Below are 144,179 nucleotides of genomic sequence, written 5' to 3' on the forward strand. Positions count from 1 at the left end.
CCTCTTAGATTAGAAGCTCTTTTGTCAGGAAAAAGCCTCATCGTCCCATCTCGTCCACTATGCTTTTGACATACTGGCTTTCCTCCAGTTTCTTGGATAGGCCACTTTCTTTCCTGCCTCAGGGCCTTGGCATGTGCTCTTAGGGCTAGAAGATGAGATAGTGAGGGCAGTAGGTGGCACAAGAGAGGGAATGGAAGAGATGGAGACAATACATTAAAAATGAATTGAGAACTGTGCACTTAAGATTCATACATTGCATTCTATATGTATGAATTTTCTGGGGCTGCTGTAACAAATTGCCACAAACTCGGAGGCTGAAGACAGCATAAATTTTACTCTGTCACAGTTCTGGAGGCCAGAGGTCTGGAATCATGATGCCATCAGGGCAGTGCTCCCTCTGAAGGTTCCAGGAGAAGACCTGCACTTCGCCTCTGGCAGCTTCTGTTGGTTCGAGGCATTTCCTGGCTTGCGGTCACATCCCTACAATCTGTGCTTCGGTGGCCACATTCCTCCTCTGCTCTGTCTCTCCCTCTTCTGTCCCTCCTTCACAAGCACACTCGTCACTGGATTTAGAGCCTGAATAGTCCAAGGTAATTTCCTCCCTCAAAATCTTTAACTCAATCATATCTGCAAAGACCCTTGGTCCAAATAAGGTCACTTTTATAAATTCTAGGGATTGGAACTTGATAGCTCTGGACAGTCATTATTCCATTAACTTCTTCAAACTGACTCACAAACTGTTTAAGTTGTGTCTAAGGTTTCTTTTAATGAACTCTTTGGTTATTCCTACACTGTAATTTTTATTCATGTGTTTTTACATTCTCCATTTTTTATAATTAAGTTAGCTAATATATTGACATTTTCAAACTATTCTAAGAAACAACTCATGAATTTGGTTGCTTTATAATTATTATTATTTTTAATATAAATTCCTTTGTCTTACTTTTATAATGACTATATTCTCTATTCTGTACTTTTTATCCCTGTAATTTATTTATTGTATACCAGAAATTGGTACCTCTTAATCCCCTTCACATTGGTCTTTCCTGTGCATTTGTCTTAATTATTTCTGCTTTCATGTGGTTTATTTGGGTCTTTTTCCCACCTTTTTTATTTGGATATTTAATTTATGTATTCTTTCTTGCTGGTTGACCTAAGATTTCATTGCCAGGCGATTTCTTCCTTTTTAACCAAATTCATAGTTATAATATGTACTCAAATCTTTGCTCCGAGAGTTTTTTTAAGAAGAGATCTCTAATATAGAAGTAGTATGGTATTTTTGTTTGTTTCCTAATTTGTACATTAGTTTAAGTACTATTACATAGTTATCAGAAGATATTGCCTCTGTCATTGTTTACTTTTACGAATTTATCCAGTTGTCTTCATGGCCAAATTTTGTGACCATTCCATGAGCATCTGAAAAATACGTTCTGTGTTCGGAGTTGAAAATTAGGTAGAGTTATCTTATTAATTATGTTATTTAGGTCTCTTATATCCTTAATTGTTTTTTAAACTTGATCAAGAATAGAATGATAATAAATCAGATTCTGTTTCTCCTACTGTGATTCTTCTTATATTTATTTGCAGTTCCTGTACTATTTGCTTTGTAATTATTAACGCTAGGTTATTTGGTATATGGTTATTCATAACTGCTAAATATCATTTTTAATTTAAGTTGCCTATAATTCTATCATTTAATGCACTTCCTCTCAATTCTTTCTAATACTAAGATTGTGACCCCTGCTTTCCTATTTGTTTGTGTTTTCCTCATGTGCATGTTCCTATATCTTAATTGTCAACCTTCCTGAATCATTTGAAGTATCTGTTATATGAAGCATATAATTGAGGTTAGCTTTGTAATTCTAAGAGGAGTCTTTTTATCTTTTAATAGGCAAATCTATCCATTAATAAATGTATTAATATGAAATTAATGTTTGATCTTAGGTGTGTGTGTAACATTTTATGTCATTGTCTCTGTTTTCTTTCATACTTTCTATGGTTTTCTCTAAGATCTGTATTTCCCTTACTGTGTAGCTTTATTCTTGACATTTGAAAGGTTTTCATGTTTGTTCTGTATGATTGCCATTATACAGCTTTACACAATGTCCTTAATCCTCCATTCCTTTTGAAAGTCTCTCTTAATTCCCTCCTATGAGCAATGACAGAATAGGTATTGTTCTATTGCCTATCCCCTTTTCCTGGCACCATCCAATGCATGATCGTATGTCTTTAAATATGCTCCATTCTCTGCTACTTACCTATGCAGACTTAAATAAACTTGCACATCCACTCTTCATGGATCAAGTGTTACCCCTGGGAGCTTTCCCATCCCTGGCTCCTTTTTAGGTTGAGTAGGCTTCCTTGACTTTGACGGAAGCCCTGAGGCAAAAAAGCAAAGAGCATGTACTGAGCTGCCCACATGACTGTACTGGAGTCAGAGGTGGGTCCAGGGATATGACTTAAGCACCAAAAGCACCTGCTGCAGCGTCTCCGGAAGGGTGGGTGTTAACTCACGCAGCATCAATTGGGCATTGATATTACGCTTGAGCCTCTATGACACCAGTAAGTGTGGGAAAGGCTGGAAAAGGCCGAGAGGTTCACACTGTCTATCTTTCAGGCTGGGCTTATCTTCCCTTTTGTGTTCTGAGCTACAGCAACTGTTGTTGCTATCCTTGTTCCCATGAGAACACACACAGGCCTGAGACTTGAAATGGAGCGTGCTAGTGCCTGGTGAGCAGTCTGACTTTGGAGACAGACGTTAAAACTAGATGCAGCCTAAGAAACACAGGTCAAAAAATACTGTATTTGTGATTGTCAAAGTATTGTTAATTACAACCTCATAAATCAGGCTTTAAGAAAAGTTACTTAAAAATGGATTTGTGCCTTTTCCCAGCCTAAAGCAAGACGAAACAGATCAATTTTGTAGACTGCTTAGATATATCTGTTTTTTTTAATTTGCAGTTATTAAACTCAAAGGCCCTTAGGCGTTACATCCTGGATTAAAATCCTGCCTTTACCGCACATTGACCATGTGACTTTCAGCAAATTACTGAAACTTTCTGTGACTCAGTTTCTTACTCTGTTAAATGGAGGTAATAACAGTATCTACTTCAAAGGGTTGACAAGTAGATTAAATAAAATGACATATGTAAAGTGTTTTTAGAACAATCTCTGGTCCATAGTATACCCTGTTACAAGAGTTATCTCTCCTTTTTATTATTATTGCTTTTATACCCACAAGATTGATAGTGCCTCTTTATGTATGTCTATTATGATTTTCTAAAAGTTTCCTTACCATTACTTTTACAATGCCTATCTTACCTACTAAAATGTATACTCCATGAGAACAAGGACACTGTTTATCTAATCCACACCTTACCCAGCTTCCAGTAAATGGAGTAGAGCATAGTATGGCTCAATACTTTTTTGCATGAATGGATGAATGAATCAAAGAATCATCTAATCAATACTGCTCATTTAGGTCACTTTGTGTGTCAGTTTTCTGAAGTAAATCACATATTTTGTTTTTGTTTTTTTTTTAACATGTATTTATTTTTGAAAGACAGAGACAGAACATGAGTGGGGGAGGGGCAAAGAGAGGGAAACACAATTTGAAGCAGGCTCCAGGCTCTGAACTGTCAGCACAGAGCTGGATGGGGACTCGAACCCACCAATGGTGATATCATGACCTGAGTTGAAGCCAAAGCTTAACTGACTGAGCCTCCCAGGCGCTCCTAGTAAATCACATATTTTGGGCTCATTCACTCATTACAGAGAAAAACTAATTTCTGCTCTAAGCTTTGATATTTAAAAAAAAATTTTTTAATGTTGATTTATTTTTGAAGGAGAGAGAGACAGAGTGTGAGTGGGGGAGGGGCAGAGAGAGAGGGAGACACAGAATCTGAAGCAGGCTCCAGGCTCCAGGCTCTGAGCTGTCAGCACAGAGCCCGACGCAGGGCTCGAACCCACAAACCACGAGATCATGACCTGAGCCGAAGTCGGTTGCTCAACCAACTGAGCTACCCAGGCACCCCTGAGCTTTGATATTTTTTAAAACTATACTTATATTTAACCTTCAGTGGAGAGATATCAATCAGACTGATAGATCAATCCATCCCATAACTCTCTTCTCTTCCCTAACTGCCAAGCATGCATCAACTTAGATTATACAGACGCCCCATATTTTTCCTCATTGAATTATCTATACTGCATGACCATTCAGGCAAAATGTTAAAAAGATACTCAGTTCTGTCCACACCCCCATTTTGTTCCTATTCTCTTGGAAAATATTCACTAATAGCTTTGCTGCCATAAGGATACATAGACAGATTGATTTCAAATTTCTCTGATATGAATAATTACTTAATCCGGGTATCTCCCATTCTTTTTTAAAATTTTTTGCCCTGAAAACCAGAATTGACAAGATTCAAACTGGTTACAGAGACACTGATTCAAACAGTTTTGACTTCAGGGAATTGAGGTGATTTAAAGGTATAAGCACTGTGATGAGGCAGCTTTGGATGAGATGAAATTGTCCTTTTCCAGGGGCTTGAGATCTGGTCCAAGTACATTGAGATGCGGCATTTAACTGACACATTAAAGGTAACAGTCATGGGCTGGGCATGCCTGACAGCAAACTGTGAGGACGGGCAAGAGGGGAAGGATGCTACCATTGATCAAACCCGCCATGCCAGGTGCATCACCTCATTTAATATAACTATCCTCTGAGTTTTGTAATTATACCTCCTCAGATGGAAGGAAACTGAGATTCAGAGAGCTGAAGCGACTTGTTCAGAGTCTACATAGAAGGAAACAGCTGTTCTTTGATCATCACTCACTGCTGGCATCATTGGCTCATCCCAAGTGTCAGTGGTACAGTGTTGGCTTCACTCCTTACTCTCCCCCTCAATGTGTAGTAACGTGTACCACAGGGAGTGCTTCCTTTGTTGTGTCCACTGCACCTGCAACTTTGCCCACCTGCCCACTCCCAGACATTGGTGTCTCTGCCAAACAGGTCATGTTTACATGGAGCATCTACATCTTTGTCCTACTCTGGGGCCTACCCATGTGGACAATAATTAATGGCTTATTTTGGTATTTGCATGTTATTGAGTGTATAGACTCGAATATATGAGAGCTATCCTTTCTTAGGTTGGTCTTTTTCTTCCTGAGTTCTCCAAAACTGTTTTTACTTTTCAGTCTCCCTTGTTGACTCATACCCCAAATATGAGTCTTTATCCTGCCTTATCCTCCTTTGTGAGCTACACAGTGTTTTCTTAATCAGCTCATGCTTTTATAACTTTCACTACCATTTCTATTCGGATGAATCGTGTCTCTATTTCTGACCTCCCAATTGAGCTCAAGACTTGCATTTCCAGTACCCAGTGGGACATCCAATAAGTGCCTGCTTAGGTATGGACACGTTGACTTTGAGAAGCTGGCTTCATATCCATTTGAAGACTTCAAACTCATCTCTGTACTAGTTGGCTCATCTTTAAGTGGATTCCAAGCTAATAATTCAAAATCAACAGCCGCAGTCTGGTCTGTCTTTTGATGAGTATTATCACTCAGCCACTCAGATGTAAATCCTCACCATTACCTTTGTCTCTCCCTAAGCAACCATATCTATGAGGTGACCAAATTTTGTGCATTCTATTCAATCATATTCAGCCCCTTTTTGTTGTTAGAATCCTAGTTCATCTTCACCCTTTATTTGGCCCCTTCTTACCTTCTAACGAGTCTTCATCCCTTCACATCTTTCTGCAGGTTCATTAGCGCTGATGACATAGTTATTTTTCTAAATCACAGGTCTAATCTGTTTTTCCTTTACCCCAAAGCCTCTAGTTTCACTCTGTTGCCTATAGAATAATATCATAAATCCTGAGTAAGCATTTTAGGCCCCTCAGAGAATCAACTCAATCTTCCTTTCTTACCAGTCCTAATCACAACAGACTATAGTGCAGCCATGCCAGGCTAACCCAGAAGTCCTGGAGGCCCCACCTTTTCTCAACCTTTATGCCTTGCCCATGGGGTGGTGCTCTGCTGGTGTGCTGGCCCTTCCTTGCCCGTCACAGTGAGCCCAAATCCACCATGCCCCAATCCTTTCCCAGTCCCAGTCAATTGCGCCTTCATTTATTTTCCCATTACATTTAATTGAAATTATATAAAAGTCTATCTTTCTATCATCTTTCAGACTTTTTGAGCAGAGAAGCTTTTTCGTAATCATTTCTACAGTCATGTTACCTAGCTAAAGTAGTTCTATAAAAATACCAAATTAATGTCCAAATCTCTTACATCTTGGACTAGAAGTTTATCAATAAAGCTTCTATATTTAAGGAGTTAGTATCAAATCATATTTCCACTGACATCTTTACTTTGGGATTATAAATTGTTAGCACCATTTTAAAGGTAGAAGAGTAGGGATACCAAGGAAATATTTGATGAATATCAACTAATAAAATTGTGAAAGACTTTGGAGTAGAGTTCAATATTCCTCATGTTAATGCAATTTTTGAGACCTGGGGTATCTAACAAGGAAACCACTAGCTAAATGTAACTATTTAAATTTAATATATAAAATGGATGAGAGCTATAAAAATGGATGAGAGCTCATCATTTGTGACAACATGGAATGACCTAGAGGGTAGTGTGCTAAGTGAAATAAGCCTGACTGAGAAAGGTGAATACCGTATGATTTAACTCCTATGTGGACTCAAAAAACAAAAACAAAAACAAAACAAAACAAGTGAATGAATAAACAAATAAAAAGCAGAATCAGACCTATAACTACAGAGAACAAACTGATGGTTGCCTGAAGGGAGGGGGTGGGGAGTTGGGCAAAATGGATGAAAGGGAATGAGAGGTATAGGCTCCCAGCTGTGGAATGAATACATCATCAGAATAAAAGGCACATCACAGGGAGTATAGTCAATGATATTGTAATAGCAATGTATGGTGACAGATGGTAGCTACATTTGTGAGCATAGTGTAACATGCAGAGAAGCTGAATCACTATGTGGTACACCTGAAACTAATACATTGTGGATCAAATAAAAAAAATTTTAAAGAACAAATTTAAGTTAACTAAAATTAAAGAAATACTAAAAAATTTGTTTCTTCAGTCATACTAGCAGTATTCCAACTTCTTTTTTTTTAACATTTTTATTTATTTTTGAGACAGAGAGAGACAGAGCATGAACGGGGGAGGGGCAGAGAGAGAGAGAGAGAGAGAGAGAGAGACAGAATCGGAAGCAGGCTCCAGGCTCTGAGCGATCAGCCCAGAGCCCAAAGCGGGGCTCGAACTCACGGACCGCGAGATCATGACCTAAGCTGAAGTGGGACGCTCAACCTACTCAGCCACCCAGGCGCCCCAGTATTCTAACTTCTTAATAGCCACATGTGGCTCACGGCTCCTGTATCAGATGGCCCTGATACGAAACTTTATATCATAAAAATTTCAACAGCACTGTTTTATTCCTGTTGTAGGATACACTAGACAAACCATTTCTCATTAAGGAAATCTTCTGTTTTATTTATTTATTTATTCGTTTATTTATTTATTTATTTATTTTTATTTTCATTTACTCTTGCAAATGTCAGTTCTGGTGCTTGTGCTGTGTTAGAACAAGTAGCAGATGATTTTTCAGTTAGCTTTTATAAACTGGCTTGATTTCTTCTATGTCCTCAGAATTTTTTTCAATCCAATTTCTTCTCAGCTGAGGTCGTGAAAAAAATGACTCCTAGCATATGATATTTTCCTTAAGGAATTAGACAAAAACTTCTACGATTTTGTGCAAATTCGTTACATATCTTATGAATGGATCTATATAGCCCCCACTTCACTTATCCTAGCTTAGTTATCAGCATAAGCTTGTAAAAGTCAAATCTTGCCCACAAATGAAAATAATGGCAAAGAGATCTAAGGATAATTTGGTCCACTTAGGAAGAACGGGAAGCAGAGGAAGAAAAACACTTGCTCTAAAAACATTTTCACTTAGCATGCACACACACACACACACACACACACCTCAATATTATGACTTCTTGAAAATGAGGGCATCGGAGTTCAGATAAAAGCTACAATGCACTCTGCTGTTAAGATCTTTTGTCAGTGGTACATTCTGAATAAAGATTCTCTCTTGCCTTAATGTATGGGAAACCTGAACTTATTTTCAAGACAATGAGGTGATCACTCATATCTTTGCATTACTTCTATTGTTTATTTTTTTAAGTTTATTTATTTTTGAAAGACAGTGAGAGAGAGAGAGAATGAGTCAGGAAGGGGCAGAAAGAGAGGAGACAGGGAATCCCAAGCAGGCTCAGCCTTGTCAGTGCAGAGCCCAATGCAAGGCTCAAACTCACAAACCATGAGGTCATGACCTGAGCCAAAGTCAAGAGTCCCAGGCTTAACCAATTGAGCCACCCAACTGCCCCAACTATAGTTTAAATATTATTGCACACATTGTATATGTTTGCAGAGTCATTTATTTGCATGAAAGTCCCTCTGACTATACCGTAATTATTGAAGGCAGGAAAAGCCCACTCATCTTTTTATCCCCAGTGTATGATACAATGCTTGGCAAATATTAGAAAGGCTAGTATGTCTATCTATTCCCTGGTTACATTCCTCAAATCTTGAGAGGTCCTACCTTCCATATCCCCAGCCACATTCTCCATCCATCGTCACCAGCGTTCCTTCATCACAGTGTTTTAGGATAAAAAGATATCTAGCAGCAGTATTAACCATCTCTCTTTCCAGCGATAGACAACTCTCTCCTATGCCAAATGCAGTCATGTACACCACCCATCCCAACTTTACACCTCCTTGTCCAACAAACCAGTAACAGGCAGTGAAAAAATCCAGAATGCTGAGGAACTCGATGTGCATCTTCTTGCCGGACATTGGCTGAAATACAATTGGAATAGACTGTCAACATTGCTTTGCCTCCAATCAGGGCATGGAGAGATCAAAGGCAGTCTACCACCTGTCTATCTCTGAGATAAAACCACAGTTAACAATTTCCTAAACCCCAAGAGGATAGCTGAGCAGGATAGTGCCTCAGATCTTGCCCAAGGCAAAATTAGGATTATTCCAAAAAATTTTCCCTTTTTTAGCACCTTTTTCCTTTGCACAAAGCTTTGATCAAACTAGTTTTTAACTGATGATTTCAGCTTTTGAAGACTCAAAAAATTTCAAGACCCACTACACTGTTAATAACAGTGTGTTAGGCCAGTGGGCTTTTACTCAGAGGAGAGGGGTGTGCTCAGGATCCTGAAGATTATACTGTTTGCAGTTGTCTACCCCACTTGTCACAAGTCCACCCTGATATGGCTGGGTTCACATTAAGAAAAATCCTGAAGACAAACATAATTCATTTTGCTTTGAGATCAGAGTCTGAAAGCTGTGGAAAGAATTTCACATTTTCCTCCAGGAAGGAAAAAATTATAGTCTGCTCAGTCTCCAATCAAGCTTTTTTATGACATATGGAACAACTAAGTTCTTTTTCCACAGAGGCCAGCTTTCATTAATCAAGTTTCTCAACTCCTATAGAAGAAAGTCTACACATAACTTAAACAAGTGGTTAAACCAAAAATATGATGTGGTTTTTATTTGGTTAATCAATGATTTAATAGTTTCTGCTGGATTTTTTAGAACCATATTTATTTTCAATCTTCTTCATCAACAGAATTAGATCTATTACATGGCCAAACTGACTGCACAAAATTGCTCATTAGAAAGACACCCAAAAAAGAAAAACAAAGGATGGAGGAAAATCAATGAAATGCCAGCATAAAGGCAGAGCCATTGATGTTAGGAAGCTCGAGGAAGTTTATATATCATACAGTTTTTTCAAAAGCATCCTTTTAAAAGGAGGATATTGATTTTTTTTTTTTTGGACAAAAGCAGATAGATATATTTTCCCTAGGCCCACCCTATGTATTCTAAAATTATCTGATTTATGGTTTTTTAATATTCTTTTCTTGGTCTGTTAATATAGCCTCATAAATAATACAAAAAACTCTGTGGCAAATGCCTATGGAGGCCAGGCAAATGCTTCTCTGTATTAGCTTTGTTCTCTTTCTTCCTCATTTGTTTGTGATTGCCCCCCCCCTTTCATGTTTAGAACTTAAAATAAAAAGGCAAAATAACAACAACAACAACAACAACAACAACAACAGTAGCAGTAGAGCTACAGCAGATCATTGAGGATAGGGAAGAAGATCTAAATCTCAGCAGAAGACACATGGGCCATGCATTTTTATTATGCCTGTATCAGGTGTGCATTGAATGCCCCAGCTTAGGGTGTAATTTTACCACACACAATTTTACCAAGCAAGACACTGCGTCTCTGCCGAGGTTGGACACAGGTAAGCTGATCATCTGTGGTGTCAAGAAAAAGTAAGCATCACATGACTTCGGTCTTGATTCATATATTTAATATCCAAATTTACATCCTCAAAACTCTGGCTATATTCTGTACACAATATACTGGAAGCTAACTGCCTATTGGGAAGTGCCTTGACAGGCAACTAAAGAACTGACATCAGGAGCATACACTTTGGAGCATTAAGGGATTTTGAACAGCAGATAAGCATTCAGACTTGAGAGTCCATTTTCCTTTTAAACAGCATAGACGCCAATAGTGGTCGGTCAAGTTTACATTTTTACACGTTTGGCATCTGTCTTCAACTACAGCATATAATGCCCCAGACAATGCACGCTTAAAATTGACAGTAACAGAATTTGGAGAGAGAGTAGTGATTGTACCACTAGATTATAGAGGCCGGCTGCATTCCAAAGAATTTACATTTGCTCAGCATCTGGGATAGTTTAAAGCTTATAGAAAGTGGGAATGGATGTTGACAAAGATATAATAATACAAATCAAGTTCAAAGGTAATATAAACAAACCCATATAACCAGTGACATTTTATGTGAAGAGAAGCCTTTAACGGGAATAGTCAGAGGCAAGTGTGCACACCCTTTTGAATGTCTAGACATTTGGAAGGAAGGAAACTAACCAAGTGTTCCAAAGCCCTCTTTTGCACTGATTGAATCTGGCCACAATGGCTCAGCCTCTGCCTTAAACAGAACATCCCACGCTTCCTCCTCATCCTCCGTGGCTACATAACTTTCAGAGTTAATAGTTTGGGTCAGGGGAGTTATAGACAACACTTGACGCATGTATGACAACCAGAAGAGAGTCCAATGATCTTGAGCCTTAGGTAGGTGTTTCCTTCATTCAGAAGCACCCTGTCTTTCCTGAGCTATCAGCCTTCAGGTGCTCCTACAGACATCTCTACTGGAGATGGCTGATCCATGCCAGTGAAACCTCACAGGCCTTAATACTGAGCACATTTGAAGGTAGTGATTTCACTTGAGTCTCTATCATCTTTGTTGACTTCTCCATAGAGATCTAAAACTAATTTCTAGTGAAAATAATATGGAGGACATCTTTGGCTTTTTCTCTCCTTACCAGATACTTGGATAGTGCTGATGACTGATTGGCGAATGATGTCCGTTCTTGGGCCAGTTTGAAGCCATGTCTCCAGGGTCACCTTTATCTAAGGGTCAAGAATTAAATTTGGGTCTTGAAAAGAAGATGACTTATTGGCATAAATGCACACATTACAAAGAAACTGTAAGGACCTACTATTAGTTAATTAAATTTAAATAAAATAGGATATAATTTTATAGTGACAGTTTTAAATTCACCTGCCACCAAGTGTTCAAGAATCTTCCAGGACAGTGTCTACTGGGCAGAGAATAATGTTAACAACTAAGAAGAAAAAAAAAAAAAGACTGCCACGGTGGGTCAGACTCTCTTTTGCCAAATTTTTTTGTTTTTCTGTCAATAAGGGACTTTTTGCAAGATGGCAGTTACTTCCTAAAATCAACTCTCAAAGATGAGGGATGTGCCCCAAACATATAATTTTCTGTAGTCAAACGTGTATGTTGTTAGGTTCTCCAGTGTCACTACTTAGAGCTTCATGTTTCATGAGTTTATTGTGCCCAGTTATATCATCAGTGTAGACATACAGAGAAAACCATTAAGAATAAATTCTATTTCTGAGTCTATGTTCACAGATAACTCTGACTTCATAGAGGGAATGCTTGTCCAGCCTCTGGCATTCTAGAATCTCTTATCCTCCACCTGGGGAACCAGGCTGCCTGGGGCTGAAACCTGGCTTTATCACTAGTAGAAGTAGCAGCAGCATAGTGTGTGACTGTATTTGTTAAAGTTCTCCAGAGAAACAGAGCCAACGGGATGGATGTGCATGCAATATAAAGAGATTTATTTTAAAGCATTAGCTTACACAATTTTGGACACTTACAGAGTCCAAAATCTGATAAGGGAGGCTGGCAGGTTAGAGACTTAGGAAGGCATTGCAGTTCAAGTCCAAAGGCAGTTTACTCACATGCCAGGAAGAGCCAGTACTGTAGACGAAGTCTGAAGGCAGTCTGCTGGCAGCCTGGCCTTCTGGAAGATCAGCTTTTGTTCCATTTAGGCTTTCAATTGATGGGACGACGCCCAACCTTACGGAGGGTAACCTATTCTACTCAAAGTCCACCAATTTAAGTGTAAATTTCATCCAAAAACACCTTCACAGAAACAACAGTCATGTTGGACCAAATGTGTGGGCCCAGCCAAGGTGACACATAGAATAAACCCAACACAGTGACCTTAGGCCCATTATGCAACCGCTTTGTGCCTCAGTATGTTTGTCCATAAAATAGGATTAATTAAAGTTTGGGCATATACTTGATAGGACGGCCGTGAGGATTAAGTAGGTTGACTTTTAAGTGACGCATGTAGAACAGCTCCTGGCACACAGTAGGCACTTCATTACAGATCATTGGAAAAGAAAGGAATTTTCGAGATATCACATCCATTCTGAGATCCAGAGAAGTGAAATGACTTGGCCAAAATTGCAGAGTGAGCTGACATCAGAGGCAAGATTAGGATTCTAACGTCCTAAATAGCAGTCCAGTGACTAGTGCGGACAGCTTTGCTGCTGCTTTCTTTGGCTGGGTAGGTGTTACAACAGTACATCAGGTGAAGTGTAATATTACTAAAATTTAAAACCCCTTCATTTTTGAGATGTTTTAAAAATAAGTAGTTGGTAATCACTATTGCAGAAGTATATGTTCAGTTATTTATATCTTCAGGTTATTGAAAAATACCTCTCTTGTCTACTGGATGATTCATTGAACTTGAAATTCCTTTATGCTTCTGCTGTTCCACATGAGTCATTCGATTCCTTTGAGACAAACTGAGCTAACGCTAACACCTGGTATTTCCACAGAACCCGCCCTCTAAGGTTCAGTGAGAGTCAGGGTACAGCTAATTGAAAAGACTTGCATGGTTTGAGTCGTTTTGTTTTATTTTTCTTTCTTTCTTTCTTTCTTTCTTTCTTTCTAAGCGTCTGATGTGCCTCCATTCTGAGACGGCTGAGAAGAGCTCTCTCTGCAGAACTTTGTTTCCTTCCTGTCGCACAAATTACTTGATCTGAGATGTTTTATCAGTGCTTCTCAGAGCGAGGTATGCCAAGATCACCTGGACCGTAATTACCCAGAGAGCTTCATTAAAAACTATAGATAACTGCTCAGCATTACAGAACCACTGACTTTGAACCAGTCCAGTGGTTGTTGAATCCAGAAACAATGCATTTTTTATAAGTTTTTCATGCCAATTCTTCTGCCACAGAAGTTCGAGAATTGCTGCTCTAGATTATCATGATCTTGCTAATAAACACTGCATTATGGAATTTTAAAGCTGCAATAATGTCTTGTAAAGTTTCTAGGCTGATCCATCTCTACTTGTTTAATTATGTTGCATTCTACATTCCTTCTAGCTGAAAACAGTTTGACTCTTCTGCATTAATGAAGTGTGGCTGTGCTTACATACTATCTCCTGATTTGAGCTGCTTGCTTAGTAATTCTTGTTCGCTCTGCCTCATAGGAGCTCCAGGAAACATAGTGTTTGCTTTTAATGCTGACTGTTAGCTTCCATGGTTTATTACGTTTACTGCTACATTTTTAATCACCCTCCTGTATAAAAGTTTCCATTTTCAAAGCACATTAAATCTCAACTGTATTCTGGACGGAAGCCATTCCCATCCTTAAGAAAAGATTTAGTAAATGTCTACTTTTGAAGAAATGATTTGTATCACGTGGAAATATACTTGTGCAGATGTTGTTACTAATCATATAAGCGTACATTATTAAGTCAAGGAAATTATGTAAACTTACATCATTGAATCAAGGAAAGAGATCATTGCATCCTAAGGTAAAATTACACAGAACCAACTGGACTTGGTTCCTGACTCCTACCAACCAGTTATTGACAATACTAAGAACAATCAACACTGAGGGAATGTTTACTACATGGCAGCAGGCAGGGGGGTGGGGTCATGCTAAGTGTATTCATGCATTTACTTAATCCTCCAGTGACTCTGTAAATTAGATAATTTTCTTTGTCTCCATTGTTCAGAGGAGAAACTAGAGCTTAGAGAGGCCATATTTCTTTTGCATAACCACGTAGCTTGTCAGGATGAGAGCCAGGGTTTGAACATGAACCAATCCCACTGAAAAGCTCATGTTTTAACCCTGCCTTTGCTTCCTGCTTCTGCTCTGTTCTGTCTGACCTTATTCAGAAAAAGAGACACCAGACAAAGAAAAACTGAGATTTGGCCTTTGAGAATATATCACTCTCAGTGGATTTTTAATGTTCTGCCTCTCCAAAATTGGAAGCACACCATTAACGTACTGCAGAGGAGTAGGGCACTGCCTGGGACCCAGCTGAACTAAGCGTTAGAATAGACCTATTACTTGTTAAATATGTGACTCCGTGAAAATCATTTCATTTCTTTGGGCAACATTGAATTCATTGATCATATATTAACCAAGGGGGCTGGAATCTCATCTCTTCAAGCTACAGTCTACTGTGATTTTGTATATTTTCACAGAACTTTAAAACGGGCAAAGATCATCTCGTCAGGAATTGTTGGGTTGTAAGGGATAGGTACTCGTTCAAGCTTGTTTAGGTAGAGGAAATTTATCATAAAGAAAATGGTTCATCTTACAGAAACAAAGCTTGAGGGATACAGACAAACTTCAGAAGCACTGAAAAGCCATCATTGTCTCCTGTCTCCTTTTTTCTGCAGTGGGTTCAGCCATCTTCCATTTCTATGTTTTGCCCCTTCGCTATTCTCCATCTCTGCAGAGTGGCTTCCTTCCCTTGTTTTCTCACGGCCAATGAAAGCTGCCCAGCCTGGTAGTTCCCGTCATCACCCCACTTCAGCCTCTGGATTTAAATTCCAAATTTCAAGATGAGAGCATATCTAACTGGCTGGGTGTGGGTCACATGTCCGAGACTGACTGAATTTTCTGGGCCAAATGGATAGGATGCGATTGTTTGATACTTGACACTGTCCATTCAAGCAAATGATTTCAGTGATTTATGCAGAAATTATACAGCCTTTGTGAGAAATTTAGAATGAATCTTCAATGGATTTTATAGACATGGTTCAACCTAGGAAAATCAACCGCATTTTTGAGTTACTTCCTCTCATTCTCATTTTGTGTCTCTTGATCCTATTTTGTTCTTATTCTTTGTCAGTGCCCTTGTGTCACCCTCCACCCCAGTCTTTTCCAGTCTCCCTGGTTTCTTTGTTTCCTCTGTTTATAAAATTTCTCATCTCTTTGAGGTTACTGCAGGCAGATTTTCAAGGTAGAAGCAAAACAAATCTAATCAAGTAATTCCTACCTAGAGTCAAAGTAAATACATTGCCATTATTTACTGAGTGATTATTATGTGCCAAACACAGTGCTAAGCCCTTCACATATACATTTCATTCACTGCTCACTATAGAGCCACCAAATAAACATTATTAACTTATTTTTCCATCTGAGAAAATTGAGGTTCTGTGTAGTTAAGTAGCTTATGCAAGCTCACACAGCTAGTAAATATACCAGCTGGGATTCAGATCTAGCCTCCGGAGCCTGAACTACTGTGGCCACGGCTGCTGTGGTCATGATATGGCATTCAAGGGTGTGCTGCAGCTGGCTCATACTGACTCACAAGAGCCAAGTGGTAGGCTTCCCAGAATTTTGAGAGCCGGCTATTAAACACAGCCATTACGAAAATTTAAATTACAAAAACTTACAGTCAAATTAAACAAAGATAATAAATACTGAACACTCATCACTTTCTAATTATTTTACTATGCTTTACCATTACATACGCACTTTAGTATCTTTACATCTGTTGTATGTGTCTGATGGAAATGCTGTATAATGCTGTGCTCCCGCACACCTCCTGCCAACTCTGCGTCCCGGAATGCCATGTTGGTGGCTTGAAATCAGACATTGTAAGAGTATTTATGCTACAGATTTGACAAATGCCGCATCTGAATGCACTGACATTTTTTTAAATGAATAAATAGACAGCTGTGTGGCCTACACAAAATCCATCTGAAGGCTGAATGGGCCACCAGTTTTTGACCTTTTCTTTAAAGAAATGCATCTCTAATGGGTGAATCATAAACGTCCCTGCCAGAGCACTCTCTTGAGAGTGGGTATCTGACACGACCACACATCTGCTCTTTCACGATCGCCTTCAGGAACCACCAAAAGTTTGTCGTCCAGACAAAAAAGAAGGAATTAAATTATCCCTAGCCAATGACTCCCTGTTACCTAAACTGAGGAATTTCTTTTTAAGTTTATTCATTTTGAGAGAGAGAGAGAGAGAGAGAGAGAGAAGACAAGTGGGGAAGGAGCAGAGAGAGAAGGAGAGAGAGAGCATCCCAAGCAAGCTCTACATTGTCAGCACAGAGCCCAATGCGCGGCTCGATCTCATGAACTGTGAGATCATGGCCTGAGCTGAAATCAAGAGTTGGACACTTAACCGATCGAGCCACCCAGGGGTCCCTAAACTGAGGACTTCTGAAGGCCTGGCTGAAGTGTCCTGTCCTGCACAGCCAGGTATTTGGATTGGCACATGTGGAGCCACCACAGTCTCTGTGAATAGCTGGCTGGCTTGGCTAGCTTCCTGGACTGACGCACTCGTGCGTGAGCAGAGGACGGCTAACCCAGAGATTAAATTAAAGCGCAGTGGCACTTTTTTTTTCATTCCGCCTTTGCATCTGTTTTAGACTTTGTGTATTCATTTGTTCTTCTTTCTAGGTCAATGGGAAGCCACGGAGAAGAGGGTCTTGCAGCTGGAGGAGATAAACATGTGATGGAGTATATGGGTGGTCATTTAATGCTGCTTTCTGGGATGAAATGATGCTGGCTTCTTGTGTTGTCTGTATAAGTAGCAATTATCCTTCTCTCTTTGACTGAAGCAGTTATTTTTGGTAAAAAAGCTTTTAAGTCTTTTGACTAAGAACATTTTGGGTACCCTGTGGTTGGTTAGCTATGTTTAGATCACTTGCTCTGTGACCTTGGACAAATCTCCCATCCTTTCCACTCTATTTTGTTAAGCTGAGAATGTTAGAGTGATGTGTCTATAACTAGATAATGGACATAAAAAGGTTTTTAAAATCTTTGAACTTCTAGAAAACTATCTAAATTCTTCAATGTAGATTCCTATTTGTTTAAATAATTACCCCCCATTTATCACTATTTTATGCTTTGGATACTGCATTATATCCATAATGTACCTAAAATTTTAGTGCAGGAACCACATCCTTAGTTTCCTAAATGTTTTTATGTTCTGATTGTCCGTCCCTGTCCAAGTTACAGAATAGTGTTTGAAGTACGAACCTCTGGAGCGTGTTTCCCTTTTGTGGATTTCTAGAAAGAGATTTTTGCTTCAGCTTGCCAGATGAGTTTAATCAGCAAGAGGAGTTTATGGAATATTTATTTTCATTATAATGTCAGTATCATTCGCTGTGAGGAAGAATCAAGGGAATCTTAATTTTCCCGCCCTGTCGAGCCAACCACAACGGTCTACATGAAATGACAATTGCCATCCTCACATCTCCAGAAGCTGTGTATAGTCAGAGGCAAGTAATGAGAGAGACTATGAATACAAATAAAAATAATCTCTTTTTTTGCCATTCACTTAACCAGCTCTCTGGAATAACTTCAGCTCTCCATTCACCCAGCAAAATACAATGCCATAGCATGCCGCCTGCTCACAGCTAGCTTGCCACCCTCTAGGACACCTGCAGCCGAGTACTGTGCTGTCTAACCATGTTTGTTCCACATATGTCAGTAGTACTTGTTATTAAAATCACATAAATTTTTAAGTCAATAAAATATGGGGGCATAAAGAGAGATGTGGGGTTTTTTTTTGTATGAAAATGAAATTGATTGCTTTAATATTTGTTTATTTTGAGAGAGAGAGAGAGAGCATGAGATGGGGAGGAGCAGAGAGAGGGAGAGAATCCTACACAGGCTCTGTGCTGTCAACGCAGAGCCAGATGTGGGGCTCAAACTCACAAGCTGTGAGTTGATGACTTGAGCCGAAATCAAGAGTCAGACACTTAACTGACTGAGCCACCCACGTGGCCCTTATAAAGACTTTTAAATATAAATAATTATTAACAAATTAAGTATTGCAAAAAAAAACTTAAAAAATTAAAGGGGACAATCAGAGAAATTTAGGAGGATTTTGCACTCATGATATTTGGAAGATTTTTGCTTCACTTTAAATCAAAACTTGGGAGGGAAACATCTAGGTGGCTCAGTTGGTTAAACATCCAACTCTTGATTTCAGCTCAGGTCATGATCTTGTGGTTTGTGAGATCAAAACCCATGTTGGGCTCTGCACTGACAGCACAGGGCCTGCTTGGGATTCTCTTTCTCCATCTCTCTCGCTCTCTGCCCCTCCATCTCTCTCTTTCTCAAAATAAATAAAATATATATTTAAATAAATCAAAACTGGGAACCATGGAGGATGCACTACAGATGTGTTATATGAAAGAAAGATGCTGTAAAATTCTGTTAGCATACTCTCAATTTAAAAAATGGCCCTATATCAAAAGTTTGATGAATTAATGTATAGTTTTTAAGTTTGATATTGGAATATTTATGAAATATATCTATCATTACTATGAGTTTTCCTCTAAGCATCTTTTTTTTTCTTTTGTAGTTGATTGACCATTCAACTACTGGTCTTGATCTCATCAGATTAAAGAATTATTATCAAAAATTTGGAGGAAACTGAAATCAGTTAGTTTTCAAATAGTTTGAGTGTTGGCCTAAAATTATTTGTATGATTTTTATCACTACAGAGGAGCAAAGCAACATTCTAGATAGAGAAAAAACACAAAAATAGTAGAAGAATGCAAAATTCAGGACATAAGAGGTAAAATCCATGTAGAAGTATAAAGAGAGGAGCAGAAAAGACTGAGAAGAACATTTAGAAAAATCTTGGAGGAGCTTGGGGATCTGATTTTAGGTAGTAGACAATATTGAGCCATTGACTAATTTTGATCAAGACAGTGAAATTATAAAAATAGTATCTTAAAGAGATTTTTGTGGTAACAGTGCACATAATGAGATGAAGCTTTCATGACGAATATATTTTTTTCCTGGGTGCGAACTCAGATAACTGGTATTGTTTCTTGGAACGCTATGATGAGGAATACAAGGATGAGGCTGGCTTCAATGGGAAGAGTTTTGTTTTCTGTTGGTGATGCTTGACGGGCAAGGGGAAAGAGGCTTCAGTTACTAGGCCCTTTATTTGTTGGCTCTGGGTCAGATTGAGGGCAAAGATAGTGGATGTAGTTATGCCACTGCCATAGCATGAGAGATAACAAGGAGGGTGTGAGAGATATTTTGAAAATATTGATTTGGTTATATGGGTAAAATTGTCTTGTAAGTGGAATTAAAAGAATATTTTTCAGTCAAGCAAGATGGTTTGCCTTATTATTGACTGAAGGAAATAAGGAAATCATTAAAATATAGCCATAAAGAGTACATAATTTACATTAAGACAGAATTCTGTTCAAAATCTAGACCTGTCATTTGCTAGCCAAATAATTTGAGATATCCAAAGTATTGAAATTATAGGAAGCATTTAAAGCAGTAGCATACTGTCTGTCCCAAAATAAGTGCCCAGGAAATAATATTTATTATGTTTAGAGCATTGCCAATGAAAATCTGGCTTCAAAAATATTTTACTAATTTTTATCTCATTATATACTGCCTTAAAAATAAAAATCCGTAAAGTTCTAATAGTTAGGATTTTCTAGCCTCTTATCCCCAAAATGAAACTGAACTGACTCTAGATAAAAAGTAAATTATAATCCATATTTCCAGGTCTTTGGAAAAGTGACACTATTTGTTCTTTTTTTTTATAAGAAACTAGAAATTACAAAATCCCCCTCTGTCTGGACCAATATTTGCCTACCATTTATGGAAATGATCAAAAGCTTTGTAAATGAGGGATTATCATAGCTATGAAGCTCTGATCTGAACTGCAAAATGTTGCTGCACTGATATACAGCCATTGCAATAAATTTTTCCTCCTATCTCTGCCCAGTGGGCAGTGATTTCTTGGCAATGCACATGAAAACACTGGGCATCCATTCACAGGATTTCCTGATTTGTTTGTGAGAAGTTGTGATGTTCATTTGCAATCAGGTTTTGGCAAACTCTTGGCAGAGAATTTCTTTATAAAAAAGTACAGAGCTCTTCATTTGGCAGAACTCTTTAATATGTAGGTTTGTATTTCCTGTCTTCTAGTTTCCTTAAAAAAATGTTGTAGAAACACATACATACCCATTCATTAAGCACTTTGAAGCAGCAATCTGTGTATTTCCAAACAAAACATTGCTTTACCAGCATGGTTGATTGTCTCAAATAAAGTCTCCTTTCTGCGGAATTCTATCAAGTGAAATTTGAGACTGAAAGCCAAAAAAGTAGGTTTTGTCTAGCTATATAGTTTGGTACTTATGGCAGAGAAAGACATGAACCAATTTTAACCCAAGGGAAATATCATGAGTCTTCATATTATTATATCCAGCTTTCCTATGTTGCATGGAGAAACCTGTTCAGGATCTGAATATCCTAGAAATGATTTCTTTTCAAAGCCTATTCCTTACCTACAAGCTTTTCCTCTGAATCCACTTGGAAATGGTGAACTTTTGGTTGCAATGTAAAAGTAATAAAGCTGTGATACATGAAACATAAGTTATTTACAGCAATGCTGAATCATTGTGATTATCTCTATTACTGTTGATTATTCAAATACAGCCAATTCTAAGTCTGCATGTGTTAAAAGACAAAAAAAGTCTGACATATGAAATGCTATCACATGGAATGAAATATCAGTAAACTGGCTTAAAAATGATGTCCGTTCATGACATGAAAATTTGAGAAACTTTCTGCCTTTACAATGTGAGCAGAAGGAAATCCCAACATGGGATGTTTCATTCTAAGTCTTCTGTTCCCAGCTTTTCAAAGGACCCAGAAATTGCACCCAGCAAAGATACCCTGTCAAAATGATTTAAAAGGAGGAAAGAAAGTTGCTAGAGGGGAATTCATACTGCAGATCAAAAAAACAATTTTAAGTAGTCTTCTCCGGTGGCCTATGTTGAGACATATAACAGCCCAGACGACTGTTTTTCCAAGAGGTTAAATTTCAAAAGGGGGAAACAACAGCAAACAGACTGCCAATTCACTGAACAATGTCACAACTGGCTGGAGATGTGTTCAAAGTAAAACCACTGATTTACAAATTCCTGGATCTAACATGCTCTTAAATATTAACACTTCTCGGGAAACTTTAGAGCTTGTGTGTCACATTTATGACTCTGGACAGACAAGGATCTGTCCAAACAGACTGGTCCTTGTGACAATTCTTTGCCCTGTAATTAAGCCCCACTGGGGGAAGCCACGGTGAACTCAACCTTTGATGCCGGGAGCAGCTCCTGGTGCCAAAGGACACAGACTAGAGTTAATACTCCATGCATTTCTGTATGGTGTAGGTTGAAGGGGGATGTTTACAGCACAACTCCAAAACAGTAATCGTAGCAGATAGAATATTACATTTTCTTTTTATCAGACACAAAGAGCTGGTTTGGGAAGGCGAGCTGACTAGATTATAGTTTAATTTCCCTTGGATCCTTTGCACAAGTGGGAAGCTGAGAGCTGGTGGTGGAAACAGTAGAGAAACCACCTTAAGATGTTGGAGAAGAGGGTGGGGGAGGTGCTGCCGACCAGGACTCCTGGAAGGAAGATGTGTTTGAAGAGGAAGGAGGAACACAGAAATAGAAGTGAGTGTTGAACAGCCAGTAATTCTAACATTTTCGAGAGGTGTAACAGGCTTTAGGCATCCATTATACCTCAGGCAATGCTTCCTTCCTGAAACTAGAAATTTCTCCAACTTACTCACCTGTAAGCAGGGTCCAAGAATCCAATCACAAAAAAAAAAAATTGTAAGTAGGCCCAGTGAAGATTTCAGGATGGGATATATGAAACCATTAAATGTATTTTTTAAGACGAGAAACAGTAATCCTGAAATGTATACTCCTTTAACTGGAAAAGTACTTAAGTTGTTATATAAAACTATGTACACAAACACCTAGAAAACCATAAGACATTGCATGAAAAGCTGCATGACAATTAATTGTACTATATACATTCATTTTATGTCCTTATGTGTTAATTCATGTCTACCTATCTTATCTATCTGTCCATCTATCCATCCATCCATCATCTCTACCTAGTTATCCTTGGAAAAGGAAACGCTGTGAGAACAATATATTAGGGGAAAAGAGAATGTTAATCGTAATTATAGTCTGAAGTTTCTATAACACCAAAGAATGTTTTTTAATAAGTCTCTATTATTCATCCAGAGATAAAAACATATACAGTGATAGAGCACAAGTCAACACATTATTACTATGTTATGTCCACTTTCTATAAGTAGTAAAGTAATAATAAAATTTACTGAGTGTTTCTCTCCTTCCAGTATCTATGCTGAGCACTTTGCACATATCATTCAATCCTTATAAGAAACCTAAGGAGACAGCCCATTATTTTCCCCATTTTCAGCTTACAAGACTGAGGCTTAGAAGAACAAGTTGGCCAAAGCCCACTAAGCAGAGTCATGTGTAATGTTTCAGGGAATGAATAATGCAGCTCTAGATTAATCCAAATTGGTTTAATAATTAGTGATGCCATAAATGGTGTCTTTCATATTGTCTAAGGAAGAGGTTTTATGGAAGTTAGATAAGGTTTAAAAAAACAAAATGCGGGGCGCCTGGGTGGCTCAGTCGGTTAAGCGGCCGACTTCGGCTCAGGTCATGATCTCACGGTCCGTGATTTCGAGCCCCATGTCCGGCTCTGTGCTGACAGCTCAGAGCCTGGAGTCTGCTTCAGATTCTGTGTCTCCCTCTCTCTCTGACACTCCCCCGTTCATGCTCTGTCTCTGTCTCAAAAATAAATAAAAAAAAAAAAACATTAAAAACATTTAAAAAAAAAAACAAAAAAAAACACAAAAATGCTTTAGGAAGCAGCCAAGCAGGACAGAGAGCTCATGAGCTTTGGGAAACAGATGACCTGGGTTTCTCTTCTAGCTCTATCACTTACTAGCTGCATGAACTTTAGCAATTTACTGATATATTAGAAAGTGATTACTTCAAATCTTACCAAATGAATGTATAACTTTAACATTTGCTTGACTGAGTTCCTTTGGTTCTTTATGTAGGTACTGGCCAATGGTAATTCTAGAACTAGTTTTGTTTTCCAGAAATACACAGAGCTATAAATCCATTTTTTTCATTTTTTAATAGCAAGCAGGTATTTTTTTAGCTATAAAGCAATATTTCCCAGCTGTCATATCATCATGACACCAAAAAGTATGCACCAGAAGTACTTAGGTTATTGTCTATAGCTAGATATAATTCCTTATAATATAAGGAATATAATATAAGGGTTATGATAAGGGAAACTTGAACTTTCAAGATAGTGTCTCATGAAGGATGGTTTACATTTTAAACATCAATATTCACCAGCAAAATCAAATCACAGCAGTCCTGAAACTAAGTTTTGGGTTACTTCTCATATACTGTGTATTCAATTTTAATAAAATGTCACCTCATGTATCATTTTTTTATTTAAAGAATTGTCACTCCCATTTCATTGGTCCCATAAAGAACTTAGAAAGTGTTATTTTCAAAGTGCCTGTTTATACTGAAAAGACAAATGTGTTTGTTCTTCACCACAGCTTAGCGATGTGGACCTTACCAACAAGTGACAATGTGCTGTGTTAGTTATTTCAACGTAAACAGTTATGTTCAAAAGGTGAGGCACGGGAATCTGCATTTTTAACAAATGCCCCAGGTAATTCTCAGACGTACCCCAAATTGAAATCTGCTGGACTAGGAGGTAGAATTTCTGTTTGGAGGATACTTCTGTAAGTTACTTTTCTAGTATTCCTTCCCCTTCTCAGGGTACCTACCCGCTTTCACCCTGTGCCTAAAGGGTCTGAATCCCACAGGCCCAACTACCGGTCATGGTGAATTAGAACAGAGATGTTCCCTGGAACCAAAATGGGCCCTGGAGCCGCTCTCTCTGGTGAATAGTCATTCAGACCCAAAGACTAGTTAACCTCTGCTGGGTCCTGAGAAGTAATAGAAAGCATTCACTTGGTTAAAGACTAAGTTTCTAGCTGCGAAGTTGGAACTAAAATACTCAAGTAGACAGATAGCTGAGGATATCTTTACAGAAAAAAACAAAACAAAACCAAAAAAACAACACAAAAAACCTTCACACAGTATGAATAAAATTAAAGGAAATCTAATATCATTTCCCATGCCCCAGAAACCAAGGGTGAAAAAAGGGGAGAATTCTTAGCTAAATAGAAATAAAAACTCTAGTTTCTTACCTTCCCAGGCCAAGGATAGCATATGTTAAAAATGGATGCAGTATTTAGACTCAATTCAGATCATTCTGTTTAGAATTAAGTCTGACAGGCTTGGAGTTCGTTAGCAGATAGTTGGTGGCCTAAGGCAGAGCAGAGCGCTTGTTATAATGGGGTGAGTGGAAGGGGAGGGGCGTGAGCCCCCCAGAGCGAGTTTTGCAGAGTCCCTTATAGCACTCCAGGACAGGGATGGTCACATTTGGCCAAGAAAAAGCGAGAATGAGCCTGCATAAAGAAAAACTTAAGCCAGGGTGCCTGGGTGGCTTAGTTGGTTAAGTGTCTGACTCTTGATGTCAGCTCGGGTCTTGATCTCAGCATCATGAGTTTGGGTCCCTGGTCAGTCGTGAAGCACACTTTAAAAAAAAAGAATTAAACACATGTGTAGGGAAAAACGTGTCCTGCACTTGGGCTGTGTGAGATACTATTGATCCCTCCTAACGAATCCCTCCCCTTGAATTTCTGGGGTTTTTTTCCCTTTTGTTTTGTTTTCCTTAGTATAATGTGTGTAGTTTCTTGTTCTTTACAATGAAATAATTCCTGACCAAGGTAGCCCCAGTAGACAAAAAATTAGGACTAGTAGGGCATGAATTGACAAGGCATCTTGGCTATTTGTTTCACTGATGCCTGAAATTCTATACGAGATTTTTGCTATTTTCATGTCAGCTTTAATTTCATGTTATTTCTTTTATTTTTACTGATTCAAATGTAATATTTCTGAGAATAATAGTAACTTGTGAGGGTCCATAAATCATCTATGCTCTCAGGATTATATCAGAATTTTCCCTGTGAGCAAGATTTGGTACAGAAAAAGAGTCTGATATGGAATAGGGGGATATGCCAATACCATTGTAATCACTGCCAACTTCCTCCAGTGTTCAGTTCCTGCCACTCCCAGCCTCAGAGTGAGGGGAGGACCATCTGAGAGCCTCCTTTCTGGTTCTACCTGGCAGGGGCTAGCAGAGGCATTTCTCTTTCTTTCTTTCTTTCTTTTTCTTTCTTTTTAGTGTTTATTTTTTTGAGAAAGAGACAGAGAGCGAGACAGAGAGAGAGAGAGAGAGAGAGAGAGACAAAGTATGAGCAGGGGAGGGGCAGAGAGAGAAGGAGACACAGAATCCAAAGCAAGCTCCAGGCTCCGAGCTGTCAGCACAGAGCCCGATGCGGGGTTCGAACTCATGAACCCTGAGATCATGACCTGAGCTGAAGACAGACGCTTAACCGACCGAGCCACACAGGCGCCCCATAGCAGAGACATTTCATACACACTGAAGCCGGAATTTCTCACAGTACCCTGATGATGTTATCGACATTGTGCTCATGAAGACTTGGAGGATCAGAGAGTTCAAAACAGTCGCTCAGCAAGCACTGAAATTAGAACAGTTTTGTCTGTCTGGCTCAGTCTGTGTTTTTAACCTTGGATATGACAAAAGAGGAAGGGTGACTAGAGTAAGAGATAGAACTAAAACAATGGAGGTGAACGCACTGTGAACGCAATTTAACTTTTGGCCTGGGCTCTCTCTGATAGGAAATTACTTTTTAACATTTATAAGCTAAAATAATACATACTACATTAACTGAGAAAAAAGCCCATCTTCTTATTATATGTAGGTAGAGGCAACATCACATTTACCTAAACCTGTCATTCTCTAGCTCAGGTTTTCAAATAACTCTGTTAATGGTTATGAGAAGACACAGTTTAGAATTTTTGCTCATAAGAATGTTTATACTAATAGTGTGCAGATGAGAACTAAAATGAATGAGAGGAATTTAATCAAAAAAATGTTTAAGAAGGATGAAGTTTATTTAAAATATTATGTTTATGTGATACGTGATTTTTATTTTTATTTATTTATTTTAATTTTTTTTAACATTTATTTATTTTTGAGACAGAGAGAGAGCATGAACAAGGAGGGTCAGAGAAAGAGGGAGATACAGAATCTGAAACAGGCTCCAGGCTCTGAGCTGTCAGCACAGAGCCCGAAGCGGGGCTCGAACCCACGGACCGCGGGATCATGACGTGAGCCAAAGTCGGACGCTTAACCGACTGAGCCACCCAGGCGCCCCTTGATACGTGATTTTTAAAAAATCAGCATAAACTGCCTATCTCATAACTTTAACTGGGAGATGCTATCTCTTTAACCAAGTTGCACGGGAGTGCCTACCGCGGGTGAAAACTCCAGGGGAAGACATTTAGCCCTTGAGAGTGGGACATTTGTCTAATGTCACAATTTGAACGTTCATCCTGCCTCTTATGTTAGGTTTCTATGCTCTTTTAACCTAGCTCTCTGAACACATTGATTAAAAACTAAGCTGGACCATGTTTGATAAATACACTGTGAAGTGGCAATCTCATGCATGAAGTCCTTTTAAGAATGAAAATAAAATGACTTTTCTCACAAAAATGCCTAGTAGAAAGAAAAACTTTATCGAGTCAAGTTCTGTATTTTAAGAAATCTGATTATTAACTTAGTGTTCATTAACACAGGCTAATCTTCTACATTATAAAATGTGAGCATTTAGAGAATTTTTTTCCAGACTCTAATTAAGAAATGAATGGATGAGTGAATAAAAATTTTGTAATGCTTTTTGACAGCTCAACACCTATGCATGTTATTACATGATATTTGGTGGGAAGATAGTCTATACTGCAATACTATGAAATGATCAGATGGTCTACACTGGACTGCCATCTCTTTTCTATTTTATTTGTTGCTTCTGAGAATCCAGTTTTTAAATAGGAAAGAGTTGCTGTACTACAGTGTTCTTTATTTGGGTCTGTACCCACTTAATAGAATGAAGTGGCAAATTTTCAACTGTTCAGTTTATGTACAACATAACTGTACAGTTATGTACATATAGGTATATGTACAGTTATGTAAATTTTCAACTGTTCAGTTTATGTACAACATAACTGTACAGTTATGTACATATAGGTATATGTACAGTTATGTACATATAGGTTTTCTGACTGGATAATTCACAGATTGCCCGGTGTGAATAGACTGGTTAAATTTCCATATTAACCCAGTTGACTAGATAACCCACTATATTTGGAAGTTCTGGGTGACAAGTTCTGACAAATTACCTAGAAAACCTGGAGTCAACACCACCAGTATAGTTGTATTGTGAAAATGATCATATACAAATATTCATTTGTATGATTTTTTTACCTAACAAATAATGGTTATTCTTCCTTGATTTCTTAGGTAGTGCTGTTGAGTAGTATATGACAAATTTGTTGTATTCATAAAAATCTCCTTATTCACAAGTTTCAGGGAATACACCTATTAAAATTTATTTATGTTATTTCATATAAAAAGTGTTTAAATTAACCGCATTATCCAAACAAGATAGAGATATAATCGTCTTCAAGTAATATAGAGACATTAAGAAGATTTGACTTGACCTCACTTTTATGCTCCGAGGAACTTGAGGTAGAGAAAGTAAACAATATTTATTATAATCTCTAAGGCAACACAAGAAAATAAACTAGGTAATGCACCTTAGACATTTACACAGAGTCTTCTGACAATTCAAAAAATAGGGATGGCTCTAGGATAGGTCCTTCACAGCTCCTGGATCAGTTTGCCATAGAAGATGGTATGTTAGCACTTTCCACTATTTACCCTGCTTGAACACCAAGCCCAAGAGAGCAAAAAGTGAGAGAGCAACTCAGACTTCCCCATCCCATTTTAGTAATCTCTACTTCTATACTTCCATTTTCCTGACTTAAAACAATCCTTTTCCAGTCCCTGTAGGCAGTGGCCCCTTAGGCTTTAGCAGAATAACTATGGCCTCCAACGGCACCACCCCAATACTTACATAGAAGATATGAAGCCACACAGCCTGTATGTCTTAATCCTGGTTCTGCTCCCGGTGACCCACAGGGATGCAACAGAAGCATCTAAACTTTACATGCTTTGCTGACTCCTGGTGTGTGTGTGTGTGTGTGTGTGTGTGTGTGTGTGTTTATGAAAAGTTTACTACACTATATTAGAATATATACAAAATGCAATACTACAAAGAATGCCCATTTGAAAAATAAAATTTTATCAAGTTCACTAAAGGTCCTGTATACTCTTTCCCAATTGCATCCACTTAATTTCCTGCCAAGAATGACTGCTATTTTGAATTTGATATTTATCATCGCTATGTATTTATTTTTTTCTGGTTCAGCCTTTCACACTGGCTAAAAATTCTAACATGTCTATCTTAGCATGATTAATTTTGTAATAAACTAAATGAAAGGAGTGAATTTTAGTTAAATATGAAGAAGATATTTCTACAGAGAATAACATATTATGGTAGCTTTGCTAACAGTGGTTAAAAGAATCAAAATGGTCTTATTTTGGAGACTTTATCTTCTGCTAAATATACTTACCCTTAGACCACACCACTTATTCTCTTGATCAAATTTGCAATCTTAGTAACCGTTGAATGCTGAAAATCACACAAAGAGTTTTAAAAAGGAAGGAAACTAGCATAAAAAATCATTTCTGAAATGGGTTGACCCATATAAAAGAGAAAAATGAAATCATCTAGAATTAGAGAAACTCATACATATTTAGGGAAAAAATTTAAAAATCTAAGTAAAAATAAAAAAATAAAATCTAATTGATGTAAGGGGCAATTAAGGTGAGTATGAACATATCTCCACTGTGACATAGATGATTAAAGCTCAGTGTATTTTAGCAGCACTCTTCTAGAAGATTTTATAAAAATAGAAAACGAAACAAAAGAAAATTCAAAATAAGTGTTTGGCAATACTCTTTGGAACTTATCAGGGCAATTTCTTTCCAACCTCCATTTACCTTTTCTCATGAAACATTCCAAGGACAGACTAAGAGTTATTGAATTCATTTATCATTTTCCCCCTTTGGAAAAGCAATGCCACTTTAGAAGTGTGGTGAATTTCCACTCACTAGAGCTGGGAAATCATAATTTCCAAGCTATGCTCTGCCTTTTAATAAAATACTCCATATATGTTTAAACTATTTATATGCATATACACCATTTTCAATAATTTATCCTGTAAAATTTCAAAACAAGTGAGACAAAAAGCAAGTATTTGTACTCCAAAAAATTCACTTGAAATGGGGAAGTTTCTTCAAATATGAAAAATATGTCTATGTCTTGATTTCAACATAATAAAAATATTGTTCATGTGTTTCTGAAACTGAATTTTGGGAATCACCTCTTTTATCTTTCTTTTTAATAAATCTATCTGTATATATTTAAAAATGCATGCAGGATTCAAGGTACTGTCCAAGGCCTGTAAGCCTTCCAAAGTTTTTTGTTATTTTTTGTGTCTACTGTTTTTCCAGGCACATTTATAACAGATTCAGAATCCTCTGAGATTATTGCTCTAGGAGTCCAAGAAAATTGACTTTTTTAGTGCTCAAGTACGAAGTAATACTGGCAGACACTATGCCTCCAGAGAGGGAAAACATAAGAACTTGCTCTGGTATTAGTATGAAAAAACAATGGATTTCGACAATGATGTAGGTCTTGTCAGCCATTTGCTTTTTCACAAAAACAAATTATTTCTCTTTAATTCAAATGAACCGTTGCCCTTATAGAAATGAAAAGGTCACCAGCATGCATGCTTCCTTTCACAATGTTTTCTTTTGGAGAACTTGTTCAGATAACCTCTGAAAGTTGAACTCCTGACCTTTAAGCAAACAGCTGTTTTATCGGGGAGGAGGGTGGTGGGCATCTGCAATAATATTTAAAAAGAATTAAACTTTATTTAGCAAATCTTGGAGAAACTAACCCACGCCACTGGCCAGAACCAGAACTTTTCTCTCCAACTTTCAGGTTTTCATAGAAGTTTGGAATATATATTCAAATAGAGAATAAGGGTATCATTAGCTTTTTTGAGACAGGGAAAAACTGAGTGCAAATACAAGAAAAGCAATCTATTCTAGACTATTTTCCTGGGGGATCCAAAGTTCTAAAGTTGAGTTTGAGCAGATACAGCTGTAGGTAAGAATCTAAAACCAGGTTCAGTGGGCAGAAGACAGCCCTGGAGATCCCTCTGCCCTTGTCTACACATCCTGCAGTCCTGTCTTATCTCCTTCTGTTGTGTATGAAGCGAACTGTAAACATGTTAGAATGTTGCTCCTATGAGTCTGTTTTTTCTTAATAATTGTTTTTTTAAGTTTATTTATTGTTGAGAGAGAGAGTGTGTGAGTGTCAGAGAGAGGGAGACACAGAATCTGAAGCAGGCTCCAGACTCTGAGTTGTCAGCACAGAGCCCAATACAGGGCTCAAACCCACAAACTGTGAGATCGTGACTTGAGCCAAAGTCGGCTGCTTAACCAACTGAGCCACCCGAGCACCCCTACTCCTATGAGAATGTTACTTGATGTGGCAAGGTGAAGAGGTCATGGCAACTAACGCCCCGAAACTGTTGATTTTGATTTAAACAAAGGGGGGATTATCCTGAGAGTATCTGTCTTCAGAGGTGAGTCCCTTCCAAAAGAGTCTGGAGGTCAGCAATGTTCTCTCCTGCTGGCTTTGAAGACGCAAGCTGAGATCTACAGCTGCAAAAGAGTGGATTCCAAGGGCAACCACGGGAGGCCGAAAGATGGACCTTGAGCTTCTGATGAAATCGCAGCCGTGGCAACATCATCTCCCATTCTCCTATGCCAGTGACTTCTAAAATCTTCTATTCCTAGCATGCTGGCCTTTTACATCCAAGTGCCTTTGAGTATGTTAAATTGTGTGTGTGTGTGTGTGTGTGTGTGTGTGTGAGTCCATGACTCTATTAATCTGAAAGTTCATTTTCATTCTAGGGAATATTCATGTATTCTTTATTGGACAATTTTCCCACTCTATTTTGTTCCATTCTTCCTTTTGAGAACTTATTCAGAAATTAGACTTCAGCCTGTATCTTTTATAATTTTTCTCTCTTATTTTCCTTCTTTCATCTGGTACTGCTTTCTTTCTTTCTTTTTTAAATGTTTATTTATTATTGAGAGACAAAGCACGAGCAGGGAAGGGGTAGAGAGAGGGGGACACAGAACCTGAAGCAGGCTCCAGGCTCTCAGCTGTCAGCACAGACCCTCATGTGGGACTTGAACCCGTGAACCTTGAGATCATGACCTGAGCCAAAGTTGGACGCTTAACCGACTGAGCCACCCAGGTGCCCCTGGTACTGCTTTCGGAGATTTGTCTTCAGCTGGATCTTTTAAATTGCCTGGTAACTTTTTAAGTCATGTTAACATATCTTTAGTTATAATATTTTTAATGTTTATTTATTTTTGAGAGAGAGAGAAAGAGTGTGAGCAAAGGAGGGGCAGAGAGAGAAGGAGACACAGAATCCAAAGCAGGCTCCAGGCTCTGAGCTGTCAGCACTGAGCCCGAGGTGGGGCTCAAACTCACAAACCACGAGATAATGACCTGAACTGAAGTCAGATGCTTAACCGACGGAGCCACCCAGATGTCCCAACAAACCTTTAATTATAAAGACCTTGTCTTTTTCCTGCATAAGGTCCTTTTCACAACCTGCTGCTCTTGTTCATGGAAATAATACTTTTTTCTGCAGTTCTAAGAAAATTAATTTTCAAATATTTTCTTACTCTCTGCATTGCCTCTGTTTCCTCCAGGTTCTTTTCCCATGTATTTATTTGGGTCAACTCCTTTTACATAAATTTTTCCTGTGGTATCTGTTGACTCTTGGTTGTCAGCTGACATTTTAAGAGTAAAGTTTTTAAGAGTAGATGCCAATTAGAAACTCCAGCTTTCACATGGGTGAAGGTGACTGTGGGCTTCTTCACAGACTAATCTGGTAGGCACCGGGCGTTACTGGGAGATCCCCAGCTGGTAGCATCACTAACCCCACCCCTTAGGGCAATTTCCTCAGCCTTTAGTCCTTCAATATCATACCTGGTTGCCAGCATCCTGTAAGCTGAGCTTACATCCTGTAAGAGAAGAGGGCTTGGGTCTCTCCATTCAGTATATTAATTGTCACTTAATTCCCCTGGTTTCAGTACAACACATCACTCACCACAGTTCATAGCCTGTCTTATTTAAGCTCTCCTATCTTCTTCAGGTTATGGGAGGAATGACTACCTGGCTAGGTGTAGTAGTTGATTTAATAACTTTTCTTCCTATTTTCAGCCCTACTTTACCCTTCTGCTTTCGTAGTCAAATTTCAAGACCCCAAATGTACATCAATCTTTCCAAAGTCTTCTGAAGTGAATAACTTTTGGGGAATGTTGGGGGAGAGAGAAGGTAGACCTTCCCCCACTGAAGGCTTTTCTTGTTTTCTTAGGTCTACAAAGTCAGTTTTCACTTAAATATCTGCTTCCTAGCTTCTGGAATTCATACCAGTAACTCCCATCTGATGTCTTCTCCTTTCTGATGGTCTTTTTCATTATGGGTTTGTTTAGTGATATGCTGATAAATGGCTGTTTGGAAAAAAAGAAAGAAAGAGGGGAAAAAACTCACCTCTGATTTGTAGCCTTTGCTAATTTCAGTGGCGTATACTCCCACTGTGACTATTTTCAAGCGACCAGTAGTTTAACAATGGCTTGCAAGAGGCCTGAATATTTAAAAATTGTGTCTTGACACAAGGTAACAATTGGCTCCAACCCAGCACTGTTTATGCCTTTTTAAAATTTGTGTTGGGGCGCCTGGGTGGCGCAGTTGGTTAAGCGTCCGACTTCAGCCAGGTCACGATCTCGCGGTCTGTGAGTTCGAGCCCCGCGTCGGGCTCTGGGCTGATGGCTCAGAGCCTGGAGCCTGTTTCCGATTCTGTGTCTCCCTCTCTCTCTGCCCCTGCCTCGTTCATGCTCTGTCTCTCTCTGTCCCAAAAATAAATAAAAAAGTTGAAAAAAAAATTAAAAAAAAAAATTTGTGCTGTCTTTTTAGTAGGGCTTTGGGAGAGGGTTGACATAAATTTAGAAATTCACCCCGCCATATTTAATGGGAAGTGTTAATTTCTTACTTAGCTGGTTTGTGTAAACATAAACAAGGTGATTAGAAAACATTATTCTCATGAGTGGAATAAATATGAAAAACAAAAAATTACCTGGAAAATACATGATGAATTTGGTTGTCCCTCATTCATCTTCACTGCCCTCACCTTTCTTTAAGTTAACAGGCTTTTTCTTTCTCACTCTTCCCCTTGCATACATAAACACATCTATTAAAATGACTACAAGACTTAAGAGAAACAAAGTGTACTTCCTTTGAGCATAGGCTTAAACGGAAAACTCTACTTGAAAGGATGTATTTTAAAACGCCGAGAGGATATTTAGGGCTGTACTGTCCTAACATCAACTCATAAACATTATCATTCATCTGTATCTTGGAGGTGTGGTACAAATAAACTTAGGTATTGAAATAATATTTGCTTTCACATTAGTCACTGCTAGTTACTCAGAGATGTAAATTAGAAAGAATATCCAACTTGTAATAATTATCTTACCCTTTCTAACTAACTGTGAAATATCTATCGCCAGCCCCGTTTCTATGAAATTTTAAGGCAAAACCTGAAGGTCACATAAAACTGTGGCTGCTGGTCAGTGACTCTGCCTCACGTAGGATTGAGGTATTTCGCTGGATGGCGTCACTGTACTAATTTGCAGCTCGGAAATGTTAAGAATCCTGGCACAAAGTTAATGCACGTAGGCAAACGATAACGTGAGCCAATTAAAATTGCACTTCTGTTAGTGAGATGAAGTTTGTCACACCCCCAAAGAATTCACAAGGAAGCTCTGAAAGAATCATAACCCTCCCCAAATTTAGAATGAAAGCATTCCTAGATGTTGTCTTTTTCACAGCATTCAAATGTAGATAGGGAAACAGGTCTAAAGTGATGAAGCCAGTAGTCCAACGGGGACTAAGAATGACTCAGTATTTGTCTCACACCTGGAAATCTCATGTCTAAATAGATTTCTGTCACCACAAAATTCTCACCCGGATCAGGGGAAAATGAAACTGGGAAATTTTCATTTCACACATTTCTTATATGGAAAGAGTGCTTTGAGTTCTCAATGCTGTTGTCCCACTAAGACATCAGCATACATTTTTGCAATGTTCTACTTGTGTGAGATAATTAAATTCTACGGTTTTGAGGGTCAGGGACTGGTTTTTATTTATACCATGGCTTCTGTTATTGCCCATCACGAGATTGCGCATGAGTAATGTGAGTAAGGAATGTTGCCTTTGGCTGTCTGATATCCTGTGTCTACAATACAGGCGAATGTGACCCCCAAAATGTTCTGAAAACCCATTAATGCTAAGAGCCAAACAAAAAAAGTTGTGATTTTGGTAACAGCTCACTGTTTTAGGTAAAAATAATCCCAGCTTATTTCTTATTATAATTTCTTTTCCCCTCTGGCCAAATGTTTGAAGCAGAACCCATGCTGGACACAAACCATATCTTGGCATTTGTCATGTGTAGCATGTTCAGAAAATCTGCTTTGGTTTATTTTGCATGATGTCATATTACATGAAACAGTCTTAAAATGTAGCTTTTCATGAGAAATTTCCTGAGAGAAGTTACAAAATGTACACATGACTGGAGTTGACTATTGAGATTTAAAAAAAATTAGGTAATGAAGACAAAACTTTTCCATTAAGCTAAAAAATAGCCCTGAGGTGTGTAGAGCCTAGGCCAGCTTTGATGATAATTACTCAGCTCTCTGATCTTTCAGTGGGGCCTGACTGTTCCAGCATCACTGGCAAGAAAAGATCCAAGTTTTACTTTCAGTGAATGGTCTTTTGAGTGAATAAATGTAGGTAAGATTTTATAATCAAAACTGGAGTCCATCCTGTATAAGTAGTAAGTCTTAACAGTCATTGTCTACATGCTTTTGGTAGCATTTCTAGGCTACTTTTGATAGCTGCTGTTAAGGGAGGTGAGGGCCACTGTTCGTCTTATGTCATCACAAGCTGCCGATTGTAGGTGGCCTTATGGAGGCTTAATATTCTCTTAAAATTTTGTCAAGCTTCCTTTCAGCAATTTATATACCTGATGACTTGTGATTTTCTTGGTGTCCTGTCACTGTCACTGAATGAGTGGCATAAGTTTTGCCCTTATAAGGTCCGGATAAAGTAGGATATTCCCATAGGTCAAGGAAGAAAGGACAAGGTGATTGACACTTGTCTTAGTAACCCATCAGTGCATTATGATTTACCAGGCAAGAAGATGACATATAGTTTTTTTGTAATCAAGGAAGCTTATGTAATAAACAAATGAAAAAATATTCTAGGGTTCACTCTTCTATTAAAAATAGTACAAGGGAAGGGCCCCTGGGTGGCTCAGTCAGTTAAGCATCCAGGTCTTGATTTCGGCTCAGGTCATGATCTCATATTTCATGAGATCGAGCCCCGCATTGGGTTCTACATTGACAGCACAGAGCCTTCTTGAGATTCTCTCCCTCTCTCTCTCTCTCTCTCAAAATAAATAAATAAACTTAAAACAAATAGTACAAGGGAAACTCAAAGAAGGTAAAATTAAAGATATGTCCAGGACCCTTCAACTTTTTGACTGTCATCATTCTCAGCAGTTCTTCAGGGGCAACAACAGCATTCAAGAGATGAACAGGCACGTGTGTGCTCCTCCATACCACCACACTGTCACTGCTGCAGGAATTCTGGGTAAATAACAGTTAGATTTTTAGAAAGATATTGCTGATGATGTGTTGGAAGACTACTTACTCCTTTTAATTGTTCTTCCACAGGTAGATGGTTTCATTGAGATCATTGTGTCCAAGAATTTACCCGCATCCATGCTGGTCTCATCTTCCTAAGTAGCACCTTGACCACTCTGTTCTGGAGAGTGTTTCATTTTAGTGTGGCAGAACTTCAGTGTGGCTTTCTTCTTTCCTGTTGCTCTTTTGTTACATTAGAACCCTTGGCCCATGACAGATCGTATCCCTCAGATGTTTAGGTCTGCATTGGCCTTAAGGGTTTGCTATTCCTGGAAAGTCACATGAAGCGTTGAAAGTTCCTTAAAAGCATCTGTGTGTTACTTCTTTCCGATTTAATCATGACTGGTTTCCTACTTTTCTCCCTCCCCCACCAAAAAAGGGAAAGAAGAGCAATCAAAAGATTCCTGCTTGTTTTCACATTGAGGTTTTGGGTCTGCAGCTTATGTTAAGGTCAGACAACTTCTGATTTACTTAGTGTCTTATGATTGTCATTGGACATAAAGAGTTCAGATGTCATTGAGAAGCTCTAACCAGGAGGAAGGGAAGCTTCATGAACCAGGAGGAGGGAGATAAGGTAGCTGGCATTTGGCTGGAGATCCACACCAGATTGTGCTTTGCTGGCTATTGGTCAAGAAGGCTCATTCCAGGGCACAGAGAACAATCCAGAGAGATCGCTTGCTTTTTTATGTCACCCACAAAATATAACCATCCTAAGTATGGATAGATGGCAAGCATCAAGGCTGGGGAAAGCCGCACATTTGATAACATCTACTCTAGCACAGAATACAAATGCCAGGAGCCAGCAACACAACCAGGGACATTAGTGAAGGGAGTAGCTTTCCTCTGTGATCCCACAACATAGCCAGAGAGACAAAATATTTGTAAACATCACTGTGATTCACTCTTCAGCATCAGCGGTTTTGAGGAGATTAAAAACAAAACAGGACAAAAGCAAAAGCAGTACTATTGCTGTCTTTGAATCATTTCCTGTCGAAGAGGGTCAGCCTAACCACATGCTTAGAGACCAGTTGACCCAACAACATGAACTCTGGGGTGCATTTTTCTGCTTTTAATTAGTTTTTTAGCAGCATGTTGAGACAAGCTTAGGTAGCACACTCACTTCTCTACATAAGGTATAGGAAATAGTTTATAAAAGTTTAAAAGAGACAAAAGCAAATATGTCAAATGTTCTCTTCAGGAAGAGAAAAATTTTAGTCTACAAAAATGTTACCGGTTGATACATGACAGGCTTTCCTTTTATAGCTGCACTACCTCAGGCCTTAAAATTGTTTCATGAATTATTACATGAAGTTCACTGGGTCATTTTTCTCCAGAGACCCTCTCCTTCCCAGGCAATCTACCTTCTTCTGATTCCCTCTGTCTTATAGGCTATATTTACATATATATCTATATGTATATATCTATATCTATATCTATCTATCTATCTATCTATCTATATATCTATGTACACACACACATAAATATACCTCTCACCCAGTCTTTGTGAATAAAAATATTTCAAAAAGCTGAACTAAGCTATGAAGTCTAAACATTCTAAGTACAATATTTTAAGTTATTTGAAGTTGAAATCTTTTTTTTGAAATGTGCATAACATCTAACTTACAAAATTATTGTAAGGATTAGAGTGATGGATGGGAGGCACTTAGCCCATTGCCTGACTAATGGTAATGGTAAATAAACCACATCCATCATTATTACATTATTAAAATTTTTTCCAATGGGCAAGTAAGCCCTGTAGTGTAGAGTACTTCATTTAAAACTGTGGGTTGTGACCATTGGCAGCTCATGAAATCAAATTGGTGGGTCATGACAAGAATTAAAAGAAAAGTACGTAAGTATGACAGAAGAAAAAAATCTCAGAATATATTAGCATGCAGAATTAAATGATGTTTTGTGAAACTGTTATATCTGTTCTTCATAGTCTGTATGTTATTGTACATGTGCATTTATGCTGGGCTTAGTCTTCTGTGGATCATGGTCAAAAAACTTCGAGAACCATTGACAGAGAATTGGGTAGAGAAGTGGCAGACTGGAGGATGTATCTAGAACCTCATAGCAGGGGATCGTGTGCTTTTTGCAACTTTGCCCTTTGTATGAGGCTGGAAGACAAGGCTTTCCAAGGCTGAGAGTCTATCCTTCTGCAGGTGTTTCTGTGGCTGACCCCAAGGGAGGACAGGGAGAAAATCACCCTAGGATGCAATAGCCTAGGTGGTGTCCAAGCTTGGGGCTGAGCAATAACCAGGCCATACACGTGCCCACATGCCCTAGAATGTTTGGGAAGGGCAGGCCCACTGCCAGGTGCTCTTGGTGATCCTGCTGCTGATATGGTTGCCATGAAGCTTTAGGATTTGCCTACCAGGCTCCTATGCCAGAATTTGCACATGCTGTCAGTGACACTGGGGTGGAAGCTGTGGTGAAGAAAGATCTAGATCTGTGGGTGGGGAGCAAAATTATGTTTTCCTCTCATCCGTGTGTCAAAGGCTGTGGTATTAGCTCCTTCATAGAGCCAAAGCAAGAATCAGCCTTCTTTGTAGTTTCTGGCTGAGAAAAGAATGAGACAGATGTTTTGTAAATTCCAAAACCGTGTTATAAGATCAGAAATCCTACAGTGTTCTGGGGAAAGAATGTTTAATCAGGACATGAGCAACAGAGGTGATGAATGTCTGGCATTGTCGAAAAATGTAATAGTTATTATTGTTACCAACCAAGAAGGTCGAATAGTACTTACTAACAAAAGAAACATTCACACAAATGAAGAAACTGCATGTAGAGTCTTCCACTGGAGTGTGGGAAACAGTTCATCCTATTCCTCATGGTCAGTAAGCCCCTCTTATGCACATCTTTGGCTCTTGGGAAACTGTGGCTCTCAGAGGAGCCAGTGCAGGGAGGGAGGCAGCTGGTTCACTGCGATCACAGACACGATGCCTTGGGAGATTCCAAGTACCATTCTGCTTCAGCCTCAGGTTCAATTTTAAGACCACAAGAGCAATTCTTTGAAGTTTTGGAGTTAGCTCTGGGTACAACGCTGAAGTGTGAGACATTTGGAAGTTATGGGGAACTTAAGCAAGGAGGCCCCATGTGTTGAGCCGCCCCCGATTACCTGGCTCCCCCAGACTGTAATTACGGACCAGTCAGGCTTGAGGACCAACCACCACTGTGCTGCCACCTTACTTTTGCTTTGCTATGTGAATAGTTCTTTCCTCCAGTCCTCCCTGGAACTTCTCAGTGTCCTTCTCCTGCTTAGGAGGAAGTGGAAGAGAGAAGGGGAATGCCCACTGGTTGCATGAAGATTCACAGAGCATCTATAATCATCCTGCTGTGAGGAGCTTTCCAGCAGTAGGCTGGTGAAAAGCTGACTTGGTGCTCTTTCAGAAACCCTGGAATCACTCTTTTCTGGTGTTAGATGGACGGGAGTAGAGCTGAGAGGAGAGGAAACCCACAGACAATGCCACTGTCCCTACGTGGGAGAAAGAGGGTACCCTATGTTTCTCCCTCATCTTCATCCAAAGATGCAGGTATGTACCCTAATCTCTCAGAAAGGTTATTATACTTGTTAACTAGGTTTTAAAAAAGTGAATAATCTTGCACATATAAATGAAATTCATGCAGATGCATCATGAAAAGTAAGACAATGCATTATTTGTATATAAATGCTCCATTTCCCAAAGCATGTTGCTAGAAGATGTTTTAAACACATGTGCTCACAAGCACTGTATAGACTCCCCTACCCACTAGAAAAGGCTTTTCTAAGCTTCATACTGGAAATCTTGTATTATACAGGGTGATATTTGTACAGTTGTGCAAACTGGCTGCCTCTTGGGCCACTCCATGATTTTCACTCACAATTGAATTTTTAAAACACAGCAGTCACTCCAGGACTTGGCTATGTATTTTTAGAATCATCTTAGACATTTTTGAATAAGAAAGCATCCAACTTCTTGCAGACTTTGTATATTAAATTTTCCTGTTACCCACCTTTTTGTCTTTTTCAGATATATTTCATACTCCAAATCAAGGGACATTTTTTTGCCAGGAATTTCCCTTATAACTTCTTTAAAGTTTATGCATTTGGAGGCAAATGTAATCCATATGTTCCTGAGTTACTCTCACTTTTTTTTTTATCAAAATGTTATTCTCTGCAAAGTACTTGATCACCAATAAGTTATATGAGATTTTTGAAAACCTTTTTTTCTTTGTAAAGGGAAACCACATTTGATCAATAACACAGTTAGTTATAGAGTCAAAGTTACACAAAGACTTATGAAGATATATTGTTTTACTATTTAACTTTAATAAGTTAGGCTACAGATATTTGGAAACTCACCAGTCACTGTCAGAAAAATGCACACTATTGTTTTTTTTTTCTCTTCACAGCCTAAAAGCTCTATTTTTTGTTTATAGGATACACTTTATCTTCTCATTACAGTGACTTTGTCAAAAAAAATTGGTCCTATTTCTGCAGTTAGAATTCATTGCAAACAACTATGTAATGTAACTATATTTGAATACATCTGCATGTAAAGACCCTTTACAGAAAACCCCTAAATCTGTAAACCTGAACACATAGTTATAATACAAATTTCTATACACATAATACAATACAAGGCAATAACTCTTTCCAGATGATGAGTTCCCTAAAGGCAAGAAGAGTGTCTTCCTCATAGTGGGTCTTTGATAAATATTTGTTGACCAAAGAAACCATGATTTATTTAAACAAATTTTTTTTTAACATTTATTTATTTTTGAGACAGAGAGAGACAGAGCATGAGCAGGGGAGGGTCAGAGAGAGAGGGAGACACAGAATGGAAACAGGCTCCAGGCTCCGAGCTGTCAGCCCAGAGCCCGATGCGGGGCTCAAACTCACGGACCGCGAGATCATGACCTGAGCCCAAGTCGGACGCCGAACCGACTGAGCCACCCAGGCGCCCCAAAGAAACCATGATTTAAAAAAAAAAATTTAGGGGCGCCTGGGTGGCGCAGTCGGTTAAGCGTCCGACTTCAGCCAGGTCACGATCTCGCGGTCTGTGAGTTCGAGCCCCGCATCAGGCTCTGGGCTGATGGCTCAGAGCCTGGAGCCTGCTTCCGATTCTGTGTCTCCCTCTCTCTCTGCCCCTCCCCCGTTCATGCTCTCTCTCTCTCTGTCCCAAAAATAAATTAAAAAAAAGTTGAAAAAAAAATAAAAAAAAAAAAATTTAATGTTCATTTGTTACTGAGAGAGAGAGAAACAGAATGGGAGTATGGGAGGGGCAGATAGAGAGGGAGACACAGAATCCCAAGCAGGCTCCAGGCTCTGAGCTGTCAGCACAGAGCCCGACGTGGGGCTCCAACTCAGGAACAGGGAGATCATGACCTGAGGCGAAGTCAGATGCTTAACCGATTGAGCCACCCAGGTGCCCCCCTCTTTTTTTAATTTTTTAATGTTTACTTATTATTGAAAGAGAGATACAGCACGAACAGGGAAGGGGCAGAGATAGAGGGAGACACAGAATCCAAAGCACCAAAGAAAACATGATTAAAAAGAACGTAAGAAACATAGTTACAGCAGAGTCTGGTTTTAGCCTACAGAAGGGTGCCAGCTGAACAAGGAGGAATACGTGAACAGGATATAAGAATACACCAACCCCTACTTTAATGCAACTTCAAAATGGATTAAAGGTACATGGTTGGTTGAAGGCAAGAAAGAGCTGGGAATGTGTTCAATGACACAGCTGCTCTGGCCATGCCCTTCCCAGCACATGTCCTTGTTGAGAAGAGAAGTGGGCTGGGCTTGATTACAGTCTATACATTAATTTATATTACTTTATATTCAAACGTATAGTGTTAGCATAATCACTGTGCTTCAGAAATACCCGTATTTCAGTTTGCCTGAATAGAATTATATATAACCTATATAACTACATACAACAAATACATATTGGTTACATATATATTTGTTCAGCTATCTATTTTTACATTCTCTATGTAAGTTTGTGTATGTATAACATATGTTATAAATATATGTTATAGAATTTCTCCATACATAAAGATTTCCATTATTTATGTAGGAGGCCAATATCATTAGCGTTCATAAATTCTTTTGTATCACAGATTATTGATCCAAAGAACATTCTTTTCATATAGACTCTTCAAGGAAGCAGGTGATGTTCTCTGATGTCTGAGGCTTATCTGCACTCAAAACTTTATGTAAATTACTAAAGAATATAACATGAAACTCCCTAAGGACATTTAGGAAATGTGAACTCTCCTTAATTGATATAATCAAATTTCTAGAATTGCAGAAGAATGAAGAAAACTTGTTTGAAGGCTATACTCCCCACCAAAGATTTTCCATGGATTATTTTTTTAAGCTGCAAAGACTATGAAATGGAAACCAAAATGGGATCTGAGCCCCAATAACACTTTCCCACATACTACACATTCCTGACTTCTAAACACAAAGTCATAGATCAGAGTTTCAGGCTCACAGAATTCTAAGCTTACTGTCTCCAAAAAATCCACATCCACCTTTATACAAAAGTGTTGATTTATAACATAGACACTGTAAAGGGTATTTAAATGTGTAAGCAATTTTTCTGTTTTAAACACTTGTTTTACTAATGACCCATACTTAGAACCATTATGATCTTTCTTCTTCAGTGTTGTTTTTTCTCTCATGCTAAAGGCCCTGGTGGTTCTGGCAAAGCAAACGCACAGACCCCTCCTCCCCCCCCCCCACTTCCTACACACATACACACATACACACACACTTCACAGCAATAAACAAACAGACAGAGCTTTGAAAAAGTTGTGTAGTATACATGTGGAGAAAGGAACCTAGGAAAAGCAGGAACTGATATGCTTTGCTATGGGGCAAGACATCAAAACCCAAATAACAGAAAGATTAAGAATGCTATTAGTCGTTCAGACCTGAATGGATATTAGTTTAGTCGGAGATGGCATCATTCCCATTAACACTGGCTTCTTCTTTTAGTCTTTCTCTTTACCCACTCCTGCAGAGAGTTTGCAGTGATGGGGTAGACCAGCAAAAAGTCACTGCGGGTGGGAAGTAGAGGTAAGAACAGCACCACATGGTTGAGGACGCAGTTGCAAATAATAAAAAATTAAATGGGGAAGAATATCTCAAATGACCTTCATCCATTTTAGAATTTTGACAAAGCCACACCAGGTACCAAAAAACTGTCTTCTTTTCCTGTCTTCTTCTTCTTCCTTCACTGTTCTGTGGCCAGAGTCAATTCGTCACAGTCCCTTTACCACATTCATGGCACCCAATCCACCACAGCATCTTGGTGACTATTAACTACAGAGAACATCAATGGGTTTCTGGTTTATACAACCTAAGAAGTTCCTGGAATAGAACCAGTTTATAAGTTAAAGACTTCCTATACTAAGCACACACTGTTTCAAAGTGATAACAAAAGCAGGCTTTTTTATTGAGCTAGGCAGAGGAGAGGAAACCCTCTGCATTTGTCTATTATTGGACATATGTAATATGCTATAAACTGAGCAAAGTACTAGGCAGCACATAATTATGGACAAGTTGTTGTCTCTGTCCTCAAGGAAATCAGTCTTGTTGGGAAGACGAATGTGGAAAGACATTAAAACAATTGAGTGTTTAAATATATTGTTTAAATACATTGTGAACATTACAGTCTGGTGTGAGCAAAACAAAGAAACAGGGCCAATGTAAAATGTATTTGGGTGGTGGGACCTATTTCTGATATTCAGTGTTCATAGGCCGAGTGGATTCATAGAGTCTAGTGGTATGGTAATGAGTGGCTAATGACAGGAAGATAATATAGATGAATCAATACCAAGAAGTGTCTGCCTTCCCCTCCTGGTTACATGTGGGGTCCTAGAATCTGGGTACCAAATTCAAGCAGCTTCAACCTGTAAATAAAAATTTGTTCACCATTCATGGGCTAAGTGGGCAAAAGAGAATCCAAGTCAATATTATATATTTATTTTATAAATATATATATAATCTTATTTTCAGTATACATATGTATGAAATTGTATATAATTTTTAAATATATATAAAATATATAGTTTTAATATATGTATGAAAAGTGGTAGGTTTTTTAATTTACATATTTTTAAATATACATATGTATAAAGTTTTTATTATATACTTTAAATATATATATATAAATATATAAACTATATGATTTTTAAAATATATACATTTGTATGGAAACTAGTAGGTTTCCTGTGACTCTAAGGGATAACACAAGACCACCATATGTGGAACCTTTGGCTGGGGGTGGGAAAGTGGAGTTAAAAGTGTCCTATGAGTTTAGACATTGAACACAGTGTCCTAATGAATATGTATTTGAGTTGCAGCAAAGAAAATTGGCCAAGGTGTGGTGGAAAGTAAAGAGTCAGTGATGGAAAAAACTAGAATAATCTTTTGATACATGAAAGGGAGACTTTATGGGGTGCTTGGGTGGCTCAGTTGAGCGTCCAACTCTTGATTTCAGCTTAGGTCATGATCCCAGGATTGTGGGACCAAGCCCCATGTCAGGCTCTGTGCTGAGCATGGAACCTGATTAAGATTCTCTCTCTCTCTTTCTCTTTCTCTTGCTCCCTCTCCCTCTGCCCCTCTTCCCAGCTCACATTCTCTCAGAAGGAAGAAAGAGAGAAAGAAAGAAAGAAAGAAAGAAAGACTTTTAAAAAGTATTTATTTATTTATTTATTTACTTATTTTTGAAGCATAGCTGATATGCGATGTTATATTAGTTTCAGGTGTACAACATAGTCTTTGAACAATTCTTTGCATTACTTGGTGCTCACTGTGATAAATACAGTCACCAGCTGTCATCATATATCGTTATCACAATATTATTGACTATATTCCCTATGCTATACTTTTTATCTCCATGACTTATTTATAACTGGAAGTTTGAAATGAAGAGAGTTTGGAAAGAAGACTTTTTAAAGTTAATTTTGTTGGTGTTTTCATGGGGGTGGGGAGGAAACAATTTATAATGAAGTTGTGTTAATAAATGTACAGCAATCCCCCCCTTATCTGTGAGGGATACATTCCAAGATCCCCAATAGAATGCCTGAAACATCAGATAATACCAAACTCTATGTATACTATGCTTTTTCCTATACATACACAGCTATGAGAAGGTTTAATTTATAAGCTAGTACCATAAGAGATTAACAACCATAATTAACAATAAAATAGAGCAATTACAGCAATGTACTATAATAAAAGTTATGTGAATGTGGTCTTTCTCTCAAAATAGCTTATCATACTATATTCACCCTTCTTTTTGTGATAATGTGAGATGATAAAATGTCTACATCATGAGATGAAACGCGGTGAATGATGTAGATGTTGTGGCATAGCATTAGGCCACTACTGATCTTCTGACAATACCTAAGATGAAGGATTATCTGTTACCCTACTGCAGGTAACTGAAACCATGGGAAAAAAAATTGCAGAAAAGAGGGGACTGCTGTAAAGTGAAAAATAGAAGCAATTATTCAAGGAGCTATAGCCAGCAAAGAAAACACAGAGTTATTTAAAAAAAAATTTTTTTTAATGTTTATTTATTTTTGAGAGATAGAGACATAGTGTGAGTGGATGAGGGACAGAGAGAGAGAGAGAGGGAGACACAGAATCTGAAACAGGCTCCAGGCTCCAAGCTGTCAGCACAGAGCCCAATGCAGGGCTCAAACTCGGGAATGGAGAGATTATGACCTAGGCCGAAGTCAGATGCTTAATCAACTGAGCCACCCAGGCCCCCAACACAGAATTATTTTTGATAAAATGTTCAGATAAGTAAATAAAAAATTAGTGACCTACCCATGTGGTTTTCTCCGATATTCCTCTTTTTAACGGATAAAAACTAATAAAAAGACCTGATTTAATAACTTCTAGAATGTTTTTAGTATATCTTCACATGTATTCTTGTTTTTGAAGAAAAAGTGTGATCTAAAACGACAATTTCTACAAAAGAAAAAATACGAATCATTTGAATTAATATATATACAATATATAACTATATATCTATGCTTATATCGACATATACTCACTTTAAGGTATTACTACTGAAGATAATACTGAATTGAAATGAACAAAGGAAGCATATCCTTTTCATCATACACAATACCGTTTCAGAGACATTTTCAGATGCTAAAAGAATTTCTTGGAGTATTTTCTCCTCCAAGTTAAGAATAAATTGAGTTGTTCCAAATGTCATTTTATAGAGTGCAGAATATCAGTGATACGTCCAAAAGATATCTATGATGAAAATATCATTTGAGTGTTCCTGGGCATGTGCGACTATTTAAAAATGATTTCAGAAAAACTCCCCTGTCATAGTGCCATTTTCCCAGCAGCCGTGGCGGTACCAGTAACCAGACGACAGATACTGGCTTTTCTGGTTCTGAAGAGAGAGCAAAGAATGTTGACAGAAAGCACCACCCCATGATTCATGTGTCAGAACAAGGCTTAAATCATTCTTCAGTAGAAGAATTTCCAAGGTTATTCTTTCCCAGAAGCTTCATATTTAAGATACTCTGCTATCCCTATGGTTACCAAAAGGGGAAAAAAGAAAAAAAAAAACAACAGACTTCAAATTTCAATTGCTGTGCTGTTGAATCCCAAGCAACAAAGTGACCTTCACCTGAACAATGTCTTCCGGATGGTTTCAGGTCTTTTCATTTGACTCTGGATCTGACTTATCTTTAAAAACAATGAAAAAAAATAGACTCCAAACAAATAACAATGAACATATCTTCTACACGCATAATAATAAAAGCTAGATTTGTGTAACTAGCTATACTGTTTAATAATCTGAGGGAATTGGGCAGTAGGAAGATCAACCAGAAAAAAAGTGATTTGATAAAAATTTTTAAATAATGATAAAAGCAAATAAAATGAATTATGACTTGAATTGCGCTGCTGAGGTCAATAAACCATGTGAATGATCCCTGCCAGCTCTGGTTAAAGGGATTATTTTTAGCTTTGTAGTTAGCAGGAAATATTAATACACAAGAGGAAAAACTATCTAGGTTATATGGCTCATTGGCCTTCTCAAAATTCTTTTTTCCTCAAAGAAAATGTAAGGAAGTGAGGGAAACAAATCAAAACGAAAAGACTGAGAAGAACAATAAAACACACACCTTGTCTGTGTTTATCTAAATGAATCTACATTTCTAGTTTTAGAGTTGGCTCAAGCCTCATTATCCATTATGGGAATGTTACGAGATAGGTGTTTCCAGTAAAGTTCTGTCCTACTCTGGCCCCGAAGCAACAACACAACCTGATCAGCACAAGAAATTCAATACTGTTATTGTGTCCTCAGTATGAGCAGTAGGCACTGTAGAAGATCCAAAGATGGAGGTAATTGAATCCCGTTGTCCGTGGATGCACAGGTTAGCCGAGGAGCTAAATACCTTATTCTGCCTTTTATGGTAATTTGATTTCTTCCTTGGTGATTGCACAAGGGAATGAAGTGAAAGTGTGAAGGAAAAAGAATATCTATTTGGAAAAATCAGAAATTACTTCCTAGAGGCTGACTTTGAAAGTGCAAAGGCATGTAAGCTGGCATTTGGGTCCTAATGAGTTTAGAGCCGGTGTCATAGAGGAGGTGGACTGCAGGTCAAAGAAGACTAGCAGATAAATAAGTAGGGCCATTCTCTGGAGAATCTAAAATGCTGGTTTAATAAGAATGCATTGCGATCTATAGGTAATTGAAACTCATTAAATGTGTTTTTAAAGTGTACTGACTGAGCTTCTTTACATGCAGTTCTAACCATATGTTACCTTGACTACAAGATCTCGTATACAGCAAGTCCTTCTCTCCAGAAGGACCTGTGCTGGGACTATATTACCTCCTTACTCGTCATGTTGCCCTGCATTTCTTTCTTCACCCCCACTTGCCCCCAGCAGGCTTTCATGTGCAGGGTGGCCAGACAAGCCCCCTCCAGCATCAATCCTATCCCCTTGGGAATGTTTCATAAACAGTATGTGCTAGGCAACACATCTGTATCCCTAGGTACTTAGATAAAGAACGGGGCAGCAATCAGCCTGATATCAGGAGAATGCTTTCGGGCTAGTACAGTGGTTAACGGCAGAGAAATGTCCACAATTTATTTTTGAACCACCCCCATCTCCCCCACAGGCCTACCTCTGGCCCAAACAGCCCTATGGGGATTCCTAGTGCTTCCTTATGTTGAGAGGGTACAAAATGGAATGAGAATGCAGTGAGGTGATGTGCACAGGAGAACAGCACAAGTAGAACATCTAAAGCCTCGAGACCCTGGTTATGTCACACTCAATGTCAGTCCTACCTCAGAGATACAAATCCACAGAGCACACATTTAATGGGGATGATATCGCCTCCAAAGGGAGAAGATTGGTTCTCGGGGAGTAAAAGCATCAAGCTTGTGTGATGTGTAAAAGACAGACACACATACAGTATATGAACAGTATTGAATTGTCATGAGGGAAATTTTATTAATTTACTAATTAAGAAAAAACCCATGTCTTAAAAGGCTCCTTAGGAGAGCAATGATGAAAAAAACATTATCATAGGGGCATAGGAGCCTCAACCATGCCCCACGGTGAGTTCAGTGGAAATGGACAGAGGGAGAGAGAGGGAAATCTGTGAGCCCACCTTGACTCCATCCCCAGAGCCAAGGCAGAGCCGTTTGAATATGTAGCATCCACTCTGGAGAAGGATTCGGTAGGTATTCAGAGAGCTGATGGCAGAATATGAAATTCCTGGGTCTTGCCAGGCTACAGAACGAGCTCACTGAGTGGCAGCTGGGGAAAAAGCAGGCTCTGCCAGCTTCAGAGTGTACGCTCGACTTGAGGGTGGGAATTTCCCAGAGCCCACATTAGAGTTCAGGCTTATACAGAGCTGGGGTTCCCTGATTTGCTCTGTGCCTGGGGACAAACATGCCATGTTGAGCTTAGCCATGAATGCTGTCTTTCCAAAGCCTGCAAGTCTCCCTACTCATGGGATATGGAGATATTCCAAAAGGAAGTGTTTGGCTACCTTAGGCTTCCCATAAGCCAGTGGACTGGAATGGAAGACCACTTTGGTAACCAAATTCTGCATGGGGTGATGACATATTCTCTTCTTTGTAACTGAGGGACAAACAGATGGAGGGAACCAAGAGAGGTCGGAGGCCATCCGTGACATCAGAGAGGGAGTCTTCTTTTTTTCTATTGGAGTTTCTGTGTAATTGTTTTGTCCACCTACAAACTACTGGAGTCTTGCCCAGTATCTGAGACTTGGGAAGAGGGTGGGAAAATGAACAGAACAGAGAGGGAGGAAGGCAGTGGCCCTGCAAGGAAGGCATAAAATATTAAGCATGGTGGAGGAGAGCTAGCAGTGAGGGGCAGCTGAGAGTCAGACCGCTGAAAATGGAGGTGGCGGTGGGCTCTAAGTCCATTTCAGCTGAAGAGAAAGAAAATATGAAGAAAATGGCTCTGAAGACTAATTGGCAAGATCTGTAATTTTCTCTAATTATGTTGTAGGAGAAAATTATGCATATTTATATATGCCGAGACTGTATATCCCATACAAGCATGCAAACACATGTGTATCTCATCTTATTATAACGTGTGGAATATTTGGGTATGCAATTTTCTAATTTGATAATTATTTAATGAAGTTCTTCTTTCAAGGTACCTTCCTTTGAATTTCTTTTTGTGTTCCTGTATGCTAAGCAGAAAGTGAGAGGATACTTCCAAAAATGGAAATGCATCAAGCTAGGCAGCGAAAACTTGATGAGGCTGTCACCCTTTAGATCTTTAAGGGATTTCTCGTGAAGGGTGAATAATACTCAATATAATTACTTGCTGAAGGATTAGGATATATTTTTTTAATTATAGGTTTACCCAGGTAAATGTTTATGGGCTTGCACTGACAAGCTCAAGAGAGGTAAAGGAGTTTTAAGGCTTGTGGGAGGAGAAGCAGGTCCACAAAAGGAAGCAATACTGTTATCCCACGTCACTTAACGTGGAATCATCTTTGGAATTTATGTTCACGCCTTTTATGGTTAAAAAAATGGAGACTTCATTTGCATTTGTAATATGTGCTCAGGTTCATATCCTGTTAAATCCAACCGAGTTCACACGCCCCGTGTCGTTCTGACAAGACTGAGGTGCAGAGGAAACTAAGGTTTTTCTAAGTTGTTCAGGCCAGCATTAGAGCTATGCCCGCAAAATGTAGTAGAATGGCCAAGATTTTTACCATGTGAAATTCAGGAAGAAAAAGGTCCGGGGTTGCCACGTTTCTGATGTGTTTTAAACCTAGGTTGTCCACACCATATTCACTACCCTGGTAAGACAGAATCCAGCCTAATCTAAGTTTCAGAAGGGAAATTAATTATACGAGGGTGCTAATATGGCGTGGAGAAAAAGAATCCTTAGTCATAAATCAAATATGCACCATTGAAACCACATGTTTTAAAAAATAATAGCTTCCATCTTCATAAGAAAAAAAATCACAGTACTTGAATACTGCAAGCTTTTGTGCCCAACTTTGCCTCTCCATCCTCCTGAGAGGGGAAGAGTCAGCTTGTCATCAGTGCATTTCTTTCCAAAAATCTCGGTACTTTTTAGAAAGGCGTTGTCAGAAGCCAAGGTCATTCCTAACAGTGCAGGGGCTCTAGCTTTAGGGTGCTCTTAAGTTTCAACTTACCTGGGATGAAATGTCTTTGCATGGGTTGTGTCTCACAGCTTGTGTTTCTCAGTATGCTTTTGCTTCGTTGGTAGCTTGGTGTCATGTTCACCACTATTCTGTATGTAACATACGTGAGAGAATCCCACAATGTTGTCAATTCTTAATGAATATTTAGGTATATCATAGCTGAAGAATATGAGGCAAGTGGTTTTGGTCCAGGCTTAATAAACATACTGTTATTTCCTTTTTTTTTTTTTCTTTATTTATTTTGAGAGAGAGAAAGAGAGAGTGAGGGAGGTGTAGAGAGAGAGGGAAGGGCAGAGAAAGGGAGAAAGAGAATCCCAGGCAGGCTCCGCACAGTCAGGGCAGAGCCCGACACAGAGCCAAACTCACCAGCCAAACGTGAGATCGCAACCTGAGCCAAAATCAAGAGTCGGATGCCCAACTGACTGAGCCACCCAGGTGTTCCTCTGTCATTTCCTGTCAAACATTACTAAAGAAGTTTTTCCAATTAAGACCTTTGGTTCACAACAATTTTCCAACATGTTTTTATTTATGATCAGGAGCAAATGTTAAAAGAGTGAGCAAATGCCAAGACTTTTTTTTTTTCCTATATTTTCTCTTTTACTGCTTCAAGAATTTTGGGTGATTTTGTTGTTGCTTTCTCTTTTCAAAATCCAGTTGATACAAACCCTTTTCTAATTGCAGAATTTGGCTTTGATGTCTTGTTATGAACCATTCCTAAGGCAGTACAAAGTAGAAATAACATGAATAGTTATGCTTCAATTATTAATTCACCTTTCCACCATGATAAAGCTCAATATATGGTGAAATAAAAGTCATCAGTTGCCTATGCAGTACGAGAAATTAAAGTATTTAAAAAAACAAAAACAAAAACCTTCCACATGTAAAACTGTGATATTTGTGGCTCTAGTTATGGGATCATTCATTTCTCAAAAGAAATATTTTGATGAAAAAAACAATTTTCCAGATAGAAATATCTACATGAGAAAAAAAAAAAATTCTAGAAAATGTTAGGGGCGCCTGCGTGGCTTAGTTGGTTAAGCGTCCAACTTTGGCTCAGGTCATGATCTCAAGGTTTGTGGATTCGAGCCCTGTGTTGGGCTCTGTGCTGACAGCTCAGAGCCTGAAGCCTGCTTCAGATTCTGTGTCTCCCTCTCTCTCTTCCCCTCCCCTGCTCATACTCTGTCTCTCAAAAATAAATAAACATTAAAAAAAAAAAGAAAGAAAATGTTAGGTTTGAACCTATGACACCAATACTGATGGGCTTTCTTTTAATTAGTCACACATTTGAGCCTCCCTGAGGCAAAACAAACTGCATGAACTATTGGTTTTCACAATTTTCCACCTTCATTGGAATAGAAGCTAAAGAGACAAGGATAAAAGTCAGATTTTGTATTTGAAATAGCATGTCTTTTTTTAAGACCTGGGTCACTATGGCCCCCACAAAAACAAAGTCAGAAGATCATGAATCATACATGAATGAATGCCAAATGTTTTTTCTCCACCTAAGATGTTTGAAAGGGCAACAAGAGCTTTTAAAGTACTCCATATGTCCTGTGTAATCCTAGTAATGTGTTAAAATATTCAATTGTAAAAAGTCACCAAAAGAGAAAACCCTATTTCTTCCATATCAAAAACCAAAGTAAACAAAACAAAACAAAACAAAACAACCCAGAATATCATGAAAGAAAAACAGGCACATCTTTTACTCTAAATAAATGGACTGAACCTATAATGTGGAAGAATTTCCACGTCTGCAAGGAGGATTGCAATGTTACTGACAGTTACGGGTGCGGCTGCTTACGCTATCATGTGACTTTTTCATCTCCCATTCAAAAGCTATTCAGAACTGTTCTAAGTTCATTAAAAATGTAAGAAGGATTTATAGTGACCTAGACAATAGGAACCCACTCAACCAAAGCTTATTAAAATCTGATTTTTATGATGTTGCTGCAATGTGCAACTTTTTATTCAGGTAGCCACAGCAAAATACACTCTGGAGATCATCCTACCATGTTAGCCCATATTCGTAACAACAACCCTTTATTGGCTGATCTGGTGACCCTTACCATGTTCTCCCTAATGTAGTCTTTTACGTGGACAACTTCCAAATATTGACACAGCCATTAGTAATAATGGTAGTAGGATAAAAGAAAACCCTTGCAACACTCAATGCAGATAATCTAGGTTATTCTTCAAGCTTTCTCACTTCTTATCTTTTATGTAGATGGTACCTAAAAACAGCTTCCTAAATTCCAATCCAGTCTTTAAAGTCAGCAGATCAAATTGCCCAAACTCACACAGCCGTTTAATAATCAGTAACAACCTCTAGCAATCTATTCCTTCATCTGTAATATTAGAAGACTGAATTGATTGATCTCAAAAATTCTTTCCAGATTTACAGTTCTTGTTCTAACAGCAAAAGAAATACAGAAAAGCTTCAAACAAAGTTGGATGGGAAGCTAATATTTGTAATGTCACATGGAGAGATTAGCTCAGCAATTTCCATTAATAGGAGTCATATGGTGAAATCTCCCAGAGCTATTTAGAAACAAATCTCTGATTGCTTAGAACTATAGGTAGAGCCAATTTACTTTGACTTTTTTTTATTATTAAAAAATTCAAGGTATTTGAGGGCTATGCCCTGTCTTTCTTGGGGTGGAGTAATAGACATTTAGAGAAGAAATTTTGCCTAGGTCAGCACTTTACCTTCTACATGAAGCAGAGGTTTCCTGGAAAATCTTTTTCAGATGAATATTGAAAAAGTACTGAACCAAGCAGCGGATGGGGTAGAGAAGAATGAAAAATGTTGTAAAGGTCATAGGAGCAGAAGAGGGCTGTGGATTGGCATGTGATAAGTGTTTCAATGCCTTATGGTTTCTTGTTGATGGTAGGCTAGCCTTCCAATTGTATGTAGCACCTTAAATAATGAGAGGTTTTGAGATATTACGAGCAGTTGCATTCATCACCGTATTTTGAGTTCGTTGTGGAATGACTCATGGAAGACAAGGGAAATGCCAGAGTCAAAGAGGGAGGACCAAAAAAAGAAAGTTTTCAAAGATTTAAAGAAACACTTTATCATATTTTCCTCCTGTACAGTGGGTGTGTTTGGATGGAGAGGTTGTGTAGGGTGTTGGGAGTGTTATTTTTCATATAACATGTGTTTATATATATTACATATAATATATTATAGCTAATATTGCTATAGTCCTATAAATATGAATAATTTTGGATTATTAAAAATAGGAATTGAAATATTAGAATGAATACTTAAAAATGAAATTGTTTTTGTGTTTCACATTCATATGACTCACTTTTCAGGTGTTCTTTAAAAATACCTACATGATTTAATGGCATAAGATCAATTTGAAGAATTCACTTATTAAAATGTTGAGAATAAAAAAAAATTTTAAGGTGAAAGGTACTAAGAGCTTGCAAATCCATATTTGATTGTATACTATTAGCATATGATAGGAATTCCACAGTCAAGGGAAATTGACGTGTACAAAAAGTTAAGAACTCAGAGGAATAACAACACAGTAGCTCTTTCCCCTCTATGAGATCTTCTCTGATAATCCATGGGTAGTTTTTGGCATTCTTTCTCCTCTCTCCCAGTATATATTGTGTTATAAATTTATTGTAGTGGACTTGTGTATTTACAGGTCTATCTGCTCCTTGTACCAAGTGATCTTTATAATCAGGGATCATCCTTCTTTTTTTTTTAAGTTTATGTATGTATTTTGAGAGAGAAAGAGAGAGGGAGGGAGGGGCAGGGATAGAGGGAGAGAGAAATTCCAAGCAGGCCCCATGCTGACAGTGCAGAGCTCAACCACCCAAACCGTGAGATCATGACCTGTGCCGAAACCAAGAGTCGAACACTTAACCAACTAAGCCACCCAACGTCCCAGGGATCATCCTTCTACCTTAGTGCCCTCTGCAACTACTCTCCATAGTGGGCATTCAATAAGAATTTGCTCAATAGCTTGGTACTGCTTTATTTTTAGTGCAAAGAGAAAGGTCATGCTTTTTTCTTTCTTAATTTTTTTAATGTTTATTTTTGAGAGAGAGAGAGAGAGAGCAAGCAGAGAAAGGGAAGACACAGAGGGAGACACAGAATCCGAAGCCGGCTCCAGGCTCTGAGCTGTCAGCACAGACAGCCCCCAATGCGGGGCTCGAACTCATGGACCACGAGATCGTGATCTGAGCCGAAGTCGAACACTTAACTGACTGAGCCACCAAGGTGCCCCAGAAAGGTCATGTTTTAATCAAGTTCTTTAATACCTCAATGGTAGACCTCAATGGTAATTTTGGGACACTTATAAATTAAAAACTTAAAAGAAAAACAACAGCCTGGAAGAAAATATTTGCGTAATATATAATAAAAGGAGTACTCCTAAGAAAAAAAGAACTACAAAATAACAAGAAAATCACAAACAGCCAAATGGGAAAATAATAATAATTGGAAGATATGAATAAAAATATCAAATGGCTAATAAGCATATGAAAGGAAGATACACCCCACTAATAATAATAAAAAGTCAGATTAAAACAATAGTGAGCTGTCATGTTTGCTGGTTTCGTGAAACAAAACCTTAAAAGGTTAATAATGTCAGTGATTGGTAAAAATGTAGGGAAATGACTACTCATATATTTTTAGTGTGAGTGTAAAATAGTACAGCCCATTTTGGGGGAAGGGGTTTTCACTTTCTAATCTATTAAAATGTAAAACACATGTGTCCTTTGAACCAACAATTTCACATCTTGAAATTTATCTTAAAAAAATACTTGTACAAAGAAGCATGTGTCTGACTGTTTCTGGAAGCATTTGTTGCATTAGTCAAAAATTGGAGACAATCTAAATATCTATTAATAAGGTGCAGGTTAAATAAATTGTGGTCTGTCCGTCTGCAGAAACCTGTACAGTCATAAAAAAGAATAAGCTGAGTATGTGCTCATTGACAAGGGGGTACACCTGTGACACAGCGCCCTGTGAAAAAGCAAGTTGTGAAAGAACACATATAGTATGATTTTTTTTGTTTTTGGTAAAACATTTTAATAAAGACTATGCATGCCAGAGTTGGAGAAGATGCATAACTCTAGTAGTGATTGATTCCTGGGCGTGTAGGAGGCAGCCAGAGACTTTCATATGCTTTTGTATTGACTGATGTTACCACTAAGTAATTCTTAAACACACCATGTTTTAAAAATAGAAATGCAGAGGGAGGATTGTGTATGCTTAGAAGAAAGTTTGTAACATGAAGTAAGCTGGGTTTTTTTTTTTATCTGAAGTATTTCAGATAATACAAACATATGCTTTTAAAAATCACATGATACGGAAAAAGAGGGCCCTTCTTGCTCCCATCTGTGCCAGTCGCTCTGTGAGCCTGCTGGGTAGCTGCCCTTCTGGGACTTCCTTCAGCTGTGCTCCTGGTTTGGATACACTTGAGTTCATGCTTTTCTTTTTCTTGGTCTGTTCTCTCATTTTGCTGAAGATTGTCCTCAAAGACTCCTGAAAATGTTTGCTTGGGAAACAGGATCTCTGAAAAGAGATTTTTTTTTAAGTTTATTTATTTATTTTGAGAGAGAGAACATGAGCAGGGGAGGGGCAGAGAGAGAGAGGGACAGAGACTCCCAAGCAGGCTCTGTACTGTCAGTGCAGAACCCAACATGGGGTCTGAACTCACAAACTGTGAGATCATGACCTGAGCCAAAATCAAGAGTCAGATGCTTAACTGACTGAGCCACCCAGGCGCCCCTGAAAAGAGTTTTATTAATTTTTTTTTTAATTTCAACATGACATACACTAAGAAGTTGCATATTAGATTTGATTCATATAGTACTGTATATAGTAAGAACTCAACAATCAAGGCAAGCTGATGTGTATAAAAAATTAAGAACTCACAGAAATAACAAACCAGCTCTTTCCCCTCTATGACTTCTCTGATAACCCACAGACAGCTGTGACACTTCTGATTTAAAAATATAGAAGACAAACAACAGCCTGGGAGAAAATACTTGCATCATGTATAATAAAAGGAGTACTTCTAAGAGATAAACAGCGACAAAATAACAAGAAAACCACAAACAGCTAAATAGGAAAATAGTAATAATTGAAAGATACAAATAAAAAAATACAAAGGGTTAATAAGCGTGTGAAGAGAAGATGCCTTCCACTAACAATCAGAGAAAGTAAAATTAAAACAATGGTGAGCTGTTATGCTTGTCCGTTACATAAAACAAAACATGTACTCAACCCACCATCTGGAACCAGAAGTCACAGATAAGCTTCCAGAGGCACATTTTCATTCCATGTTCACATTATATTTGCCTTGTCATGCAATATTTATTAAATTTTCACCACAACTTCATGAGACAGGCAAAATTATCTCTAATTTACAATTAAAAATGAGATGCAGTCACATTGATTTCCTCAAGGTGAAACACTGGTTAGAAATGCCAAGTTAAGTATTCTAATTTCATCACCACCAACACACCTACATTGAGAGATCACAGCTTTAGAGATGTGCTTTCAGTCACTGGCATATTTTAGGATGTATGATGGTATCGTGTAAAAAGCCCTGGGCTGGAAGAGTCAGGAGGCCTAAAATCTAGTCTTGTTTCTCCTAACTGTATCCACCACACCACCGTGGACTTTTATTTCCTCATCTGTAAAGTGACAGGGTCATACGGCATGGCATTTCCAGCTGTAATGGTTGATATTTCTATAAACCTACTGAACACGTCACCACATGATATTGTTTGGGACTTAAGGAACATTACCATAGAAGTGTTTTCTGAGCATGTTGTTGTGGATTCACAATGCCCTGTCCTTAGTGGGACGGGCTTCATCAAGAATTTTCCCGGGGCACCAAATTAAGTCTAATAATATTTAATAGTGAGGACTCTTGCCTAATTGGGACAGTCATGCTTACTTAGTTGAGATGCCTCTAGGTGATTGTGTGGTATTATCTGCAGAATTTGAGGTGACTGAAGACTGGTGATGCCTTGGGCTTCTTCAAATAATTCTGTTAGTGCAAGTCAGTAGAGAGCACAGAAAGAGCAAACTCTTCCCCAGAAAAATCATCTCTCCTAGGTGAGAAGAATCAATTCTCCCAGGAAGATTACTCTTTAGACGGCTAGTAAAGATCAATTAGTAGAGGGCACCCTTACTTCCAGAGAGAAGGCACTCATTGAGAGCTAGGTTTAGTGTATGGAGTGCACACTCAGTATACGTGCGTACCACAGCAGAATATTTGTATGGTGTCTGCCAGAGAGAATTTGATAGTCTACATTAAGAAACAAATCCGGGGGCGCCTGGGTGGCTCAGTCGGTTGAGCAGCCGACTTCGGCTCAGGTCACGATCTCGCGGTCCGTGAGTTCGAGCCCCGCGTTGGGCTCTGTGCTGACAGCTCAGAGCCTGGAGCCTGTTTCGGATTCTGTCTCCCTCTCTCTGACCCTCCCCCGTTCATGCTCTCTCTGTCTCAAAAATAAATAAACGTTAAAAAAATTTTTTTTTTAATAAAAAAACAATCCGTAGAGAGAAGGGAGGCAGGAGCTGAATCAGAGACCTAATGAGTCAAATGTTCGCAAACATACGTACACACTTAGTAGCCACAATTTAATGGAAAAGCACAGGTCGCAGATTGTTCTTTGCAATCTCCATAACCTCAACACAAGGTGCAGAATTTAACACCTGCCTGTTTTTAGCCATCAGTCTTCTCTCTTTTTCGATTAAATGAGGTCTCTCTTTCTTTGGTTTCTGAAGCTGTTGCTATACTGAGTTTTGTTGCCTTTCTATTATGAAAATATTGACTTTTTTGCAATATAGTTCAATATAGTATCTATATAAATCTTGACTTTTCCTCCACTTTGCCTATATGACAATATTTTCCTTATAAATGGCATTAGGGGAAATTTTATAATAGAGAATTGTATTATTTTAAGATCTAAAAGATAGCACATTTAATTTTTTTGCCACTTTTTTTTGGTCGCACAGACCCAAGAATTGCGAATCGATTCCTTTCTGGTGGAATTTTGGCTTTATCTGATATATGTTTATATCATGTAATAATGAACATGTCCTAGAAGAATCATAATATTTCCTCAGTGTTTGAACACCCCATGCATACAATTTGTCCTTAATCCAAATAATCCCAGACAGCATGTCCTGTATAATCACTGCAGTTGCCAACAGCAGACTTACGCTACTTAATCTGTTTTTTTCAGAGAGAGGGGTGGAGCTTTTAGATAATTCATCTAACAAAGCTAAAGGTGTAAGTTTAATTATTGCTTTTCAGCAGTTTACATTACATCCGAGCTCAGTAACACCTTTGAGATTTCTGCCACCCAAAGCAAGAATGCTCCATGCCCTTGATTTAACCCCCTCTGAACCAGGTGCTCACCTACACTGTTATTAGCAAAACTATTTTACAACCTACAGCTAATTCCAAGAGTTACTTCTCTCCACTGTCTCACTGAGGCACTCAGGCTGGGGCAAAAGACAAGTGGAAGTTAAGTGAAACCGTATGCTGAGGTCAGGTGGATTTCAGCACCCCAAAGAGAGACTTGAGTGACTCTTTAGCAAGGACAAGCGTTTATTCAGAGCTCTTCCCTTTCCTTTTGGTGTCTCTTCACCCTCATGTCTGACCTGTTCTGAGCAGTGAATTGACAGCTTTCACTACAATGGGACTTAATAGTTTTGAATGTAATAAAATATTTACTACATACGATTTTGATTTTAAAATTTTAACTATTTTGCCCTTATTATGACATCCTTTGTTTATGAGACAGTACATGTATATTTCATATTAGTTTAAAGTACCTGTAGGTGACTTTGAAAGGTTGTCTCAATTTAGAAAGCAGAGCAATTATGCCATTTTACTATTTGATACTGTGTTCCGAGCAGGTATTCAATAAACGACAATTGTTGATTAGATAACTCCTAGAGATGTATTTTATAAAATAACCCATATAATTCTTTATCAATGTTCTGCTCCATCTGATTATTGTTAAACATGCCAACAATTTCAAGTATTTAATAATTTACTTTAGTCTAGAGTTGATGTCTTTCTCTTCATGGCTGTGTTTTATTTATTTATTTATTTATTCATCTAAAAAAGGGTATCTTGTGACCTATTGAATTCTTAAGAATGTCTATTCACTTAGAAATTCAGATTTATTGGATCAATTTGTAAGGTCAAAGTTGTGCCAGTGCTTCACAGCACAAGAAGTTTTTCAGCTGTAGGCTCAGGTTACACCTTGTATGCATTCCCCAGTAGAGTTTTACATTTAATTCTGGACTTTGGAAGAACCTGGGTAGGAGAAAAGAACGAGTGTGGATGAATTAATGAGGAAAGCAAAGTTCAGTGCGACTCTGAGAGCTGATCAAGTTTGCTGAAGTGCCTCAGCCACTTATGTGTCTGTGATTTTCCATGGACCCCAAGTTCACAAGCTTTACAGTCTTCAGGAGGCACCTAGCTCCATTTCTCTGGCTTTACAAGATGATGTTCACGGTTCTTGCTCCCCACGTAGTTTTTCTAAAAGCACCTTATAAAGCTATGGTAATCTTCTGAACCCAACAGCGGTTGACCTAATTAAGGTCATTTTCAGATTTATAACATATCTAAATATACTTTGTAAATATAAAACTCTAGTAAAGTCGAGCAACGATACAGAAGTATTTTACCCTTAAGACTCCAGTGAAATAAAAAAATCAAATCACACTTAATTTTACATTTAAATAATTGCTTTTTTTTTTTAGAAAAAAATGCATTAAGAAATCAAGACAATGCCAGTAAATCTCCATATTTATGGTTGGCTATGGACTAAATTATGCCCCTGAAATGAATATGTTGAAGCCCTAACTCCATGTGACTGTATTTGGAGATAGGATCTTACGGAAGTAATGACATTAAATGACATTATTAGGGTGGAACCTTAATCAGCTGAGACTGATAGCCTTATAAGAAGAGGAAGAGATGTCTTTCTCTGTCTCTCTGTCTCTGTCTCCTTGTGCACACAGTCGAAAGGCCGTGTGAGGTTACCGAAGGAAGACAGCTATCTACAGACTAGGAAGAAAGGCTTCACCAGAAACAGAACTCCATTGGATCTTAACCTTAGACTTTCCAGTCTCCAGAACTACGAGAAAATAAATTTCTGTTGTGTAAGTCATGTAGTTTGTGGTATTTTGTTATGGCAGCCCAAGCTGACTAAGACACTTTCCACATCTATTAAAAGTGCACAGAAATGAATAAAATATGCCACAGATTTCCAAAGGAGTTTTCAGAATAGCTGTAGTGCTGGTCTGTCTAGAGTGCTTGACTGTTTGGAAATCGCGGCATGTAACTCTAAAAAAATCGCTTTATTGGGTTGCAAGAAGGAAGTTCTGGCCCTGGTATAGCTCTAATTACCATAAAACTATGTGGAATTAATATTCACATAATGTAAACCAAATGAGTAATTTTAAACCAACCAATGGCAGGGCGATTGGGTGGCTCAGTTGGTTAAGCATCCGACTTTGGCTCAGGTCATGATTTCGCAGTCCGTGAGTGCAAGCCCCTCGTCGGGCTCTGTGCTGACAGCTCGGAGGGAGACACAGAGTCTGAAGCATTCTGTGTCTGCTTCAGATTCTGCTTCAGATTCTGTGTCTCCCTCTCTCTCTGCCCCTCCTCTGTTCATGCCTCTGTCTCTGTCTCTCTCTCTCCCTCTCTCTCTCTCTCTGTCTCTCTCAAAAGTAAATAAACATTAAAAAAAATAAACAGTGGCAAAGTCTGTCTATTTACAAACACTCAAGGTGATCTCTTAAAATTCATTTTGTCCAAGATAGAGAGAGGTAGAGCTGCTTCCTCGAGGCTGGAGACTATTGTGGGGTATCCGGTTCAGCTACAACATTGTCAGTACCAGCTTTCTTGGACTTGCAGAGGTAGTTCCGCCTTCTTTCATTCAAATAAACATGGAGACAAACAGAAAATATTACAGAAGTCAGAGATGATTACTAGAATCAAAAGAATGCAACTGAGTCATCATCCACAAGTACAGAGAAGCTAAAGACTAAGTGACTTGCCCACAGTGCTCATTCATGGGAAAGAAATAGTCCAAATCTGAATCCAGGTCTCTCGAATTCCAGTCTACCACACATAGCTCTTCTTTCTGTACATGAAGAATATGACTGGGCTTAAAAAATATGTGCTACGGATTCCATGGCATAACAAAATATAATATCCTGTAATAGGTGCATGTTAGTCAATGGAACACAACCTGAAATACAAGATACTTTTTTTTTTTTAACACTACAGCTATTTCAAACAACTGCATGTTGTAGTGTAATTGTTTTTTTTCCTTTATAAATTACCTGGGATGTGGACAAGTCAAATGGTCCTCACACGTTCAAAAGAAGTCAAGAAACTTATTTGCTTTCCTTGGCTGGTTCTTATTTTGTTGTCTTTTACAGAGGTGCATTCTGGAAAGAAAAATCATGATTTGGTTGTGCAACCTTTGTCAAAATAATTTGTAAACGCTCTTCCATAATGGAAAAGAATCAACCTGGAAATAAACTAAAACACAGTTACTTTTCTTGACTGAAAGTACTTACCTAAAAAAAAATTTCAATTCGCTTTCAACTATCAACAATACTATGCTGGACTTCTTTCCAGTTTTGTTGAGAAATAATTGGCATACATTACTGTATAAGTCTAAGACATACAGTGTGATGGTTTGATTTACACATATTGTGAAATGATTACCACAATAGGTTAAGCTAACATCCATCTTCTCATATGAATACAATAAAAAGGAAAGAAAGGAAAAAACTCTTTTATTTGTAGCACAGGAGCTTTTGAGAAGAAGATAAATAACAATAAAAAGTAATCTCTGAATTTCTAGATGATCATTAAGATTGCTCCAAATTTATATGTCTGAAATGATGTAATACAGATTTTAATGTTAACTGAACTTGCTTTTCAAACCTTTGTCTTATAAGCAAAATCCACCACAGGTAATTATTTCTAATTGTAGTTTTTCATGTAGTTTGTAGTATTTAGGGCTTTTAAAAAAATTTCCTTAATAAACTGGTAACACATTATTATTTTGAACAATTCACAACTTGACAACTTAAAATTTTACTATAGCATTTATCAAGAATTCCATTTGCTGCTGACAAGTAGTGTCATATTCTCCAATAGATCTTGGCCAGCCAAGGGAGTGCTTAGGTAAATGGTCTCTCCTAACACCACAACCTTGTGGTTTACAGTAGAAGATGAAAGCTGAAATCATGAAATAAAAAAGTCAGCTGACTCTGGGAATGGTATTGGACGGTAACAGATATTATAAGTTACCATGCTAATGAGCAATGATTCTTGCTGCATGAAATAGTTCCCTTATGTATATCCTAAATTCCTCTTGTTACACTTTATTATGCATTTCCTCCCATTTAGTCCTCAGGAAAAATAAAGTTCCTTGTGAGAGGAGATGAAGAGTTTCTAGTCACCAACCTTTAAATAAGAAGTTTTCATTGGCTTGATAAATATTATATATAATCTAAACATTCTTTTCTCTACAGTGAATAAACTTGCTTCCCTGCATGTTTCCTCTGTCTCCTCTAATTTCAAAATCCCTAGGGGCACCTGGGTGGCGCAGTCGGTTAAGCGTCCGACTTCAGCCAGGTCACGATCTCGCGGTCCCGGAGTTCGAGCCCCGCGTCAGGCTCTGGGCTGATGGCTCAGAGCCTGGAGCCTGTTTCCGATTCTGTGTCTCCCTCTCTCTCTGCCCCTCCCCCGTTCATGCTCTGTCTCTGTCCCAAAAATAAATAAACGTTGAAAAAAAAAATTCAAAATCCCTAATTACTCTGAGAACTGGAAGGAACACTGGATAAGGAAGTAAGCATTAAGGCTCTAGTCACAGTTCTCCCATAAAATACTTCAACCTTCTGAGTCTAGTCATCAGTGAAATGTGGAGTTTGGACAGAATTATCTCTATTCATCTATCTCTAAAACCAAATTTCTGATGCTTCCCTGAAATCTATCTAGTTCTCCCACATTAATTAGGAAAGCTATGACTGGACACAGAAGGTTGGTGCTAAGTATAGAAGTTAGTATATAAGACATGCTTTATTACAATTTCTCAATCCTTGTCTCACAATATCTTTAAATTATTGAACTTAAGTGGTGAAAGAATCATTTTGTTATCCATGTTAATCTCAATACTTTTTTCCTCACTAATCTTTCTCATCCTTACTAGCTTTCAATTTTTTTCTCAGCTTTGTTTTTAAGTGTATCAGCTGAAGACATACCTAATTAGCATTCATTTTGTTGCCACTGATTGTTTCTCCAACATAACTATTTTATTTTTATAATCTGGGCAACCATGGACTAACCAACCTTTCCACCTAGTAGTACATCATTTACTTCATTAATTATTACTCTCACAAATCACCAAAGAAAATACTTAGCAGTATTAGGGATGGTGTTGGTCCCAGAATAGTACCACCAGTGTTGACACTGACCCTCTGCTAAGTCCTCTCTGCAAAATGACCACAAGTTGTGTGATCCACCCTAGAACTATGTTCCCAATAGACTTATTTTCCATTTCCTTATTTATTTGATTATATTTAGTACATGTATGCTATATTGGTCCACTTTTCTTGAGAGATAGAAAAGCAGCCCAAGCTGACAGGATGACATCTAGGAACCTATTTAGATAACATATAACAAAAGGAAATTTATCATGGAAGGAAAAAGAGAAAACAACATAAGTATTATTACCAACTAAACTATATTAATTACTATATTAAATGTGATTAGATTGAAATTTCCAATGAAAAACACATTATCAGAATGGATAATAATATAAAACTGAAATATATGTTACCAATATGAATACACAGCTTTAAATATAGAGTTACAAATACTTGAAAAGTAAAAAGATAGAAAAAATATACACCATCCAAACACAAATCAGAAGAAAGCTAGTGTAACTGAATTTACATCAGACAAAGTAGACTTCAAATAAGAAGTATTGCCTGAGATGAAGAGGGATATTTTATAATGATAAAATACTGAATATATCAACCAACATGATAATTTTGAACATAATGCACTTAATAACAGAGCTTTAAAGTACATGAAACAAAAACTGACAGAATTAAATGGGGAAGGAGATAAATTCATAATCATCACTAGAAACTTTAGCAGGCAACTCTCAACAATTGATAGAACAAATAGATTTTGCTATCAACAGTAGCCACAGTATGGAAAGAGCCAAATGTCCATCAACAGATGAATGGATAAAGAAGATGTGGTATATATATATATATATATATATACATATATATATGTATATATATATATATATATATATATATATATAATGGAATATTACTCAGCAATCAAAAAGAATGAAATCTTGCCATTTGCAACTACATGGATGGAACTAGAGTGTATTATGCTAAGCAAACTTAGAGAAAGACAAACATATGACTTCACCCATATGTGGAATTTAAGATACAAAACAAATGAACATAGGGGAAGGGTGACAAAAATAATATAAAAACAGGGAGGGGGACAAAATATAAGAGACTCTTAAATATAGAGAACAAACTGAGGGTTGCCGGAAGAGTTATGGGTCAGGGGATGGGCTAAATGGGCAAGGGGCATTAAGGAAGACACTTGTTCATATGAGCACTGGGTGTTTTAAATAGGGGATGAATCACTGGATTATACTCCTGAAATCATTATTGCACTATATGCTAACTAACTTGGATGTAAATTTTTAAAAAATCAATAGTAAAATATAATATTTGAGCAGCACTATCAACAAGTGACCCAATAGAATTTTATAGAACACTGTATCTGACAGCTGCAGAATACAAATTCTCTTCAATCACACAAGGAATATTAAACAAAACAACCCAATATACTAGTCTATTAAAAACTCTCAATAAATTTTAAAGGATTAAGATCACAAAGTATTTTATCTGATCTCAACAGCATTGTATTAGAATCAATAACTAAAATAAATAAACAAATAAATAAATAAATAAATTTCTCCAAATATTTGGATATTAAGCAACATATTTCTAAATGACCCATTAGTGAAATAAGTCACAAGTTAGAAAATATTTTAAATGGAACAATAAAAAGCACAACATATTTAAATTGTAAGATGCAGCTAAGAGAGTGTTTAAAAGGAAATTTATAGCTTAAGTGCTTATATTAGAAAAACAATAAAAGCCTAAAATTAATTATCTATCCTTCCACTTTAAAATTATAGAAAAAGAAAAACAAATTAAGCCCTGTAAGTGGAAGAAAGGAAATAATAACTGTAAGAACAGAAGTCAATGAAATAATCTTAAATAATAATAAGATTAACACATTTGGAAGTATCAGAAGTTGGTTTTTCTAAAGAATTAATATGATTGATAAACTTCCATCAAAATTAATCAAAAATTAAAGAAAAATACAAAATACCAAAATCAAGAATGAAAGGGACTCTCACCACAGATCCTTAGAAAGAAACTAAGAAAATTCTGGGGGTGCCTGGATGGTTCAGTTAAGCATCCAACTTGGGCTCAGGTCATGATCTCATAGTTTGTGAGTCTGAGCCCTGCATCAGGCTTTGTGCTGACAGCTCAGTGCCTGGAGCCTGCTTTGGATTCTGTGTCTCCCTCTCTCTCTGCCCTTCCCCCGCTCCCTCTGTCTCTGTCTCTGTCTCTGTCTCTGTCTCTCTCTCTCAAAAATAAATAAAGAAATTTAAAAAGTTTCTATGAATAGCTCTATGCCAACAATTTTAACAACATAAATGAAAGGGAAAAATTTTTTAGAAACATTATTTCCAAAATGGATATAAGATGATATATAACCCGAATAAAAGCATCTCTGTCAAAGAAATAGAATTTGTAATTCAAATTTTCCTATAAAGAAAATTCCTGGCCCAGACACTGGCCCAGGGTAGCTTCTATTAAACATTTAAAGGGAAAAAAAATCTTACACAAAACAGTTTTGGAAAATAAGAGAGATGGTATGCATCTCAATGTGTTTTATGAGGCCAGAATAACCTTATAACTGAAATTTGAAAATGACATTACAGAAAAAGAAAATTACAGATCATTGTTCCTCATGAATACACATACCCACAAAAACCTTAACAAAATTCAAGAATACACTTAAAAGATAATACATTATAAGCAAGTAGCTCTCATCTGAAGAATACAATATTGGTCTAATATTCCAACATCTATCAATTTAAATCACTGTATTAAAGTAAATGCAAATATCACCCAATAATTTCAATAGGTATAGAAAAAAACATTTGAAAAAATCCAACAAATTCTCAGCAAGCCAGGAACAGAAGGAAACTTCCTTAATATGATAAAGGAAATCTGTGAAAAACCTGCGGCTAACAGCACACTTAATGGACAAATATTGAACACTTTTCACCAAGGCAGATATCAAGCTAGGGGTGTTTACATTCACCAACCCTAGCCAACACTGTATTGATTCTAAGAAAAATTTAAACTGTCTTTATTTCAGCCAACAGGTTAGTGTATGGAGAGAATCCTTAGGAATTTAGCAAAAGCAACACAAAACAAAACAAATCCAAAACCAAAACCAAAAACCTATTAAATGTAATAAATGATTATGTGATTTCAACAAGATCACAAGATTTAAGATCAGTATACAAAAAAAATCAATTCTATTTCTATATATCAGCAACAAATAGGTGGAAATAAATATTTCAAAATGATGACACCAAAACATGACATACTTAGGAATATATTTAACATACTAGGTGCAAGACCTGTACTTGGGAAATGATAAAATATTGCTGAGAAAATCAAACACCTAAAAAATGGAGAGGTGAGCCAGATTCCTGTTAGAAGACTGAATATTGCTAAGATCCCAATTCTCCCCATATTTGTTGCTAAGATCCCAATTCTCTGCATATTCATCTATAGATTCAATGCAATTCCAGTCACAAACCCAGCAACAGTTTTTTGGTTTTTTTCTTTTGGCAAGTTGAAACTAAAATTGATACTGAGAACGTAAAGGGCTTAGAATAACTAAAACATCATTGCAAAAGAAGAATACAATTGGAGAATTTTCACTACATGTGAAGAGTTCACATAAAGTTATAATTGAGAAAGTGTGGTATTCGTGTAACAATAGATAACAGATTCATGGAATGATAAAGTGAGTGAAGAAATAGACCATACATTTATGGTCAAAATGTTTTTTTACAAAGATGTCAATGAAATTTAATAGTAAAATAATTTTCCCCAAGAAAAGATGCTAGATAAACTGGATATCCATACAGGGTTTTGTTGTTGTTGTTGTTGTTGTTGTTGTTGTTGTTTTGCTCTATACACATAAATTGACTGGAACAGGATTACAGACCTAAGATAGAAGCTAAAAGCTAAGCCTATAAAGAAAACAGCGGGAGAGTATACTTGTGAAGTTGAGGTAGGAAAATATAAACAGAATGCAAAAAGTACTTGCTATACATGGAAAAATTGGTAAATAAAACTTACCAACATTCAAAAGATACCATTACAGAAATGAAAAAGTAAACCACAGCCTGGGATAAAATATTCACAATGTATACAAGTGACAAATAACTAGCATGGGAGAATATTTTTTAAAACTACAAATCAACAGTAAAAAAATAACACTCAATAAAAATGGGCAAAAGTTTTGCATATATACTTCATAAAAGAGAATATATAAATTCCCAATAGACATATGAAAATGGGAAATACATAAGGGAATGCAAGTTAAAACCACAAAGAGATATCATTATACATCCATTAGAATGGCTAAAAGTAAAAATACCATATGTCAGGGAAAATGTAGGGCAATGGAATCACTCACATTGCTGATGGGATAGTACATCAGTACTGGAAAGTCGTTTAGCAATTTCTCACTAAGTTAAATATGTACTTAACCTTTGACCCACCAATTCCCCCCTAGGTATTTGCATATGCTCACCCCTCCCCTGCCAATGAAAACATAAGTCCCCCAAAAGCCATGTACAGGAATGTGCACTGTAACTTTATTCATTATAGAGAAAAATTGGAATTGAGCCAATTTGTCTATTAACAGAAGCATAGATGAGTTGTGGCATATTCACACAATGGAATAGTACTTAGCAATAAAAAGGAACAAATTATAAATACATGCAATCAAATACCTAAATCTAAACAACATTATATTAAGCAATATACAAAGTTCAGGAATAGGCAAAACTTATCCATGCAGATAAAATCAAAATCAGAGTTGTTCCTTTCAGAAAAGAAATTGAGTGGAAAAAGACCTAAGGAAAATTTCAAAGGCAATGTTTTATATCTTTTTTGGAACACTGATAACATGAGCATATACATTTGTCAAGATTCACTCACGTGTACACTCAAAAGTGTATACTTACTACTGTATGTAATTATACTTAGATAAAATAAAGAAAAAAACTTCCTAAACTCCCAAATCTGTATGATACATATATATCATCATGGGCATGTATGAAAGGACAGTTATGTTTGCAGGTGTGCATATAAAGAAACCAGCTCATTTGACCATGTGGCAATCTGCTATTCTGCATTAGATTTGAATGGATTTTTTCTTAATGCCTTATAAAAGATACTGTTTAGACAAGACAGAAATTAAATGACCTCAACATATCACGTAGTCGGATCCTTGAGTTGAAATATAAAAGTGCCTGTGGAGGATCCAGGTCCTGGAAACGTGGTACCCGTGTTCAGAGCCCTACGTTTGGGAGCCAGGTGCTGGAGGCTGATAGAAACCAGGCAGTGGAGGACTTAGTTCTTCCTATTGATCTAAAACACAATCCAAGTCATAAACCATGACTTATTAAAGCTATACAAAATCTCACAGGTCATCTAGGTCAGGTGGAGAACTTGACACCCAGAGAGGTTAAACATTTGCCCAAGATCACACAGCTAGTGTGAAGTCATTCTATCTGGATGCCTCTCACGCCTATAATTACCCATAATTTTCAAAGTAAAAGTGAATGGACCACCAGTGCCTACACTCTTCCATGTAGATACTGCCTTTTGAGTTTCCCCCATCCCTTAAGGCTTCCTTTGAGAGATATTTGAACTAGATTTAAATCAGAAAGGTAAGAGTGAGTAACTAATGGTGTTGCCTGAGCCCATAGGCCTCTAGGACTGGCTCATGACTGAAAAAGGGTTTCATTGCAAGGAAGTGCATTTCAGTTTCTTACGGCAGCTTTTCCGCAGAGGTTTTAAGATCAGACAAGGAAGTGCAACGCATCACTGAATTGAAACTGCCTCTGTTCCAGGAGGTGAACAGAACCATTCATTTGCACTTAATTGAAACCGTAATTTTATTGGGCTTTTTAAAACAATTTAAGGATCATTTATATTTGCAAGATGTAAGCAAAATTTTGCTCTCCAAACTGTAACTTCATTGTTTTTACTCCTGTGTAATTTTAGGAAACGTAAAGATCATGCTTGTAGCCCAGATTTCCTTTGGAGGTAGGGTTTGTAGTCTAATGGTCTGTTTATGTTTTAATACAAACCGATTTTCCTCATAGTAATGAAAACCCATGGGGGCCTATGTGTGTGGGAATAGTGGATATCAGGGGCCTGGAATTATCCTAACAATTTGCCCCTCCTTTGTAAAATACTTCTGTTACACTTGCACCCAGACAGTTGGGGGTAGTACAGAATGAATTTTCATGATTAGAGTTGCTGGTCCTACAGTCTTCTATTCATTCACCTGAGTCTGTTTAAGGGCCCCACGGTAAGTTCGCTCAGCATCCTTTAAGAGGTCTTACAGATCACAAAGTGCCCCAGTGAGTTCCAGAAAACTGCAAAGTCTTCTGATAGTCTTTTCTCCAATTCTTTTGACCTGATTTTCCAGTACCTCTGACTGAGAAGCAGAGGCCAGGTAGCACTCAACAAGGCTATTGAAAATGCAAACTGAGAACTCTGGGGAGAAATAAAACTATGAATTTATATATATGGAGAGCACCATTTGGGAAAAATTTCTAAGATGTATTAATTGGGCAATAGCTGTTAGCTTTTTTGGAAAATAAATCAAAGTTGAATGACTTCCATTGTACATTATAATAAATAAGCCTCTCTTTAGTATGCTAATCTTAGCCTTTCTTTCTAATTCATGCTTTTTAATAAAAATAAATACCCTTATTCTTTTTCTTTCACATCATGCCAAAATCTCTGATGTACTATAAAATTTGGTTTCAAAGGTCTGTTTTAATTGTATATGAGCTGCCATAAATGCCCTGGTGCCAACATGTTAACCGCCTTAGTGACCTTGTCTAACATGAAGCTAGATTCTCTAAGTGGGACTGGATGACACGGGGGACACCTAAGAGCAGTCATTTGACTGATTCCATAGCACTGCTGGGACAATGTGGAAGCACCAGGAGGCATATTCAGAGGCTTCATGGAGGTTATAAGCCAGAACCATGCATACTGGCATAAATCCTCAGTAAATATTTATTAAGATCAATGGCTATATACAATGTGCTGATGGTAGCTTTTTGCTCTGAGCTAAAATTAAGAGGAATTGTATAATTGATGTATTACCACCTCCTCTTTGCTTTTAAAGCACAAGACGGGGTTTTTTTTCCCATATAACTTACACATCTTGCTGGTTACCAGACATTGCATCATAACACTTACACATTCATTTAACCTAAGGCCAGTCTGTAGTGGTTTGGTGACAGTAAGGTGACCTACAGAAACATCTTGGATAAGGGCCAGGATCAGATTGTGGTGAGTCATCTGACCTCTACTTAGGTGGCCAGTTTTAAGGCGCTAACAGTTCATAATCACGTCCAACAACACTCAATAACAGCTAGCATTATGAAAAGCAGTGCCTTTCAGAGAGGGTTCCTTGGAGGTTGGAGTGGAGAAGGAGGGTACAGAGGACCCTCAAGTCTAGAAGATGTTTATAGAAGACAAGACTCTTGCTGGCCGGGGATAAAAGAGTAATTTTCTTCTCCCTCATATACGTTTTCAAAAATTAGTGGTTGCAAGACCTTATCTGGACCTGCATTATCTTGGATATTCTTGAGTACCATTTTGAGCTTTTGGGCTGTGTTTTCCAGAATGCTCTTTTACCTTAAATAGGCGCCCTCCAAAGGAAAGAATAAGATTTGAGATTTTAATTTACAGCCAGATATAAAGAAAACTTAACTGAAAGCATCTTTTAGGATAACACATAAACTATTTTGACTAACTAAAAACAAAAAAAAATAATTTTGCTTCCAATTCGGCAACAAAAAAGAAGAAGGAACTGATATTGTCATATTGTCTATGGTCTTTAACAGGGAAGCCATAAGCTCTTTGGTAAGTGCAGCAGAGAAGTCCCTCCAGCAGAGAATATGATCTAAAGTACTGAATCTGGTCTGCTACAGGCAAATCGGTAACGTCAAAAAAGAAATGTTCCCCCTCTAAAATCTGGTTTAGAGCAACGATTCTTAAATTTTAGGTCTGCAATCACCAGTGATCCACTAGTGATAAGTCTTGCGCATGCATCATGCATGCTTCAAGTTTAAAAATAACTCATCTAAGGCATTCATTTTTTAAATAAATATTATAGACAGAGTACAAGACCTAGACACCCCTTTATAGGCTTACCATCAAAATTATTGCAGTTTGACTTCTAATTCTGGAGATAGTTTCCCAGAGAACATCTGTGGGCTTTTTTTCTTGGTTGGTTGGTTGGTTGGTTTTACTTATGAAAGTAGTAGCCCTCTGCCCAATCATACATGGAAAGCTACTAGTCTAAAACATAATATATGCAATTTAAGGTTAAAAGCATTAAAGTCTACTGTCTTTGTCTTTGCCTAAGTTAATGAACCCTTTCAATTCAACCTAGCCAATCATTTTCTGTTTCTTCACACTGAGCTCAGGAATAATAAAACAGTGGCTCCTGGGTGTTTTTAAGTTTGATCTAACAATCCCTGCTTTTTCTTTAAATAAATAGTAACCTCAACTTGTTTTTGAGCATTTCATCATAAGGGAAAGAATTTCCACAAAGGATTTTTCCAGAAACCTGACAGGACATCTATAACTCCATCTTTTAAGTCCTGGATTCAAATATTGAATGCTACTTGACCATGCATTGAGCCATAAGTAACTCAGGTTTGTAAATCTCATCAGATTAGCAATGTGGCTCTGGCAGTCTCTCAAAGATGGACTGATCTGTGCTCAGTAGTAATCTTTGCTTTTCTTTGACTACTCCCAGAATACTGAAAAAGGTATATCTTTTGAATATACTATATGCTCTTAAAAGAAAACAAGTTATGAAGCACTCATTTAAAATTTTTTTCTTAAAAGTTTCCTTAAATATTTTTTCATATTGCACTGACAAACTGATACAAAGTATATACTGATGTTTAGTATATTAAGTAATCAATGAGCCTTATAATCCTGTATTAATCCTTTATGTGTTGATCTTTTTGTTTCCCCTAGGAAATACTGAACGATAAAGAAATGCCATCGGGAATCAAAGACACTGAAGTTTGGAAGGGGCACTTGGGAAGAGTTATGGGTGCCCTGTAATATCCACCACCAAAATTATGTGGTCCTGGTCTCCGAAGAATGCAACAAATTCTTTGTCAAATATGCTATAAACAGAGGGAAGGATGATCAGTTGGGCAATCACTTATTATTCAACATTCACACAGCTGTGTCATTTCCTGTTGGCTAAAGGGTGAGAGCTCAGTCTACACAGCAGCAGTAAATCATATTAGCAGTCAGCATTAATGAGGAAAAACAAGACCAAATTCTGCAACTTGACTGGAGTACTCTCACCAAACAGACTACACAGCTTCCTGCAATGCCCTTGACCGGGCAATCAGCCATAATTTTAAAAGGAAATAAAGAAAAAGATTGCCTTCCAAGAGAACAAATTCTTCCCAGATAACAAGTTCAATTCACTGAATTTTGTGAACCTTCTTTCCTCAATTCCTCTTTCCAAAAAAAAAAAAAAAAAGCCTTATATTTTGTTGATGTTACATAAGGCAGCTGAGTGACTGTCCCAAAGAGACAACTGTGGAAGTGGCACCCTTCAGAATAGTGTAGTACATCCTGCCCTTATTTTTATATTGAACTTCATGTTTTTGAAGCTATTGCATCCCCAGCATTTTATTAAATTCTCAAAGAGAATGCCCATGGCTCATGTCCCTATTTTCTGACGTGACGTCTAGGAAGGCATCCTGCATGTTTTCTTGTTTTTTATATCATCCCTCTGCTCCATTGATGATGCCTTTGAGAGACCTGTGCTTTCTCCTCAAGGTGGACTTGCTCCTTCAAACACTTCTGCTGGAATCTGCAGAGAGGCAGCAACCATGAATAAACAATTAGGAGCAGGCCTTCCATTATTCCACCATGAGCTGAGATCTCTATAAATGCCCTGAACCTGAAAAGGGGGGTGTCTGTAGTGCGTTTCTAAAGAAGAATGTTTGAAAGTACAGGGCATGTGATTTTCTAAGCAGCCTTATTTTACATCTTGAAGGAGGCAGATGTCATCATCCTCTTGCAAGGATGAAACTGAGGGAAATAATTCAGTCAATATTTGCTCAAGGTCAGACAGTGCATTAGCATAACCTGGACCAAAACCCAAATTTCCTCACTTGTTGTCCAGTGCTCACATCAAGAACACGGAGTTATTGCTGATCATTTGATGCCAACCCTAGATGGCTGTTCTCTGTCAGTTAACCTCCTCTCCAGGCCTGGAACCAACCCTGTTTGTGTCAGATAAAATGTAGTTTCCATAGGAGGAGTGGCTTCCCCCTAGTAAATAAAGGGTTAACCACAAAGCAAAGAATTCTTTAGCTCAGACCTCTTAGGGCAATTGAATGTTGAATACACATGGTTTATTAACCAATGTATATTGAGGTGTTTGCTATTTTTTCTCTTCTCTTGAGCTTAGGGGGTTAAGTAGAGAAAGTAGAAAGTAATAGGAAGACAAACAGGAAGAATAAGAAAAAGCAGGACATTAAGTAATGTATGATCCCTAGATGGGGTTTCACATCTTCCAAACGATTGTTTTCTTAAGAAAAAGATTTTCAGGGGCGCCTGCGTGGCTCAGTTGGTTGAGCGTCCGACTTTGGCTCAGGGCATGATCTCGCAGTTCGTGGGTTCCAGACCCACATCGGGCTCCGTGCTGACAGCTTGGAGCCTGGAGCCTGCTTCGAATTCTATGTCTCCCTCTCTCTCTGCCCCTCCCCCACTCATTCTCTCTCTCTCTCTCTCTCTCTCTCTCTCTCTCTCTGTCAAAAATAAACATTTAAAAAAATTAAAAAAAAAACTTTCATTGGAGTCTAAAATTTTAGTCTTTTCTAGGTATCGTTTAGAGCTGAAAAACTCATTGAAGGTGAGAAGTTACATCGGAGTTTCACAGTGAAGTGCCAGGTGCAGACCTAAACCTGGAGTCATTCATTCATTCATTCATTCTTTCAAATAATCATGTCATTACCATGCTTCAAGCCCTCCTATATCTAACTACATAATACCTTTAGAATAAAATCCAACTTCTATCATTACATCTCCATTCTTTTTTTTTTAATTTTTTAATGTTTAATTTTTTAGAGTGTGTGCAAGGTAGGGAAGAGCAGAAAGAGATGGAGACACAGTATCCAAAGCAGGCTCCAGGCTCTGAGCTGTCACCACAGCTCATGAACTGAGCTGTGAGATCATGACCTGAACCGAAGTTGGACGCTCAACCGACTGAGCCACCCAGACTCCAAGGCCCAATTGTTTGTTTAGTTCTTGCCTGCTCTTCTCTGCTCTGCTACCTATCTTCTCCCTCCTTCAGGGACCCCAATCCTTCTAGCCCTCCTTCTGTTCCTCATACCCACCCAACTCTGCCTGTGTGTGACCTGTTCACTCTCTGTTCCCTTGCCTTCCAATAGACCGTTTCATTGCTGATTTGTTCTCATCATCAAAGACTCAACCTCCTTAGAGAGGCATTGCCAGGCCACTGGGTCTAATCCCTATCTACTATAGTTTAACATGCCATCCTGTTTTTTCTTCAAAGAGCTTAGCACATGCATTCTTATTTATGTACTTGCTTCCTTATTTATTGTCTGTCTCTGGTTTGGAATGTGTACTCTGTAAGAGCAGCAAACAGGCCTGACTTGTTTACTGTTATTTACAGCTCCTAGAAATGTGCCTGGAATATAGCAGGTGCTTAATAAATATTTGTTTAACTAAATACTAAATGAATTTTTTTTAATATTGAGTATCTATTACACACTCAGCACTAGATATCCCAAGAAGTAAAGCAAAGAGTTCTTGCTCTAATGAGATTCAGAGACTGGTAACTTCAGGCAGTTGGTTTTCTACTCTATTACACAGCCATTAAATTTCACTCCGAAACTGGCAGATTCCTGGAGATTCAGGTCACCTGATTTCCAAAAATAGTTATCCACTATGATTTTAGATTATTCACTGGTAAAGTGATTATGCCTCTCATTTTGCCTGGGATAGACCCTGTTTACAGTTTCTGTTCTGACATAATCATTAGTAGTACTCTCTTTTGCTCTCAAAAGTGCCCAGCTTATATGACAAATTACATAGCTATCCTATTCATTGTCAGCCAAAAACTAATACTTCATAATTATTGCTAGTTAGAGTGGTTTAACCACATAGACTACATCAATTCAGTAATGTGGAAGATCAAATCATAGCTCTAGAAAAGGGCAACTTCTTAAGTTAAAAATCTGAGGGAAAAAAAAGGTGGGGGTGGATCTATTCTCCCAGTTCCAATTAGTGAGTCCACTAATGAGGCCAGTATTTCCCAAGATATGTTCAATAATTCTAAGACGTGTAAATAAGAGTTACATGCAAAATATAAAATAGATTGGAGATTCTTTACTGTGCCAGAAACTATTCTGCAAAATTCGCTTGCATTTCCTCATCATTACTATTAAGATTCCTATTTTACAGACAATGAAATTGAGGCTTAGAGAGGTTGAATAAGGTCACCCAGATACACTTCTTTGTGTCCTCCTGCCCCCAACCATAGTGCCCATTGCTTTTCAAATGAACTAGCAAATAATTTGATAAAAGTTTCCCGTACTGAAGTAGATTTTGGAAAAGCTGGGTTAAACTATGTTAAGTAGGCTACTTTTCCCTAGAACGTTTTAGAGTCTGTAACATGTCAAAGTGCTTGGCGCATCTTCAGGGATTGATATGGGCACAGTGTCTCCACTACTCATTGGGACACAGGACACTTTTTGTGAGGAGCATTTAAAGTTCTGCAGAGGAAACTTTGGCCAATGCTGCTTTGGGAACCTGATTAGGGTCAGCTATCCCTTTCTCTGTGGTTTAGCCCAGCATGTATGTAAACACAAACCCACATGCTGGGTCTGAGTCACAGTCTTCCTTTGGGTTAGGGCACCATTTTCTCAGCTCTGAAAGGAAGACAAGACCATCCTTGGACCCATGAGGCTTCATGGTCTTAACATCCAATACTTATATCCGTGCTTCTAACCCCCTTTCTGTGTGCCTTTTCATTCCCCATACTGAACACTGTGGGTTTTCACCTCACCTTCTCCTTTATAAGCCTAGAAGTCTCCATAGGGATACCTATGAGATTTTTGGCCAATGTCCTTACTACAATTTTTTGTGTGGGGGGCGAGGGGAGAGAGAACGTGGGGAAGGGGAAAAGAGAGCGGGAGAGAGAGAATCTTAAGCAGGCTCCACCCCCAGCCCTGAGCCCAATGTGGGGCTCAACCTCATGAGTTCATGACCTGAGTGGAAATTAAGAGTCAGAGCGCTTAACCGACTGAGCCACCCAGGTGTCCCTGTCCTTACTAAAATTTAATATTTGAAATCTTTCCATTTGAAGCACAGATGAAGATGAGAAAAGAAGGACCTCTTATAGGGAAAAAAGAACAAATGCAAGGCCATTTTTACTCCTTTTTCAAACTTTTGGGGTGGGTGGGGAGACGGATGGATGTGAAGAAGAGGTGGGGAGGGAGCTGAAAGTCGTACCTGCATTTTCCAAGTAAGAATATTTGTGTTTTCTGGGTACAGCTGAAGTTGCTTTGATTCTAGGGAGGGGGAGGCTACAGATAGAGGAAATAAAGTCAGGATCAAATCCCCTCCTACCAAGTCTCCTCACTGCAAGAGGGGCAAGGGCTGCCTTGTGTGCTTGGGTCCCTAGTGCATTAGGGCTGAGTCTCTAACGGTGTTTGCACTGAGTTATAAGAATCTTCTTTTCTCTGTTTCCACCTCTTCTACCCACACCCCCAGACCTTTCTGCCTTCTCCTGAGTGACTGAAACTGACAGCTTTCAGAAACCAGTGTGTTGCTGTGACCCAGACAAGCCAGTTCCCGCTTCTGAAATAGCCTGGCTTAGCTATTGTTCCATGGCCTATATACGTGATACAAACCATTTCTTTCTTAAAAAAAAAAAAAAAAAAAAACACTTAACCCTTCCCAACCCAAGATTTGCCTCTTATGTTTTTAAACTATGTTTTAACTTGGGTGAGAAATGTTTTTGCTTTCATCAATGTTCATGAGGCTTATGGAAAGCAGCCCCTACTAAAACGTTTTAAAGAAATCCTACTAAAAATCAATATGCACAGATTCCCATTTCCCACCTCCTTCTGGACTTGTACCGTCCTATCCCTCGGCTAAGCAAGCTGGGATCTCCAAGTTGCCCTAGACTTAGTAGGGAAATAGATCCCGCACGGTCACCCTAGAGGGCGCACTGTTTACATTTTCCGCCTGTAACCAGACGGCGCTTGCTCCCGGGCTCCATAAAAGGGGAGGAGGCGGATCAGTTTCCTTCTCTCATTGAGAAAGAGGATTGGAAGGCCGGGCGTATAAAGCCGCGCACAGAGCGTGAAACAAAGCAGTCGGATCGGAATTGGACTTGGGAAGCGCGGTGTGGAGTCAGGCATAAAACTTGTTGGAGGGGAGTAACAAGCCTGCTCCTCTAGCCCCTCGTCTGCGCTGCGCTTCAGGAGTTCCCACCAGCTTTGCGTTTTATTTTTATATGTTTTTTATATAGAGAGAAATATATATATTTTTTTCCTCTTAAGAGACAATTCCTGTTCCAAGAGAAAATAAGGCAAGATCAATGAAGGAGAGAAGAGCCAGCCAGAAATTATCTAGTAAATCTATCATGGATCCTAATCAGAACGTGAAATGCAAGATAGTAGTGGTGGGAGACAGTCAGTGTGGGAAAACTGCGCTGCTGCATGTCTTCGCCAAAGACTGCTTCCCTGAGGTGAGTGTGGCCGGCGGAGGCTTGGAGGAGGGGGTCGGCCCTCGGGAACCCCCCCGTCTTGAGTTGGGCTTCTTGCTTTTCCTCCGTCACCCGATTTTCTTTTTTTAAGCAGTCTTTCTTACAACTTTCCCCCTGGCTAGACTGCCCGGAAAGGGAAAGTGAGCTGGAAGCGTGTAGGGGACGCATCTTCACATTCTATTAGCTTCTGAAACTTGTTCAGTCATGTGTGCGGAACCCTGGGTTGGGAGGTTTGGATCCTCAGGTCTTGGAGAGCAGGGTGGTGCGGGTGGTGAGTCAGGGGTTTCGGAAGGGGTCTTCGTGGTTAGTGTGTGATCTGGTGTGTGCGACATTATATATGTTTTTTTTTTTTTAATTGGGGAGTGAGGAAGCGATTTTCGGAGGGTGTTCTGCGGGTGTCGTACATTTTAGATAATCTCTTTGCCCTCTTCCCTTCCTCTGTCCATTTTGTTTGTCCAGAATTACGTCCCTACAGTGTTTGAGAATTACACGGCCAGTTTTGAAATCGACACACAAAGAATAGAATTGAGCCTGTGGGACACTTCGGGTAAGAGAGTCATCGGACCGCGTGGCCCTCGGGGCGGGTTTCCAGCAGCTCCAGGGCGCGCGGCGGGTCTCGCGACCCCGCGCGTGGCTCACTCCCAAGCACACAACCGCGCACCACCAGCGCACTCGGCGCCCCTGGGTTAACTTTGCCTCTTCCGTGGGATTCCCGCAGTCCCTGCTCGGTGAAAATTTTGTCCCTTCTGGGTGGGGGTGGGGGACGACAATGGGTAGGGAGGAATGGCAGCGGGGAGAGAAGGGCGCTGTGTGCCCGCTGGGTGACCCCGCCGTGGGAACTGCTTGTAGCCAGGTGGCCGGGGAGCGGCTGGGCCCAGGGTGGGGGTGGGGGTGTTATGCCGGAGTCGCCTGTGGGCGGCCAAGGTGGCCCGGTACTGGGGAGATGCGTGCGGCGCCTCAGAACTACCTGGCTCGCGACGGGCGCCCCTCCGGCATCTAACCTGATGGTTGTCGGAGAGGCTGGGAGCGCAGCGGTAGTAGTGGGAGGTGGGAGAAAATCCCTGAAGCGACGCAGTTACGTGTGTATTCAGCGCTTGGAGGGATTGTAATGTGAGCGCAAGCAACCGCGGCGCTCGTGACGCCTACTGCCAGGAATGCGCTGGTGGCGCGGGCAGCACCGGGCCGAGCGGTCGCCTGCCCTTGTCTCCCGCTGCCGGCCACCCGCGTAGCCTCGGCGCGAATCTGTAGGTCCGACACCCCCGCTAAGCCCCCAGTGATCACGCCGCCGCACGCACCCCCCACCCCCGGCCCTCGCCTTCCCTCCTGACCCCCGTTGCATCACCCTCTGCCAGCCTATAAGGCCGCGGGCAGCACAATTCGCCTTTGACCTTCCTGTCTAGTTGAATTATTGGCGTCGTGGTAAATTATTTTCAAGGGTCTGGGGTTCAAGGGCGGGTTATCGCCTCCTACGCGCCCACCCACCTACCTGGCGCGCGGTGGTAGAGAGGGCCGGGTACCACGCGGTGGGGAGGCTCCCAGCGCGTGGCTATTAGGGGTTTGGGCTGGGTCAAGCTTGGTGAGGGCGGGAGGCTCGACCTGGAATCACCGGCTGGCACCGGTTCCCGCCCACCCCCAGCAGTGCGGGCGGGGGTGAGAGGGAGGAGTACCGTTTCCCAGAAGGGTGACACCTCTGGAGGAGGAGGAGCCACCGGGAAGGCCGTTGAAGGTCCCCGCGCTTAGTTCTGGGAGCTTAGCGGGGAGTTGGGCTGCTGCGGGCAAACCGAGCCAAATCCCGGGTGAAACTAGCTTGGAGGAGCGCACAAGTGCCAACACGCAAGCGTTGCGGTCAGGCAGGGAGGCCCCAGAGGTGGACCTGAGCCCAGCTGGGAGTGGCCTCGTGGAGGTGCTTCTGGACTGTGCGAGCTTCACGCAGCCCTCGGTTTTAACCTCTGGAGGCCCCGAGGGACTCAGGGGATTAAAGAACACGAGGAAAATACCAGACTGACAGGGTCGCCAGAGGCAGTCCGTGCACAAAGGCAAAGGAGAAGTCTCGCACGAGCGCCTCTCACGGCCGGTGCCAGATGCTCCTAGTGTTGCAGTGAGAAGCACTGATTCTGTTACCCCCTGGAGAGGCAGGCTCTTCCTCAAGCTTGGCCAAGGAGAGCAGAACCAGAACCTCACCCTGTACTGTATCGGGGTGTGCACACGGTCTCACAACTATGGGGAAGGTGTTGATAGAATTTCAGTGTTTTCTTATTTCAATAGCTCCTATTATCAGAATTGTTACATAGCCTAGTATTTAATAGGCTCGGATTCCCAGACATATCATGATATTTGTTATACCTAGAGTGCGGTACCGCTGGTATGGTACCGGTAATTAGCATCGGTACTTACCCTCCTCCCCCAATCTCTTTGGACCTAATGCATGATAAGAATTCTTTAGTGTTGGGGTCTGTAAATCTGATCTCGTCCTTGATAAAAACCTGTGTTTAGATCTTAGCTACTGGTTACCAGGGCTTTTTGTGTGCAAATCTCTACCTCCCTGAGCCTCATTTCATCATCTGAAAAGATACAGAGCTAGACAATGTGCAGGGTCTCTCCCAGCTGTATACTTCTTGGCCTTAGTATGCCAGACAGGCAAGTCTTTTTGTTTCCCAGGACGTTGGTTGCCTTCAGCTCTTAGTCTCAATGGATCTGGCACCCGTTGCTGGGGTTTTCACCACCTACAAAGCAAGCCAGGTTCTGAACACAGCCACTGCTTCCTAGTGGAGTTAGGAAGGAGGGAGGAGGCATGGCTGGGCCTACAGGAATGCAGGGTTATGCCTCCCCTGTGTCATGCTCCATGAGTCACAGGACCACCAATGGAGATTTTAGATTAGGCGACCAAAGAGCTAAAGTGACTTTTTTTTTTTTAGGGAAGAAAAGGCACATGGTTTTTTCAAATGCTAGAAAACAAACAAAATGTGGTCAGTTTATAGTTGAGGCTATGCTTCCCATGTGCAGATAAATAACACTTCAGATATCCTCAAATATTTAATCCAAACTCAATAGTTTGTACACCCTATGATGATGCTACACATGTAGCACGCCTTGCACACAGTAGTCACCCAGGAAAATCTGTTAAATGAACAAATGAATAATTGTATGCATAGTTTCCAAGGAGATAAGATTCCCTGACGTTCATTACCACTGAATTACCTGTGCGCAAAGAATGGCAACTTTATAAACACTGCCTTTCATCAGATTAAAGATAATCACCTGAAATGAAGTCTGAAATAAAATAATCACTTTTATTTTTATTTAACGTAACAAAAACTATGCATGTTTAACTCAAACATAAAGGTTTGAAAAAACCGTGATTAAGAAAACATCACACTGCAGAATTAGCCAGTAATGAAATCTTAGTTGAAATTTAGATTTATACAAATGGAAAAAAAAGGGACAAGGGTATTATTTAGAATCCTGTTATGTTGTTTGTGAAGTGAAATGTTAACTAAGCATAGCCACCAAGTACTGGTTAAATTCTACGAAATAGATTATTTTCACCTAAAATGGTTTATCATTCACGAGCGAAAGGCATCTAACAAGAGCCACTTCATCAGCGGCTCATCATATCAAATTCCGAACATTTTTCTACTTCATCTCAAGATTTTTGTGACAAATTTCCAAACAGGATTATTTTTTGACAAATATTTGACATTTTCTTTGCCCACTAGGACATTTGTTTAGTTCAGGTTGTGAAAATAATTGCATATGCCTGATGCATTCTGGTATTTATTTTTTCCAACTGCTATCGATCAGTTTAACTCTGGAGAGAACATTCAAGCCCAAGACTCTAAAGTCCTAAATGCCAGATTTTTCCCCCCTTCTGGAACTTTGTGAAAGTTAAAGATTAATAGGAAAAATGAGGTATACCTAACTTCTGTTACGTAGAAAGCAGTTCTCTTTGCTGACTTCTGTACTTGGACAGCTTCTCATAAGGGGTCTCCTTCCCCCGCCCAGCAGTCATGGAATTATGCATAGGCAAAAGGGCCAATTTGGGTAGAGGAAAGAACATCAAATGGAATTAGAATATGTGGGACCTCTTTGCACCAAGAGAAGAGAATTCTTTCCCACTTTTTGAGGCACAGTAACTTGACAGTTCTTTCCATTCCCTCACCACCTCTCTCTCTGTCTCTTTCTGTCCCTCTCCCTCCCTCCATCCCTTCCTTCTTTCTTCCTTTCCTTACCTACCATGAATAGGCTTTCTGTTAAGCCTTAGAGATGCAGTATTATTATACAGTCCTGCTCCTAAGAGTCATAGAACCCTGGTAGGGCAGGGAGTGGGGAAAAGGAAGCTCTCCCTGCGTGATTATTAGTGTAGCTAATATTCAACCTATGTTGAGCTAATTTTGTCAGGTTCTTGAACTCAAGTCCACTGTTCCACCTGGTTGCAGTGTATTTCCCTTGTCAGGCATCACTAGTGCTGATACATCCTTTGGATCCTCCTCAGGTAGGAAACACTTTCTTCCTCCCACCCTCAGTGCACACCCCAATTAGAGCAACCACAAATGGCAATTTGCCAGCTGCTTGAAGTTATTCCAGCACCCCCCCACCCCCCCCCCACCCCCCCGGCCAGGAAACAAAACCTTTTAAACAATGCCACCATAAATTCTCTAAAAGAGGGGATTTTTAAAGGTAGTCTTTGGATGCCGGTCCATCCTTAATTGATTTTAATGAGAAAAACTCCCTTTTCATTGATAAGACGAGTATTTGTGTTAATAGTTGCAGAAATGCTCTGAATGATTCTCAAATTCACTCATTGAGTTTCTGCAAAACACTGGGTAATGGTTTCAACATTTTGAAGTGGTAAGTGAGACCAAAGTAGTTCTAATATCTTGAATGTGAATGTTCTAATATCAGAATGTGCCACATTTGCCAAACACGGAGGCAGTTTGTAGCATGAAGCCAAATGCCTCCTAATAATGGAAACTCAGCCATTTGAGGATCACCATATCTTTTCCTAAGTGATTTGATTGCAGTGTAATTTCAGCACACGCAATTTAGGGAGTAATAATCGTTCATGCCAGCTTTTAACCAATGCACGTTAATGTCCACTTTATTTAAGGCATGTTATTACTTATAAACTACTCAATTCAGCTGCTAAAATTCCTCTACAATAACTGTGCCATTGCCTCATGAACACTGTTTTGAATCTTGTCATGATGCAAGCTGCTTTTAGTCCATGAGTGCTAAAGTTAGCACTTCCTGTATTAGTTTTTAGCAGAGTAACAGAAAATATAGTTTTCTTTAATTTTTAGACTTATAGGACAAAGGAAGAAAGAGAAATCTTAATTACTTCTGGCCTGACTTTGAGGACATACTCCTCTACAAACACAAGTCAATGCATATTGTATTTGTACCTTATACATCACATTTGAAAAATGGTTTTTGTGACAAGCACTGTACTGAAATATTGCTTTACAGAGAAAGAAGTGTTGCAGCAATGTTGGGGATTAGTATGTATTTAGTTCAGAAAAGCAGCTTCAAAATAAATAGTTCATTGGTCCCTTTTCTTGTGATTTGACATGTAAATTAACATAGAAAGGCAAGACTTACAGAAATGATTATAAAACCAGTAACTCCTTTTTAGGGTACTCTGTGTGCAGGAATTCTGGTAGAGGCTGTGGGAGCAAGGGAGGGTATATTGCAAAGCAGTTCCTGCCCGCAAGGTAGTAATGGCCTCCTCCTTGGTACTGCAGTCCTTGTTTATAGGAGGGTGAATCTAAAGGTTTGAAAGCTAGATTCACCTCCCAGCAAAAAGATCCAAAGAGTAATTGAGGGCCATGGGGCCAGCCCAAGCCCCCTGACTCATTCTCACTCATTCTCACTGAAGCCCACCACAATTCCATCCTTATCTCTAGAAGTTGACTCAATTCTTAAGAAGTCTTTAACATCCCTCCCACTTGGAAACATGCCTACACTTAAGGGCTATCAGTGAAAACAAGATTCTGAAAGTTGAAGAATTCTCACTTAACTTGACCTTGTGAGAGAAAGGGAGAGAGAGAATTTACAAAGAAGCCAAAGAAGCACGAGGACTTGTGATGTGAATATCAAGGGACGAATTGCAGAAAACCAGTTAGATCATAAGGTGGTAATGATCCCTACTAGCTTAGTGTTTCAAAACCAGGCTCAATGCAGTTTTCACACTGAAACTCTGTAAGAGATGTGGATTAAGGCAAAACAGAGAGCTCTGAATTTGTACGGTGATTTCCAATAAGCAATATATAAAACTACATTTGGAGATTTTTTCCACCATGTATTTTAAAAAAAGAGGTATAAATTCTCCTTCTAAGTCCTTATCTATCTCTAGACCTATTTTTAAATCTCATTTAGTCTGGTGTGTCCCCCCCTCCTCCCCCCCCCCCCCCCGATCTTGTTTCTTGCTAAGTTGCACATTTCGGTGAGATATCCAGTTTAGTTATTCTGATGCCACCTGAAATAGCCAGATATTTCCTCATTAATCCAGTTCCTGCATGTAGATATGACACCAAGGACCAGTAGTTTCTCCAATTAGCTCATTGGAGAGCTGGTGGCTATGCCTGCTGAACTGGTAGTACCTTAGCCATTTTCTGATGCCCTTTATATTTTTATTTGTTTTTTAAAAATGTTTATTCATTGAAAGAGAGAGCATGCATGCACAGGCATGAGCAGGGGAGGGGCAGAGATAGAGAGGAAAAGAGAGAATCCCAAGCAGGCTCTGCGCTGTCAGCACAGAAACCAACATGGGGCTTGATCTCACTAACTGTGAGATCATGACCCAAGCCTAAATCAAGAGTCTGACACTTAACAGACTGAGCCACCCAGGTGCCCCAGGTGCCCCTGATGCCCTTTAAACATCTTCTCAGTTACTATATATTGGCAACTTTACTCAGAGATGCCCATGACAAAACAGAAACTTCATTGACATGGATGGAGGGTAAGCTGCCTCAGAAGTTTTAGCAGGTGTTGTATACATTGGTTTTGAAAAATGAGCCTGATGACATAGCATGTGGCAAGGTGGACTTGCTCATGGGCCTCTCCTCCAAGGAATCACACACTTACGTATAATATAAAACACAAAATCTTCAATCTGTTACAGAATGATAATGTAATTTTTAAAATGCCTGTCTACCCTTATCCCTCAAGTTCTGTGACCTCCCATGGTTCTACTTTACATAAAGTATTTTTATTCTTCTATTTTTTAAGTATCTCAATAAGATTAGGAGTTTAAAGTTTAAGCTAAAGCTTAATGTAAAGCTCAAACATAGCAATCATTTCTACCTCTTTGACCTCTTCTCTAACTATGTAACTGCATTGTCCCCAGAAATTGAGAACATAGATTGTATTTTTGTAGCAACACAGAAATGCCCTCACATTTTCATAAAATCTGTTCATAATTCCTGTTAATCTGAACCTATAAAGAAATAAAGGAAATAGCCTCTCTGGGAATGTTTGCTGCATTTTTACAGGCATGGCGCTTATCCTTCAGACTCCTTGGGAAAATGAATTCAACAGAGTCTTGTACTGAGCCAGACACGAAAGTTCTGCCCAGACTTGATTCACATTCTTGAGATTATTGCTGACTTGAAGCTTTCACTCTGAGTAGAGACGGCATGAGGAAATGGAATCTGGTAATAATTGGGCAGATCATAGAGGCTCGCATGGTAGCTGCTCTCTGGTACAGATGTTCTCTTGCTAGTCACTAAAACTACCAAAAGTTAATATGTTTTCTCTGCCAAAATTATACAACATTCCAAATTTTACTGTTCTTGGTAGGGATTTCTTTTTGGGGAAGGGGAAGCTTTTCAATTTCAGGTTCAAGGAAAAGAGTATTTCAATTATGAAATATTCAACTAGAAGGGTTTGCAGTTCTCAAGCTCCTGTAAAGCCTCAGCGTTTGAACTGGTTTTGCAAAAGGTTCCATAAAGCCTCCCTTTTGGGCATGAATCTTCTTACATATACATTTAAGTATGTGCATATATGGTGTGTTCTATCTTTGTGCAAGGATGACTTAAGCAAGCAGGTATGTGTCTGCAGAATTAGTTTCTGGGTGAGGCATTTGGTGACTATTCTTGGGCTGGAAGTATTGCTGTCACCCAGAATTAATGATCCTGAAGACAAAGATGGTTAGACCTGAAGTTTCAAAAACGTTTTTGGAACTTTGCTGATGTTTGCCAAACTTGAACTCAAGAGAACCCCAAACATGCACTTATTCCAGTTTACCCAGAGCAACGCCCTCTGACTATATGGGGCAGGGGGGGGAGGGGGTGGGGGGGGGGAGTGGGCACATTTTACACATGGGCCGTGGTTGTTTCTTTACAATATAGAGTTTCCTGGAGTTTTCCTTTTGGTGTTCTGATAGGTGATTAGAAAGGACTTTGGAATGGTGCTGTGTGCTTAAGAGTTTCAGGTAGTGTAAGAGACGTGCAGCATGTGGAAATTCCCATATGCATGGAGACCATTTCACATGCTGAGAACGAGTTGTATTTGACAAGCAAAGCTTAGACTAACTGAATTAGGCCTGGGAACATTCCTGGATACTGGAGCACCTACCATATGTACCTCAGTACCTACCATGTATGGTGGTTCTAGTTCAGTACTTGACTACGTAATGATTGGCGCTCTTCTGTGTGCCATGTTCAGTTCTACACTTACCCTGGAAGCTTTTCACGTGCATCTTTTAAATCTATAGACTTTTTTTGTTTGTTTGTTTTGTTTTGTTTTGTTTTGTTTTGTTTTTGTTTTGTTTTGTTTTTTGGCCATTTGGCTAGCAGAATGTTTTAAGACTTTTCTGGAGGGATATATAGGAGTACGAGGCAGATACTGTCCATTTCATCAGCTTGCTTTCTGCTCCTCACTTTGGTGTCACTTCTGCCTGTCCATGTTGCTTGTCACTTCACAGGGGCATTCCTGGAATTCCTCTTCATTTCTCCTTGGCTGGAGAGTTATCCCCGGATGCCAGTGATTACACCCTGACTCTCCAGCTTTGCTTTTCTCACTTCCTTTGTGTAGTAGCATGGGCTTTATAGATAGGGAAGAATTCAAAGTGCTTAAACACAGAGTGAACACTGTCAAATCACACAGGATTTTTTTTTTTTAACTGAAGGTCCTGCTTCGCTGATGAATTGCTAGATTTTTCCCAGTAGAACAATTCTCTTATAATCCTGTATTGTCTTTTGTCTTTTTTTTTCTTTACTACAAAACAATAGAGACAGATTTTTCTATCCAAAAAAAGTTCTAACCTTACCCTAGCAAAAATTTAATGAAGAAATGGACTTTCTATTTTTAATGCCAAATCACTCTTGTAGTTCGTGGTTGGACAAATTACACCTATAAGTACTAAATGTGAGGATCAGTTTTACTACCACCTTTGGACACTTGTTGACCTAAAAGTACCGTTCATTAGCAAAAGTAGTAAGACAGGATCAAAGTGTTTTTCCTAATTGGGTCTTGTTAAAGCTCTTGAAAATCACCCTTCTATTTCATCCAGCAAGGAGCTTTACTTCCCATGAAAATCTTTACACACAAATGTATTTTCATTCAAAATACTAAACCAAATAAAAACAAAAGCAGAAACAAACTTCCATAAGAATTTGGTTTCAGTTGCACACTGTTTCATTTTCAGGCCTGGCCACTGTCTATATTTTGCAGATATATGGGCATACCCACTGAGCACAGAAGGCAGCTCACTTGAAAGTACTGAGCAAGACTGGGGCTCCTGGGTGGCCCAGTCGGTTGAGCATCCGACTTCAGCTCAGGTCATGATCTCACAGTCCATGAGTTCGAGCCCCACGGCAGGCTCTGTGCTGACAGCTCAGAGCCTGGAGCCTACTTCGGATTCTGTGTCTCCCTCTCTCTCTGCCTTTACCCTACTCATGCTCTGTCTCTCTGTCTCAGAAATAAAAACATTAAAAAAAAAAAAAAAAGAAAGAAAGTAGTGAGCAAGAATCTCCAGCTTTGACTGAGGGCTGAAGACAAAGCCAGATCCTCCTTGTGTCCATAAAAATGGGTGAGAGAGGCCAACCCAGGACACAACCGGAGGAAGGAGTATTCTCTGCGGTCACCTGGTGACCTAAATGCTGAAATCATTCCTCTGGAATTTACTGGTATTCCCGATGTTACTCTATTTTAGCACCTTTGTAATTCTCCGGTTGTCTTTCCTAAAGTTTGTATTTGGGAAAGATGGTCTTTGGGTCTTCCCATTGTTAACATAGAGAACTCTTAGTACAGGGAGACCAGTATACTCTCTGTTACATAGAATACTCTCATCCAGACATAGGTCATGTTCTGAAGGCACCTGGATATGCCTTTCATCCAATTCCAGTTGGCCTGACTGAGGCTGGAAAGTAGCCACAGTGAGATAGTTGTCTTTTGTAATGTGAGTGATTTCCAAGAAAGATCTCTGAGGCCCTGTTAGGGTCCTGGCCCTCAGAATTGTCAGACAGCTGTACTCTATGAATTTGGGGTCATGTCATATCTTACTAACTTGGAAGAGCAGAGGAAGTCTTTGTGTATGTGTCTGGTATTTGTATACCACTCTGTAATCTGGAATTTTCTGACAGTGCACTTTGAAAAAGATTTCCTAACTTTATTTACAGAGGAAGCTGAGTCAAAGTCTAACTTTGAACACAGAAATGAGAGAGGTTGAGATTGAACTTCACAAAACAAATACAGAAATAACCATTATACCTAGAAACAGTGATAAGCCATCTCATTTCTGATGCCTCTCAAAAATGTTTAAATTAGTGAGTTGTTTGTGAATTATTCTCTTGACCTTAAGTTTCTTCTAGTGGCTGAAAAAGCAGTCACAACTCATTTTCAGAGACAGTGCCGTTCCAGTGTGCCTTAATATCCAGTATGCCTTTAAAAGGACTTGATATTTTTTAACTCTAAACCCTTTAAGCTTTTGTAAAATGCCTTTCAGTTGTCAGTCTCTGTAACACCAGAGTCCTGATTCCAGATGTGTGTAGGGAGCTACTGCAGCTTGTGAAAAATTCTGGTTTAGATTTCTTCTTGGTTCCTAGAACGTTCCCTACTTCGTTGCTTGTAGACACAGCTGTCCTGGAGTTGTCACTGTCCATCCCGAAAGCAGCTATTGAAAAGGCCACAGAGTTCCTGGGGTTGCATAGTGAATACCAGATGCACCCTAACCACAGTAACTTCTAGGTCTCAAGAGCAGCCTCCTGAAGAATGTTGTTTTGATAGAATTGTAAAAGATTATTTTAAAAGGTTCTTTATAGTCTTTCTCTCCTCCTGACTTTGACTACCGAGGTTTTGATTTATCAGGGGACAACATGTCATGTTTTTCTGCTAGAAACTGAGAGTGATGTCAAAATGAAATTGGGTTTCAAAGAAACTTTGGTAGCTTAGATTTTCTTCTTCTCCTCTGGAGTCAAATACCTATATATGTAAAATGATTTTTCATGCTATGCTTGTAAAATGGTAGTATACTGAAAATGATTTTAAAAAATAAATAACATTGGCAAGCTGTATTTAATTTTATAGTCACACCATTGTACAATAATTGACTTCATGTAATTGCTCATCCTTTGGGATTCTAAAAGAAATAGAAATTCTTCTAAACAATGAGACATTTCTGTGGTTAAATTAATTGGCTGGCAACTTGAATCATTTGGGTGCCCTGGATTTAACTCAGGCCAAGACCCCTGCATCATGCCTCAGTGTCACTCTCAGAGATGGAACTGTGTAGAAAAGTGACATGACCAATATGGCATTTAGTACATTCTTCAGTTGTAACAGAAAGAGAGTCCACATAGGGTTTGGGGATAAGTTCAAGTAAGCAAGCGCACAAATCGGTGGCTCATCCAAATGTGTAACTGAGATAGGGTGACTCTGTGTTTACTGTAGCTCTCTTTTCGGAGCTGGCCCTTCCCTCCCTCCCCCACTCATCCCATCCGATTACCAGAGCGATCTTGAGGTCTTGTCTCTTTCCCAAGAAGTAGCTCCATTTACGGTGCTTGCTACCACTCAGCTTGTAATAGCAACAATACAACCATAACCATAGTTGAGACTTATCAGTCCCATACTAAATCCCAGTCATTGCCTGGGTTCATTTAATCCCAGGTGTAGGTATTGTTGTCATCTTCATTTTAGGATGAAGAATCAGAGACACAGAGCCCTAAATGTGCCTTGCCCCCCTCCTTCAGTGATGGAGGTAGATTTGCACCCCAGGCCACCTGACTCCTCATGCTTCTACTCTACACTTCACCCAGGTGCCTTCGGGGACCCTGAACCATACAGATTTCAGCTTAAAGTCCTTGCTCCTCCCCTTGAATTTAAGACAGATGCCAGTGATGCCTCCTTATCTTCTGGTAGAAATGAATATATTACCACTGGGCTGTTGCTTGTTTGCATTCTTCTCTAAGAATTTGAGAAGGTGGGAATAGAGCCATGTGATATTCAGGGGGTTTAACTCAAAAGGGTAGAGTTAATAGATGACAAATAAATGGGATTTTTGTCTGAAAATGTGTGTTTCTTTGTTTCTTCTCAGGTTCTCCTTACTATGACAACGTTCGGCCTCTCTCTTACCCAGATTCAGATGCCGTGCTGATTTGCTTTGACATCAGTAGACCAGAGACTCTGGACAGTGTGCTAAAAAAGGCAAGTGCTGGAGACAATGGCACAGTTCGGTGCTGGCCCATCTGTAAAACAGAGACGGGGGTTGGCCGGGGGAGCTCAAACACTCCAGTTAATACTTTGCTGCATATTTTGTAATTAAAATGCTGTAAACAACACTCTCATACTACAGCAGCGTTTCTACACACATATGTCAAAGTTTTGACCATGAACCTGCTTAAAGTTTTCTTTCATTTTAAGAAAGTACATGCCCTTTAAAGAGCTTCTGTCTTTACCCTTTGGGTGAAAATGGTGCAGCCAAAAATATTAATATTCGATTACTCTCAAGCATGTGTTTCTTTTTCCATCCTTCATTTCTCCTATAGATTGTGCCTTAGTTTACAGGTTTACATTTGACCTCAGTTCATATATTGAAATGAATGTAATAATAGCTGTTTTGATAAAGAAGCTGTGCTTTGGTTATGATGTTATTTATTAGAAATAGTACTGTTAAAGGAGGAGTGGAGGTGTGTTTTCAGACATTAGACAAGGTGAAGAGTGATCAGATAGGTATCAGAGAGTGATAAAAACAGTAGTTGTAAACATGCTATAGAGAACACATTTGGTTTCTGGAGGTTCATAGGTTCTGTAGGTGGAGAAGGGACCTGAGCAAGCTCCGGCTGGAACCCGGGGGAGGTCAGGAGGAAGGGAGCCTGTTGTAGGACAGATCATAATCATAAGTCCTAGGGAGGCCAGTGGGGGAGAGGAGTGTTTCTGGGCTGCCACCAACCTAGGACTAAGCCCCTGGCTGCTCACAGAAGGCATAGGCTTGTCCATGGATGAGCGTGTATTTGCCACTCTCTGTTTTCTCAGTCCTGGCCTGAGTGCTGTGAGGTTTCAGAGTCAGAGCCTTCTGTAGATCACCTGCCTCTTCTCCATGCACTAAGGCTACGACAAAGGCCGTGGTTGAGAGCAAGGTAATGTGTTTGTATTTTGTGTGTTTTTATTAGTTTACATTCCCCTATTATGTTTAACTGCTCATCTTGGATGTCATTATGAAATGAGGATTTGAAGGTGATTTATTCCCCCCCTCACCTCGGTCTCTTTACCGAACATGGCAAACACAGTTAGTTAGCTCAACGAAATAAGAATTTCTTGAAAGATCAAAGGCTCTTTTTACTCTTTTCAATTTTGAGTAATGTGTTATCTAACACAAATAATGCTAATGTTTGTCAGATTCAGGCAGGAATACACCTTTCCTATCTTCAGTGCTTGTAAACAATTGCTAGACATGCAGAAGGAAACCAAAGTCATTACACCGCTGAAGAACAACATAACGACATGTCTACCGCTTGTCTGTAGATCAAAGAGATTGCTTATTTACTGGAGTTTTTACTTGATGTAGTATCAGGTTGTGCATAATTTATGATCAAAAGCCTTGCTCTTATTTTATTTTGCTTTTGTCTTCTAAGACCTAATGAATAGTGACTTTGGCCTTAGAGATATTAATGAATGTGTTTTACATTTGTGTGAAGTTTAAGGCTCGTGATAACCCGTGAAGTGGTTTGTCTTGATTAATTGAGTCTTTAAGTCCTCGAATATCAAAGAGTTTAGAGTGACATAAAGCAGGATAGATCTTTTTTTCTTTTTCAATTCATCTTGCAGTTCGAACTCCAGTGTCATCTAGCAAATGGTAGATGCTTCTAAATAACTCTGGAAGGAAGGGAGGAGAGAAGGAGGGATTTGGCAGAAAAATTAGGCTCTTGTGGAAAGCATGTTTGTACCTTTTTGTCTGCCCAAAGTATACCTCTAGATATGGAGATGTCCCCTTTAGTGGTCTTTTAAATGACTCTGGTAGCATGTCCCTCTTATCTAGTATTATATACATGACTTTGTCAACCCTGCTCTTGGGTGGATTCCACAGCTATGTCTTTCTTTCTTTTTTTTTTTAATGTTTATTTATTTGTGTTTGTGTGTGAAAGGGAGAGAGAGAGAGGGAGACAGGGCGTGCGTGGAGGAGGAGCAGAGAGAGAGGGAGACACAGAATCTGAAGCAGGCTCCAGGCTCTGAGCTGTCAGCACAGAGCCCAACTCAGGCCTCAAACCCATGAACTGTGAGATCGTGACCTAAGCCAAAGTCGGATGCTTAACCGACTGAGCCACCCAGGCACCCCCACAGCTATGTTTTTTTTTTTTTTTTTTTTTTTTTTTTAAATGTTTTTATTTATTTTTGAGACAGAGAGAGACAGAGCATGAGCAGGGGAGGGGCAGAGAGAGAGGGAGACACAGAATCTGAAACGGGCTCCAGGCTCTGAGCTGTCAGCACAGAGCCCGACGCGGGGCTCGAACTCACAGACCGTGAGATCGTGACCTGAGCCGAAGTCGGACGCTTAACCGACTGAGCCACCCAGGTGCCCCCACAGCTATGTTTTAATCATCTTTGTAACAACCACAGTACTTAGTAGATCACTTAATGTGTACTTGTGTGTGTGGGCTGGGAGAGCCAGCCTGGTTCCTGATCTTGGCTTTCCATTCCCCCATCCCCAGGAGCCAGAGCTCTCCTGGGAACACTCTGAATCCCTGTCTCCCATCATGATGGTCATCTGAAGCTTGAGGAAATGAAACCACACAAAGTCAGCTGTTCACTCTTTAAGAGGACAACTGGAATTCCCTCCTAGGCATTTCTGGAGGCTCTAATAAGTCTTGTCAGGTCACGAAAACAGCTAGCCAAGTTGGACTAAATTGAAATATTAAACAACTTGTGCAATTTAAAACTAACTCAAGGGCATATCAGCTATAGGACCAGAGGCCTTCCCGATAGCCTAGAGATGGGCCTTTGTAAACTTCATGATCTGTGTTGATTCAGTCACTTGAATGGAAGTTCCTTAAAGGCAGGCCATTCTGTTTATTAACACCGTCTCCAGTCCCTGAAATCTCATTGGAAATGTTGGCACGTGGTGGCTGTTCAGCCTTTCTTGGTGGGATTTGTGAATGCATACCTGTGCTTGTGTTGGCTCTGCCTTATTCTCAACCTTCCAGGCTGGGAAGTACCATACCAGCTCAACATATCTGAGGATACAGTCATGTGTTAGAATATATAATTATTCCTAAGGCACTTTTATCCTTCAGAGATACCCCAATAATTAAGAAATTATTGGAGCTACCTTCTGACACCACCCAACAAGTTTCTTGCTTAGGGATAAGTAGTGAGTCACAGAGAGGGAGAAGAGATAATAACATACATAAGTGTTCCTTAATGAATCCACTTTAAAAAGTAGTAAAACTTAATAATCTACTCGAAAGATACAGGCAAGTTTGCTTCTTCATCTGACGTGACATTTCCTTTCAAATGTTCTTTTTGAGTCTCCATTTCCAACGTCCGCCAGTGGAGGAATTGTTTGCTGATATATGGATGCCGGCACTATGCTAATTTTTCATCTTGTTTCTCTCTTCCCACACCCTCAGTGGAAAGGTGAAATCCAGGAGTTTTGCCCCAACACCAAAATGCTGCTGGTTGGCTGCAAATCTGACCTTCGGACAGATGTTAGTACATTAGTAGAGCTCTCAAATCACAGACAGACACCAGTGTCATATGATCAGGTATGTATGTTGTCAGTGTATAAATGTGGATTTCAAAAAGGATGACGAAAGTGGAACATCACTCATTATAAATAAAGGGAAAAGTAGCTGCTTTTCTAAAGGCTCCACCAGTAGTCAGCTCCAGGTTAAAAACCCTTGAGTAAGGTGCATTCTGAGACCCATGTGCCTGGATGGACCATCTGAAAACACGGAGGAAAGAGCTGGCGTTCTTTGTCCTGGTGCCTCCTACAGCGAGCATCTAAGCCCCTCATGACAGCTGATAGCTCAGACTGTGAAGACTGCAAAGTGATCTGGGGCAGGGTTCAGCTGAGATTTTGATGGTACCTTGATGCTGGACCCTCTCAAAAAGCGTTCCAATATTTGTTTGGTAGTTTACTTTATAAGGATTAGATAAGGATATGTGTGTGCATCAATAAGATGAGTTTGGAAAACATCTTTTAAAATGAGAAATGCTCTGTCATTCAGTAGGGTAATCACATGATATTTGGTTACTGAGTATATAAACAGTGGATCATATTCTACCCTTTGTATATCTCTGCAGCTCTTCCTGGGTTTAAAGTTAGATGGATCTAAGAGAAAATGTGGTCAAATCAGTAATACTCTGTGAGAGAGGTCATCTTACTTTACACTCAGCAGAACAATAAAATACTTAAGAAGGACATTGCCAGTAAAGTAGAACACTGCATAAAACTGTCTTTTAGAGATTCATCATTTCTGTGGGCATCTCCCCCAAGTATCTAGAAAGAATTTGTTTCAGAACTTCATTCTCTGAAAACTTAACAACCAGATTCTAAAGAGAGTTCATGTTGAAATAGCTAGAATTTTCCTTAGTATTCATCATTTTAAATACTGTAGTCATGTTTGTCTTACATGTGCAATTAATAAAAATCTAGTTACTTGAAGAAGTCATTTTGATGCACACATGCTTATTACTGTGTTCCCTGGTTGTCTGTCCGGTCCATGTTTAGAAATTCTGTATTTTGTGTTTCCCAAAGTTATAGGTCTCATAACAGTGTTATTCATTTCCTCAGTTTATTTTGGCCCTGAGACATAATCACATACATTTCAAATTTGATTCTAAATTCCACCCCTTACCCTTGTTTTTTATGCAGCCTATTGACTAGTTTTGAGCACCATTTAGACTCAAGAAAAATCAGGCTTTCACACCTCTGGGAAGTCAAGCACTGTCTACTGAGTGATGATAACTGAACATTTTAAGACCGAGTCTTGACTGCAAATATTTATGAAATAATATGTTATAATTTATTACAAAAGAATGCATTTTAAAAACTGGAGGGTTTTTTTGCAGCAACACTTGGAAAACACAGCTCACATATTTGAAATGTTTTGCAATGCATTATTATTCTGTGGTATTAGGAAGACACTTTATAACTTTCCCAAGGACTTATTGCTGATTGCAATCCATTCTTTTGCTTCTCAGGGGGCAAATATGGCCAAACAGATTGGAGCAGCCACTTACATTGAATGCTCAGCTTTACAGTCAGAAAATAGTGTCAGAGACATTTTTCACGTTGCCACCTTGGCATGTGTAAACAAGACAAATAAAAACGTTAAGCGGAACAAATCACAGAGGGCCACAAAGCGGATCTCACACATGCCCAGCAGACCAGAACTCTCTGCAGTTGCTACGGACTTACGAAAAGACAAAGCGAAGAGTTGCACTGTGATGTGAATCTCTGTCTTTAATGAGGACAAGGAAGTCTAGTGTAAAAAACACAAACAACAAAACAGAAAGGTGAAGTCTGAATGAAGCGCACAGCCAAAGTCACGTATTCTGGAGGCTTAGGAGGTGTTTGGAAAGATGCTCATCTTTTTGGAATCCTGTCCTTAGGTTCGGCATGTAGAACAGGCAGTTCAGTGAATACGTTGAAGAGTGTTGAAGTGTGACTTGAAAAATATGCCAAAAAAGAGAGATTCAAATGGGCTAGAAGTAGATAAAGAGGAACGAGAGGACCTCCAAGAAGAAGAATCACGTTCTGAATGGTGCTTGCGTTTTTGTTTTCTTTGTTACAATCTCTTCATGGATCTCTACTTTGATTTAATTTTTAAATGTTTTAATCTCCTTTACAAAAAGTATATATTAATATACCGTCCTCACTGGGGAACTGGCACTGTGACCTTAGCGTTTAGTTTTCTAGAGGATGTGATCTAATTTCCTCCTAGCTCATCATTAAAATGGAAATTGTATCAGGACCCATGGGATATCCAGAGGAAAAGTTTGTAAGGCTTTGAAATCTTGCCTTCCTGAAGATAGCTGAGCGAGATGGTTCTAAAGAAAGGCTTTTGGAGTCTTGCAAGATATGCAGACCAGCACTACAAAGATCAAATAGATCAAATAGAAAAAAGGTGTCCGTTTTTATGCAGTCTGATGGTTCTGTTCATCATTGTGATTGTCATTAAAAAGTGGTAAATTGCTCAATGTAATATTTTTGTGCGCTGTTTAGAAAAGAGGGTGTGTGATTTCTTTTGCCATCATTGATGAAAGTGCAAAGTCAAATGAGAGGTGTCTTGGTTTGACGTCATAAAATGATCCAAGGGGGGAAAATATCTAAAATGTAGGTACTCTTTTCACCTGAAGAGATAATGAAGGAATAGTAGCAGAAAGCACAGTTTGTGAGTAAAGCTGTCTGGAATTAAGTTACCAAAAGTACAAAGCAAAAGGCCTATTATTTTGGGATGAAGCTCCAAAGTTGACAGCATCTGATAACTCTTGGTTTATTTCACTTTCTTTAAAAGAACATCTCTAAGAGAAGGACCTTCTTACCTAAGCTTTAGAGAATCCTTAGAAGAAAAGTGTGATGTCAGTCCTGACACTACACTAGGGCAATTCCATAGAGCGATTGCTTACCCAGATTCCTCACTTAACCAGATTCAGCCAAGGCCGGTGTTCAATACTTGATTGCTGTTGTTAACGTAAAATAATCAGCATTTAAAATAGTTTACAGATATTTTTTGACCAGTTCCTTTTAGAACTTCTTTCAGAGGAGAAACCAGATCTGACCTGTTTATTGTTGGCGCTTGTTGAAAACGAGCTTTCTTTCCAGTGATAAAGCTTCATTTTTGAAGTGTTGAAGCTGTGCTCCCATTAAATTGTAGCAGAAGAGGAGATTAAGGTAATTACAACATTCAGTCCTTTGTCTTACAAGCACTTTGTTTTGTCTCTGCAAGAAAATACCATTCCAGTCATTTCCCACGAAATACAGACGTTTTACCAACATAATATGCTTTGATTGATGCAGCGTTATGCTTTGGGCAGTATTACAAAATAGCTGGCAAGTGCTTTCTGTATTTAAATATTGTAAAAAGAAAATAAGTTATAACTGTTATAAAGCAGAACTTGCGTTGCATTTTTTTAAATGTTGAAGTCACTTTGTATGTTTGTTTGGTCAATGTTTCCGCAGTATTTATTAAAACATACTTTTGTTTTTCTTTCAAATAAAAAAGTAACCATGTCTTTGTCTAAATATGATTTGTCCTTTATTATCTACTTCCTGGTTTAGCTGTTTGGTTTTGTTCTTTAATGGAGATGATGAGAGCATCCAGCCTCACGTTTTCTAAACTCGTAAGCTTTGGAAGTTTTTGATTCTTCCTGGTGGTGGAAGTTTCTTGGGCAAAAGCTAAATCTGCGTAGATAAGAGGTTTTTCATAACAATTTCAAATTACAAGAAGAAAATGGAGTATTACCAGACTAAGTGGTTCGATCATAGAAAAAGAGCTACGATACTGCATAAGATTAAAAAACATGGAAAAAATTTTAAATGATAAAAAATATGGAAATGCCTTGAACTCTTTAGTAATGAGACAGTGTGAGGTAGTCTCAGGTCACACGTTTAATTCTGCTTATGAGCTTTGTTTGCTTTCTTGCCCTTTGTCCCCCAACCCATCCCTCACTTCCAGCCTCAGTCCCTAACCCAGCCATCCACCTTGGATTGCATGTTTTTGTTCAGAGGTCAGTTGGGTAGATGACCCAGGACCTAGCTATTAATAACAATTACAGGGAAGGGGGGAAAAGAGGACAAGAAAAACTGCCCTTGTTGAAGGCAGCATCTCTAACACAGGGAGACAATATGAGCTTCTCCAGGGACTTGAAAGATGTAAGCATGGAATAGCATGGAACCAAGAGTGGCCTGGGTCCCCATAAATCTAGTTGGTTCAAAGTCTTTAGCTAAAACTCTCACACATGAGTTCCATAAACATCCAAAGATATTCCATGTAGGACTTCAAAACTCAGCTTTCTGTACAGCTGAGTCACTTCATATGAAAACTGCATCCTTGTGGCTTTTTAAAAAATGGCTTTAGCAATCTTTGGGGTATAGTTCCTTGGAAATAATTCTCAGAAGCACCAACCAAGGGGAAAACCAGAGGGGCTGGCATGAATGAACAAATGAAAGAGCATTGACATAATAGGATAGCCTTAGAAAAAAGATTTAAAAAGAATTACCAAAAATGTAACTCATTCTTGTCAGTAAGCAGTAAAGGAAATAAAAGTACTTTCCTAATCCTTGGTGTTGAGTAACTTCTAGGCTTAATATCTAAATCAGGCTTGTGAGAAACTTGTTTCTCAACATCGACTAGCACAGAAAAAAAAAGAAAGAAAGGAAGAAAGAAAGAAAGAAAAAGAAAAAACAGCTAAGGTTCTGCTGACCTTGGCAGTATTTTATAGATTGTACAGTAATATTTCCCTCTAGTGAATTGTTCTTTTCCAGCGGCTTTAATTTGTTAAACCAAAAAGAAAAAAACTTTGTCTTCAGCCCTGGGCATGTATGCCTTCCTATTCTCCTCTGACTTCTTGCTTCAGCAAACATTTATTCTAAGCATTCTGTGAACATTCTTTTCTATTGATTAATGATCATGATTAATGCCTCTTTAAATACTAAAAGGTGATTTTCAAACTTTGAGTAAGACTTTAATTGTGTCTCTCTCACTTCTATTAATCTTTTCTAGGAATAGTTGCTTGGAAGATTCTGGTCTTTTAGAAAATGTGCCTCAAATGCAAATTTAGAAATAACCCAGGGAAGTATTTTTTATTAAAAGGAATTAAAAAAAAAAAAGCCTCATTTCCTTAAGACTCCTGAAACTCTGAGAGCTTCACATTCTCTTTTGGATGGATTATTTTGACATTAGTATTCTGTTTTAAATCTGCCAGTTTTTATTGATGTCATTCTTTCATTGACCACACATTTTTGAGTACCAACTATGTGCCTGGCACTTTCCTAGACTTGGAACAGAATCACTGCTAGAAAAATCTTTGTCCCGGAGAGTTTACAATCTAGTAGAGGGAGACAGTCACCATGCAAGATGTCTGGGTGTGATTGCTATGGACATTAACTGAGCCATAGATGCCGGGTCAGTGGTAAACATTCCAACATGCAGCCAGGTACACCAAGGCAATAGCCACATGTGTTCCACCACATTTCTAAAGATGGTGCAAAAGGAATTTTCAAGAGTGTCCTAACAGCTGGTGTCCGTGTATGGGAATCGTATAAGAGCAATGTGAATGACGGTTGCCAGTCATCATTCTAGTGTTTATACAATACCTCAGATTTCTGTGGCTGCTTAGATGTCCGTTGGGGGAAAACATCTTTCCCATACTGAACATGAACTATCCTTAATCTGCTTGTTATAAAATGTGTGGAAATTTGTACTTTCCTTCTGTAAAGTCTTCATTTGTTAAACATACTGGAAAAGTGAAAAGGAAATAAAGTTTGAAATAAATGAAATAAAAGTCATAAATGAAATAAAATGAAGTGACCTTTCAAGGGATTACAGAATTAACTTGGGGAATTTATAATAGCACTCTGGGTGAAGATGAAGAACCCATTATTCACCTAATGTTGAAAATATGTGTTTGGTGGGAGTTTAAAAAATCTTTTTAACAGTATTGACTAACAGTGAATTCTAAAACTCTTTGTCTCTGACCCCCTTGGGAACACAGGAAACAAATTCCAATGAACCCAAAAATGAAAACTCAGGATTGGCAAAGCCAATTCACTATTTGGGATTTTTTTTTTTTTTTCAGATTTTCTTTTGAAGGGAATCATTAATGCCTTTCTTCCATGAATAGTGAAATACTGACAGTGGGCCTTTATTTTAAAACAAATTTTTAAAAGGAATTCCACAGTGGAAATGAAAACTAGGTCAGTGTATGGTCAACCCTGTCAAAGTAATAGTTACCGCTGAAATTGTACATATTCTAAATGGTTTATATAATTACTCATTCCCCATCACAAATATATTCAATAAGTTAAGTACCATAAAGTTCCTCTTTTTCGGATAAGGAACCAGATATTTTCTTCAGGATCACATGGAAAACCCAAGATTAGAACTCAGGGAGGGCAGTCTGGCCCTGCAGTTCCACGTTATTCACCATACTATCTTGCCATAGACAAAAATTTCATGTGTATAGTGTGTGTCCCAAGTGCATGAAAACTGAACATCATGGCCATGCATCTGCTTGCTGAGCTACAGTGTGAATACATCCACCCTGATCTCCCCAGGTCTGTACCCATACTAGTCTTTTCCATAATCCTAGTTACTTCCCAACTCTCCTCACACTCTTGTTCCCTCTTTCACTTCTGCCTTTATTTCTATGCATGTTTTCCCTGCTTCTTGGGTGGTGACAGCATTTCCAGGAGACAATGAAAGGACCTGTCTGAGTCTGCTGAGGTTGTCATAACAAAATACCACAGATTGGGTGGCTTAAGTATATTTATTTGTCACAGTTCTGGAAAATGGAAGTCCAAGATCAAGGTTCCAGCCCATTGTGTTCCTGGTGAGACCTCTCTTCCTGGATTATAAATGGCCACCTGCTCACTGTGTGCTCACATGGCCTTTCCTTGGTGCGTGTAGAGATCGAGAGAGAGAGAGAGAGAGAATCTTCCTCTTCTTAAAAAGCCACCAATCCTATTGGATTAGGACTCCAACAATTATGACTTCCTTTAAACTTAATTACCTCCTAAAAGACTTATCTCCAAATATAGTCACTTTGGGGCTTAGGGCAGCAATGTATGAATTTGGGGGACACAATTCAGTCTATAGCAGGACCCAGGGTTGGCTGACACATAAGGCCTTTCAAAATCCCAGGAAGCCAATTAGAGGAGGAAGCTACTCTTATTCACTTTGGTTTCCCAAGAGTACATTCCCAGTAAATTGCTGTTTAAGGATATCGAAGAGTAGCTAGAACTTACTTTCCTTCACCAGGAGCTGACATAGTTCTAGAGAACAGAGATGGACAGAGAAAACTTGACCCAATTCGAATAATGCAGTGACTTCCATTTGACTGATCATCACCAAGGTGATTTAGCTAACCGTAAAAGAGCTGGGAGAGAAAATGCTACATTCACCTGTTATCGGGATCATGTGGTAGGGTTTCCTGTTTTTTAAGTGCCATTGTATCCTTCTGGAAAAGAAATTTGTCATACTCCTCTTGTTTGCGTAGGTCTCAACTTTCTCAGGCTCTGCCCTTTCTCCACTCGCGGTCCAACTGGACTAAGTAATCATTTCTAATCATTTGCTCATTTTTCTTCTAACATATCCTGTGGCAAGAAAGCCAAACGCAATCAGGCAATATGACATTTATAAATCGTGTTAACATCCTCAAAAAGTCTCAAAAGATCTGGACTTCCTTGGCCACTTTGTGTCCAGACTTTCCCCAATCTGTGAGTGTGGACCTCTTTCTCTGACAGCCATACATCCAGAGTGTCTTGGAATGCCCTTGACTCTTAGCTCTGCAAGGAAGGGACTATATTTTATTTACCAATGTATATCCATCATTTGTAACAGTAGCTAGCAGGTTAATTAATTAATTAATTCACAACTTGAAGTACCAAATGAAAGGGTGCTCTTTGGGTTGCTAAGGTCTGACTCGAATGATTTCTAACAGTCTGAATTAAGCAGAGTTCTTAGGATTGTCTCAGCCCTAAAGAAGCTTGCTGGATCTGGAATTACCCTCATAGGACAAGATTACACAGGAAATCTTTGTGTATCTGTGGCCATCTGGAATATACTCACCCCACCTTTACCCACTCCCCACATTTTCCCCTGCTCCACTGCACACATCTCTACCGCCAGGAAAACATCAATGTATGAGAATGTTACAGAACATTCTCATTTCGTTTAGTTATAATGCACAGCTCATGTATTATAATAATATTATTGCAATATAATATGATATTATTACTCAAGAATCTTCCCAATATTCCAGCCTTCTACATAAATAGTGTAGAAGTGGAGTATGTGACAAATTGCTGGGGAGGGAGACTTATTCATTCCTTATGTCTCCAAGACGCAGTTGACGACTTGTTAAGAACTTTAGGTTGCCTTCAGCTCCAAGCACATAGTTCCTTCTCCCTTTTCTTACCACCTGTTCATACTTAGCTATATGAATTCCTTCTCTGCTTTTTCCTTCTCTGCACATAATATCTGTGAACATGACTCTTCCTACAAAGCTGTGGCATAAGAAATAAATACAAGCAAGCAAACATAAGGTATTGTATAGGCTGAAGAATGGCTCCCGTGCATGACTGCTTCCTAATCCTCATTAACTGTGAATGTCACCCCACGTGGCAAAAGGGACTTTGCATATGTGATCAAGTTAAAGATCTTGAGATGAAGACACCATTCTGGATTATCCAGCTAGGCCCAGTGTAATCATAAATCCTTATAAGAGGGACACAGAAGGACTCAGAGTCAGACAGGGGCAATGTGATGACAGAGGCTCTGCAGAGGGACAGAGAGAAAAAGAGTTGAAGATGCTAAGCAGCTGGCTTTAAATACAGAGGCAGGGGACCAACAGCCAAAGGATGTAGCTGGCCTCTAGAAGTTGGAAAGGTCAAGGAAAAGAATTCTCCCCTGCAGCCTCCAGAAGGAATGTACCTCTGAAGAGCTATTTTAGAGTTCTGACCTCAAGAACTCTACTATAATAAATTTGTGTGGTTTCAAGCCACTGAATCTGTGGCAATTTGTTAAAGGAGCCATAGGAAGCTAATACAGGTATGTTAAACAAAACTCTCCTCTTCCTTCACCCCTTACTCTCGGCTCCTTTATGTTATGAGGTAACAGGCTTTGCTCATAGCATTGCTACCACAGACCCAAGCCACTCGTTTCACTAAATGTCTGCCTCCCATTCCTGATGAGTGTCAGGAATCTTATCTCCAGAGTTCCTAGGCTACGGTCTTACCCACTGGCATGTTATGTGGATAGTCTCAGCAAACAGTCCTTCTACCGTCTCCTGAGCTCTTTTTGGGTTAATAATATTTATAGATCTGATCCCAGAAGACACAGAGTATTTGAGGGAAAATAGTCAGTGTTCTAGGATAAAACACATCTACAAAAATTGTCATTCAATATTTACTATGGACATTTGGAGAACTGAAGGGCTTAGCTCCACACTCAAATAATGTAGATGGCGTTTACCCAAGACATACATAGATATTTAAATCATGATAGATATCATGAGGCAGTGAATGACCAGGGGCAAAATGGACAATCAGAGGAAAAAAGTATTGTGGCTGAAGGAGTTTTAGATGTTTACTTAGAAGTCTAGAAATTTTATAGGAGAAAGGGATATCAAAGTTATCTATTCAGGATTTTATTCACCTTTACTTTTTAAGTTATTTTTCTTAAAAAAAAAACTTGATAATTTATTTTTTTTTCAAAAAAAAATGCATACATGCATTTACTCATGTAAACATATCATTTTACACCTAATTTCCAGAAGTTCACAGGATTGCTTTCATACTCATCCATAAATCTATGCTCTCCAGGCTAGAAATTCCTGTGTCCAACTTCTCTATTATGCAAAGAGAATGGAAGCCCAGTCACATTTGGGGACTGCCAAAGGTCGCTAGAAGTAAGCTAACGGCACAGACTAAACATAGGCCTTTGAATTCCCGAGTCGCCATTTTCCCCAATCTGGACCAATGAGCAGCCTATCGCATGGGGAGGCACTGTCACTGTGCATTTGCCATTTCATGGGAATATTTCACGTGGTTTATTCCAAATCTGGATGTGGCCCTACAGGAAAATGCAACAAAACTTTTCTGAGAGTGAAAAATAATATAACAGAAATTGTTGTTTGGGCGATGTCTTATGCTTTTGGGGACACAGTCATTACCATAGTCGACAAATGCTTTTTGAGTACTTTCTGTGTATCAGACACTGTGTTCTTGTATTTTTTTCCTTCAGACACTGTGCTCTGTGATAAATCAGACCCTGCCCTTATACTTACAGATGCCAGTCTAACAGTGAGAAAGACAAATATAAGTAAAATCAGAATTCAGAGTGATAAGTAACATAGGGATAGTGTAAACAGGTCTCTCCTTTCTCTGTTATTATTACTGTTTTTGGTGTATTCTGCTCCTGTATACCTCCAAAACAGATTCTTGGAAGAATTAGAAAACAAAACAACAACAAAAAAATAAGATCAGATTACAAATTGCAGTTATCCCCACCCCCTACTTGATAATTCTATTGAGGACAATGACTAGTCTAATTCTATCAATGAAAAAAAAAAAGTGATGTTTGTCCTTCAAATGCAAGCTTATAATTTTCCTGGGATTAAAGAGAAAAGGCACAGGTGTTCTCCTGATCCCATATACAGAAGCAGGAGGGTATTACTTTCCATAATCAATAATAAAAGGAGTGAAATGATTTCTCAATAAAGACACAAGCACCATAACATGAGTGTGTCTTGCTGGAGAAAGGGCACTGATCTAGAAGGTAAGACCAATTAACTTCAAGAGCAAAGCGGCAGTAACAGCTGAGCTGTCCTAAAGAACAGAATTCAGCAATTCAAATCCGAAACCTTAATTCCTTAACGAGAGACGGTGTGAGTGGTGTCTTTCCTTCTCATACCAAGCCATTTTTTAATTTGTGAGACTTTCACACTGCTTACCCAGGATCTGTTAAACCCACCTTAGGCAGAACTGAGTCATCCTCTCTGCAGCTTTAGATAAAAGATGGTGGGAAATCCCCTTAATGCTGACTTAATTATAAAGAAATGGGTGTCTGGAGAAAAAGGAACAGATTGCTTCTATTTTTAAAGAAATAAACCTTCCAGCTGCGTAAGGCTGGGTGGGTTGGCAAAGCATGGCCCTGAAATGAAGCTGTCAGCCAAGAGAGACCAAAACTTTGTCAGGTTTCATATCATGGCTACTTTTTGTCACTCTCTGATGTCCTGCTGGGGAGAGAAGAAAATATCTTTCCAGATAGAATACTTGCTAAATTCCTTGGCATCTCTTGATATCACACAAAAGAAAAATTAGGTTGGATTTCCAGTTCCCTAGTGACACAAAACAGGTTGAGGAAAGGTGGAGAAATGATGATAGTCTGTGGGAGAACACAGGCAGAATAGTAAATGATAAGCTTTTTTTTTTTTTTTACTGTTTATTCATTTTTTGATAGAGACAGAGTGAGTGGGGCAGGGGCAGAGAGAAAGGAAGACAGAATCTGAAGTAAGCTCCAGGCTCTGAACTGACAGCACAGAGCCCGACTTGGGGCTTGAACTCACAAACTGCAAGATCATGACCTGAGCTGAGGTCAGACGCTTCATGGACTGAGGCACCCAGGGGGCCCCAGTAAATGATAAGCTTTTAAGCAGCAGACCCCAGATCTCTGCATTTTTTTGTACGCTGTTACTCCTTTAAAGGCTGCCCAAAATTAGATGGTGAGAAAATGTTTCTGGTGGTAATTTAAATATGGATCTATTGCGGGGCGCCTGGGTGGCACAGTCGGTTAAGCGTCCGACTTCAGCCAGGTCACGATCTCCCGGTCCGTGAGTTCGAGCCCCGCGTCGGGCTCTGGGCTGATGGCTCAGAGCCTGGAGCCTGTTTCCGATTCTGTGTCTCCCTCTCTCTCTGCCCCTCCCCCGTTCATACTCTGTCTCTCTCTGTCCCAAAAATAAATAAAAAACGTTGAAAAAAATAAAAAAAAATAAATATGGATCTATTGTAATCAAACTACCTTAGAATTATCAATGGGACTCTTTCTCATAAAATTGGGATAGGAGACAGTATCATTTCAATTCACTTTTTATTGCTGTTATTTCTAGTTTAATGGAGAGCAAAGGAAGTCATAAGAAAGGAAGGGATGGATAAAATACAACCTGCTACCTTTCCTTGTGAAACAACAGAAATTGACTTAAAACGATGGCTTCCCATTACTTTTACAGTCACGTGCTACCGTCTTTACATAGTTTATAAGGTACAGCCCCCTCTGTTCCTTGTTTGCCAGTTGAACCTCATCTTTTACCACCTTTTCCTTCTTCCCGGTCACTAGTTTGCCCTCCTCTGTGGTCTGCTCCAAACTTAAGGAGCTTCTTTAAATTCTCTTAAATCTATAACTCTTACAGTCCGTGGACCACTAGTCCCCCCCACATGAGTCATAATCTGATCCTAGAGTTTATAGGGATTGCCTATAAGGGAATTATTTATATAATACTATATATAGATGTAAGCTTGTTTCTCCTTCCAAATAAAAGAGTAAAATACTAACATATATTCTCCTGCATTCCTTGGTTTGCATGAAAACTAGAAAAAAGGCCACTGTCATTGTATTCTCTGTCACATATGCTATTCCATTGGCCAGAAATACTCTTCTCTCTTCCCAGAAATATTCTTCTCTCTCTCTTGGTTCCGGTAAACTCATTCTGTTCCTTCAAATCTCAACTCAGGTAACACTGATCTAGGTGTATTCCCATTGACCTTACAAGTTGGAGTACTTGCTCCTGTTATCTGGATCTAAGGGACTTCCCATATCAAAGGATGTATCACAGTATGACAGGACATATCTGCTTTTTTCACCATTACAACCAAACCTCTGACCTGGTTCTGGCCCACACTACGCTTTCAATAAACATGTGTTAATTGAACAATCGGCAAAGTGAATATTCCTTTTTCATTTTCCCTGCCAATACTAGCCTACTCCTGCAGAAAGGAAGAGAGCAAACTAGGGCTGGATTCATCTGTAGCTAACAGATTGAAACTCAGCAAGAACATGTGCCAAGTAGAGCTGGGCAGGAGGGATGGAAAACCATAAAAATATAAGACATAATTAACACTATTCGAGAAAATAATAAAAGGACCTAGGACATTTTTAATGCGACTCCAAGTGAATACATGAGAAGGTAAGCAATTATATTTAAGAAAACATATTCAGTCTTAGAGTGAGGAGTAACAATATGGAAGAAAGTCTTCAGGAAACCTGGACCTAACCTTCCACTAAATTTTCAGAGGGACTTATTCAATGCAAATTGTGACGCTGGAATCAGGCCTCCAACACAAAAGAGGGATCAGAAGGGTCTGGAGTAGACCTCATTATAAAACAAATTTCAGAAACAATGAGAATATTTTAAATATTCTCTAAATATAACCTCATTACTGCTTTCAAGCAATCCATGTTATTTCAAGAAAAGAAAATGAAGTAACAAGACTTGCTTTTCAAAGGTGGCTCATGGAATTCAGCTTTATTGCTCTGTTGTCATCATTCAACTATGAGAGAGCGTGGTCGACATTTTCATTTTTGCTTAGGAAATAAGAAATGGAAGCTAACAGAAAATGCAATTAGAATACAATTTGCTTTGAAGAAGAACTTTCCAATAAGAAGCAGTAAGTATTAGAAAGGACATTGAAGGAAGCACTGAAGTCTTAGGACAGACTTCCACCTGTCTGGAGGTGAGATTGATGATGCTTTCCCAAAGCAAGATCACTTCGGGCTTATCATCATGATTAATGTTATCATAAGCTCATCATATACACATACCTCAATGTGGTAAATAAGCATGGAGACACAGGTTCAAATCCTGGCTCTTCCACTTTCTTCATTGCTAGATATAGCTGAAGCTTAATTCTTCCTTCTAAAACGTGGATACAATAATATCTACAGCATAGGTTTGCTATGAACATTTTCTTTCCTCCCCTCCTTTTCTCCCTCCCTTCCTGTCTTCCTTCCTCTTTTATTTTATTATGAAAAGAACACTTAAGATCAGATCTACTCTCTTAACAATTTTTAAGTGTAATATATAGTGTTTTGACTATGATTGGTACAATGTTGTCCAGTAGATCTCTAAAGCTCATTCATCTACTTCCTTTAGATCTTAGCATGATTAGCATCAGCCTAGGAAACTCTTCTCACCCCATCTAATGGTGTCACTTTCTTCATCAGACAGTCTCATGGCACTGTGTGGCCCTCCTCCTCAGCACCATCACAGCTACAACCTTATATTTGCATCTGTGATTCTTTGATTAATGTGTGTCTCTGGCACCTAGTCTAGTACCTGGAACTCAGTAAGAGCTCAATAATTTATATTGATGAATGAATAATTGAAGGAATGAATATATACCTGAATAAAAATTAAGATTAATAAAAAAGATAAAGAGACATGAAATGGCGCATCCCTAGCTCAGCACCTTGCTTCTTAGGTGATACCATATCCTTCACTAGTAAAATTTCCCATTGTTCTCATAGGAAAATATCAAGACATTTTGGATTCATTTCTTTGTTTGCCTGCTTCTTCAGAAATGCATGTAACTTCTATAGCTACCAACAAGCTAATCCAGGAGATATTTGGGAATGTTCAGGAGCTGGAAGAATTCATAGTGAAGTTTCTTCTGTTAGTTCTGCAACAAGATTTATCTTTGTTTGTCCTCCAATCCCTGCCTATAACCCTGCAACCCTGCAGACAAACAAGCCTCAAACAAGTCTATCCGAAACCACAAGGACCACATCCTGAAATAACAGCTAATTACACAGTAGTGAATTTTTTCTGGCTCACTGATCTATAATTTTTTCATTCTCCCTGCTTTTTTCTCACTGCCTCATGGTTCTTGTGCTTTTAACCCAATGAAGCTGCTTGTGTTACCACGTATCACTCACCATAGTTTTACTTCCCCTGATAATAGTCGGAGAAGTTTTAAATAAAAATGGAACCAGACTATTGAGAATGTAGTTCTTTAAATCAGAATTCATTTGTAAGGCCTCCCAAAATTTGCCATGTGTATTGCTGTGATAAAGATCACTAAATTGTAAGATCTGTGAGTCTAGGTCATCTATCCCAGCACCTAACACAGTATGTTGTGTATAATGATTATCCAAGAAATATTTGTTAAACAAACAATGAAAAATTATTATACACTGAAAACAAGGGCCTTCTTTATACAAGGTATATTCTAACAACGAAATACACTCAGATAGAATTAAAAAGGGACCTGCTTATGCCCTATATGAATTAGAAGCATCAAATTTCATTATAGTATAGTGTAGTATAGTATTTTAGAGATGGAAGGGAATTCTGAATCTCTTCGTGTTGACCAAACTAAAAAGTAGCATGGAGAGGCAAAAAATATACTTCTCTCAAGAGTATAAACAATGTAGGTAGCAGCTTGCAAGGGTTTTAAATTACTATTAAAATTAGTGAAGCCATTACAAAAATTAAAGCCTAGATAGAGTATTGACTGACATCACCTGATGAGAGAGGACCAAGGCATATTCTTCTTTTCATCCCTCCTTGGCATCTTTCATACATGTCCAGTAAATACTGGTTTACTTGTTGCTTAAACAAATAATGTGCAGGAATTTCCCTGTGTTGATTTACCCACAGTTTTCTCTCGTACCTTCTTGATCCTTCCACTTTTATGAGCAGCACGATTTGGTGAAAACCATTAGCGAACTTTCCCCCTTTAAAGGAAGGGTTCCATATGGGCTTGTTATAGTTCCATATGGTTTTGTTATAGCCAAATCTTCCATAGTGTTGATGCTTGCTCACATGTTAACATAAAATACCACCGGAAAAAGTCCTCTTATGTCTTTTCAGATGTCCAGATCTCTGTATAAAACTAGACAGTGAAACTAGCTCAGATGTAATATTTGCATGAAACTTGGGTTCTTTTCTCTGTATTAAACTGGCAGGTCTGTCTCTTGATTTTGATGACCCTGAAAATTCCTTTGTGTTAACAACATATACTTTATTTAAATCTTCTCTTTACAGAAGAGTTTGATCAAATTAGCATATGCCTTAAAAATAGCTTTCTTAGGGGCGCCTGGGTAGCTCAGTTGGTTAAGCATCCGGCTTAGGCTCAGGTCATGATCTCGTGATTCGTGAGTTTGAGCCCTGCATTGGGCTCTGTGCTGACAGCTCAGAGCCCGGAGCCTGCTTCAGATTCTGTGTCTCCCTCTCTCTCTCTGCCCCTTCTCTCTTCATGCTCTCTCTCTCTCTCTGTCTCTCTCTCTCTCTCTGTCTCTCTCTCTCAAAAATAAATAAATATTAAAAAAAATTTTTAAATCGCGTTTTTAGATTAGGTTTTTTCTAGGTGTCATTCAATTTTAGAAGACTTAGTTATATATCTATATAAGAGACTTCAGGTTAACACAGTTTTGAAACTTGATGATAATCAGTTTAAGATTTAAAGAGCCCAAGGACTTTGGAAAAAATAAGTTTGGGGCTTTCATTAGATGGCTGCTTATGTAGTAATTGTGATATGTGAACTTTTAAGATATGGACACCCCAGCCACAAAGCTTGCTCTGTAGGCAGGTGCTCTAGAAACAAAGTAATTCTATATGGAATCCGTGAATGTATTCCTGTTTTAGGAAAATAAGACATAGACATAAAACAGAATCCTCTCTACCAGCCACCCTTGCTTCCACTCAACCTCACCTCACCCAGATTTCAGCTTTGCTTTTTTTCCTCTTTTACTTTGCTCATTCACTGGTCTTAATATCCATATCCTTCACTTTTTATTACTTTTATTTACCCATTAAATTTTGGCACTTGGCAGTGAATCAGAAACCAGATGACAGAACCATTTACTGTTGGTACAAAGGTCCTGTAGAAAATGTCCACACCATTATCCCCTAAGCCTCCTTCATCACCATCACCACCACCACAATCATCATCCAGCTACAATGACTTAACTGCTTCTATAAGTTCATCTCTATACCTAGGTCCCCTTTCTGTTTTCCTTTCCCTGGAAGAGCTTTTCTTAATTTCCCCCCAGATACAAAGATTAAAATTAAAGTAAAAAACAGGAGAAGAATAATGAAACTGGATTTATGGAAGTTCATTCTCTAAATCTAAATTCTTTTGTGAAGCCTCTTAAAATAATATTTGTTTATTCATTTATATCTTGCCATATTCCAAGAAGGATTAGAGGTGACTTGTAAAGCATATACAAAACAAGATAATGAAGCAAATACACAAAAAAAATGAGGAAAGAAAAATAATTTGGATCAAGACCTGTATCACATAGATCTGCAATTGCTTTAAAATGAACCACAACTTTGGCTATGATTTTCCTAGGAAAATCCTGAGGAAAGCCCTCAAATAGTGATAGGCCACAAAGGCCATTTTTAAAAAAGTACAGTTTTAGGGGCGCCTGGGTGGCGCAGTCGGTTAGGCGTCCGACTTCAGCCAGGTCACGATCTCGCGGTCGGGGAGTTCGAGCCCCGCGTCGGGCTCTGGGCTGATGGCTCAGAGCCTGGAGCCTGTTTCCGATTCTGTGTCTCCCTCTCTCTCTGCCCCTCCCCCGTTCATGCTCTGTCTCTCTCTGTCCCAAAAATAAATAAAAAAAGGTTGAAAAAAAAATTTTTTTTAAAAGTACAGTTTTAAGTGCAGTCCTAATTTCAGTAGACAGATTTTGAATAAATATCTCTATAATTGAGAGAAAAAAAAAAGAAACAGCAACAATTCAAACTTCCATAAACATTTGTCTTTAGATACATAATTTCTCCAAAATCTTTTCTCCCCACAAAAGATCTTTTAAAATGTACAAAATTCCATTGAACATATTGACTGTCATCTTGTCAACTTTTAGAGGGTGACATTACATATCTGGAAATGTGTGTCATGTAAGCTATAGTTCTGTGTAGAATATCTCTGTCTAATTGGGAAGACAGATGTGTACACATAATCCCAGCAGAGCAAGAACATCTTAAGAGACAGACAGAGTGACTCAGTGTGGTGGATACACATTAGATTGTAAAAATGGTGGACAGGGGTTCAAATCTCGATTTACCCACTTCTCCCTTGCTAGATGTATCTGAGACTCAATTCCCTTTTCTAAGATGTGGTTATAATAATACTTATGACAGCTTTGCTATGAATATATGCACTTCTTTTTAAATCTTGGCATAATTAACACTATCTCAAGAAAGCTCTTCTCAGTGCATCCCACAGTGTCACTTTCCCTTTCTGCAACATGTGCCACTCCTCCAAAGCTGTAACCTTATAATTATGTCTGTAATTTTTTTTTATTAATCTGTGTCCCCAGTACCTAGACCAGGACTGGAATCTATTGGAACCTATTGGGTACTCAATAAATTTAGATTGATAGATGAATAATTGAAGGAATGAAAATAGGCATGAATAAAGGTTAAGAGATTTAACAAGGTGCATACTTAGCTCGATGTATGCAAAGCCTTTAAAAAATTATACCTTGAGAGGCTCCTGGGTGGCTCAGTCGGTTAAGTGTCCGACTTCGGCTCAGGTCATGATCTCACAGTTTGTGAGTTCGAGCCCCGCATTGGGCTCTGTGCTAGAAGCTAGAAGCTCGAAGCTCAGAGCCTGGAGCCTGCTTCAGATTCCGTGTTTCCCTCTCTGTCTGCCCCTCCCCTGCTCACACTCTCTCTCTCTCTCAAAAATAAATGAACATTAAAAAAAATATTTTTTAAATTACACTTTGAATCATAGTTAATGATTATTATTTATTCCAAAATCTCAGTTATAGTAGCGAGAAGAGCCTTTTCCTCTTAGATCCTTTAATACAATAGTATATATAAACTGATCTGTTTACTCCCCATGTGTTGAATAAATGGCACAAAATAGGAATACCTTAAAAATACTTAAAATATTTAAAAAAATTTTTTTTAATGTTTTAAAAAGTTTAAAGGAATCCCTACCTGATTAAAGCAGTTTTAATTTGGGGTGATTAAAGGAAATGCCAAAGTGCATAAGGCAAAATCTCTTCATGCTTTACACTTACAGATAATTATCTTTTTAATATCTGACCTAACCTGTAAGTTTAATGAGTACAGGAACTTTGATTTTTTTTTTTTTATTCCTTGATCCTAACACAGTGCTTCACACAGTGTATATACTCAGTAAATATTTATTTAATGAAAGAATATATGATTGAATAAAGGAAGGATAAAATAAATGAAAATGGATGTGAGGACTCAAGCAATATTCCATTATGTCCTGAGGAGAAAGTTTATCTGACCAATAGAGTCTCAGAATTGCCCACTTATTTTAATTTTAATTTTTTAAATTTAAATCCAAGTTACCTAGCATACAGTGTAATAATGGTTTCAAGAGTAGAATTTAGTGATGCATCACTTACATATAACAGCCAGTGCTCATTACAGCAAATGCCCTCCTTAATGTCCATCACCCATTTAGCCCATTCCCCACCCAACACCCCGCCAGCAACCTTCAGTTAGCTGTATTTAAGATTCTTTTACGGTTTGTCTCCTTCTCTGTTTTTTTTATTTTTCCTTACCTTCTCCTAGTTCATCTGTTTTGTTTCTTAAATTCCACATATATTTGACATCATGCGATATTTATCTTTCCCTGACTGACTTACTTCACTTATCATAATATACTCTAGTTCCATTCACATTGTTGTGAATGGCAAGATTTCATTCTTTTTGACTGCCAATAATATTCCATTATATATATATAGTATGTCAGTAATTAATATATATAATTAATATACATTCTATATATAATTGAGAGAAACACATCTCTCAATTATATATGCAATTAATATATATGCATATGTTGGTATATATATATGCTGATGCATATATGTGTGTGTGTGTGTGTGTGTGTGTGTGTGTGTGTGTATGCCACATATTCTTTATCTGTTCCTCAGTCAGTGGAAATTTTGCCCATTTATTTTTTGAAAATCAGCACCTTCAGTCACTATTTTGAATTTTGTAAGCTATTAAACTTTGGTTGTTACCTGGAGTCAATGTCATCCATACAAAAGGCCACCAATAACACACCTATAGCAAACAAAGTTGGATTTATTTCTCATTGCAATTAGATAATCAGGGGCTATCTCAATGAGAAAGAGTTAGGAATGACTTATTGTAGGATCTGATCTTATATTAGGTGATTTGGGGAAGGATTCAAGGAAGAGAAAGTTCACAGTGGACTGAGTGCTGTCGGGAAATTGAGTTAATTCTATAGCTGAATACTTAATGAATTTTAAGTAGACAAAAAAGAATAGGACACTAAAGCTGTCATTGGTAAATATGAGACAATGATTCATATTATCTGGACAGGGGGCTATTTGGTTCATGTTTTGTTATGTTCAGACATTGTTACAAAGTAGTCTCATTTTTGCCTTTGTCTGTCATGATCCCCGAGTACCCTCGTCTGGTGTGGATGTTCTGTGAAATTGTTATGTTTACAAGAAACACCAAGAACTAGCTGTGATTGCCAGCTGGCTCCTGGATGTGAGGGAGTACTTTTCTCTTTCTACTGGGAAAGTGACATAAACAAAACAAAACAAAACAAAAAAAACCTGTAACCATCTATATTTGATTTAGGTTGAATCATTTTCTTAGTTTTCTAGCAAAGTCTTCTAAGCAAAATATAGTCAAAGATGGTTGCTTTCACAGGGAAAGATGAGGGTTAAATTTTGAACTGGAAAGACAGAAAGGATTATCTCATTAGAGCAAACTCACAACGTTGGGGTGTTTAAAGACACATGAAACATGAGAAGAAGGAAAATTGATCATAAATTTTACTTACTTTGTGTTTTGAGTTGTTGAGACTGAATTTTAGAAATAAGATTTTGTAAAATAAGGACAAAGAACATCAGAATATTGTTTTTTACTAAACTTACAAATAGGATTTTTGTAAAATTATGGGAAAAAGGAAGTCAGAATTTGTTTTTACAAAGTTATGGAACACAATTGCAAAAATACGTATAAAAGTAGTGTAAATGACAAAATAGGACTCCATCTTCTAAACAAAATGCTCCAATCAATCTGAGATTCATACCTAGCATTTGTCACTTTAATTTTAAAATAATGTTTTAAAGATAATTATATTTGTGAGTGATCCATATTGTTCTCTGATTAGGTAAATAATCAATAGAACTGAAAACTGAACTTTATTTTTAGGTTGAAATACTCAAGTATATTTAAAATCTTTCTTGGGCACCTGGGTGGCTCTGTCGGTGAAACCTACGACTTCAGCTCAGGTCATGATCTCACGGTTCATGGGTTCGAGCCCCGCATTGGGCTCTGTGCTGATAGCTCAGGGCCTGGAGTCTGCTTTGCGTTCTGTGTCTTCCTCTCTCTCTGCCCCTCCCCTGCTCATGCTCTGTCTCTGTTCTCTGTCTCTTAACAAATAAAACATGAAAAAAATTTTTAAAAATCTTTCTTTGTAAAAGATCAATCAAGTAACCAAAGATTGTATCTCAGTGTATCTTTACATTTTTTTTCATCATCCATTATATGCTGTCAGTGATATTAGCTGTTTTTGGCTAGTTCCCAGGACCTTTTACAGGCTTTCATCTTCAGAAACTCAATTGCTTCCTGTATGGGTAAACTCCGGAACAGAAAACCTGCCCTTCCACTGATTTGGAGGCAAAGCTTGCAGCATAGCTTATGCATGCTTTTTTGCTTACAGACATGATTATCCTGAAGCCTCTCCTACATGAAAGTTCCTGACTCCCCCAGCATCCTCATTAAAGTACATATTGCCAGACAGAGCTCTAAGTATACAATTAGTTTTGTTTTAGTCTCTGAAGTTTCTTTCACTCACATGTGTGGTCCTCTCCTTTCCACAATTTAATACGTTTATATTTTTTCACTTGAGGGAAAACACACACACATGTATACCCACATTCAGCGTACACTCCTGAGGTTTATCTCTTGCAAAGACTCAAGAATCATGCCATTAGGGGCGCCTGGGTGGCTCAGTTGGTTAAGCGTCTGACTTTGGCTCAAGTCGTGATCTCATGATTTGTAGGTTCAAGCCTTGCATCAGGCTCTGTGCTGACAGCTCAGAGCCTGGAGCCTGCTCTGGATTCTGTGTCTCTCTCTCTCTCTCTCTTTGTGCCTCCCCTGCTTGCACTCTGTCTCTCTGTCTCTGTCTCTCTCTCTGTCTCACTCTCCCTCTCAAAATGAATAAACATTACAAAACTTTTTAAAAAAGGAAGCATGCCATTAAAAATGGAACACTGCTCAGAGGCATCTATGAGCTTTCATCTACACAGCCATAATGAAGCAGAGATTTGTTAATTTTCTGGTTAAGTAAAACTTCTCAAGTTGGTTCTCCATATTAGGTTACAGTAATTAGACAATGGGCAAAACTTTACTTCATCATGTGTTAGGTTGGTCTGTTAGGTTTAGCACATACACACTGTTGCTTCCCAAATTTCTTCTATCATCCGTTTGTTTTGGTAGAACACTAAGCATGCCCCGTTTAGAGTTGCGATCATTGCCACATAAATAAAATGCTGCTGTAAAAACAATTTATTTCCCTGTTATTTTTTGGACCTGTATAATTCACATTCAATCAATTCTCTGGCTCATTTAAATTATTGACTCTGTTTAAAATACAACTGATAGTGCAAGATATTAGTTTGGTAAAGACTAATTAAACAGTTCAACAGTTTCTTCAATAGTAATTTTTAATAATTCCAGGTAATTTAAATCATAAGTCACCTTACAAATCTGTGCATATAAAAAAAGACACGAAATTTAAAAGTCAGACTCAAAAAGTCAAAGGCAAATGCTGATGTGGATACTCTGGCAAACAAATTATTATTTATTGAGCTGCTTCATGTTTAATATTACTCCCAATTGCTTCCCATTTTTTATTGTGTAATTAATGTCTTTTTGTTGGAACTTCAAATGAGCCAAAATAATGTGAGACACTTCAAAATAAAAACATGGATTGAAAAATATAGATGATATTAATAGTTGAAGTTAGAGACCATTTTTTTTTTTACCTGTTTTTCTTTTCTTTCAGTCATGCTGCAAAAGTTTGTGCAAACTGAAGGGGATAAAAAGGAAAAAGAATCCTTACTTGTTCAAGTGTTTCCAAAGCAAATATAATCTTTGCCTTTATAATTTCTGCTGAGAAGTATGGGGCTCATATGGGCAGTATTAAAGAGAAATAGGCAGCCAGGTAGAGTGTTTGAAGCTTGGCTTCAGACTGCCTAAAAATGTATTTCACTGAAACACATTAGTAGTGTCCCTTCCTCTAATAACACAGTATATGTTTCCTACTGGATACTTCTTCTTTTTCCTCAGGATAAAACATCTCCGAAAGTTCTAAATTATTATGTTGGCTTTTATAAATTAGGCTTTTCAGCCTCAATCTAAAAAGCCTAGCAAATAACTCCAAAACTCATGTTAATGAAAGCAATTCTGCAGAGTGTTCAGAAATATTAGTTCAGGGACACCTGAGTGGCTCAGTCAGTTGAGCATCCTACTCTTGGCTTCTGCTCAGTCATGATCGCACAGTTTGGTTCGTGAGACAGCCCAGAGCCTGCTTGGGATTCTCTCTCTCTCCTTCTCTCTCTGCCCCTTCCCCATTTCCTCTCTCTTTCTCTCTCTCTCTCTCAAAAATAAATAAACAAAAAAAAAAAAAGGAAAAGAAATGATGGTTCAGAATCACAGCTTATTGGTGGTCTGGTATTCCAAGAAGGTCTAAAAATCATTCCCAAACTTCTCACTGCCTTTTTCATAAAGTACCTGGGAAGACAGAGAAGAAACCAAAAACTTGCAACATCAAACACCATAACTGACAACTGACTCACTACTAAGAGCTTGGATAATTGACACTAATTATAAGGGAGTCAGATTGAGGGAAAACCTCCTCAGGCTGCCACTCACAGCAAGAATGGCAAACAGTTATGTGATATTTACTATAGGCCTGGGATTGTTCTCAGACTTTTCTTGTTCCCATCATGTACTCTTCACAACAAACCTATGAGTTCAGTTACCATTATTTTCTCTGTTTTTCAGTTGAGAAAAACAGAAGCACAGAGAAGTGAAGTGACTCACATAAAGCCAATAAATGGTGGTGTTGACAGTTAAGCCTAGAACACCTATACTCTTAGTCATTATAGCACATTACTTCCTGGTATATCACAGTTCTGTTTCATGAAAAGGGAGTCACCCTTCACAATGGTTTTAATGCATTTTCATTACTATATGACTTCGACCAATAAGAGCGAAGAACTGTACTGCCATGATTCTCCACCCCTGGGTGCTTTTCCAGTGTGCATCATCCCCACCATCAGCGTCTTTCTGCATGTTGTAAATAACATACACTGCAGGAAAAAACTGGAAGAAGGGGGGTGGGGGAAGTCCTGAGCTGGGTCGAGTGTGACTGCAAAGCTTTCATTTCAGTCAGGATATTTACAGAGAAAAAAACTGAATCCTGCAATGAGAGAGGGAAAGCTGCTGTAAAAACTAAGGAAGTGTAACAAGAAGATCCAGAAAAAGATCTTGTCTTTGAAAATGATCGTCTATAGCCTTAGGGAAAAATTTCAGTAAACATCTGGCAACCTTAAAAAATAGCAAGAAAAACATGTCTGCTGCAAAGCAAGAACTGACAATTATTAAAAAAAAAGGTTGAGATAAAAAAGCATCTAAATGAAGCACAAAAGAAACTGGATATGTAAGCAATGCAAGTATACTATTTATAATATATATTATTAAGTATATCTATTTATATATCTACACATACACATGTATATATAGTAGAATTAGTACCTCAACTGAAGATGTTAAAAAGCCATTACCACAGAAAAAACTAAGAAATTTTCATAGAACAAAGAAGAAAACAAAAATATGAGGAAAATTAGAAGGAAAAATGGTTATATCAGTAAATAAGAAAACATTTTTGCAGGAAATAAATAGATAATCAAGTAAAATAATTGAAGGTGGATGAAAGAACTCTGCATTGGTATGGGTAAGGTTAAGGGAAACCAATAAAGATTGATGAAACATCTAGAACTAGCAATAATGTAGATCAGTTACCACCTCCAGGTCAGAAGGGGTGAGCGAGCAGCAAGTAATGAACCCTAGAGAAGGCAATAGAAGAAGAAGCTGTTACTGAGGCATAGACCAGCCTTGATCCAGCAGGGAGGGAGCTGAGGGAATAAATATCCAAATTTCTTGCCCTCCGATGTTCTGAAAATGTCTCTTATTGGCCAGAGACAACTGGGAGGCAGAAGGCCAGGAAAACCTGTTACTCCACCTTAAAGGTCAGACTCTTGGAACATAGAACATAGTGGAGAAGGATGGAGAATAGATCTGGGAGGAAAGTGGAGAATATCCAAACCCAATGAATTACACAGAAGGGGAAGGGCGGAAAACTAGCATTTGTGTAACTGTGTGGCAAAAAAGACACAAGAACAAAAACAAAAACACCCACAAATGGAAGAGGAAAAACAATTAAAGATATCATAGAAGAAAATTTTCCTTAGGAGGCTGTACGTTGAAAGTGATCACCATGCTGTAGGCACTACTAGTGACAAAGACTCACACCTAAATGCCTCTTGGCCAAAGTATAGAGCAAAACCATACAAGGTTCAAGAAAGACAGTTTATTTACAAATGAAACAGAAAATTGAGTTATATCTACAAGGTTTTAAAAGGAAACAATTTTGAGTTAAGAATCCCATACTCAGTCAACTTGTTTTTTTATGTGTAAAGAAATCAGAAATGCATACATATGACTAGGCATGGAAAATATAACACCTATATAGTTCTCTTAAAAAACTAGTCTTAAATACATACTATGAGAAAGAAAATAAAATGAGCAGCTGGATAGAGTATGTTATAAAGTCACGCTGGTTGACAACATAAAAGAATTTTAAACACACACATATACAGCTAAAGGTTTAGCTACAAAACAAAATACATACATGTATTGAAAATATTTTCAAAGTATGTGAAGAAATTGTAAGATAAACATTAAAGCCATAATACCACTAATATAGATGGTAAATCTAATAACACTATTATAGATTCTAAACCTAAGCTTATATAAATAAAGAGGAAAAAAGGACAGGAACAGTGTGCTAAAGTTCTTAACTCATATATGGAAATATATTCTTCACTTCGACATTAAGAAGTAATAGTAATATCATCACCTTTTATTGAATGCTTACTAAATGCCAGGAACTGCTCTGAATAATTTACCTGAATTTATTCATTTCAAACTTAAAATAACTCCATTACATTGATTTCATTATTATATTGACTTTACAGATGAGAGCCGTGAAGTTAGATTACTTGCCCAAAGTGAACCGGCTAGTTTTTGAGTTTGTCTTTGTAGTCACCAATTCATACTTATTGCATACATTTAACAATAGGAAATTGATTAAATAAATCACAAAATATCTAAAAAATATAATATCTTCCCCCAAAATGTTATAAAATTTGCTGATGTGTAATGATACATGTTTTCAGTCACATGTGAAGATATTTACCTTGTATTACATAGTAGACATCCATGAAGGTTGGAATCCACTTCTTCCAAACTCCTGTTCATGTTGATATTTTTGATTTCTTCTCCCAAGTCACAAATGTTCTTAATGGCATCTAGAATGCTGAATTCTTCCAAGAAGGTTTTCAATTTACTTGGCCCAGAGGAATCACTATCTGTGGTGGCTATAGCCTTACAAAATATATTTCTTTAATAAGACTTGAAAGTAGAAATTACCACATGACCCATGTGCTGCAGAAAGTTGTGTTAGCAGTCATGAAAACAATATTAATTTTGTTGTACATCTCCATCAGAGCTTGTGTGTGACCATTGTCAATGAGCAGTAATATTTTGAAAGGAATCTTTTTTTCTCAATAGTGGGCCTAAAATATTCGGTAAACCATGTTGCAAACAGCTGCGCTGTCATCCAGGTTTTATTCTTCCATTTTTAACTCACAGGCAGAGTAGAGTTAGCATAAATCTTAAGGGCCCCATGATTTTCAGAATGGTAAGTGAGCACTGGCTTGAACTTAAAGTCACCAACTGCATTAGCCCTTAACAAGAGACTCAGCTTGGGAGTGCCTGGGTGGCTCAGTAGGTTAAGTGTCCGACTTCAGCTCCAGTCATCATCTCCTGGTTTGTGGGTTTGAGTCCTGCATCGGGCTCTGTGCTGACACCTCAGAGCTTGAAACTTGCTTCGGATTCTTTGTCTCTTTCTCTACCCTCCCCCGTTCATGCTTGCTCCCTCTCTTTCTCTCTCAAAAATAAATAAACATTAAAAAAAATTAAAAAGAGAGTCCACTTGTCCTTTGAAGTTTTGAAGCCAAGCACTGATTTCTCTCTAGCTGCGAAAGTGCTAGATGGTATGTTCTTCCAACATAAGGTTGTTTCATTTACACTGAACACCTGTTGTTTATTATGGCCACCTTCTTTGGCGATCATAGCTGGATCTGCATAACTTGTTGCAGCTTCTACCTCAGCACCTGCTGCTTCATTTTGAACTTGTATGTTATGCAAGTGGCCGCTTTCTTTAAACCTCATGAACCCATTTCTACTGGCTTCAAACTTTTCTTCTACTGCTTCTCAGCCTTCGTAGAACTGAAGAGAGTTGGGGCCTTGCTCTGGATTCGGCTTTGACCTAAGGGAATGTAGTGGCTGGTTTGATCTACTAACCAGAACACTAAAACTTTCTCCATATCAGCAATAAGGGTGTTTTGCTTTCTTATCATTGGTGTGTTCACCGGAGTAACACTTTTGAAGAACTTACCTTTGTATTCACAGCTTGGCTAACTGGTGTAAGAGGTCTAGTTTTTGGCCTATCTTGGCTTTCAACATGGGTTCTTCACTAGGCTTAATCATGTCTAGTTTTTGATTTAAAGTGAGAGAAATGTGACTCTCCCTTTCACTTGAACACTGAAAGGGACCATTGTGGGGTTATTAATTGGCCTAATTTCAATATGGTTGTGTTTCAGGGAATAGGGAGACCAAAGGAGAGGGAGAGAGATGGGGAAACACCCAGTCAGAAGAACACTCAGAATACACACATTTATAAATTAAATCCACTGTCTTATATGGGTATGGTTCATGGGGACCCCAAACAACAACAACAGTACATCAAAGATCGCTTATCACAGATCACCATGACAAATATAATAATAATGAAATTTTATTTGAAATACTGTGAGAGGGGCGCCTGGGTGGCGCAGTCGGTTAAGCATCTGACTTCAGCCAGGTCACGATCTCCCGGTCCGAGAGTTCGAGCCCCGCATCAGGCTCTGGGCTGATGGCTCAGAGCCTGGAGCCTGTTTCTGATTCTGTGTCTCCCTCTCTCTCTGACCCTCCCCCATTCATGCTCTGTCTCTCTCTGTCCCAAAAATAAATAAACGTTGAAAAAAAAAAATTTAAAAAAAAAAAAAAAAGAAAAAAAAAAAAAAGAAATACTGTGAGAATTACAAAAAGTGACACAAAGACATAAAGTTAGAGAAGGCTGTGGATAAAATGAAAATGATAGACTTGCTTGATGGAGCACTGCCACAAAACTTCAGTTTGTAAAACAAAACAAAACAAAACAAAAAAAACCCAGTATCTGTAAAGCAGAATAAAGCACATTCACTAAAGCAAGCCCGTATACCTCACAGAGTTGTCTAGAGTGTCAACTGATTACACCAGATATACCATATTTCAATATATCAACCTTTCAGTTAAAAGAGCCAATAAATTTTCTCTTTTAAGCCAGATGGCATCAGGTGTCCTATCATTTGTGACTGAAGGAGTCTTAATGATTACATATTTTTAAGGAAAATGAGATTCCAAACTACATGGTATTTAAAAGACCAATACATGGATACATATACACATAGCGACTAAAGTCAATGGTTGTTATTAGCCATCGTTAATAGTAGTTAAATTTGGACAGTAAGACGAATGACATTAAAATTTTGTATTTCTAATGTGTTCTTCAACAAATATGTTTTTATTGTGTAATGAAGGAAAAAGAAATATGACTCTTGAAACAACAGTAAGATACTTTTAGACACCATTTCTTTAAAACAGGTTTTTTACACTATTTGTAGATCAGACAGTTTGAGGATCTTTTCTCTCATGAATGTATAAATATTTACTGACTGGATGCATATAAGCCCTTATGAATAAAGAAAGGGGAATCTGAAAGTATCTGGATGGATGATGACCTATCTCCTTATAGAGATGGGTAGAAGTAGATCCTACAGTTAAGACTAGACTTTGTCTTAAGATGCAAGTCTTACCAGTTTTAGCACATGAATGAAGGGTAATTTCTCCAAATTCTATAATATATAGCCATATACAAGTCATTACCAATCAACCACAACTGCCTTAAGCAAAAATGTACTAATGCTTCCATTTATTGTCTAGATTAAACAACCAACAGTCATCTGGCCAAGTACATTCCCAAGAAAATGGAAGAAATGTATTTTTTTTCTTAGAAAATATTTATTGTTTCTATTTTTCTTGGTACTTTCCAATATCATAAAAAATCAACCATGCTAAAAACAAGTCATTGTACCTGTGTGCCGAGTGCTTTATGTACATTATTTCAGCCCTTTAAAAAAAATTTTTTAATGTTTATTTATTTTTGACAGAGACAGAGACAAAATGCAAGTGTGTTAGGGGCAGAGAGAGAGGGAGACACAGAAGCAGAAGCAGGCTTCAGGTTCTGAGCTGTCAGTACAGAGCCTGACGCAGGGCTCGAACTCAAGGAGCTGTGAGATCATAACCTGAGCCGAAGTAGGACGCTCAACCGACTGAGCCACCCAGGTACCCCTGCTTCAGCCCTTTAATAGGTTTCAAATGGGGAAAGCCAAAGAAGAAACAATGACGGGGAGACTCAAAGAAGAGAAATACCTCGTGCAAAGTTATTCATCTAATATGTTGGGAACTTGGTATTTAACTCAAACCCACTTGATTCCCAAGCAGTTTCAGGACTACACTATCCTGCCTCTTGTCAGGCCATGTGAGCTTATGCTCTGCATTAAAAAAAATGCTAGAATGCACAGTTGTAAGGGAATGAGAAATGATTGAAGTTATTTGATTTTTGCGATTTCTTCCCCTAAACCTGGTGGAGCTCAAACTCTCTTACCATCAGCAGGGATCACATGCGGGACTGCAGCTCAAGGATCTGCGGCTCTAATGAGTCAGATGTCTGGGGTTGTGAGGCTGACACCAGGGCGATTTCCGGAGTTTCACTTCGTCCTCTCCATGACTACAAGAAATCAGAAAAACCAATAGGGATGCTGGCACAGAACTATGCTGAAGTTGCATGAGTAGTCATAATTTTTGTTCTATAAATAGTAAAATGAGAGAATGCTGATTTGTAATTAGATCTTATATTTCCTATTCCATGCTGGAAAATGAGAAAATAGGTTATTTCCTCTCTCATATCAAGGTAATCTTATTTTCTCTCATCTTAAATTATGTTTAAATACTACAAGGCAGTAGTTAAATTTACTCTAAGTTAATTTTCTGTCGTTGTGAATTGCTTCTTGCATATACAAAATAAATACTAAAATCCATAAGTAAACCAATAAATGTCATATTCATCTTACACTCTGAATTGGGGTAAAGTAGTTATTTTAGAATGATGAGAGAGGCATAATCATGGACATTTTTTATTTACAAAAGATGGACAGAGAAGAGATGGGTCAGAGCACTCATGCTCAACTGCGTGATTTTAGAACAAAGCCATAATTAAAGTTAGGAAGGAGAGCCTGGAATCTAAAGTAATTGCTTATATTTAAAAAACAAACAAACAAACCCCAAACAGTAATACTATGTCAGAGGTTAAAGGGTTAGATGATATCATTTTTAAAATATTTATTTATTTACTTATTTACTTGCTTATTTATTTACTTATTTATCTATTTATTATTTTAAAAGGGTTTGCCTTCCCTGTAAAGGGGTTATTTAGTTTGGATGCTGGGCTGCGGGTATCTCTTTTCTGAAGCGTCAAGTTTCTCTTTCCAGATGGTTTCTCCTCCCCTAACTCAAAAACAAAAAATTGCTAACAAAAAAAAATTGCTTTTATGGCTATTGATTTTGATTAATGGATACTGTCATGGAAAAACATTTTCTTTTTCTTGAGAAGAACGCAGACCATTGTGATAGGGGAAAAGTTTAGGTTTAAAACCTTCATCTAATATTAACCAATTGGATTATAAAGAGGACCATGTCTAAGAGTTCTTTCCATGGTTTGAAAGGATTCAGCCTCAATGGTAAAATCTTAATTAAAAAAAATCTTTTTATTTCTTATCCATTCTGTGGCTAGAATACTATGGCTGGTGAAGAGAAAGCTTGTGACTCAATGCCTAATTTCGATTCAGGAATATAATTAGTGTTTCCAGGGTCCGTCTCTTGCCTGGTGGATGCCCCATGGGCTTCCAATGGCTAAGCATAGGGAACTAAGAAGGGGAAAATCATGTCTGCAAGCCAGCTGGGCTTCCCCTGTTACCCCTCTCTGGCTTGGCTAACCCCACTGCATCCCCGACCCCGCTGGTATCTGCTATCAAGCAGAGCCAGAGGAAATTGATGGAGACAGTGCCAATATCAGTGCCCCTGAGGGTTCCTCCTTTGCCAACATTAGCTGTAAAGAAGCTGGTCTCATTCACAGTTAAAGCTATTGATTTTTTCCCTCCCTCAGGCCAGCCCTGCATTATGCTCTTTCCAGGCTCTGAAGGGCTGTGTCTTTCACCAATATGTTTCTTTTAGAACATTCATTTACAGAATCAAAGAAGATGTCCCTTGGGTATTCTGTTATCTTGCCAGTCCTGACCTGAAATACAGCTGGAAAATGCAGGCAGCTTTGTAAATAACAAATCTGACCTTCATTACTTAGCACTTCTTTGCACGCTTCTTGTTCAAAAAGACTCTAAGAAAATCAGGAGATTGTGTTCATTCATTGGCCGCTTCTTCTCTGGGTACCTGTGTTTAAATCCCCTTCTGGTTGTGTGAAAATTATATTAATGGTTTCTATTTTCTCCTTGGTGGATATACTTTGTAATTGGTGGTATCTGTCTTGAATAATCTATTCATTCATTCATTTAATCCATATTTGCTTATTCAGGCAATTGATTCATTCATGCAACTCATTCATTCATTCATTCATTCAATACTTAACTTATTATCTACTTATCAACTTCATGCCAGACTTTGCTAGATGATGAAGCTTTTGTCTGGAACAAAGCAGACCTCATCCTTGTCCTCATGATGCTAACAGAGTAGTAAAGCAGATAGTATATGAAGAAACATGCTATGTGATATCAGGAAGACCAGAGTGTTTTAAAACATTATAGCAATTTAGGTAGGGGAATCTGCAGAAGTGACATTGAAGGTGACACAACTAGGTGTTGGGGTACTTGATCTCCACATGTCTTCTCTGTGATGACTAATTACAGGGAATAATGGGCACTGCACTGCAGGCAGGAGATGAATAAGAAGATTATTGCTCAAATGCAGGGGAGAAATGATAACTTACCTGGCACAGGAAGGACTTTTGGGAGTAATTGATGTTTTCCTTGTCTCATTTCATTAGCATAGAACAATATTATACACACACACACACACACACACATATATGTTTATTTATTTATTTTTGAGAGAGACAGAGACAGCATGAATGGGGGAGGGGCAGAGAGAGAGAGAGAGAGAGAGAGAGAGAGAGAGAATCCCAAGAGGCTCCATGCTGCCAGTGCAGAGCCTGATGTGGGACTCAACCCCATGTAGTTGTGAGATCATGACCTGAGTCAAAACCAAGAGTCAGACGCTTAACCCACTGAGCCACACGGGTGCTCCTCAAATATTATATTTTTATTTGGAAGGATAGCACATTCCTTTATTTCAAAAGAACTGAAGTTTCTGCTTAATCTTTAAAATCAAAATAATGTAGGGGTGCCTGGGTGGTTCCGTCGGTTAAGCATCCGACTTCAGCTCAGGTCATGATCTCCCAGTTTGGTCTGTGAGTTCGAGCCCCATGTGGCACTCTGTGCTGACAGCTCAGAGCCTGGAGACTGCTTCAGATTCTGTGTCTCCTTCTCTCTCTGCCCGTACTCAGCTCATCCTCTGTCTCTCTCCCCAAAATAAATAAACATTAAAAAAAATCAAAATAATATAGAGTAGGCAACAGAGTAAAATATAAATGACAAAGAGATAATATCCCATTCACTGACAAACTCTTTGCCAGTCTCCTGTTAGCAGTGAGGGTTAGTTTTCTTTCCTTACCTATTTCCTTGCATGCCTGTGAATGTGCATGACTGAATGCGTGTGTGTATGTGTGTAGATACATTCATGCATATATTACATAAAAGGAATTAATACTATTTATCTTATCATAAAATTACTTTTTAATTAATATAGATGTCTTTTCATATTAGCACACATAGATAAACCTTATTTTTAGTGGTTGAATAATATTGCATAAAACAGAGATCAAATTGCAATCATATTTTAATAATTCCACGGTATTCCTACTTTTTTTATAGTTTTGGTGTTTTACATTCAATTTTTTTAACTCATCCAAAAATACCTTTGTAAATTAAAGTTAGATTTGCTTATTTAAATTTATTTTCCCTCAAAGCATTCTGTTTTCCCAACCCTATTTATTGAATACTTCATCTTTTTCTTACCATGATTATGTACACATTCCCTCATAGACATTAATGTCCTTTGGAATCTATTTCTATTCCACTGGTATATTTATCTACTATTATGGCTGCTGCACCACACTGTTTTATTAAAGTTGTATAGTGCTTTGACATTCTATAAGCAAGAGAACTCAAGAGCAGTGGTTAGGATAGTAATCACTGGAACCAGACCAAATATCTCTCCAAATTCTGGAGTATAATAATGTATTTACTCTCAATACTGTTCAAGATCAGTATATTCTTATACCTGTATGGTACTATCATCAGTATACTGTAGTTCAGATTATGGTTAAAAATTGATTTTGTGTTGCTCTCAGTGACAGATGTGTAGTAAACTATTTTTAAGAAAAAAATATTGAAATTCTTTAAAGCACTATTCTTTTAAAAATTATCTACTTTCTTGTAAATAATCGACTTGGACATAATGGTGACCTTAATAAAGTTGTAAATAAAGATGTCTTAGATCACTTGGTGACTGTCCATAGCCACTGTGAAATAGCTCTACTGACCAAGTCCTTGGGTACTTAATGCAAATATCTTGAAGCATGTTTTATAGTTATCAGCATAGACCAAGGGCAGTTCTTGAAGAAAGGGAGGAAGAGCAGGAACAAAACACATATTTTTGACTCCTATAAGAACAATAATACCTGCTATAGCCCTAAGTTGCCAGACAGAGGCTGGAGTAGAGAAAGTAGGGTCCACCTGGAAAAATTACAGCTGACCCTGGGGACCAATAGTTACAGTCAGAATCAGTCCGCTAGAAAACACCATGAACAAAACCTCTTGAATAAACTGAAAGGAAACATTCATGAATATTGATATTGTGTTGCTGGAAATATGTTAGAAGGGAAAATATGGCAAAACTTGAGGCACTGATTCTGATTCTGATTCTGCAAGGAAGCCTGATCAAGGGACTGTATGTGCATAATGCCAGGTGGCAGGGGGATATCTGGAGGTATAATTTGAGCTGATAAGAGGAGATTGTTGATGCAAAATAACCAGAAAGTCAAATCTAGTTACTGTTTGGGGGCAACTTGAACTGAGAAACCCAAGAGAAGGATTTTTAAGACTAAAACACTGAACTCACAAAATGGTCTTGGAGTTCAGCAATATACTATTTAACAAGCAAGATCCCCATTTATACTAAAAATAGTAGGCACCCATCAACATAACATTACCCAATTTATTGGACCTGAATATCTTTAAACAGTACCTGGAACCAAGTTAATTTACACAGCTGGATGCAAAAGAAAGTTTTATAAGCACATCCACAGACTCCATTCCCCTCCTCTCTCTCCATCTCCCTCTCCCCATCCTTCCCTCCCTCTATCTCCTCTGTCTCTGTCTCTGTCTCTTTGTCTCTCTGTCTGTCTGTCTCTCTCACACACACACAAACACACACTCGCACACAGCCTATTGAGAGATTGCCATCAATTCTGGTAGTGTTAACTAGAGAAATAAGGAGGCATGGACCTGGTTACTACTCTCCCTTTCTCCTTTGCTTTAGTCACACAGCCAATCCTGTGAAAATATTCTTCTATCAAGTTTCCTCCAGCTGTTTTCCCCCCATTGCTGCTGTCTCCATCTCTGTCTAGGCCTCGATGATGGCAACACTGGACTAACTACTTTCTCTCTATCAGCCTTTCCTCTTGTAATCCATCAACAGATGGATTTATCTTCTCCACAAACAGATTTATCTTCTTACATTGCACTCATCATCTTTAAAACCTTTAATGCTTTCTGGGGCGCCTGGGTGGCTCAGTCAGTTAGGTGTCTGACTTCTGCTCAGGTCATGATCTCATGGCCTGTCTCCCTCTGTCTCTCAAAAATGAATAAATGTTAAAAAAGAATTTAAAAAAAACACCTTTAATTGTTTCTAATTTTCTATAGAACAAAGACCAAATTCTTTATCTTGGCCTTCAACAATTGGTTTCCCAACCACCACTCCAAGCTTGTATCACTGAGTACCATACATCACAGCACCTAGTGAAGCAAGCTACTCTACCCACTGCTCCCTGCTCACTCCTTGTCTACTCTTGCATTTGTGTTGGCATGTATGTGATGCCACAAAATCTGCCCCCTTCTTTTTATTTTCTTATTTTTTTATTAAAAAATTTTTTTAAATGTTTATTTATTTTTGAGAGACAGAGAAAGAGCACAAGTGGGGTAGGGGCAGACAGAGAGCAGGAGACACAGAATCCAAAGCAGGGTCCAGGCTCTCAGCTATCAGCACAGAGCCCAATGTGGAGCTTGAACTCACCAACTGCAAGATCATGATCTGAGCCGAAGTCAAACACTTAACCGACTGAGCCATCCAGGTGCCCTCTTTTTATTTTTTTACTATTTTTTAAAGTTCATTTATTTATCGAGAGAGAGAGAGAGAGAGAGAGAGAGAGAGTGCAAGAGAGGAGGGGCAGAGAGAGAGACAGAGAAAGAGAGAGAGAGAATCCCAAGCAGACTCTGTGCTGTCAGCACAGAGCCCAACATGGAGCTCAGTCTCACAAACAGTGAGATTATGACCTGAGCCAAAATCAAGAGTAAGATGCTTAACTGAGCTACCCAGGTGCCCCATCCCACCCTTTAAAAAAAATCTAGGGGCGCCTGGGTGGCTCAGTCGGTTGGGCGGCCGACTTCGGCTCAGGTCAAGATCTCGCGGTCCGTGAGTTCGAGCCCTGCATCGGGCTCTGTGCTGACAGCTCGGAGCCTGGAGCCTGTTTCAGATTCTGTGTCTCCCTCTCTCTGACCCTCACCCGTTCATGCTCTGTCTCTCTCTGTCTCAAAAATAAATAAACGTTAAAAAAAAAAATTAAAAAAAAAAAATTAAAAAAATCTAAATCCTTTCCTCAAGGTCCAATTCATATTCCTGCCGCCTTCCATAATTTCTCCAGTATCAACAACCACTCCTTCTGAACTGTTTTAACAACGATTAATCAAGTTGCTGGATAATACTAATTCTTGGGATGTTTTTAAATGTTGAGAGGTGGAAAGGGGCAGGGACTATGTATGACCTTTCAAATTGCAAGCGGTTTTCTGTCTCTATAGGTAAAGACTCCAGCCGATTTTTGTGGAATATAGTCTTGGTGTGACAATCATTAGTTTTGGTCAAATATTCCAGATCTGTCTTCTGGCCACACTGTGGGACTAGACATCTCTCCTTTCTTGAAGTTAGGTGTGGGCACGTGATTTGCTTTGCCCAGTGAATTGTGAATTTAAGTGATATGTGACCCTTAGTTTTAATCATTAAATCAATGTACAATTTTCAAAATTCTTTCCCTTTACCTCAACAACGAGCAATATACTTAGTAGCAGTTGCAACTTCAATCTGATTTTAGGGTATAATATAAAGGAGAGTCGCTCAAATCACCAAATCACCTCTCCTTGGTGGGCCAGAGCCCATAAACTCGTGATTAACACAGAGCAAACCCATGATTAATAGATAGCGTGAGCATGAAATTAATCTTTGATTTTTTTCCAGTTTATTTATTTATTTTGAGAGAGAGAGAGAGAGAGAGAAGGTGCACTCAAGCAAGGGAGGGGGAGGGACAGAGGGTGAGACAGAATGCCAAACAGGTTTCTTGCTGTCAGCACTGAGCCCAACTCAGGGCTTGAACTCACGAACCCCAAGATAATGACCTGAGCCAAAATCAAGAGTCTGATGCTCCACCAACTGAGCCACCCAGGTGCCCCTTAATCTTTAATTTTTAAGCCAGGAAGATTTAGAGGATTTTTGTTATTTCTGCATTACTGCTACCCTATCCTGAATGATATACTTCCTTCCTCTAAGAAAATCTTCAAAATTCACCTTTAATTCCACAAATAAAGTGGTTGTCCATCCATTATTTGGAGGGAAACTATGAAAACATTATTTACTTAAATGCAGGCATTAAATTACTGATAGTTGAGCTCAACAGTTTCATTGAGAGTTTATAGCAGAAGACCAAGACTAGAAGGCATTCAAGAAGACATTTCAGGGGGCGCCTGGGTGGCTCAGTTGGTTAAGCGGTCCGACTTCAGCTCGGGTCATGATCTCACAGTCTGTGAGTTCAGGCCCCACGTTGGGCTCTGTGCTGCCAGCTCAGAGCCTGGACCCTGCTTCAGATTCTGTGTCTCCCCCTCTCTCTGCCCCTCCCCTGCTCATGCTCTGTCTCAAAAATAAATAAAAGCATTAAAAAAATTTTTTTTTTTAAAAAGAAGGCATTTCAGGACTCTGGAATTGTGCAGTGATGCTCTTAAAATCAACAAAACAATGTGGCACATTATTGGGAAAGAGAAGCCATTTTCCTCATTTCCATAGCAATTAAAACTACTGTGGGGGCCCCTGGATGGCTCATATGGTTAAGTGGCTGACCAACTTTGGCTCAGGCCATGATCCCACAGTTTGTGGGTTCGAGCCCTGCATCGGGCTCTGTGCTGACAGCTCAGATCCTGGATCCTGCTTCAGATTCTGTGTGTCTCTCTCTCTCTCTGCCCCTCTGCTGCTCACACTCTGTCTCTCTCTCTCTCTCAAAAATAAATAAACATTAAAAAAATAAGATCCAAAAATCAAAAACCAAAAACGCTATTGTGGCTTCCGAGGAGGGACTTTTGGAACATCAATAATACTGGCTATCCTATGAAGAGAATCAGCAGTGGGCTACTCAAGAGGCCCTTTTAGACACTTTGGAGAACAGTGACATTAGCAGAGGGAATTGTAGTCCCAGAAGATAATCAGAGCAGTTAGTTATTGGCTGAAGGTAAAAACTCATCCTAGCAGACAAATTCTTTTGTGAGCACAGGAGAAGTAATCCTTGGAGAATACCAGAAATAACTGGAGGATAATATGGGATTAGGAGTTTGAGTCAATGTCATTTGGACCATAAAGGAAAGTTGACCCCATTTACTACCAGATGATCCATGTTAGTTATATCACATGAGTATTATTTGTAAAGCTTATCATTTTTATTTGTTGGCTTATAATTATAGGTTTTCACTTGATACAAAAATATCATCTTCACAAATGTATCATTAGCTCCTTGAAAGCAAGGACAATTTTTAACATAATAGGTGATTTATCAGTATTGATAATAAAGTTATGGAAGAAGTTTATTTTGAAGAAAAAGGTTATTTTATTTACATTTTGGGTAGAATTGAATGTATCTCTGGAGGTGGTGAGTGGGAAGCTGGAGCCCGGGTTGGAGGACTCGGTGGAAGATGCCCAGAGTGAAGAGAACAGAGGTTTTAGATGTGATCTCTAGTGAGGAGCTTGATGTCTGTAGTGAAGACGAGCCCAGTGAGGTAAATCAAGAACGCGAATTTCAATAACAGAAAAAAAATTTGGAGATAGTTTTGTCCAGTGGCTTCAAAACGGACCTGGAGAGCCCCTGCTGTAATTTCAACAAGATGTCAGATGCTTTATATATTTCCATGCAAGCGATTCCACTTTTGTTCGCTGTTAGTGGTCTCTCCAGTTGAATTCATTTGAAGAATCAGCCTGCTGCTAAGGTGAGATGGGCATAGACCTATGACTAGATTTATATAGTTTAACTCCCTTATTTTATGCAGGCCAAAATAGGTCAAGAGATGCTAAATGGTTACCCCAGGACACGTATCTGGTGAGTACAAAGGCCAAGGAATCAGATCTCCTGTTACCCCAGTTGCCTTTCACAGTTGTTCTTGCTGATTTTTATTCCTTATTTTTAACACGCATTACTTATTTATGAATGTCCCTTGAACGTCCCGTTTTACATACTTCTGCTTTAGCCGGACACTTTTCTAAAAAGTCTTTCAGAGATGGATGAAGTAGAGTAATGAGAAAGAAAGGATCCTGGTGTGGTTGGAAAAGTCTAGAGTCTTAGAATCCTACCCTAGATTTGGAAGTAGCTTGATTTGTCCTTTGTACAATATGTCAGTTCTCTTCATGGGAACTCTACTGAGAAAAAATCTTGCCTATGAAGGATGACTGGGAAAACCAACCTTCCATCTTGAACAATTGAGACTGTTTTCTAATTTGGTCTTTCGCTGAGCTTCATTTAATGACACTCTAACCATTTTCCTGAGAATATAGATACATACGCCAGGGGCCATACTTATGTTGAGCTTGCCCTTGATGGAATTTAAACGTTTTTTAAATTAGTTACTATCATTCACAAATCAAATGTGGTGCTGAATAGAAGCTGCCCTCTTTATACAGGAAATTAGCTCTGCAGTTTTCCACAGTCCTAACCCTCCCCTGTCCAAATGCATTGCCTTACATCTCATTTAATGATAACCTTTCTGAACACAAGGCATTCAAGATGGGCTCTCTGTGCTACACCATAAACATACTAATGTTGTTGTGTTTGCCATTGAAACTCCATGGACTTAAGCACATGTTCACACTTTTAATTTCTTAATTGAGTATATTAAGTACCTGAAGAATGAAACCAGCCACTTTCAAATTCTAGTTTTGTGGTTTATCAGGAATGAAGGGGAGAAATCGGGTCCAGTGGAATACAAAAAGAGGAAGAAGTGTGTGAATTGTGAGGTTCAGGAGCAGTATGAAAAAAAAGAGATCCAACGAAATGTATGTATATAGGAAGCAACCTGAAATGGGAATTGTTTTTGTAGTGGGGAGGTGGCTTATTTACATTATCCAAGAGACAGAGTCAGATACAGCCCCCTCAACTGTAAAGTGAAGGACAGTCGTTGTGTGGGCTCTAAGAAGAATGTCCAGCTCTTGAGCCATGTCCAGACAGGGAGCCCTGCCTCGTTGGTGGCAGCAGCATCTTCAAGGGCAGATGGACGCTGCCTCTGTCAAGCCAGCTCTCTCACCTTATGGCAGCTCTCTAGGATGCAGTCTGGAAACACCATATGGGATATAGCCTTTCCCACATAATCCCATGAAAACTGTTTTACAGTAACACGTTATGAATATTTCATTTTTCTTCACAGATCCACTTCTAAGGTGTGGAATATTCCTTTTCTTCTTAATTTTTTCTCTTGCTAAGACCGTGGTTTAAATGGTTTTCACTTCGCTAAATGGATGTTTCTTTATCAAATTTAGGATGTTCGTAGAGGGTTTGAAATTATTTACCATTGTGGTAATAAATAGGAATATGCTGACCTTTCTTACTATGCATATGCAATAGCAAACAACAAAGTAGATACTAATACATAAAACAATTGGTTTGACCTTTCTTTCTTTCTTCCTTCCTTCCTTCCTTCCTTTCCCTCTCTTTCTTTTCTTTTCTTTTCTTTTCTTTTCTTTTCTTTTCTTTCTCTTTCTTTCTTTCTTGGCCAGAATTGGTATATTTTTAAAAGTAAAGTTGTTTAAATTAATTTGGTGTTCTGGTTTCCTGGAAATGTGGTCTCTCTCTCTGACCCAGCTTAAAGGGATCATCTTCAAAGCTTCTTTTCCATCCTATGATTTAATTTGTAAAATATTAAGCATCAGTCATTTGAGTTTATGTATGGTTTTAAAATCCACCTTTGTGGCTATTGTTTTGTCTCTTGATATTACAAGAATCATTCCATCCTCCTCGAGTGAGTGATAGCAGCTGGTTGACAGGACAGGGCATGTTGCAGACTGCGCCCCAAAAAGGGAGGGAAATACCATATCTAATTAAAGCAGCAGGGAACGTTTTTAGCAAGGCAAATTGTAATCCTTATTTGGAAACCAGCCAGGGCATTAGGGTTAACAACCCTGTTTGTGAAAAATAATAATAAAAAATATATGCCCACCATGGTTTTATAGATCACAGTGTCTGGGATGTCCAGGTTTACCTCTCATTTAATAAGCTTTCTTGCATTCAATATCCCTAACACCTGCTGAACAATATGGCAACAATTTCGCAGCTACAGAAAGATGATGTTTGTTTCAAAACTAGTCAAGTACCTTATTTGTCCTAGATATTTTAACAAGAATTCTAACTATAATCTAGAGGGGAAAATCAGTTGGGCTTTTAAAGTAACATGGCCTAAAACAATTAAAAACAAGTTTCTTTTTAATGGACCCTTTCTTACTAGGTCAGAAGGCACAGGAATCAGTTCAGCTTCACCACTTTCTAGCCGTGTGACATCCAGTGAGCCACTTGGCCCATTTCTCTGTAAAATGAGGGTAACGATATTCATCTATTACTTTCTTTGAATAATAGTGAGGATCAGGTCCAGTGCCATCAAGCTTGTGAATACATATGACAAGCTGAAAGCAGCTTACTAGTGCAAACTATTGTTGTTATTCTGTTACCAGTTTATGCAGTCGCCATTTATATGGTAACGTTGGCAAGCATTGGTTGGAAGGGCTTACCTATGAATGGTAGGAAAATTTCTCAAGAACAGGTTTTATCAGTCAACCTAAACCTTCGATTTCATTCAATCCATCTGAAAGTACTCTGGGTATAGCCTATAGGTGATTTATTAGTTACGTATTAAATTGAATCTGTTTCAAAAGAGGAATCATATGGGATAGTGGGGAACTCAACAGGTTGAAACAACTGTTAATGGGGCAGACCACATGGAATCATAGGTGAAAATTTGGGGAGAAGTCAAAACACATAGGAAGAGTGTTTCAAGCTTCAACCAAGGGTTGAGTAAGCAAGTTCAAAGTGCAGCCTCTAAAATTCAGGCAAAATTACAAAAATGAACTACGGGCTATTATTTCCATGTTTGGAAATACCTAATACCCAGCCATTTCAGGCTGTGTCATAGTTGGCATAGGATCCATCCCAGAATTACTGTCTCATTTCTAGGGAGGTAAATTCTAGCTACAAGATGCTTCTCAAAATAAGAAAGATTCTGAAGCTAGTGGTAAAAACACTGTTTATACCTACATTTATACTACTTCTGGCTATATTAAAACAATACCTAAGAATACCTGCCACAGGTAAAAAAATACTTATTAGCTGTTCCACGTCTTTGTATTTGAGAATTCTTTGGATACTGACTTTGAGTTTTAGACAAAGAACTTCTTTACTTTAATTCAAACTTCATTTATAACTGCAAAGATTTTGATCCAAATGCCTATTTGCTATTTGGAAACAGTCATCTACACAGTAATTAGGATAGAAAGAATGTTGGATCTATTATGATGTTGTTCTTGTTAAATTAATGTGTTGTGTTGGGAGAGAACTAAAAAAACCCAGAACCTCGGGAGTAACATGTTGGCCAGTTGAATTTAGGTGGTTTATCAAGAAGAGGTGCTTTTCTTTGTGATTAGGTGGTGACCTGTGACCTCCTGAGTCATTTTCATTCAACAGAAGTCACAGTCCAGATGTGAGAGCATGGTGAGAACGAGGGCCAAGGGACTTGACCAAATACAGTCCAGAGTTTGCATATCTTTCCCTTTACTCCCATTCTCTGTTCTCCACCTAAAGTCTACAGCATTGGTGTTTTGACTCTGAATTGTCCTTCACAAGTACACCTGGAAGGCTCTGATCTTCTTTAGGGTCAGTGTCATTGACTATTTCTAGCAAACTCTCGGGCAGAAGGCTCATCTGGTATCAGTGTCATTCATGTGCAAAGTAGAAACTGAACTGAACACATTATCTTTGAGCTGAAATTGGTCTCTCCAACAGTACCAGCCTCTTTACAGGGTGGCATGCACTTGAAGGTTGGTTATTAGTTCCAAATGCTGCAGAAGCATCTGCTCTCGACTAGCTAGAAATCATGTTTAATAACAAGAAAATCTACTCCAGCCAAATCCCTGTTGGGAGGGCTCTCGCATGAACAAAAGGCCCCCACTTCCCCTGATTTCCATAACAGATGTAGTATCTGATGCATGACAGCTCAGCGCAGCCCCGCGCCATTATTCTCCTACATATCCATCTGCAAGAAACTGTGCTTTCATTTTATTAATTGCTCTGGTGGGCTACACGTTATTTTTTGTTGCCCAGAGAGTATTCTGTTTGTGCTTCATGCTACACTGGTCACAATAATAGTTATTTTTCTTAATGTTAAAGGTTATTAGCTTTCTTCCTTTACTTTGCTATGCATCTTCCATACCCAATAAACTATTAATGCCTCCCTAGGGGGTTGACAGTTTCACTTAAGTTGGTGTGGTCTGGTCCTCCCATCCCTGGTGCTGTTTCTTTGTCTTCTTATTGAACATTCTTGGGACAAGCCAGTTAGGGGGAAAGTCATTAGCAGGATCCTAAAGGCAGAATGCAATTCCTAATGACTTAAGAAAACAAAAACAAAAACAAAAAAAACAGAGCGTTAATTTTGACATTTGTGAATCAGCAGCCACTTTAAAATCACCTTACACACACACAACCACAGATAAAAGTATTTGCTACTTTGGAAAGCCAAATGCTCTTAATTTGTAATTAGTCCTGTGTCAATGTTCTTCTTTTGATGGAACTTTAGGTAAATAGTGAGGTTTGCTGCCTAATGTCAGCAGCCAGCCAGCTCCAACACAGGCTAGTCATCATGCCATGTCACTTCATCACAGACTGCACCCTAAAAGCTGCTGCATTGATGGGGCACAGGGAAGGAGGGAGAAATTGTTCAAGTGATTAGAGATGAAAAGAGTAAAGAAAAGATAGAACAAAAAGGAGAAATCCTAAGTGTAAAATTGTAATAATATATAATCTCCACATTTTCCTTTCTGGTAGAAAGTTGGTTGATTTGTTTTATTATTTTTTTTTAAAATAAAGCTTTAATGTTTTAAAATGATGTTTAGAATTTAAAACATCATAACTTGAAAGAAGGATGTTGAATCTGATACTGAGTCGAAAATAGCACAAGTGAAGCTTCTGCTCACAGTGTTAAAAGAAGTATAGGTACGACTACAGCTGACCAAGGGCAAAGCCACCACAACAAGTATATGTGAAACTGCCAAGGTCAAGCACATTTACATATAATTTGCATGTTTGTGTTAGCTGGTCATATAGAACTTAAACAAGGAACAGCAGGATAAATGAACTGTCTCTATTACCAGAATCTCCTGAGTGGACCATCAAAACATCAGAGCAGAACTGAAATATCCCAGACAGTATTTGATAGTATAAGTGAAAGATATATAGAGAAAAAAATGTGTGTTTATATTAATCCATTTCTTTTATGGTGCTAAATATTTTTGCCTACTGACTCTAAAAAAGAAAAAGAAAAAAACAATCAGAACAAAGACAGCAGCAAAAGCCATAACACGTTTACCTAAAAGTACCAAGTCACTGGAGATTTCTCAAGATCTTTATTTCTTTTTGGACCTGATACATTCTTACAAACCCACTGATGAATCTTGTTTTTTACAAAATGTAATGGTGCACCTGGATGGCTCAGTCAGTTAAGCATCCAACTTCTGCTCAGGTCATGATCTCATGGTTTGTGGGTTCAAGCTCCACATTGGACTCTATGCTGACAGCTCAGAGCCTGCTTCGGATTCTGTGTCCCTGTCTCTCTGCCCCTCTCCCACTGGACTCTGTCTATCTCTCTCTCAAAAATAAATAAACATTAAAAAAAATTTTAAAGATGTAATTATAATAATGATCCTTCTATCACCCATGTTACAGGCTAATGCTTTTGTTTTAGACATTTTTGCATAGGGTTATGTTTTGAAGGACCTAACTTGAAACAAGTCTGCATGAGTGAAAACCATAAAATATGAAAGCATGCTATGACCATATACAGTACTTCGCTTTTTGTTGAGTATGTCTTGAAAGGTGCCCCCAAATGCTAATACCAAAAGAGAACATACTTATTATAGTTTGACAAATATTATTTAATACAAACTCAATAAATTAATTTTTTAAAATAGGCTTTCTTTTGTATTGCATTAGATAACTCACGAGAAGGAAAGATGTGATTTATAGCTGGTAAGGAGAAGACTGTCAGTGCTCTGCATCCTGTCCCTGACTTTACCCCCGTACATTTCTCAACTCAGCTTCTTAATGAGGAGGGCAATTTATCCCTCAGCCCCGGTCACGAAAGCTGGAGTCGCAGCTGGCAGCCACGAGTACTAATCGAAATAGCCCTTTGTGGGATTTTACTTCTTGAAGTCTATGATGGTCGCATGGACTTCTGTTATTTTCCTTCTGCTTTCCAGTCTAACTTTACCTGCCGCACACAATAAGGCTAATCCTCAGTGAGCATTCTAGTCCAGAAAGAGACATTAGGGAGACTTTTACTCCTTCCCTACCTTTCACTGATGAGGATAAAGAGTGTCAAAGCATTCATTACATAAGTTGTTTAGAGACAATATGAGTCTAAGATTCTGTTACTGGTTAGAAAAAAAAATTATGATAATCTAATTCCCAGGATAATAAATATGGTACCATACATGTATAAGCTTTTCAAAAACACTCAACACACTCCCATGTAGTATGTTTAATATTCTTATCAACTGCAAACTTTCAAAGAGATTTGGTGGGCATTATTATCTCAATTGGCCATGATAAAGATAGAGGAAGTGTGTTGGGGCAATTAGCAGAAATTCAGGCACAATGGAAGAGTGAGAAAGAGGTGGCAAGAGGTCTATATAAACATACTCTGGAAAGCACTTACTCGCTCCTCACTATGTGCCAGACACCATGGCTCTAAAGATGAAAGGCATAGTTCTCATTCTTCAGGATCTCGTGGTCTAACTGGGCAGTGGGGTGTGAAAGGCAATACTCACAGCATAGCTATATAGGATGCTTTGGGAGCAGAGGGAGGGAATGGAAATATGTGCCTGCAAAAAACAAACCAACTTGGAGAGGACAGGATCATTTCTTCCTGGGCTCTTACAGGTGAATTTGAGTTTGGGTTCCCCAGCTAGGCAGAGATAAGGGCATTTGTCATGAGGAACATCACATACAGAAGTGGGTATTGGGGCTCAGGAGGTGATGGGCACCTCATGAAGCGGTTCATGGGGGTGTTTCCAAAAATGCCTTTGACTGCTCTCTGCTCTGCACTTTTTATCATAGACAATGGATAGTTACCAAGAAATCCTTGGTAACATGTACATTAGAGGAAGTATAGTGAGAACACAGCAATAAATAGACCCAGTAAGTTGGAGGAAATAGAAGAACTAAAACAGTGTAATAATATAAAGAATGGGGTCATTTGTACAAAACCCTTGCCAGCAGCAATGGTATAGGTGTATCCTATGAGGAAAAGTGATCCACGAGACCAGTAGCATTTCATTAAGCTTGGGTTAGTTTATGACACACTCCCAGATTCATCTTTGTTTGTTTTTTTTTTTTTTCCCCTTCCCCTCTAACACAAGGAGTGTCTAAACTTGTGGCTAATGATGATCTATGTCTTGTTCCAAAAAGACCTGAATAACAAGTAGCTGGCTTTGGGGCCAATAGCAGTGCTTTGCTCCAGGAGGGAGAGGAGGTGAATAAGAGCGAATCAGCAGCCCGCTGAAAAGGCTGAAGAAAGAGAATGAGTTTGCAATATTCAGATGCACAGGGAAAAAGTTTCTCCCTCACTTTTCAAAGTAGTACGAGCTCCTACTTACCCACCCGCGCTTCCCCCTCACCACTGGAAAATCCTGGCTTGATAATGCTCCGCCACTTTTCAAAGGCAGCATAAGACTAGTTCACTTCTGTCAGGTTCTCCCAAACTCACAAAGATCTTTGGAATGAAAATGAAAACTGCATCTCATTAAGTGGATATAAGGCAATTCAAACAGTCAGAAGAAGGAAACTGGGACAGGCACTACATAAATTAATATTATGAAAGGAGGAAATTTCCCTGTTCCGCTGTTAAACAGCATTGTGGATTTGCATAGAAAATCCGGTGTTGGAGTCTTTTAAGTTTTAGCAGCACTGTTTCTTCTCTACACCATTGTCTTTTTACTAGAAAAGGAGGCGAGAAAAACCTGAGGAGGCCATTTTGGGGGTGCCTAGAGGTGGGGTGTGCTTGAAAAGGAAACGTAAAAGGGCTTAACTCCATTCATTTGGCCCTTTCATTTTGCTCTAAATGAAACACAGCGTTGATGCCAGTGCCCAGGCCAGGGGAGCTGGCAGAGGGACTCCGCACTGCGAGGCAGCTGAAGCCTTTCACGGTGACAGCTTTTCTCCCAATGTGTCCCGGTAGGAGTTTGAGTTGACAGACAACAAAGGATGGGGAGGGGAGGAATTGGACAAATGAGCCAGACAACCACTACCCCTCTCTCTATAACAGAGCCCTGGCTAGTGGACAAAGAGAACCAGTCTACTCTGGGAAAGTGTACCCCCACCCCTCGGGTTATCTTTAGTGACAGGAACTCAGGGGTGAGGCACTGAGCATTATCCCCCTGTGGGTTGGCCATTTGGGGGGCTTGGGAAAACGAAAAATTCCCTGCCGTTGGGTCTAGTGGCAGGAAGAAAGTCTTTGTAAGAACTTGTTGAAACACTACAAGGATGAAAACTTGTTTCTTAAAACTGTGAGCAGAGGCTATGAAAACTGTCTTTCCCACCACCCACACACTGTCTGGCACCCAGTGGGTACTCCAGTGAGCCATGTTGAAATCAAATGAAAAAAATAAAAATAGGTGCTAGTATTTGGGATATTACCCAATGCCTGAGACCAACCCATGCTTCCACCTGTACGGAGCCTTTGTGTGATTTTTTTTTTTTTTTTTGGAATTCTCCCTGTTCTGGAAAGAGTTGGGTGGCGTGTTCATATTTTGCAAGGAAAGAGCATGAAAACTCATTTTTATTTGTGCTTCTTCTGTTACAGGCCTGGAAATATCTGATGATATTTTGAGTATCAGACCATCAGTGGTATCAACCGCAAAACCTTACAATAGATTTTTACGTTATTTTTGATAAGCACATCTCTGAGGACTATTCCACGTGTGGGTGGATTCATTAAGCAGAGCCTGTGAAAGTGGTCATAAAGCAATTCTGACAAAGCCAACAAATGCATTTCTTCTTTGCTTTGCCTCCTGTCAGCGTGTGTTTATATGT

The 144,179-nt window shown here is 38.8% G+C and overlaps 1 protein-coding gene and 1 long non-coding RNA gene across 2 annotated transcripts; one reads left to right on the plus strand and one right to left on the minus strand.

The window, feature by feature from the left end:
- Window positions 1-56,360: 56,360 nt before the first annotated feature.
- Window positions 56,361-81,111, minus strand: LOC125172994 (uncharacterized). Its single transcript, XR_007154888.1, has 3 exons — window positions 80,991-81,111; window positions 62,593-62,700; window positions 56,361-56,781 (listed from the first exon to the last, which is right to left on the minus strand). It is a non-coding gene; the product is annotated as an uncharacterized LOC125172994 (long non-coding RNA).
- Window positions 79,084-99,185, plus strand: RND3 (Rho family GTPase 3). Its single transcript, XM_047871711.1, has 5 exons — window positions 79,084-79,486; window positions 79,964-80,051; window positions 92,037-92,146; window positions 95,566-95,700; window positions 97,142-99,185. The coding sequence occupies exons 1-5, from the start codon at window positions 79,337-79,339 to the stop codon at window positions 97,391-97,393; spliced, it is 735 nt and encodes a 244-aa protein (XP_047727667.1). The 5' UTR covers window positions 79,084-79,336; the 3' UTR covers window positions 97,394-99,185.
- Window positions 99,186-144,179: the final 44,994 nt, after the last annotated feature.

This window comes from Prionailurus viverrinus, chromosome C1 (assembly GCF_022837055.1).
Source record: "Prionailurus viverrinus isolate Anna chromosome C1, UM_Priviv_1.0, whole genome shotgun sequence".
Lineage (NCBI taxonomy): Eukaryota > Metazoa > Chordata > Mammalia > Carnivora > Felidae > Prionailurus > Prionailurus viverrinus.

Excerpts from the sequence above, each read along its gene's own strand:
- RND3 (XM_047871711.1), top strand. The coding sequence starts at position 79,337 with ATGAAGGAGAGAAGAGCCAGCCAGAAATTATCTAGTAAATCTATCATG. Across the intron at positions 79,487-79,963 it reads CCAAAGACTGCTTCCCTGAG|AATTACGTCCCTACAGTGTT; the intron begins GTGAGTGTGGCC and ends TTGTTTGTCCAG. Across the intron at positions 95,701-97,141 it reads CACCAGTGTCATATGATCAG|GGGGCAAATATGGCCAAACA; the intron begins GTATGTATGTTG and ends TTTGCTTCTCAG.